General features: G+C 41.1%; 2 protein-coding genes across 9 annotated transcripts; one reads left to right on the top strand and one right to left on the bottom strand.

Annotated features, from left to right (window-relative positions):
* The first annotated feature begins 5,780 nt into the window (after positions 1–5,780).
* Positions 5,781–36,344, top strand: MLH1 (mutL homolog 1). 2 transcript variants are annotated; one of them, XM_066627755.1, is made up of 20 exons: positions 5,781–5,843; positions 7,275–7,435; positions 8,011–8,101; positions 8,204–8,302; positions 12,464–12,537; positions 14,597–14,669; positions 16,419–16,510; positions 18,013–18,055; positions 19,777–19,865; positions 21,149–21,261; positions 22,765–22,858; positions 23,316–23,469; positions 24,101–24,441; positions 24,723–24,868; positions 27,068–27,176; positions 30,193–30,256; positions 31,341–31,505; positions 32,879–32,971; positions 34,056–34,169; positions 36,149–36,344. In XM_066627755.1, exons 2-20 carry the CDS (start codon positions 7,320–7,322, stop codon positions 36,314–36,316), a joined length of 2,238 nt encoding a protein of 745 aa, XP_066483852.1. In that variant the 5' UTR covers positions 5,781–5,843; positions 7,275–7,319; the 3' UTR covers positions 36,317–36,344. The 2 variants fall into 2 exon arrangements, with proteins under 2 accessions (XP_066483852.1, XP_066483853.1); XM_066627756.1 differs by lacking the exon at positions 5,781–5,843 and having other exon boundaries at positions 7,313–7,435; positions 8,016–8,101.
* Positions 35,458–103,745, bottom strand: LRRFIP2 (LRR binding FLII interacting protein 2). Of its 7 annotated transcripts, XM_066627758.1 has the most exons (28): positions 100,438–100,498; positions 100,168–100,246; positions 89,770–89,915; positions 87,332–87,418; positions 84,085–84,135; positions 81,432–81,485; positions 79,239–79,307; positions 76,208–76,270; positions 74,577–74,651; positions 73,747–73,794; positions 73,619–73,663; positions 69,966–70,013; positions 69,819–69,872; positions 67,545–67,613; positions 65,373–65,486; positions 61,803–61,847; positions 61,277–61,384; positions 60,110–60,181; positions 55,783–55,953; positions 50,410–50,502; positions 48,043–48,135; positions 45,853–45,954; positions 45,507–45,639; positions 44,834–44,883; positions 43,832–43,952; positions 40,792–40,871; positions 38,816–38,920; positions 35,458–37,994 (listed from the first exon to the last, which is right to left on the bottom strand). In XM_066627758.1, exons 3-28 carry the CDS (start codon positions 89,857–89,859, stop codon positions 37,884–37,886), a joined length of 2,151 nt encoding a protein of 716 aa, XP_066483855.1. In that variant the 5' UTR covers positions 89,860–89,915; positions 100,168–100,246; positions 100,438–100,498; the 3' UTR covers positions 35,458–37,883. The 7 variants fall into 7 exon arrangements, with proteins under 7 accessions (XP_066483855.1, XP_066483854.1, XP_066483856.1 ...); XM_066627757.1 differs by lacking the exons at positions 100,168–100,246; positions 100,438–100,498 and adding an exon at positions 103,569–103,745; XM_066627759.1 differs by lacking the exons at positions 100,168–100,246; positions 100,438–100,498 and adding an exon at positions 95,227–95,245.
* Positions 103,746–134,280: the final 30,535 nt, after the last annotated feature.

The raw sequence follows: 134,280 nt of genomic DNA on the forward strand, positions 1-134,280 counted from the left end.
TTGTTCCTGTACCTCTGAACTGCATTGCCCTTATGTCAGTGCTGGAAAGCACTGACATAAGGGGTTAGGATTGCACCCTCAGTGTGATTTATTCCTGTAAGTGTTTAGACACTCATAAGCAGAGCCAAGTTTCATCACTGGGCTGGGGTTGGGGAGCCTTCCACAAGTTACTTCTCTTTTCCAAGTCAAATCTGCTGGAGTGGTTAGAATGCTGTGGTGAGAGTGTTTGGGTGCCCTCTGGCAATTCAAAAATTTCTCAGTGGTTGTCCGGGTTCTGGCGGAAGTTGGTGAGGAGAGGCCGGGTTTGCCTGGCTCCCCTTGCAGGGATGGGGGGGATGTGCTGCTGCTGTATTGTCCATTACATGAAGAAATTGTAAGTTAAAATATGTGTTTTTAGCAGCAAACTGCAAAAATGCTAGCTGCTCATATCAAATCTTGAAGAGGCTGCCATGACGGCCCCCTGCATCGCAGGATGCATTGCATGCCCTGCAGCCACAGCTGCATCAGTGCTGGAAAGTCGGGTAGGATTAGCCAACCTGGGTGGCCAGCCTGGAGCATGCGCAGAATCTTTGCATATGCCACTCTAAGTGCCTCTGGCAGCATCCCAGCTGCATGCAGCTTGGCTGGGATGCCTTGAACCATTGGGAGGGAGTAGGAACCAACACTGCTTGGCATCCAGACCTACTGCACCACATCCTGCTCCACTACACCAAAGGCCCTGGAAGCAACCTGAGCAAAGCCTCCATGCTCAACTGCATGGACCAATTCTGTGTGAAGGCCACCACCAAGCCAGGGCCGGTGCAGGCTGGTTGGCCGCCAGTCACCTGTGCCAAATGTTTACCTGGCCTTTGGTGCAGCAGGTGTTCAGTGCAATGGGACAAAGTAGGGCAGAATGAAGCGCAGCAAGTCTGGCTACCACTGGAGTCAAACAGCATCAGTTTCCACCCCCCTCAACAGTGTGGGGCATCCTGGTCAAGCTGCTTACAGCCAGGATCCCACTGCAGGCCTTGCCCAGGTCGCTGATGGGGGAAATCAGCTTTGCTGTATGTGCCACTTGAAAAGTGTCCACTAACACGGTCCATGAGAGGGGGATAAAGGAGGTAATTTGTACTCAGGTCCAGTACTCAATTACCAGTAAAGGAGGTAATTTGTACTCAAAAAGGGGCCCAGGAGCCAAAGGAGGGGGCTGGAAATTTCCTGGGATCTTACATTTTCTGATCTCACCATGGTCTATGAGAGGGGAGTGCATGGGGTACATCATACCTGGGCCTGGGGTCAAAAAGGGGCCTGGAACCCAATGGAGGAAAGTTGACATTGGCCTTATGTCAATTTCCTGGGATTTCAGAAAATGTGTATTGTGTGAAGACTAGCATTCACATTTTGGGTAAGCCCACATAGTTTCATATATTATGATTCGTATAAATTATTATCATAATTTCTACAATCCACAATATAAAAAACTATGTGGACTTTTTATTTTCTATCTAAACCACACATTTTTACAGTGGGGATTGTGTTTTATAAGGTGCAATCCTAACCCCTTATGTCAGTGCTTTCCAGCACTGGCATAGCCGTGCCAATGGGACATGTGCTACATCCTGCAGTTGGGTGTCACTCATGGAAGTCTCCTCAAAGTAAGGGAATGTTTGTTCCCTTACCTCAGAGCTGCATTGCCCTTATGTCAGTGCTGGAAAGCACTGACATAAGGGGTTAGGATTGCGCTCATAGTTGTGTATGTAGCTGAAAAAGAAGTTGTTATTCTACACAATGAGTGAAAGACAGATGAAAAAGAGTAAAAAGGGTAATAAATGCCTTCAATTTGTTGTTGACAGTCTATCAGTTCAAGATGGGGATGCCTCAAAGAGAAAAAAAGTACGTCATTAATAGTGCTTTAGTACTAGTAAGACTTGTGGTTACTAGGTGGAGATATCAGGAAAAGAAAACAAGAGAACTGGGTTATTTGTATAAGGAATGTCAGTTCCTGGAGTTTTGACAGCAGCATTGGTATGTGTCTTAAGGTGGAATGCGAACATATAATTTGTTATATAGAACATGTTATATAAAATAAACTCTTATTTCATTTTATTATTAATTCCTACAAGAGTATTACTGGCCAGATGCATGGTAACATTTTAGCTGAGGATCAGAGCATGTGCCTTTGTAAATGCTGGAATGCCACAGATCAAGATTTTTTAAAACTAATGGCTCATAAATAAGAATGACTGGAATGCCATAGAACAAGATTTTTAACTAATGTCTCTTAAGTAAGAATCATGGCTTTTTCTTCACTATTGTTTGATAGTTTAATTTTTGTATTTTATAGATATTAATGTCTATATATGCCATTAGACATCTTGGACCAATTATTGTACAAGAGAAAGGCAGGATATAAATGTTTTAAAAGGAATTTTTAAAAAACCAGATTTTATTTACATTTACAAAGTAGCCTTCTTTTTCCAAATGATCAAAAGCCCCAACTATCTGCAGGGGGTGTGAGTTTGCAACAGTATCCTTGCCTGCCCTTTGCTTATACACAAGGGACAACTGGTGCTACAATTCAATTTTAAGTAAAAACTGTAGCCACAAATCAGGTCTGAAAAAAGTAAGGGGAAAAATTTCCAAAGCAAGGGTGTTTATCTAGAAACCCTTTTGACAATTGAGACTTAACTAACAGGTGGTGAATGATCTGGAGGATGCATTTTTACTTCTGCTCACTGGGCTAAGATATACTCTTTCTGTAATTATTCTCTTATATTTAGGAGGAGGAGAGAAACTGCCTCTATTTGTCCCAGCATAGTGGGTTTCCCATGGGCTGTTTGCTAGTGTCTCCATTATGCCTTATGTATTCTTTTTTTTTTTTTTTTGCTGTACCTTGTGACCTGTTTTGCTGAAAAGTGGCATATAAGTACTTTTGCAGAAGATATTAAATTGTTGTAAATAAATAGTAAAACATATTGCTATCAAAATATGAATGCTTAAGAAGGGTATAGTGGCTCAAACCACCTAGTCCAGTATTTTTGCAAGACTCCCAACAGGCAACATGCAGGTAGTTCACAGGAAACTGACCAAAGTTCCACCGGTGGATCAGGATCTCCATTTTGCCAGACCCCATGTTCATTGCCACTCTAGGTTGCTGGAGGCCCTGGGGAAAAACCCCAACATTGAGGCCTCAGTGGTGCCTCTCAGCTCACCCCAAATTGCAAACTAGACACTACCACTGGAACTGGTACTGAAAGTTGAGGGAATCAACCCAGGCTGGCTGCTGGTGGACCCTTTCATCAGTGTCAGTTTTCATCCAGTGCCCTACCTGGCCAACCTTGCTTGTTGTATTACCAGATAATGCTCCAGAACATACTAAGTATTTCACAATAAATAAACACAAATGCAGGGAAAATCCTTCAACCATGTATATAATTGCAATATAAGAGTGAGGGCCAGTAACCCCAGGCAGTTGATCTTAGGTGTATGAACAGGGTGACCAGATGTCCTCTTTTTTAGCCTCCTGTCCTGAAATGTCCTCCTGAAATGTCCTCCTTTTACCTGTGAGTGGGTCCCTGCAGGCAGGCTTATTACAAGAAGGCTTGTAATAAATTATATCTAATAAATTAGATGTAATATACTTTAAAGTTTAATATAGTGTTTAAATTAACCCCCTGAAATGCATATATGAGTATTTTTTAGCTTTTGTCATGCCCTACATTTTTCTTGGATGTCCTGCATTTTGGGGTGCCTGGTCCTCTTTTCTGGTTACAACATCTGGTCACCCTGTGTGTGAATCTTTGGGGTATGAATCTTTGCCTTGCATTTCCTTTTCCTTTGTGGTTTTCACAAGCTTTACACAACAATATCCATTTGCAAAACATAGGGAGCTCTTTGCCTAATGAGAGAAGCTGCTTCTGAGTGTTTCCTGCAGGCAGGGAAGAAGCTTTTCCTTCTGACACGTCAGCAAAAAAGTGCTTGAGATAATAAAAGCTGATCCCTGAGCAATCACAGCTGGCTTTATTAGCCAGTCCTAAGGATATGCTATGAAGCACGTCTAACCCGCCCAAAGCACACACCTCTCACATCCTGCAGCCCTGCACTGTCCAGACTCTGCAATTGGTGGTGGAGGAGGAGGTAGAGGAGCTGGACTGGGCAACGGTGCGCAAGTGCACTGTGGGGATTGTAGTCTTCTCCTGTTCATCTCCTTTCCCTTTCGACGGAAGCATGTGCACAGCCCAGATGTACAAAAGGGAAAGAGTGACACAACTCGTTTTATGATGGGGAGTTTTCGGGTTGTCATCAAAGAAGCCATTGTAAAATCTCAGCCTGGGCGCAAGGAAGAGCTGCTCACAGAAATCAATGGAGAAATCATAAGACCATAAGAAGAGCCGTGCTGGATCAGGCCCAGGGCCCATCTAGTCCAGCTTCCTGTATCTCACAGTGGCCCACTGGTTGCCTTATGGAGCACACAAGAGACCTGCATCCTGGTGCCCTCCCTTGTATCCAGAATAACTGTGATGAGCTTGTCTCTCTTCCCCCCCAAACAAACAAGGCAACGTGAACAAATTTAGGATTGTGTTTTTAAACATTAAAAAAAAATCCTGCCATTAGAATTTCCTTCCAATGTAATCTATTATCCCCATTGTGCAGGTTGGTATTCAAGAGTCTAAGGGCCAAATCCTATCCAACTTTCCAACCTTGGTGTAGCTGTGCCTATGGAGTGTTTTCTGCATCTTGCTGTGGGAGGGTAGTTATGGAGGCCTCCACAAGGTAAGGGAATATTTGTTTCCTGTCCTCCGGGCTGCATTGGATTTGAATAGAATTGGGCCCTGAAAGCTGGAATCCTATCCACACATACTTGGGAGTAAGTTCCATTTACTGTGATGGCACTTACTTCTGAGTAAACAGGCAGAGGATTTAGGAGAGTGTGGTACCCAGCAATCCTCACTGTAATTCACTGTTAATCCTGAAAGTTAGAGGTGGGACTCAGGAGTCCCAAAACTGAACTCCTACTTACAAAACACCCCTCAGGTGGCAGGCAAGACCAGTATGGAGCCCAATGCTATGCATGTTTACTCAGAAGTAAGTGCCATCATAGTAAATGAGACTTACTCCCAAGTATGTGTGGATAGTATTACAACCTTACTTGCATATTCTCCTCTGAACCCAAATCCAGCTCTTTCAACTGCATGCAAAAGCCCCGTCCTCCATTGACTTGCATGCAAACAACCTTCAAGTGACACGTTTAAAAGCTGGATATACTTTTTTTCACCTGGAAATAGGCGCTGGATTAAAACGAACATGAACTTTTGCCTTTGCTGGGTTGTCTTGTTTCTGGGTGGAAACGTGTCTGCCCTATGCAGGTCTACTCAGAAATATGTTCAATTGTGTTAAATGAGGCTTACTCCTAGGAAAGTGTGCATGGGATTGCAGCTTTAGAGCCCAATCCTAGGCATGTCTACTCAGAAGTAAGTCCTATTCTAGTCAATGGGGCTTATTCCTAGGCAAGTGTGCCTAGGATTGCAGCCTTACAGCCCAATCCTAGGCATGTCTACTCAGAAGTAAGTCCCACTATAGCCAATGGGGCTTACTCCTAGGAAAGTGTGGACAGGATTGGGAGAAAGCCTCCCATAGCGAAGAGCAGAGGGACCTGCACTCTGCCTGCCTATTTAGTGTCTGCTCTATGGGCGGGGACGACCCTAAAGGTAAAGCGAAAAGAACATCAGACTGACGTTCTGACCATCCAATCGGCGGCGGGCTGGAGGCTTGGCGAACGCCCGCCTGCTGTTTTGGCGCGAGGGTGCTCTCGCGGCTGGTGGCTGGCCGGGGCCTGCGGGTGCCCACTCAGAGAGCGCGGGAAGGTGTGTGTGGGGGAGGGGCGTGGGCGTGACCCCCTCAGGCTGTAGGGTAGCGCTCTTCATCACTCTCTGCCAATGCCTTGGAGTGGGGACCCCAGTGGGGTGGCAGCCACTTAGGGGGCTGAAATAGTTGAAGCCCACTGGACTGAGCACCACCAGGCAAAGGGGGAGGCACCTGGGGTGCCCCTCCAGGGACCAGGAGACTGCTCAGGTGCTCAGCCACCAGTGCCAGGCTTCATGTCCACGGCAACTATTTCTGCTCTCTCTAGTAAGGCTGCTTGGCCGGGAGGGTGTTACAGGGCAGGGTGTGCTGGTGATGTGGGTGGAGGTGGGCAGGTAGGGTCCTGGGAGGGGGTGCGGGATCACTGTCGGGGTCCCCAGTCTCATACTTGATCGATTGATGGGGTCAGAGTGTACTTAGTCTGGGGAATTTATTGGGGCCAGATTGTAATTAGTCTGTGGAACTCCTTGCCACAGGATGTGGTGACGGCATCTTGCCTGGATGCCTTTAAAATGGGATTGGACAAATTTCTGGACGAAAAGTCCATCATGGGTTACAAGCCGTGATGGGTATGTGCAACTGCCCAGGCCAGTGTTTTCTCAGACCCACCAGGTGGGTCGCGAGCCAATTTTAGGTGGGTCCCTATTCATTTCAATGTTTTATTTTTAATATATTAGACTTGTTGGTACCATGACATGCAACTGCATTTGGGAAAAGGTTACAGACCTGTACTTTTAACAAACTACTATGTATATTCTTTTAACAATGATAGTAAATGGGACTTGCTCCTGGATAAGAGTGGGTAGGATTGCAGCCTAGGATCATTAAAAATGTTCCTACTTGATGATGTCACTTCTGGTCATGGCATCACTTCTGGTGGGTCCTGACAGATTCTCATTCTAAAAAGTGGGTCCCGGTGCTAAATGTGTGAGAACCACTGGCCTAGGCTACTTCAGAATGCCAGATGCAAGGGAGGGCACTAGGATGCAAGTCTCTTGTCTTGTGTGCTTCCTGAGGCATCTGGTGGGCCACTGTGAGATACAGGAGGCTGGACTAGATGGGCTTTTGGCTTGATCCAACTGTGCTTTTCTTATGGGTCATGGCACAAAAAAAGGTTGAAGACCATTGCTTTATGCATTGCTCCCTTCTCCAGCATTCTGGTAGAATCGCTTGATTTTTTTCTGCCATCCACCAATTGATTTTCCACCAACTTGTTGGGTCTAGACTTTCCATCAACACCTTATCTTCTAGTCCAATTCCTCTCCTCTTTTTACCACCTCCAAATGCCCCCCCCCATTCCCTTAACATTCCTAGGACACTTTCTCCTCAGATTATTAATAATAATAAATAATAATAATACAGGTTCCCCCTTCCATGATTTGAAAGCATCTGTGATCTTCAAGTGATAACTTTTTCTGCCATCATCCTCTTAGGAAGGGGACTCATAACCCCACCCACAACCTTCTGTGGGAGACATCATGGCTCTGATGGCTGGAGTGATCCGTCGTCTGGACGAGACTGTGGTGAACCGCATCGCAGCTGGGGAAGTCATTCAGAGACCAGCAAATGCAATTAAGGAGATGCTTGAGAACTGGTAATGTTGTCCTTGCAGACAGTTTCGGATTTGCCTGGGGATGGAGAAAGGGTGATGACTTGACAAGCGCAGATCACTGGCTCTATATGGCAGAATCACTCTGGTGTGCAAAGCAGGCATGGATTGTATTCCTCAACCAGATTATTGTCAGGTCTAGGTTAACGGAGGGGGGGCCCTTTATGACATGCCTTTGGTGGAATCCCTGTTATTGTCTTCCCCTGCCCTCCCCGTTGTTCCAACAACAGAGAGAAGTCAAGGGAGTGTGTGTCACAAAGGTGAGGTGACAGATTGTGTACCCTCTTGCTGTCTTTGGGTAGCATGATGAGGAAGATTGCTCCCCATGGTGTGACCTAGAAAGAGCACAAGCTGCTACCTCTGCCTGTGATCCTTCCTTTTCTCTCTGGGCAATACAACAGAGATGATTGGGCCTGGTCCCTACCATTGAGCCTCCCAGAGGTAGATGTTGAAGTTGGGATGATTTTGAGTTCAAAAAGAATTGCAATATGTTATACTGTGACAAAATCCAATTCATGTTTCTGTCCCTGGATACCAAAATCTGTTTCTTGTGCTTATAGTTTAGATGCCAAAGCTACCAGTATCCAAGTCACTGTTAAGGATGGAGGATTGAAACTAATTCAGATCCAAGACAATGGCTGTGGAATTAGGGTAAGTAAATCTTAGTTGGCATTCCAGCATCTCAGCTTTATTTTAGGACTTTGGAAATGACTCAAAAATAATTACTGACTCATGACTGTCTTCCTTCTGCAGAAAGAAGATATGGATATTGTGTGTGAGAGATTCACCACAAGTAAACTGCAGACTTTTGAAGATCTAGCTAGCATTTCTACATATGGCTTTAGAGGCGAGGTAGGTTAAGTTTTGAAATGGCATAAAGCACCAATTTTGCCATTCCTTCCTTACAGAAAAGAATGGATGAATTGTGAGCTTCCTAATTTATTATGTTCATTTTGTCCCTAGCCAATCATACTTATGCAGCTTTATGACAAGTGACCATTTCCTCCATGCAGGAAATGGGTGGGGGACAGCATAGTCTTTATGGCATGCATGCCGCCTCAATCCCTTGGTCAACTATCCCTCAAAAATCAAAAGTGTGTGGTCACCTTTTTAACCCCTTTTTGCTGGCTCTGTTCTGACACACCCTGTGTGTTCCCCTCCTCTTGAGCACCATCAATCCATCAGTCTTGGTGTTATTGCTGCCTTCTTTTTTTGGCACAGTTCAGCTGACCTTCCACCACCTCCTGTCACCTTTTATCCCTAGATACATGGCACCACAGATGTTTTACAGTTGATGTTTATGGTGCAGTTTACTTGTTTATGGTACAGTTTGGAGTTCTTCTAGGAGAGAAATGGGAGCCTGAGAAATGGGAGCCAGCTTGCTTGTGGCTGGAGAATGTCAAATGATCTTGAGACACATCAAAATTCCTGCTACTTCAGCCATTTTCTTTGGTTCGTACACGCACCCTACTATATTTTTCTGAGACTGTATTTCAGAAATTAAACCTCAGCACAACTCATGACAATAGTTAAAGTAACTACTTGTTGCTTTGCAAGGGAGCAAGAAGGGGGTAGCTGAGGTGATTGAAAAATGCTTGGGCAATTGTTCTTTTGGTAGTGTTTATCTGCTTGTACTACTGCAGTTAGTATACGGTATTCTTGAAATACCTTGTATTTCAAGAAATACCTTGTATTCTTGAAATACCTTGAAACACCGCCTTGTCCATATTCGGCAAGAAGACCAACAAGGCGGCAGACTGGTTTGAAGCCCACTCTGAGGAGCTGACACCAGTCATTGAGGAAAAGAGGAGAGCTCAAGCAGCATACAAGGCCTGTCCCAATGAGCGCAACCTGCAGGTCCTCCGAGCTGCTCGCAGCAAAGTCCAACAGACTGCCAGGAGATGTGCTAACGACTACTGGCTCTAGCTCTGTTCCGAGATACAGATAGCAGCTGACATGGGCAACATCAAGGGGATGTATGATGGTATCAAGCAGGCCCTAGGTCCAACGCAGAAGAAAATTGCCCCTCTGAAGTCTGCCGCAGAAGAGGTCATCCAGGATCGGGCGCAGCAGATGGAACGCTGGGTGCAGCACTACTCTAAGCTACATTCCAGAGAAAATGTAGTCACCGAAGAAGCACTGAACAACATTGAGTGCCTGCCTGTGCTGGAAGAGCTTGACAGTGAACCAACCCTAGAAGAACTTCACGTGGCCCTGGACTCCCTTGCCTTTGGCAAGGCACCTGGAAAAGACAGCATCCCTGCTGAAGTCCTAAAGTGCTGCAAAGAGATAATCGTCACTGAGCTGCATGAAATCCTCTGTCTTTGCTGGAGAGAAGGTGGAGTACCTCAAGACATGAGGGATGCAAACATCATCAGGCTGTACAAGAACAAAGGTGACAGGGGTGACTGCAACAACTACCGCGGCATCCCTCTCCTTAAAGATCCTTAAAGCTAAAGTAGGAAAGCTGTTTGCCTGAGTTGCACTAAAGAGGCTCCAGGTACTTGCAGAGAGTGTCTATCCAGAATCGCAGTGTGGATTCCGAGCCAACAGGTCCACCACTGATATGGTATTCTCCCTTAGACAACTGCAGGAGAAATGCAGGAAACAACGACAGCCACTCTTTATAGCCTTCATAGATCTCACAAAGGCTTTCGACCTGGTCAGCAGAGATTCTCCCCAAGATCAGATGTCCACCCAGGCTCCTCAGCATCATCAGATCTTTCCACAAAGACATGAAGGGCACTGTTGTCTTCGATGGCTCCACATCAGACCCCTTTGACATCCGAAGCGGAGTGAAGCAGGGCTATGTTCTTGCGCCAACCTTGTTTGGGATTTTCTTCGCTGTCATGCTGAAGCATGCCTTTGGAACTGCAACAGAAGGCATCTATCTCCGGACCAGATCAGACGGAAAGCTCTTCAACCTCTCCAGACTGAGAGCCAAGTCCAAAGTCCAGCTGAAATGTCTGCGTGACTTCCTCTTTGCCGACAATGCAGCTGTCACTACCCACTCTGCCAAAGATCTCCAGCAGCTCATGGATTGTTTTAGCAAGGCCTGCCAAGATTTTGGACTGACAATCAGCCTGAAGAAAACACAGGTCATGGTTCAGGATGTGGACTCACCTCCCTGCATTACAATCTCTGCGCATGAACTGGAGGTTGTCCATGACTTTGTGTACCTCGGCTCAACGATCTCCGACACTCTTTCCCTCGATACCGAGCTAAACGAGCGCATCGGTAAAGCAGCTACCACGTTTTTCAGACTCACAAAGAGAGCCTGGTCCAACAAGAAGCTGACGGAACATACCAAGATCCAGGTTTACAGAGCTTGCGTCCTGAGTACACTTCTGTACTGCAGCGAGTCATGGACTCTTCGCTCACAACAGGAGAGGAAACTGAGCGCTTTCCACATGCGCTGCCTCCGATGCATCCTTGGCATCACCTGGCAGGACAAAGTTCCAAACAACACAGTCCTGGAACGAGCTGGAATCCCTAGCATGTATGCACTGCTGAAACAGAGATGTCTGCGTTGGCTTGGTCATGTCGTGAGAATGGATGATGGCCAGATCCCAAAGGATCTCCTCTATGGAGAACCCGTGCAAGGAAAGCGCCCTACAGGTAGACCACAGCTGCGATACAAGGACATCTGCAAGAGGGATCTGAAGGCCTTAGGAGTGGACCTCAACAGGTGGGAAACCCTGGCCTCTGAGCGGCCCGCTTGGAGGCAGGCTGTGCAGCATGGCCTTTCCCAGTTTGAAGAGACACTTGGCCAACAGTCTGAGGCAAAGAGGCAAAGAAGGAAGGCCCATAGCCAGGGAGACAGACCAGGGACAGACTGCACTTGCTCCCAGTGTGGAAGGGATTGTCACTCCGGAATCGGCCTTTTCAGCCACACTAGAAGCTGTTCCAGAACCACCATTCAGAGCGTGATACCATAGTCTTTCGAGACTGAAGGTTGCCAACAATCAGTTAGTGTAGATCAGGGGTGTCCAAACATTTTGGCAGGAGGGCCACATCATCTCTCGGACACTGTGTTGGGGGGAAAAAAAAGGATGAATTTACATTTAAAATTTGAATAATTTACATAAATGAATATATTAGAGATGGAACTTATATGAATGAATGAACTTGCAGTAGCTCAAGGCCTATAAAAGGCCTTGCACAAAGCAAGGCCAGCCTTCCCTGCCACGTGAAACACCAAGTAGTGGAGGGAGCCCTTGTCCCACAGCTCAGGTGAGAGGTCGAACAGTTGTCCTCACACTGAGAGCAGTTGTGTCGGGCCAGCACAGACTCCAGCAAGCCTCTGGAGGGCCAGAGGCTCATTGGAGACTAGGGGCAGGCCAGATTGGGAGCCCCCAAGGGCCACAAGTGGCCCCCAAGCCAGGGTTTGGGTACCCCGGTATAGATTGCTGTTAGTATAGAATTCAAGAATTATATGCCTTTGGAACATCAAACACATTGAAGGTTCAGATGTTTATGAATGTCCTATGCAAATTGCACAAAATTATAGATGACCATATTGGTCTGTTAAAAGAAAAATCCACAGTCCAAAGTGGATGAATGCCTTTCATTAGAACCAAACAATAAGTAAAAAATATCAAATCGCAAGCTTTTGAATCTAAAAGCTACATGGAGGTTAGACAAAGGAAGTAAAAACCGGTTGAACCACCCTCCCTGTCCCCCCCCAAATTTAGTCTGTAGGGGCCCAATCCTATCCAACTTTCCAGCGCCGATGTGGCCGTGCCACCGGGGTGTGCAAAGCATCCTGGGGGGGGGGCAATCATGGAGTCCTCCTCAAGGTGAGGGAACATTTGTCAGTTAATCAAATATACAAATTCTTTGTCTTAATGGTAGAGATCCTTGGGGTGTCTGATTAATTGATGATGATGGAGACTACTATTGAACTCTGATTTAGCATTAACACTTAGTGGAACCTTTAACGTAGATGTTTGAACTGATATGACTTGCCCAGTGTGTAAAAGTGAATTTCTTTTGCACTACTCTCTTCTCTAGGCATTGGCTAGTATAAGTCATGTTGCCCATGTCACCATAACAACTAAAACAGCAGATGGAAAGTGCGCATTCAGGTAGGTGCATTCAGTCTTAATCTACACTAAACTTTTAGGAAAGAGTGTAACTGCAAAAAATGTTCTATTTATTTAGAATATTTCGGTCCTGCATTTCAGTTCCACTTAAAGAACTGAAGAATTTCCAAGGAAATCAACAACTAGTTGTCATACAATAACATGTTAATAATGGGTAATAAAAAGATATGGGATAAAGTAAAAGCACAAGCTGGGCCAATACAAGGACAATAAAACTACCAAAATCTGAGTCAGCAGTTTAAAGCTAGATGAAACAAGTGGCTTTTCGTATTTGCCTGAGGGCCCGTTGGGCTTCATAGGGAAGGGAGTTGCATAATTCGAGTACTGTTACTAAACAGGCCCTGTCATGAATGATTACCAGACAAACTTCTGCTAGAAGCAGAAAGTGGAGCAAGGCTTCTGAGGAGAAACATGATTTGCTCATAGGCACATATGAGAGAAGGCAGACCTTCAGACAGCCAGATCCAAAGCTGATCAGGGCAGTAAAATAATAACAAGGACTTTGAATTGTGCTTGGAATCAACCTGGAAGCCAGTGAGGATTGAAAAGCACTAGAGCCAAGTGCTCCAGTTGTCAAACCCTGGACAATAACTTGGCTACTACTTTTTTTTTTTTTTACTTGTTGACATTTCTGGATAGCTTTCAAGGATAACCCCATGAAAAGCACATTAGAGTAGTTTAAGCTTGAAGTTACTGTTTAAGATGTATGCACTTATGGTAGGATCAGGCAGAAGGAATTTACTGGTCGATCTCTGGATTTTTAGTAAGAGTTTATGACGTAATAGTAAATAAATAGCTAGCAGATAAATAGCTAGCAAATAAAAATGTTAATATTAAGTAGTTTAAAGGTAGACTTATTTTTTAAAAATCAAATATGCTAACTATAGTTTATGCTAACTATTGTTAAACGGTTAACTAAACCGCAAAATGTTTAGTAAATGTTTCTAACTTTTGTAAATGAGACTAATTCAAAGTATCACTTTACCTGCTTTGTTTTTCTTTAATATCAGTATTGGCACTTTTATATGTCAGATTCTGTAGAATGCAAGGAGCAATAAGCTAAGTGTTAATATATTTGGGGGCCCCATATACATGGGGGCCCTGTATCCACGGTTTTGCTTAACTGTGGTGGATTCCGGAACAGGCGGGGCATGCCTTTACAATACTTTGAACTACTTCTGCCTGCAAAATCATAAGGTGTATTTGAGTAGCACATGAAATGGGCAGGTGGGGGGAGATATGCTGGGATACAAATCTCTTTCATAACTTCATTCTGTGTTGCATATAATATATTCGGTAGTGAGGAAAAAGCACTCTGTATGTACTCTCTGATAAACAAAGCATGAAACATAATTACAACATATCTTGCAAAAACAACCATAATTTTTCAAATCTTCAAGTGGCTAATCCAAAGGAGACTTATTTTTTCCTCTTCCTCAATTAATTCAACTGAATGATGCTGAAGAGAATTTTTTATTTTATTTTATTGATGTTTAATTTTTTAAAGTATGCATTCCACTTATATTTACATAATCATAGATCAACAATCTTTTTTCCCCTTTTTTCCCTCCCCCTATGAACAGTGACCATTAACATTAATGGATAAAATCCATATACTGTTATAATGGTTAAAATCCAAAAGGTGTGCTTATGGCTGCAGATATAAATACTTTATGTTAATTGTTCATGGGGGGAGGGAAAAAAGGGGGAAAAATGTTGATCTATGATTATGTAAATATAAGTGGAATGTATCCTTTAAAAAATTAAACATCAATAAAATAAAATAAAAAATTCTCTTCAGCATCATTCAGTTGAATACTTGGCCACTAGAGGTCACTCATTGCATCACTGGTGAAAAGAAAATCTCTAATGAACAGCTACTGTTGCCGTTGTTTTGACTTCTTCAAATCTCAGTCTACAAATTTTTATTACCGTGCAGAGTTTAGATTATCTTCCTAAATCACTTGGCATGAAATAGTTCTTGCTGGACAATTTATTAGCTGATCTGGATGCCTAACTCTCTACTTCGTTCTGTTCTTAGGGCAAGCTACTCTGATGGAAAACTGAAGACAGCCCCTAAACCTTGTGCTGGAAACCAAGGGACTCAGATCACAGTAGGTTACTTGCTCTTTCTTTTATGCTATATTGGAAAGATACTTTACTGGGAATGTATCTTCCCACTCATAATAGGACATTACTAGGATATTGAAGCTGTATAGGAAACAGCCCTGCTAAACACCTTGATATGTGTTATTAGAATAACCATTAGAATCAGAGATTCAGGACTTAGGGCACAATCCTAACTAACTTTCCAACACTGGCATAACTGTGCCAGTGGGGTATGTGCATTGCCCTTATGCCAGTGCTGGGAAATTGGTTAGGATTGCGGCCTTAGTGTCAAAACCTTTTTTTAGGGCCAGCATTCAACCCTAAAACAGTGACAGAAAGAATACCTGTGAGCATGTGCAGAATACTTTCTTGTACTACTTAATAAAGATAAATAGTTTCTAAGAATAAGACAGGGAAGAACTTTCAGATGAGAGGTTAAGACTTCAAGCAATTTTGAGCCCTTGAACCTATTCATCTAGAAATATTTTAAAGGATATCCTTAAATATGAAGCAGGAGGTTTGTGTATTACTTCATGGCATTTTTTGCATTAACTTTATTATTTCTTGGAATATTTATTTTTCACATTTTTATACTGCCCTTCCTCCAAGAAGTTCAAGGTGATGTACATGGTTCCTTCCATCCTTTTGTCCTCCTAACAACCCTGTGAGATAGGCTGAGAGATAGTGACTGGCACCAGGTCATCCAAGAAGCTTCATGGCTGAGCAGGGATTTGAACCACAATCTCTGGTTTAAGTTCAACTCTGGAACCATACACCATCCTTATTCTTAGAGATACATATTTGTGTAGTAAACACTGGGACCAGAACTAATTATCTGTGTCTTTCTCAGTTCTTTAATTCCAGGGCACATTTTACAAAATTTCTGAAAGCTTTTGGGACCAAAGCAATTTCTTTGTAGAGGTGAAGGCCACAGTGCTAATATCTACTAATTACATAATGCCCATATACGCACAAATGGTGCTTGAGGGTACGTTAATAAGACATAGTTCTGGTTTATATTCAGTGTGTTATATTTAGAGCTTCAAAGGGCTCATTCAGAAGGAGCTGCATTTCCTTTGTGGGGATTTTGCCAGAGAATTTAACACTGTAATGTAATTGTAGATGTAAGCGTGATGTAAGATGAGTGAAAATGCTGCAGTATCAAGAGCAAAATTTTACTAATTGTTTAAATTTTGGTTGTACTTCTTAAGCACCATCTCATTTAGGCTGGCTCAGTAGTGACCCATGTTCACTTTCTTCAAACAGAAATCTATTGCAATAACTCTTCACAACTGATTCCTAGAAATATATCTACATTTCTTTGACTTGGAGACATAGATGAACTATATAGATCAAATTATTTGAATTTTAAAATGTTGCTCTGCTGTTAGTTAACAATGTTCATGTTGTTTTTTTACTTATAATAATGTCCAGCAAGGAGAAATAAAAAAGATTTCTACATTTAGACCTGCTTTCTAGAAAGTATAGTAGGATAAAAGAAAGGGTGGGGAGCAGGGAATGCTGAAGGATGCTGTTGACAGAGGCCCTGCTCTTGGCCCTGCTCTTGACAGGCTGTCAGCACTGTGGGAGTTGACAGCACACATCTGTTAAGTGATGCAGGCAAATCGTGTCCACACCTCATGGGTTGGCAAGAGAACAGAAAACTGCGTTCAGCACAAAAGGGCACTGCAACATGAGCTGTGTCTCTGGGTTTTGTTTGTTCTGAGCTTTCTTTTGTTTGTTTTAATCTTCAGGTTGAGGATCTTTTTTACAATGTGGCCACCAGAAGAAAAGCTTTTAAAAGTCCAAGTGAAGAATATGCAAAAATACTGGAAGTTGTTGGCAGGTAACACATGAAAAGAAGAGATTCCATCTTGTATTATCTGCATGTTTTGTTCCTAGTTGTTAGATTTGGAGCATTCTTCTGCTTCTAGCCAAGAATGACATCTCTTGATAAGGTAGGAACCCAAAATAGCAAGAGGTGCCTTTATGCTGATGTCAAGATACTGGCACTGGACTGGAATTTTAGACTTGAGAGGAAGCCAGCTGAACCTTTGCATAACATTTGCATCATCTAACATCCACACAACAGTTGAGGAAAGACTCCACAACTGTTTGTGCGTATATTTGAGACAACAGTAGAAAGGGGAGAATGAAAGTGAATTAATTCCATTGTAGTTACCAACTTGGTGAGGTTCTTCTGCCACTATGGTTGTAATGTATTACTTGCGAGTTATGTAGCTGACAGCAGATGATTAAGCATTCCTCATAGTTTAATTTTTGCTGTTGGAGTTATGCAATTGCCCTACATTTTCTAATGTATAGCAAAATGATTTGCATGCTGTGATATCTCATTCAATCGCTATATTCCTGTTTCATTGACTGCTGCTTCTGGAGGTGGGGAAATTCAGAGAATGATGCCATGGCTTCTGTTTGATTGTACTGCATGGTAACTGTGGAGAGAGAAGGATGTGGTGACTTTGTAGGTGTTGCTTTCATTGGCAACCACATGGCTTCCCTAGCTTCTAGTTCTGCCCTTAAGAGAATCAAAATGTGATGAAAACCAATTCTGATGTCTTTTGCTAATGGTTTGTGCAGTGTGTTTGACAGTGTAGTTGTATGCTCCAGTTAAGCCATGAGTCTAAGTACACTGGCTGAACTGGGGTCTTTATCCTAAACAAGTCCAACATAAAGGAGAAGGAGCTAAGAAGCACTTCGAAAACCCTATAGAGGGGTAACTGTCAGCTGCTTTCTCAGCATGCATGACAGTATCTTCAGTATGTACCGATCATGGGGGTAGCATGCTGACAACACCCCCACACAGGTGGAACATGATATTCATCTGTCAGTTGGAGAGGAGAGGGAGGCTGGGTTCCATGGTAACAGCTCTGCTTCAGGAGAGCAAGCAGCAGGGCCCAGCAGAGTTGCAGTTGGGTATGGTGTGTGAGTGTGGCTAGATGGGTGGGATTGGACATCAGTAAAATGTTATGTTTATGTTGGGGTCAAGTCTGTTGTTTGGAGGGCATGTGGTGTTAGTGACTTCCTTCCCATACAACATCCCACCTGTGTCTCCCACCTCATTTTGAAGCTTATACCAACTGGAGTTGCATTAGTGTTTGGGGGCACATCTGTGTGGAGTTATGCCAGTGTCAGAGCAAACTTCTGCTGATGTAAGGGTGAAGTTGGTGGTGTAGTGTAATTGGATTGCAGTTCCACTAGTGTCTGAGAACTTGTAGCAGATCTTCTGCTGCTCAGAATGATTTTTTTTTTTAAGCGTAGCATTGCACTGTGAGAATCTTTGCCATTCACTGTTTTGCATGCTGTAGCTTTGGGGTTTGTTTTTTTCAGGTATGCAATTCACAACTCTGGCATTAGTTTTTCGGTTAAAAAGGTGAGTAAAACCTTGGTTACTAAAATAGAGATCTTGGTACCTGTTTGCTAGATTTTTTTCTTTTATTCAGTGTTTGAAACATGCAAAGTGTTAAACCACAAATTTCTAAGTTAAAACCATTCTGTAGTTTTAGACATAATATAGTAATGGCTTTTTGCCTATCTGGCTTTTGAAAAGGTTAGCCAAATTTATTGAGCGAATGGCTTAAAACATATATTAGCCATGATAACTAAATGGAACCTTCACATAGGGAGGTGTTATACCTCTGAGGGCCAGATGCTTGATGCAAACCCCAAAGGAGGGCTTTTGCTTTCATGCTCTGCTTTTGAGTTCTCCAGATGGGTCTGGTTGGTTACAGCTGGAAATGATGCTCAGTTTCATGAAAGACAGACAGTTACTGTAATGCAGTGGTACTCCAACTCTCAGAGAGTTCAAGCCCTGCTGTGAGTTCTTGCGAGGGAAGGCAGTGACATGATCCCCTGGATCAAGTATGCAATTTTTGCATGATCCCCTGGATCATATCACTTTGGAGGGGCACAGGGGCTTGCTTTGACTTACCAGAGCCTGCAGCAGGCTCCTGGGAGTGCAGGGACCCTGCGCAAGCCTCCACCTTGCTCACCAAGATGTGGACAATGTAAAAATAACGATTGCAATCCATTTCCGGTTTCATGACTGCAAGCCAGAAGTGGGTCGCAATTGTTATTTTGAGTGTCTCCACATATTGGGGAACCCTGCGGAGGTTCACACAGGGCTCCCTGCACTCCTCCTCAGGCTGGGGCTCATGATGCTCCAGTTTAAGAACCTCTGCTGTAATGACATGGGACTTTTTGAGCCTGGTTTTAAGCATATGCTTGCAATAAAGGGTAACTCATAAGAATGAGCAACAAGGCAAATTGGTTGCTGTCAGTTGCTGACTAGGGATGCACTGTGTTTGTTTGTTTTTCAGCACACGAACATGTGTGCAAAGGTTGCCCATTAAAGTACCAGAATCATCAAAGTGCAACCATTTAGCTTCTATTTGTGGTGTATGTATATGTTGTAATCTGTAACGTTCAGGGCTCAAAAGTTGCATACTTTCTTGGGAGTAAATCCCATTTAATATACGATGGGACAAACTTTTGAGTAAACATGTATAGGATTGCATTGTAGGGCAACCGTGCAAGTTTATGCATGCTTAACCACAAGTATGCCTCAGTATGTTCAGTGGGGCTTACTCCCTTGTCTATGTGTTTAGAATTGTAGCCTAAATATGTGTTTAGGAAACCTGAAGTACATTTTAAACGGAACATTGCTTGGAACAAAAGCTTTGCTATATTCATCAAGGAGCATATTTGTTGTGTTGCTGTTTAGTTTTGCCTTTGTTTTACTACAAGACTCTAGAATGTCTTGTACACATTGTCTACAAGAATGGCAGGACATGGTTTTTGAAAATAAAACAATCTTATTTTGGTACACAGGGGAAAATGCATGTTTCAGCTCAATCAGGGCATAATCCTAACCAACTTTCCAGCACTGAGGTAAGGACAATGCAGCTCTGAGGTAAGGGAACAAACATTCCCTTACCTTGAGGAGGCCTCTGTGACTGCCACCCAACTGGAGCATACATCACATGCCCCATTGACGCAGCTATGTCAGTGCTGAAAAATTGGTTAGAATTTTGGCCTTAATTTTCTTCATATAATAAATTCAAGGCAAATTGATGGTAAATGTCTTGTTTTTAGCAAGGTGATACGGTAGCAGATGTGAGAACACTCTTCAATGCCACAACAGTTGACAATATTCGGTCCATCTATGGAAACACCGTCAGCAGGTATGCTGAAGCACTACTTGGAAAATGCACCTGATTAGGAGAATTATCTTGGCATTATGTGTTGTGGAATGGGTGACATTATTTTGGATCTGTGTTTTAGGCACATGAACATTTCCAAGAAAGTTTTGTAATAAAATGGTTTTGGCATGTGTTACCTTTTAGTATATTTTTCAAGAAGGACTGAAGAAAACAGGTTGAGAGAAAAATACTTTGCATAGCATTCCTAATCCAAGAGTCAGTTCTTCGTGTGGTGTTCTCTGCATGTGTATCTAGAATGGATAATGTGACATTGGATCTTTTGGTTGTCTAAACTGAATATCCTCTACTAATTATCCTTGAGCATCTCATTTCTCAACTTGACCATAAACTATTACTATAGTAAATGAATTTCTAGTTTTAGCTAACTTTACTTGTCTTTTCAACCACTGTTTAAATAGTGTCTAAAAAAAAAAAGACACAGTGCACTCGTTTTCTCAGTGCCTTAAGGTTTTCAGCTGTAATTGTAGAAAGAATTACTCTTCCATCACTGTACAGAAAACACAAGAGCAAGTCAGCAGAAATTACTTGCTGTCTGTGTAGCCACCATTTAAACGTTAGCATAAAGGTCAGTGTGGAACTGTTCCTAAATTTAGAAATGCCAGTTAGAGCTGTAGGACTTAACAGTCAGTGCTCATGCCCAGGTACCAGCAGCAGTGCTGAAATTGTCTAGTGGAGGTTGTACAGAATACCTGGCTCTAAGAAAATGTAGCTTGATGGGATATGATGCTTCCCTGTACATGCATCAGAGTGATATACAGTAGTAAATTGAGAAATGAATTTTTGACATAATTCATCTTAAGTCTTGCAAATGGCTACAGTTTTGTTTTATGTATGCCACTCTGAAAATTAACCCAACCCTCATAAAAATGTCTTGGTTATTGTGACAAGACTGTCTGTATTAATAACCATAATACATCTCAAAATACAAATATATAATACGTAATACAAAAATACATAATACATACAGTTATGCATCTCTCATTTGCACATATATCTATACACAGACTTCAGTTAATTTGTAGTATATGCAAGAGATGTAAAATAGCTTTTAGATGCATTCTTTTGCTTCAACTTTCTTCATTTCAAGAAAATCATTAAACAGATGTATGAGCCTGTTGTATGAGCCTAATGTAAGATGTGAGCCTGAAGTTCAGCAAGACTTGATTCTCTTGTGTGTTTGGTGATCTGGAGAGATGTGAGGAAGAGGAAAAAATGAATTACAATTTTTTTTAAAATGTTTTTAGAGAGTTGATTGAAGTGGACTATGAAGATGCAGTATTGGCTCTTAAAGTAAAGGGTTATGTAACCAATGCAAACTATTCGGTGAAGAAATGCACATTTTTACTTTTCATAAATCGTAAGTACAAAAGTATGCATCTTTATCTTTGTGGTGTAAAGAAATTATTTTGGGACTTAACAAAAAAACAGAACACGGAGTTGATTACAGCCCTGATACACGTGGCCAGGCACACCTTGGATCTGATCCTCAACAGGGGGATGGTGATCTGGTAGTGGAGGAGGTTAACAAAGGTTCTTTGTCACTGACAGATCATTTCCTTGCAGGCTGTAGGCTTAGGGGTTGGACCTAATTATATGGTCCACCCCAAAGACAAATTGATCCTGAGTGTTTCTTGAGGACTACTAGGGCTGCTGACACATCTACTGCTCAGGTAAACCTCTGGTATGAAGAAATGGCTAGCTCAACGGATCAAATTGCTCCTGTGTTACCTCTACCATTATGTAGAGCAAAGACAGCTCCTGAAGCTATGGGCAGTTAAATAGTTGAATGATGAAGAAAGGCTTATAATGAGTCTGACTGAACATAGGTCAGAGCACATATTCCATGGCAGTGAAGAAGGCTTTTTTTTTTTCTCTATCACCATCTTGTCCACTAAGTACTGTCCCGCTTAGCTTTTCTGAGTGGTGAAAGACCTGTTATTTTTTGCCTTTGTTTGCTGTTATTATTTGCTCTGATTTGTGTCTGATTGTTTCTATTTTATTGCTGCTATTGGTTTGTCCACCTTTATGTTTTAAAGAACTTTTATCTGCTGTTTTACTTCGTATGGATATTTTATTCACTGCTTGATGTACTATGCTGGGGTTGAGTTTTAATTTATGCTATGTTTTCTATAATTGTTTTCAATTGTACATGCGTTAAAAATTTTTTTAAGATGGTTATACCGGTTTCAGCAAGTCAGAGAAGTCGTCAATCCATTTTTGACTATATAATTGTTTACCTGCAGATGCTAGTTGCAGTCATGCAACTTGTAGTGCAAGCTCAGAGCGTAATCCAGAGAAAATGAAGTTCATTTAAGCATTGCTTGAGTCAGTTGGTCTGAATTCCAGATCAGTAGGTTTCATGTGTTAAAAACTGGACACTTATGTTTAATAAAGAGGCCCAAGTTAAACTCAAATGCAGTCTGGTGTTTTTGTTGAGGGTTGTGAAGGTAAGTAGAATGCCAGATGCAGGGGGGGTGGCAGCAAGATGCAAGGATTTTTGTGAACTTCTGTGCTCCCTGAGGCATCTGGTAGGCTTCTGTGAGATACAGGAAGCTGGACTAGATGGGCCCTAGGCCTGATCCAGCACGACTGTTATGTTCAATATGTGTTATGTATTCGTAAGATATGCAAAAGACATATATAGAAATGTTGTCTGGTTGCATCCACTGACTTAAAGACTGTAATTCGAATGTGAGCACTATGACAATAAAGGTCATCTTGATATGTTAAATGATTGATATGTATTTGCCATTTGTTAAGATGAACAAAAAATGGAAGGCCTACTCTTGATTGGATAAGAGTGTAAAAGTTGTATTACAGAAAAAGTGATGCTGATTGGTTTTTCTTGTTTTTTTTTCAGATCGATTGGTGGAATCAAGTGCTTTGCGAAAAGCGATAGAAACTGTATATGCTGCTTATTTACCTAAAAACACACATCCCTTCTTATACATAAGGTACAGTAGTAAAATAGGTTTGCCACTGAAGACCAGGTGGAAGAAGAAGAAAGGGCAGCTAGGTTAACACATGCTAAACAGTTATAAAATGGTTCAGAGTCTGAATTATTTACTTATGCTATGCAAACTTGTTTGTGAACTTTTTTGTTGCAAAGGGGCATATAAATATTTGTAATCATAATAAAAAGAGTAATTTCTTGTTTAAAATGTGATATGACAACTTTAGGATCATAGTGGATTGCAAGGCACACCATCTTCAGTAAATGGAATAGCAGTGTTAGTGAGAAATGAAACACACTTTAAAAAATAGCTTAAAAATTTTGAAGTGCTTCAAGAATGATCCAGTTTCTGAAAAACTCAGAGCACCTGCAATTCTGCTTATATCACCTGCTCTAATCAACCTGCTGCTGAGCATGTCAGTTGACTGTCTTCCATTTGTTCTTGCATTGCTTTGCAGTCTTGAAATAGCCCCTCAGAATGTGGATGTGAATGTACACCCTACGAAGCATGAGGTTCATTTCCTTCATGAAGACAGCATCTTGGAGCGTATACAGCAACACATAGAAAGCAAACTCTTGGGCTCTAACTCATCACGAATGTATTTTACTCAGGTGGGTGTACTTTGTAGTAGGGAAAAAAAATCCAGTCATTTTTTTCTTTACAGGTAGTTGAGGTGGTGAATATTCAGCATTCAAGATTTGATTTTGTTATGTTCTCAAATGGATGATTGGCACTTTGAGAAGCCCAGCTTCTAGATTGAATTGGACATAGGATAGGATATACAGGTTAGAAACACTGGAGTCCCTTTGTAAAAGCTGCTTGAAATGATGTTAGCAGCTATCTGAGAAATCAGTGGTTCCCAAACTTCTCCTTGCAAGTTGGGAACCCTGTAAGTATTTGTGGAGGTGGCAGCGATGACGGCACAGCAGCGATTGCGACTGCACTGCAATCAAGGGGCTTCTTAACATACCTGAGGGGTAGTGCTGGTGATTACTGCAGTGCCATTGAAGGGCCACTCCTCTTAAGGGGGAATGGCCTGCTTCTGGTTCCCCAGTGTATCATGACCCACCAGTTTAGGAACCACTGTGGTAAACCTTGTCTTGTGAGTAGGCCTTTAGTATTTTCCTGCTCCAGCTCTGCTCAAACTTGTAGAGAGACTCATATAGTTCCAGCTCTGAACTATGTGACCAACAGTGCTTCTCTTCTTTCATCTATCTCTCTTCCATCCTCTCTTCATTAAAGACATTGCTTCCATGCATCACTGCCTCTACCACTGATGTTGTTAAGTCAGCAAGTTCTTCAGCTAATCAAACAGCTGGAGACAAGGTCTATGCTCATCAGATGGTCCGCACTGATTCACGGGACCAGAAGCTAGATGCTTTCCTTCAGCCAGTTAATAAATCGAAGAGTTCTGAACCTGTTTCTGTGGCACCAGAGAACAATAGTAACAAGGAAAGCTGCGAGAGTGTTAGACCACAAGATGTTGAAATGGAAGAATGCAGTGACTTGAATTCAGGAGCTGAGAAGGCACCAAAAGGCCCAAAGGAAAGCCAGTCAATGTCTCCTGAAGCCATACCTGCTAGGTAAGAGTGATCTTTGTTAAATATTTCTGTGTTGTCTCCTTATATAACTACTCTTGCCAAGAAGTCAAGTTGTTACCAAAGGACTATGGACCCAGACTCTGATTTAGACCCATAAGATTTTTTCTGATAAATTGCACCTTTGTTTTGAAAATATGTATGAATGCTCTTTATGTATTTGGTATCTTGAGCAGCTGCTGAGCTGCTCTTGGGTTCATCACAGCCCTCTACTTTGATGACTTTTATGCATTTCCAGTGGAACAGAGAATGCATTTCTGTTGCAGAAAGAGGCAGCGAACTGATGGTGATGAGGAAATGGAGGAACGTGCGAGACAGGAAATGACTGCTGCCTGCACTCCTAAGAGGAGAATTATTAACTTGACCAGTGTATTGACCCTTCAGGAGGAAATTAATAACCGGGCACATGCAAGTAAGCTTACTACTCATCTGTCCTTCCCACTGTGTTTCACATGTTTTCATCGAATCTTTTGGGCAACTTTGTAAATACAGCACACAAGGTTAATGTCTGCTTTGAGAGAGGAATGGTTTGTTGAAATCAACACTTGGTATCTTGTGCATTTCTTATTGTGTACAATTGCTTACTAAATCTCAGAAGCATTAAGACCATTTTTATGCTAAAATGTTTAAAGTCTTTGGATGGGGGCCAGTTGCTGACTTGACAGCTTTTGTCTGAGATCAGTGGAATGTGCCTATGTACCTAACAGCAAGAATTTAATCTTTTGATATACTGCATATTAAGTACAGCTGCCTCCCACAGGTCTTTTTGGGGGGAAAACTTGTTTCCAGAGTGTTTAGAGAACCCCAAACTCGGTAATATGTTTGTATTTTGTTGATTGTCCTGTAGACTGTAAAATCTGAAGTGCATTCAGGACCAATGGCCTGTAAAAATGTCAGCATGGAAAACCAAAAATACTTTATGTGTTTTGGCTACAGAGGGAAGAACAATGAAGTAGTTCAACAAGAACAGTTTTGGTTTTTTGCTGACCAAACCTGGAAAGGGCTAAGGTTGAATCTGAAGGCTAGACTATAGCAGCATTCTGATTCTGGCTTGGAAACACTCCCTAATGATGTAGACACTGAGAGAGAGGGAGAGCGAGAAAGAGCACTTGTTGGCTGCTGTTTACACCCAGTTATGCAAGCAGGTCAAAGGAGCCAAACAAAATTCTGCTCCCCAGTCCAGTAAATATTTATTTTGAAGGAAACAAAATAGCTTGCACATTCTTCAGAGGATGGCTTCCTCTAAGCTGCTGCACCAAAATTCTTATGCGATTGAAGTGGATGAACTGTGTCTGACATTCAGTAGCTCATAGCAGTTGTACTAAAATTATGGAACTTACCAGGGAGCCACTGCACTCTCCTCGCTTTGGTCTGTTAGCATCAGTAGGATACTTGTATTCTGGTAGCTAGATCTGAAAAATTGGGACATAACACCCAGTTTTTAAATACCTTAAAGTAGACATCCTGTTGGCTTGAGTAGAATTTACTCGCAACTCACTAAGCTCAAAGGTTCACTAATTTGTCTGCAAATGTTTGGAAGCAAAATGCAAATGGCAAAATACAGTTTATGAACTGCTCTCTCCTTAGAGGTTTTCTGGCAGGGCCTATAAAGTATCTTTTTACTCTATCCTTTTGAGGTTTTTAAAAAAAAAAAATTAAATATGGACACTCAGGGTCTTTTTAAGCTGATGGGTTTTATCATGCTTTTTTAATTGTCTGCTGTTGGTTCTACTTTTTATCATCCTTGACTTTTCATGAGCTTTTTAGGTCACTTCTGGATTTTAGGAGTTTTTTAAATATATATTTTAAAAAAAGATACTTTATTCTTATATTTTTGCATGGTATTTGGAAGGCACTTTGAATGCCTGAGGGGGAGATAAAGTGGGCTAGAAATTTGTAAATATATAAATAAAATGCCATATCGAAGTATGCAGAGTTTTAGAGACTTAAGCCTAGATATTTTGTTATAAAATGTAACAGTTGGCCCAACTGGATAAAAGAACAATTAATACAGAGTTCTTTGACATAAATATAGTCTTAAAACTATATTCAGATCCAACTTCAGATCCATCAACTTTAGCTGACCTTGTTTGTGGCATGAACCTTGTTGAGATTTGTGGCATAGTTGCAAGTTCTGAGCAGTAATTATTTGATGTTAATCAGGCTATGTTGGCTAAAATTGAAAAACAAAACCCAGAGTGACTGACTTGTGAACTGCCAAAATATTTGAGGAAAGAATCCTAAGTATAGAATTCAGCTGTTGTTGTGTCCTACTGCAAATGCAATGTTTCCTGAAGATCAGCTCTGAGCTCTTAAGCTAGTGCAGACTAGAGTATGGGGGATTGCTTGAGAAAGCATATTCTTCAAGAAAGTGCATACCATTTTAGGAATAGCATTAGCAGCAGCTGATCTCTTGATAACTTAATTTTCCCAAGATAAGAAAAGTACGTACATAGGAGAGGTTCACGTTGGGTTATATGTACTAGAACAGCTGAAATTTGAATTCCATGGTGCTTGAGTAGTTTGATAAATGAAGCAACCAGTTTCTTAAAGGGAAGATATTCCTGATGTCACGGACTCTGCTAAGTGCAGGTTGTTTGTCTTATTTCAGGTCTTCAAGATATGCTACGGGATCATTCCTTTGTTGGCTGTGTTAGCCCTCAGTGGGCACTAGTGCAGTATCAGACTAAACTCTATCTTCTTAATACCACAAAACTCAGGTAACAGTTTGATTCACATTTGATATGTTGCTCTTTTGGCTTTTTCGTTTTAAACAAAAAACTGCTCCCTGTTTGTACAACAGGCTGCAGTGCAATCCTAAGCTGCACTGGTGCAGCAAGGCTGCATGGCCTCTGCTATACCAGTGCAGCTTAGGAGCAGGCTGGAGGTCTCCTTGGGGGAGACCTGGGGGTCTCCGTACCTGAGTAATGTCCCAGCCTACCTTTTGGGAGTACTTCGACCTGCACCAGCTATTTAGCTGACACAATCCAAGCAGCCCTGTGTAAAGACCAGGAAGGGGGTTAGGATAATGGTGGAGCCCTTCCTCTCTGATCCCATTCCCCTCTCAGATCTGATCTTCCCCGTTCTTTCCTCTCCCTGCCCAGTAACACCCCCTCCATGCCTCCGTTCCACTCTCCCTCCACTGCCTGGCGCATCTGTCCACTGGATGCCGCATTGGTGGGGTAGCATAAATGTGCTTTATGGCACATTTGCAAAACCTTCAGCCAGTGGAGTGGCACGTTTCGATTGCAGTGTCGATGGTGTAAGGAGGAATAATCAGAAATTAGTGTCTTGTTCCATCTTGACTGATGTGAGTTGCAGCATAGTTTGTCCTATTATTAAATTCAGTGGAACATAGCCATGACTAACTTACCACAGACACTAGTCTATGTCGATCTCACAGATAAGTCGAGAGTAGGTTTTGAACCAAAAATCATGGAATTTTCTATGACCCTCGGATAAGTTGGAGGTAAACTTGGGGAGATGTCTGACTATAGTTTTATCTGATTTTACCCAAGGCCAGATCCTGAAAAATAATCTACCAGCAATTGTTACCAAAGAACTGTACACTCTCTAATTTATTTAAAAAAAATAGTAGAAGATCATTTTTATTCTTTAACTTTTTAAATTCTGGTCTTCACAACATTTTTGTAAACACTAACACAGTAAATGCACTGTAAACAACATTCCAGTAGAACAGTGGTTCCCATAGGAGCACTCGACAGAACCTTTAAGGGTACTTGGAAAAAGAATTGAAAGATAGCAGAAAGGGCAAGTAGTGCTCCAGAATGCCTTGCAGGGCCAGCAAAACAGGAAGGAAGGTTGCTAGTTAGCTGTGAAAGCCCCACCAATAGTTTTTGGTCATCAGTTCATGTATGAATGGTTGATTGATCACTTTCCATATTATGTTTCTCCTTTTTTATTGTGCTGGTTTTCAATCATCAAAAATTTCTCAGGACACTTCTGTGCGAAACAGTGGAAGAGGCATAGTTTTCAGTTCTTCAAACAGATAAAAAGAGAAAATACTGTGATTAATACATGAAGTATGGGTTTTCATATAGCGGAGACTAAATTATAATCTTATACTTATATAAGGACATATTATTATTAATTACAAACATTTAACTAATATGAGGGGTACGTTTTATGGAAATAAGCTGCCAAGGAGTATGCAAGGGAAAAAAGATTGAGAACCATTGCAAGAGAATCATTAAATGCTTTTTTAAGGTGCCAGAGGCTCTACTCCAGCTCCGGATTTTGCCTCAAGGTTGACTCCTGAAGCCTTTTCCATAACTGGATGTAGCCACAAGGCAGTGGAGGTTTGGAATCAGAATTTTCCTTCTCTCAGATGAGCTGCCTTCCTAGGCTAACGAGTCCCATCTACCCGGTGGTTCTGAGTTGCCAGAACACAGTCACGTTCTGGCAACTCCTGCGACGCCGCTGGAGCCAACCATATTGGCTTCTGCCTTTCCCCTGGACCATTTCAGCTATGTGGAGAGGGGGAATTTGCTGCATGGGTAACAGCCTATCCTCCATACCTACTTTACCCAGGCTTCGCGCACTGGAGAGGACACTATTCCAAATCCACCATTCAGAGCTCTATATCATAGTCTTCCGAGACTGAAGGATGCCAACATGGAGAGGCTGTACATATAACATGCAACTTATGACACATAACTAGGAGTGTACAATTCAATTCACAGCAGAGAGACAAGCAACAAGGAATGACTATAAGCAAGTGCAGCAGCACATAGTTGCAACCCTATTCACTTGGAAGAAGACCCAATGCTTTCAATGCGTGGTGTTCTTAAGTAATGGTGCACTGAACTGTGGGCTGGGACTTTGTTTCAAATGGAAATGAGTATAATATCCTATTGCTTAAAAAAAAAACCCGACCTCTGCCAAGCATTTGCAAAATGGAATGAGGCTGCGGCAGTGACTGCTACAGAGAACAAGGCATGGTTGCAATTCAGTTCACAGCAGAGAGACAAGCAACAAGGAATGAATGAGCAAGTGCAGCTGCACATAGCTGCAATCCTATTTACTCAGAAGTAGACCCATTGCTTTCCATGGGTATTATTCTTAAATAACGATGCACTTGTAGCCTGGGACTTTGTTTCTAATGGAAACAAGGATTACATACTGGTGCTTAAAAAACAGACCTCTGCCAAGCATCTGCAAAATGGAACGAGGCTGCAGCAGGGTCTGCTAAAGGAATTTAAATAGAGCCTTGAATCCTTTTCTCAGGTGGAGAATTAAAGGTTAACTTTGGCTTCAGCTTCTCAGGGAGGTGAACGTGGAGATTAACAACCCTCAAATTATCTCTGCATTGCTTCTTCAACTTTCTCCAACTTTCTTGAAAAGCCCTAACCCCTGAGTGACTTCGAAAATAAGGCAAGGTGATGATCTAAGCTTAATTTGTTGGCAGAAATTTCTCCCCCTGTAGGCGGGTATATATGGTGATTTAGTTATAATCCTGTTTACAATGTGCCAATTGGTTGCAAGTGTCAGTTAGTGACATATATCTGCCCTTAAATTAATACTGAACATTTCTGTGACAGTACAAGTAAAACTTACCAATTTGATTGAAGAAGTTTGTTTATATATCCTGTGTTAACCAAAATTAGTTATCTATTAGGAGTGTTAAAAGTTCTATATTAAAACTTTCCTTTCATAGAAACTTAAATATGAAATAGCTAATGTCCAATTAACAAACTGATTTTTCTTTTTTTCAAGTGAAGAAATGTTCTACCAGGTTCTTATCTATGACTTTGGCAACTTTGGAGTCTTGAGGTTGTCGGTAAGTACATACTTTTTGAATCTAAACTGCACTGCTAAAATATGTAATCTGTGGCACATCTGTGACTTGAGAGTAAGCCCTGTTGAACACAGTGGGATTTGCTTCTGAGTAAACATGCATAGGATTGTATAGCAATACTGTATGAATGAGGTAGTTTTCTCCAGCACTTTTGGGCAGCATTTAAGATTTTAAATTACAGTATTTTCATACTGTACCATTTTAAACAAAAATGAAAGATAGCTAGCTGCTGAACTTTTATAGTAGTGATTTTTTTCTAGAATCCGATTCTGCTTAAGTACTGCAACCATCCCAATTACTAAGAAGTTTGGTTAAAAATACATCTTGCTTCCTTATGTAGGTCTGTAACATAATAGTGTCCAGAGAAACAGTTCTGTGAATGGAAGCTCTCTCAGAGCACAGAAGGACTATTCCACTCATGCAAAGGGCCTATTGTGGGTGTGGAATGCTCCTACTGTGGTCCAAGGGAGTGTCTGTTCACAGAACTGTTACTCTAAATGCCACACACAGTCTTTTATATCCATACATTTTCAGCTATTGTTGATTTCAAAGGACACCATTATGTAACAATGAACTTTTTTTCTGTTTAGCAAATAGGGAAATCTTTCTCCATAAACATTTAATTTACACTGAGGGATTTTAAATTTAAACTAGTCACATACATTAACACAGCATGCAGTGTACTTGAAAAAATCCAGACTACCACAATATTCACAGAATATATAGAAGAAAAGACCTAACTTGACAAGACCTTCCTGAAATTGCAGCAAAAAGTCAAAGTACATGGTAAAAGCACACACTCATCTTAAGAAACCTAAGATATGTAATGGGGACTGGTCTTTTCTAACACAGCTTTTCAATTGTACCGGGTGGTCTCTGTCTGTGGCTTGCTAGCCTTTCATAACTTAAGTGGAAAGTTGTTCATAGCCCAAGATGATTAAATTGACTACCTGTGACAGAAATGTCTTCATGCTGCATGCAAAAGGCAGGAAACAGATTTCTATATTAACCTTATGTAAGCATGAACAATGTATGGTTACTATGCTGTGTATTTTGGTAACACTAGGAGCCGGCTCCTCTCTATGATCTAGCCATGCTAGCCTTAGAGAATGCTGAAAGTGGTTGGACAGAAGAAGATGGTCCAAAGGAAGGTCTTGCTGAATACATTGTTCAATTTCTAACAAAGAGAAGTGAAATGCTGAAAGATTATTTCTCTCTTGAAATTGATGAAGTAAGTATTTTTCTGACACTGAGTGGTTGTTTCTAAACTGTTGGCAACTGAGAAATAGAATATGGTGTCCTCAGATAAGAAAGAGTAGGTAAAGCAAGCTCCAGAAAGGTGGATTTAAACTGCAATCCTATGCACACTTTCCTGGGAGTAAGTACCATTAAACACAGTAGAATAGGGGTGTCAAACTTATTTTACACAGTGATCTGAATAGCAGTCATGGTGCCTGCTAAGGGCTGGAAATAATTAAGTAGGTAATGACCAGAAATAAGCCCTTTGTTCTCATGTAGGAACTCATTAATTGCAAATGATCGAAAATAGCATACCTCATACCTTAAAATATGATAATTATCATGCTGGAAGAACCTAATTATCACACAGACTGCCTTTTTAGCAGCACCACTTCTGCAAAGGCATCTCTTCACAGTTTAGCAGTTGAGAGGTACTCTGAAGTGATGCCTCAGCAGAAGTAAGACTGCTGAAAGGGCAGCTACACAACAGCTGAACTCTTCCAGTGCCTTGGAAGCATCTCCTTCTCTCATCCGTCCTGGTCTATGACTTCCCCCATAGCGTTCCTTGTCTTTTGGGGCTTCCTACCATCTCTCCGTCCCAGAGCTTTGGCAGTGCTGGGATCCAATCATCACATGGGTCTGATAAAGAGCTTCCAAGGGCTGTGTCTGGCCTGCAGGCCTTACGTTTGACACCCCAGCAGCAGAACTCCTTTCTAAGTAAGCATACATAGGATTGCACTATTAGGCAAGATTTTACAAGCAGTTTGGCAGTGGGGGAAAAACGCTGTAGAGATGGGCTTTGGAATCTATTTCCTGACAGAATTCTAAACAAGGCTTTTATTATTAAAAATATTTATATACTGCTTTTTAACAGTTCAAAGTGATTTTCATAGCAAAATACTGAGAAGGCAATCACAGATTTAGGACCCAATCCCATCCAGTTTTCCACTGCCAGGGCAGTCGTGCCAGTGAGGAGTGCACTGTATCCTGTGGTGGGGAGGGAGTCACAGAGGCATTCTCAAGTTATGGGAACATTTGTTCCCTTACCTTAGGGCTGCATTGTGGTGGCACTGGTGCTGGAAAATTGGATAGGATTGGGCTCTCAGTTCTTATTTTCTTCTTGATACTGCATATAATTTTTTTTAAGGATTTTCTTTGTATTTGACTTAGGCAAAGGTTGCGAGCTTAAATAAATAAAACAGGAGAGTGGTGCTTCTCAGTCTAAGGAGCAGAAAATATGAAATGTGCCAGAAACTGCTTTTGCAAAGGCAGTTTACCTGCTGTGTAAGCATTTGCTTAGAAACTGCCTCTTCACATGTTACAGAAGAAAAGGGTTCCACTGACACAAGGATTGTCTATTTGCAGGAAGGGAACCTTACAGGACTACCGCTTTTGATAGATAACTATGTCCCGCCATTGGAAGGGCTACCTATGTTTGTCCTGCGTCTAGCTACAGAGGTATGTTGACAAGGTTCAGCCATGACCTTTGCTTGAATTGTTCTCTCAAACCCCTGGAGCACACCCTGTCCCCATGAGAATGTTACCAGTGCTGCTTTCCAGAGTAACAAGTTGCTACACTTGGCCTGTAATAAGAAGTCCTTGTCCTGTCAAATTTAACAATCGTATTGCAAGACAATCGTGCTTCCTGTAGTAGATTGTAGTCATTACATCGGATATTTATGTAATGAATTTGATAAATGTAATGGATTGAAGTCATTTACCATGGTGAATACTATTTTTGCTGATATCTGCCACAATCTCATTGGATTATTTTAGTCAACTTGGAGCCCAATCCTGTGGTCGGTGGCACGGAGCCATGCCACTGACCAGTTGTAAACGTGCCATAAGGCCTTCCCCCTTACAGGGTGCCGGGGGGCGGACAGGAGGAGGATGCGCAGAGCAGTGCTCCACAGGATCCAGGGCACTCATGGAGGGCTGCGTACCCTACATGAGCGCCTTTTCCTTACCAATTGTGGGGCTGCTTACCTTACTCAGTGGAAGGGGACTAACTTCTCCCGAGGAGCCTCCCACACTAGCGCAGGAGGCACTGGATTTGGCGGCAGCCCTCCTGGGTGCGGGCACCCCAGGCAGCTCATGATTGGGCTGCCTGCCTCTTTGCCCCACTTAACCTATTGGTATAACAAGACTAAAATGCTATTCTCAGAATGGGTGAGATAAAAATAGATTAAGTATCAGACTAGAATGGAACATAATGTAAATACTACATAAAGAAAATTTTATACATAAATTCTGTTTTCTAGAGAACAATATTAGGTGACCTATAGTTATTCATAATTAGCATTTTGCTATACAAAATGCATTGAGCGAAAACTACATTATAATCTTGGAGCTGTTATTGCTTTGATGCATAGGCACTGAGCTACACCAGAAGGCAGATATTTTTACCCCAGGCAGACTATATTTAACACAGAGGTAATATACACCTTGTTTTCTTATATCAAAGAACACTTCTAAAAACATTGCAAAACTGCTTTTTTCCCCAAGTCTATAGCAGTATTTTTTCATTCATTTTGTTCACCAGGTAAACTGGGATGAAGAAAAGGAATGTTTTGAAAGTCTTAGTAGAGAATGTGCCATGTTCTACTCTATTAGAAAGCAATACATAATGGAGGAGTCTGATCTTACCACTCAACAGGTATGTCCTCATTGGTCCTTTCACAGAAGGTGAAGTGTTAAAGCTATTGTTTTGTAGGATCAAACCTATACTTTGGCATCCTACTCAGTTTTTTGATGGCACCTTTTTCATGGAGAATAGGTTACAAAGAAGAGATGAACAGACCTAGACCTCTCATAAGAATGCACCTTTCAAGTGACTAGCTCACATACATAGTGACAACCATTTTTCTTCTTGGATGGTACATCAGTATAGTTTAAGCCACATGGTGGACTGGCTGCCCCTCCTGGAGGATAAGATGCATTCTTCAGAAAGATTTGAGTGAACAGCACTTGTTAACCTGACTCCAATCCTAATTTCTTGATCCTTGGGAACCATAAACAAAAGCGATATTTTAATGAACTAAATTTATTCTCAGCAGTGATGTTTGTTAGGACCTAGGATTGTAATAAGAAATGAGGGGTGTGGCACCTGAAGTCTAGAAGAACAAGAATTGACAAAATCTAAATTCCCTTTTATTTCTACCTATAGTAGTTTCATAAACTTTCTTAGCGTAGTTTTAACATGGAGATAGCTTTGCCATTGTGTTCTTTGGGATCACTGACTAACAATAGTTCTCCATAGGAACTGATGGTCTGTATAATTCAGAGCTTGGTCAATCTGAGGAAGCAGAAAGTTGGATTGGATTTCCTCTAGCCTTGAGTCAGAATAAGCAGTAAGCCTCCTGCCCCAAAACAAAACCTAGAAAGCAGCCCTAAGTGCCAGTTCACAAACATTAATAACTATAGCTATAGGTCATCTGCAGAAAATGTCTGCATAGCACATAAAGCTGCTGTTTTTCTCCTCCCCAAAAAGCATATACAGGTGCAACCTTGTTATACACGGATTTGGCCACTGCAAATGAGAAGGAATGTGCTGATACCTGGAGAAAGGGAAAAATGCATCCCTTTAAAATCAGTTTTAAAAACTGCTTTTCTTACTATTGTAGAGAGTCATGCAAGAGATTGCAGGTATAACCTAATTATCCACAGATTTTTCTATCTCAACTTGATGAGATGAGCCCTTTAAAGGAAAAGTCATCTAACAATAGCCTTGTTAATGTGACAGATTCTCTCTCCAAGGCAGTGTTTCTCCCTTCTCCCAATCATGTGAAATCAAGATCACTTTGCTCTGGGCAAAGGGAGGGTCCCTGGCTTGTCTGGAGAGAGACCGATTGATGGATTGTCAAGCAAGGCTGTTCTTAAATCACCGTAGCAGAGGGACTTATTCTCTTAGCAGAATGAGTGGTACATAAAGAAGGAAGAACTCACAAGTTTTAGAAGGCTTTATTTTAAAAGAATATTTACATTGTGAGAAAGGCCTGTCAAGTATGTTAAAGCAACAGGACTACAGTACTGTTACAGCCTTTGGGGTAACTTCCACAAGTTGCCAGGGCATCACAGAAGGAATGGATCCTTTAGAGCAGGGGTGTCCAAAGTTTTTGGCAGGAGGGCCACATCATCTTTCTGATAATGTGTGTGTGTGGGGGGAGAATTTACATTTAAAATTTGAATAAATTTACATAAGTTTACATAAATGAATATATTAAAGATGAACTTATATGAATGAATGAAGGTCTTTTGAAGCTATAAAAGGCCTTGCACAAAGCAAGGCTGAACTTTCCTTTGCTGCTGCTAATGCATCACAGATGTGAAACAGCAAGTCCTCATCCCACAGCTCACACGAGGTCAAACAGTCGCCATCACGCTGAGAGCAGTTGCATCGGGCCAGAGGCTCATTGGAGACTGGGGGCTCCCTGGAGAGGTCATGAGGGCCGCATGTGGCCCCAGGGTTTGGGCACCCCTGCTTTAGAGGAGATGATGAATTATATACCAAGTCTGTAATAAAACTTTGCCCATCCTGCAGAGAGCATACCCTAAAGTAGATAATATCATCATGTATTTGGAAAAATGCACTAAATCCATGTTTGTTTAAAACTAACTATTTAAAAATCATTTCAGCCTGAAGCAGCTGGAGCAGGAATTACATTATGGAAATGGACAGTGGCGCATGTGCTTTACAAAGCTTTTAGAACATTTCTTTTGCCTCCCAAGAACTTCACAGAAGATGGCAACATTTTGCAGCTTGCCAATCTGCCAGACTTGTACAAAGTTTTTGAGAGGTGCTGAACACATTAAACGCTCAGTTATTTATTAATGGCTTATTTTCCATTGTCATTTAATGAAAATACAATATAGTGATAATGAACAAATTTGCTACTAATAAGTGACTTTTTGACTTAAAGTATGAAGAGGGAAGTGTTCAGTGTTCACTTCTAAATCAAAGTTTTGAACACTAAAATGGAGAATGGATTTCTATTCTTGAATACCATGTTAGGTGGCCTGTTCAAAGTTTTATACAAACACAGTGAATCTTTCCTTGACTTTGAGAACAATTATAGCCAAATCTACCACTTGAAAAACTGAAGACTTTACACAAAGATTATAACAAAAGTGCTAAATCAAACTGAACTGGTGAGTAGGATTTGTGACAGAATAATACTTATCAACCTGTTAATATGTTGCCATATGCATGCTGAGGCATTACATCACTTCAGGTGAAGGCAGGCAGCTCAAACAAGACATTAGAGCAATTCATCTTAGCAAGTTTGCTGTGACCACAGTAAATATAAAGACATGAATGGAATCCATACATGTTGTAAGTTTACAAGAGCCAATTAAGAAGTCAGATTCTGTACAGAAGCGTTAACTATAGCCAGAGTTAAAAAACGCTGTATTTGATATTTCATTTAGTAGCAATATAATGCTGCTTTGGATCACATGAAGGATTGTAACTTGCTAAGATACCACAGTGAAAAGGTACTATTTGCATTTTTCAAGTATTTGCAACTTAATGCATAGGAAAGGATCTTAATGTAGAAACGTACCCAAACACAACCAATACCAAGTCAGGTAAGTAAAGTGTCCATTTAATAAATTTTTCTGCCACATTTCTCCTACCCAATGTTTCACTCCACACTTAAGCAGCAGCTGATACACCAGGTTTTGCAACATACAACAAAGCATCTTACTTATAATCACTATCCTTACATTAAGAGCAGCTAGGGATAGGACTTTTGGAAGTGTAGAACTCAGATGTTCATCACCCATGCAATAAAGCAAGTTTTATACAGTCATTTCTATTTTATATAAATTTAAATATTTTACAAAAGTGTTTTTCATCAAAATGTATAAAGTTGAGCAAACAAATCCCAAATGCATCTTAAAATAAATGTTATTTTATTGCAAAGGTTACTTTAAACTAATCCAGTCTACATTGCACCATATAGAAGGCACTTGTGCCATGTGATGTCTTCAGCACTAGTTGGTTAACTTGTGATGCAGCATCCTCTTGAATTCATGCAGTTGTCTTCAAGCACCACGCATTATTAAAGCAGCTGAAATAGTTCAAGGAGTAAACTGATTTCACCACTAAAAATATAGCAGGAAGTCAACCAAATAGCATTGGGCTCTGGTAGATTCTAGCATTAAGCTGCAAAACACTCATCATCCACACGGAAATTCAAATTATTTTTTCATTCTCTCAACTTACAAAATATTTGCCACTTAATTATGAAACTAAAATTTGTTGAACAGCCCATTGTTCAAATTTTGTGCGAGAGAAGTCTGTATTAAAAAGAAGCTGGGACATGTTACTTCAAGGAGCAGTGCATATAATTTTTTTTAAGGTTTCTTTCTACTGTTGAGAGAGAAGTGCAGTTCTGTTTGCCTTCATTTTCTCCAACCGTTTTACTAAGTGGCTGTTGGTCATCTCCATTTCTTCTATTCTGTCTAATGCTGTTCTCAGCTAAAAAGAAAAAAAGTACGTTTATTGTTTTGAGAACCTCCAAAAAGGAATTTATTGAACCAATTTAATATAATGCAGTTTCCAATCATTTCATTTTAAAAAAATGCTTTAGTGGGGCTGTTTAGCTTAAATGTTTGATTCAGCAGTTCTGAAATAAGTCAATGCCACAAACAGAATCCCAAGGCATATGGGAGATCAGACAAAGCATCACAGCACTGAGTGAGGCTGCATATGTTTTTCAGCTAGTAGCACTAGAGAGCTGTGTGGCAAGTCTCCTCCTAGCATGCTTCAGTCACTATTTTTTAGCTTCTAGCATGCTCACCAGACTTGCAATTTTTCCTTCAAGCTCGAAAGTACTAAACATGGCAGCCTCTGCATGTTGCACCCTGATGCAAGATCAACATCATTTTTTTTATGAACTGAGCTAGAAGCATGCTAGTGACATCACTTCCTGCTAGTATCTAGTTGAACACATGCTGCCTAAGATTTAGGATTTAGTACCATTTCCCCTCCATGGTAAGCTGAAATGAAAAGAATCCCACTTTCTACATGATAAACAATAGCCTGGAATAGAAGCAGGAAGTTTCCATTCCTGCGTAACATCTCAGGGCTCTAGAGCTAATAAAGCATCGGACAAGTTCATAACCAGAAGCTGGCAATGCTTTGTTCAGGTAAGTCTCCAATTATAAGCTGCCTAAGATATACAAAGCAACATCTTACAGAGCATTTTCACCTCCTTTTATGCATACACTAGTAGCTCATCATTAAATACAGAAAATATTAACATTTAACGTGTTCACACTGAAACAGAAGGCAATTACCTCTCGCTGCAGTTTCCTCTTTTCTGCTTTGAGTTCATCTTCTACTTTTTCGGCATTCTCTGCTGCAGTTTTATACCTTACCACCTGTCCTTCAAGTCTTACAACCTGAAAGGTCAAACAGATTGAAAACAGTGATTCAGTTAACTTTGCAAGCAGTGTCACCCTTACCTAATGTGGCAATCAAAGTAGGACATGAAAAATTGTGACCTGCACAGTCTTCCTAGGCAACTATCTCTAAAGCAGGGATTCAAGTACAGCAAACATAAACCAAGTCCCTATGTACGTATTGGTTTGATTGTGAAGGTCAGAACATACATAGGTCAAAAAAGCTGCTTCTTGCTGGCCCAGCATTATCACACCTGTGCAAAAGCATCAAAGGATGTACTGCACCTGCACGAAAGTGCCACTGCAGCTATCCATAACTAGGAACCAATGTATGGTGAGGTGGGATAACACCTTCAGAGCTTCAAATAGCTAATGTAAGTGAACTGGACAGTGGGACAAACAACAACAAACCTCAACAGTGGGACAACAAAAATCATGACTATTAAAGCTGTGCTCACGTTCCTTATTTTTCCCAGATTTTCCAACATGATGTAATTCTAAATTCATAATTTCTTTTAAGCCTGTATATACAGTTCCTTTTCCTGCAAAGTTCACACAAATATTCTCTTCCTCTATAATGGGCCTCCAAATCCTAGCCCGCCAGAGGACTTTATCCAGCCTGCAGGTTGCCCTGCCACATGTCGGGAGGCTGCCCACAGCAACTCCCTGGGATGTGCATACAAACACTCAGGCTCTTTCCAGTGAGGCTTGGACTGCCTGGCACCAGGACCTCACTGCCATGCTACAGTGCAAGGAGTGAGCTGCTGAACTTGCATTGGCCCTTTTGGGAGCCAGGAGTGAGATGAGGCCAGAAGGGGTGGGACTTCAGTAGCTGGTACTGAGCCTTATACAGGGCAGGGTCAGCTGGAAAGGAGGCTCAGCTGCCTGGGAAATGGATAAAAAAGCTCAGCTCAGCTGCTTCCTTTACTGTGGGGAAGGGCAGTGATTGAAGGAACTGTGGGATGGCATGTGTGAATAAGTGAGAGTGCAGAGGGGAAAGCTGGGTGGCCTCCCTCTCCACAGCCACCACCAACATGCCTAATCTGTTCACTTTCCCGCAGCAAAGGTGTCTCTTCAACACAGACTCAAGAGTCTTAACTGGCAGAGTCACACACACTGAGGAGCTGCTGAAGAGCTTTGTGGTGCAGTTCTTTGCCAAGGCAGAGCTGAGAGCTGGGAAATAGCAGACCAGTCCTTGGAAGCAGCTTTGCTACTTGGTCAGCACCAACAAAAAAAGGTCATGGCAAAGATCCAGGTGCTGAAATCCCATTTCCTTCTCATCTGTGATTTACAGTGGGAGGGAAAGGGGCATGCATGCAAGTCTATTGATTTAACTTGGGGGGGGGGGAAGCTGTGACTTTAAAATTCCATTCTCTCCCCACTCCAAATAATTTCTGCTTCAAAAAATGTTTTCCAAAAATATTGATTTTCAACCATATTACTCCTTCCAAAAGTTTTCTCCCAAAATTAATTTTCCTTTTCAAAATCCATTCTTCCCCCCTTCCTATGCAAATCAATTTTGCCTTCAGCTTCCCCAATCCTTTTTCAAAATCCATTTTCCCCTTATTCATTTTCTGGTCCTTGACATCATGTCAGATATACAATGTAGCCCTTGTGCTGAAAAGTGTGGAGACCTCTGCTCTATAAAAACAACATCTGTATAACAGGGAAATTGCTCCATTTGAGCATGAAGCTCTGAAGATCATTTCCCTGATCATACAGTTGAAAGGATTTTAAAACAGGCACTAAAAGAAATAGACTATGATGCTGGAGGACAAAATTGTTTATGAAGAGCATAATATGTGTATGCAGTATCAATAAAGTCTCTAAAGAGAAATATATGCACCAAAATCTGAGATAAAGGTACCTACATTTTGTTCCAGAGTAGTTATATCTTGTTCAGCTTTTGAAAGTTTAAATTTGAAGTCACTTATTTGTCTGTTGGCATCTCCTATAAACACAAAAACTGAACATTCAAGGGCTGCCTGTTGAACATTTAAATCAAATGTTTATTGAGGGCTATATCGGTAGCTTTTTTGGTTATGAGGGAGGGGAGTTTGGAGTTTCAATTCTTAAAGAAGGAACACCTCTAGCATGGAAAATTGGGCCCCCTGAAGGGGCGATTCCTAGTTTTACTTTTCTTAAATCTTTAAGAGCTGAAGATTTAAAGAGCTCAGGACTTTAAGCCAATTCATTTAAATGGTTTGTATCCAACCTTTTCCTCTGAATAAACTGAACACTCAAGGCGATGTATAATATAAACAAAAAAATGCAAAAATAGGAAATAGGTGCAATAATCATCATAAATAGTACAACACATTAACACAAATTACAGAATACAACCATGAAACCTAATAGCATTACTGGAGCACAAAACAACATTCCTGAACTGTAAGGGTTTTTTGTCTTGAAAATGAAGATGCTTTGGTAGTTCTTCACCTCCTTTGATTATCTTCCCCCTTTTCATTCACTTTTCCTTAGAAATTAAGCTATCCAGGTCTGTGGGTGGTGGTTCTGTATGTATGCATTCCTTGTCCTAGAGCAGGGGTCAGCAACCTGCGGCTCTAGAGCTGCATGTGGCTCTTTCAGCTGTCTGCTGCGGCTCCTCCCGGTGAAAGTGGCAAAGGGGGTAACAGGAGGCACCTGTGCTGGGAGGGCAGGCTGCTTCCCTCCACCCCCTGAGCTCACTGCCCTCCTCTCCCTTCACCCCCACCTGCCTTTGGTGGCTTCCCTTTTCAATTTTGCCTGCTCTGCAGGCTTAAGCTCCCTGTTTTTCCCTTCCCCAACTCTCCAGCAGGCTCAGCCAATCAGCATCCAGCAGGCTCCTGGCTTTTTCAGCTGGAATGGCTCAGGGCACTTCACTGGCAGACAGACCAGCCAATCCAGAGCCTCCCTCCCTCTCAGCCATTGCGAGCCCTTGCAGCCTGCCTTTCCCTGAGCAGGTCCCCTACTCAGTGCAAGGAGAGGCTTTTCCTCCACAGCTGAGGAGACATCCTGTGTGTCTACTCAGTTGTAAGCCCCATTACAGCGGATGAAACTTACTCCCAGGAAAGGGTGCCTGGGATGGCAGCCTTGGAGCCAGTGGGAGCCCGCGCAGGTCTGTTCGAGAGTAAGCCCCGATGTAGTCCCTGGGCTACACCCAGGAAGGTGTGGAGGGCTGTAGCCTCAGCCTCCTCCTGTGCAGGTCTACTCACAAGTAAGCTGTAGTCAGTGGGGCTTCCTCCCAGGAAGGTGTGGAGGGCTGTAGCCTCAGCCTCCTCCTGTGCAGGTCTACTCACAAGTAAGTTGTAGTCAGTGGGGCTTCCTCCCAGGAAGGTGTGGAGAGCTGTTGCCTCAGCCTCCTCCTGTGCAGGTCTACTCACAAGTAAGCCCTGCTGTAGTCAATGGGGCTTCCTCCCAGGAAGGTGTAGAGGGCTGCAGCCTCAGCCCCCTCCTATGCAGGTCTACTCACAAGTAGTCAGTGAGGCTTCCTCCCAGGAAAGTGTGGAGAGGCCTGCAACCTGAGAGCTCCAACCAACTTGTCTGCTCAGAAGTCCCATTGTAGTCAATGGGGCTTACTCCCAGGATAGTGTGGAGAGGGTTGCAGCCTGAGTGAGGGAGGGCAGGCAGGGCAGAAGCTGGCCTGTGGCTGCCCCCCCTTCTTCTCTTCCCCACCTTTGGAGTCTGTGTCCTTTCTTCCTTCCAGCAGGGTGCCTCTGGAAGGTGGGGGGAGTTCTTTAGTATCCATGTAAGATAAGCAGATGTCATAACCGCCATATGTATTGAAATCCTGGAAGATCTTGTGAGGTAGATGTGGTGTCAGCAGTGGCCCCTTTAAGGGTAAGGCCTGGGCATCCAGCAGAGTGTGCTGCACAGCTGCAGCCACTTGAAGGCAATAGGGCCCTCAGGGATATAAGGAGCACCTGAGGCAGGAAGAGGGGTGTGGGTTGGAGAAGGAGTGCAGGTTGGAGGTAGGAGAGGAGACTGACTGGGCTTATTGACTTTGACTTGAATACTCTGACTGACTTACTTTGGAATCTGACCTTGGACTGTGACTTGGCTTACTGACTTTGTGACTAAGGGACTGCTGGAGACACTGGAGTTTGAAGTGTGGCTGCTGTGCCCAAGACCTGCTGAGGACCAAGGGTCTGCTGTAGTGGTGGGAGGCTGCTGGCAGGAGAGAGGACCTCTGCAGGTTGAGCAGGCGACCTACCCTGGAGGTGGGGTCCAGCAGGAGTGCAGGGCAGAACCAGGGTCATTTGTTGGGGGAAAGAAGGGGAGCTAATTTGCTTAAAGCGGGCATAATTCTCCAGGCAGAGAATGGCCTTGGAATCAGGCAAAACACCATAGAGGACCAGGCGTCTGAAAACACAGGACAAGAATGTATGACAAAACTAACTAAAAGCTACAAGAGGGACCTATACGAGCATATAAGAACGGGACCTATAAGAGCATAAAGGTTAAAAAAAACTTTATATGCAGTGTTATCTTCATTTTAGATGTCAAAAGGGTTTTGTGGCTCCTGAGGTTTTTTCCCCCTCTGGAAAACAGGTCCAAATGGCTCTTTGAATGTTTAAGGTTGCCGACCCCTGTCCTAGAGCATATGCTTAACTTCTGCTGTTTAAAGACTAACCGCATAAATAATACATGCGTTTCTTATCTGTGAGGAAGATTAGGTCAAGAAAAGGGACTAGGAAGTTTCAAGGTCAAGAAGTAATAGAACCAAGGTCTCCTAGTATCTCTCTCTGACACTTCATCTATTGTTTCACTCAGGCCAAAATGTGCAAAACACTTCCTACACAGAAAATGGTAACAGAAATAAAATACTGTATCTAGCAGGATTGTTCCTACTATGAATCACTGAACATAGAGAAAAGTTAATGTCAATTTCTTTGTGAAATGTACACTACTGCAGGTTGGAAGTATACATACTCTGCATTTCAATTAACTGCAAATCAGAACCATTTTCCAATTCTGTTAAATCAGTATTTGTGCCATCATTTCTAGGAGATTTTTGTCGTTCTTCTTCCAACTGCAATTTCAATTTTTTAATCTGAAATGAAAATGTAATTAACATTGTGAGTAGAACCGCACCAAGTTTACTCTTACCTGATTGATTATACGTCACCATGATTTACAACATTTTAATTTTTGCATGATTGTCAGCCCACTGTCTTTTTTAAACCATAAGCATAGAAAGTGAAGCTGCCATGGTTCAGCAGCAATGCAACATGGATATGGTCTAGATTTACAATGGCACTATCCAAAAGAATAAGAATAAAAGAACGGACAAGTTACAGGGGAGAAACACCTGTGAAATTATATCTTTGGGGGAGTCACATATTTGAGCCCTAAGAAAGAGATTTGTGTCATGATGGCCTCTAGCAAGAATAAGGCACCAAATTGATTTTTCCCCCCATACGTGTTCTTCATGTAGTCACTATTTTACATAAATTGTTTATTACTCTGGATTAATCCCCTGTTACTTTAAAAGGAATTTAGACAATTTAGTGTAAGATAGTGCTACAACAGGTATAGTTCCTTTTTCTAATTTCTAGGTGTGTTTTCTTAGCAGGTACCTTTTTGTTTAAGGACATGTGGTTTGGGTTTGAGATTCTAGGGAATCTGCAGCAACATTCATGAGATTCCGAGACACTGTCGTATTACTCTGTTAATATATTCTTCCAGATGCAAAACAAAATTAGCCAGCTGGAATGCATCACTGAAAGAAGCAAGCAATGCCCTAGGCTTACAAGAAGTTTTAACAAAATTTAGAAATATTTCTCAATAAAATTGATTATAAATATTACTGCTCAACTTCAGCCAGGGCCTGGTGCTGTTTTCTAATTTTAAAATAAAATCTGATAAGAGCAGCACTGTGGGTATTTGATGTCTTCAACGTTTTAGAGAACATTTCGGAAAAGTAAACATTACCTGCGACAATAATTCGTCCTTTTCTCCTGCTAGCTTCCGTAACCGAACATCTAAAAGAAACAATTCAGTTAGCAAATGAAAATTTGTTCCTCATATTAAGTTAATCCTGACATAGAATATGTATAAAATTCATATGAACATTCTCAGCTAGAAACAACTACATCCTTTTAAAGCAAGATCAATACAAAAGATCACAGACAATTTAAGGGAAAGGCAATCATTTTATGCATACTCACTTGTAACAATTGCTTTCAAGTAAAAGTTAAAATTGGGGGTGGAAGTGGGGCATCATACTACTGAAAAGTAGCAATACCACTTTCCAAAATTCAACATTTGGCACTAGGTAACAGATCACAGGTAGATTCATATAGTGTTTACAGGGATGTTGCTAATGGTGTAAAGTCCATGGAACCCAATACTGTGCTACAAAATTGAGCATTTTTCCTCCCTTCAGTCCCCCCTCCCCACTCAAAAGCAGGACAGAATGTCAAAGCAGTTGTGGAAGCTTCCAAGATCAGTTCTGAATGCACACAGAATTCCACTATACAGAGTCTATGAAGAAGAAGCTTTTGATATTTGTTTGTGGTCCCAAATCACTTAGTTTTTCTTTAAACATAATGAAAACCAAATTCACCAATATTCTTAAGAAAAAATGGTTCTTTATAAACTTTACCTAATGGTCCTTCCCCTGCTGATTCCAAGACCTGAGCAGCTTCTTGCGATACAATAGTAATTGCACCAACTACTGGTTCGTGGTTGACATCACCATTTGGAGTACCATCTGGGATTATAACTAATCCATGTTTCTGAAAACACACAAGGTTAATAGTACCCAAGAGAAAGGTAAGAATTTGCCAAAAATCTCTTTTCAACTGGCATGAGAAAAATAGCATATTACTCTTGTTCGGCTCTTTCAGTGTTTAGGAGGGTATGTTGATGTATTATCAAACTTTTCACTGTGCTGCTTGGGCCTCCAACCCCCATTCCTACATTTTAAAGTGCTGCTATGGCTAACATACCTCTCCTGTCTTCATTGTTTCTTTGAGGTCAGCCAGCTCATCTCTGAGCTCATCTCGTTCAGTCCTAATGCAGTCAAAGTACTCTTTCTGTCTCTCTAGAGCCTGGGTGCAGGCAGGTAGCCCAAAGAAAGTGTCACAGAGAAAGAACACATGATAGGTAAAGAAGATCTCGTGAACAAAAGATAATCCATTGAACAAAAAAGAGAAGCAAAAAGGAGAAAATAAAGCCTTTAACAGTCCTGTGTTTGCCACAGAAGTGCATGCTTGGCATAAACATTTCTCATCTTCCACCAATCTGGCAAACATCAATTCAGCCTCTCTGATTCATTAAATTACATGCTAAACTACAGATACAATTCTAGAGTATTACTTCTAAAGCAATCCTAGGCTTTCTGCCCAGCACGTAAGGTACACGATTCCACAGAGTACCAATCATACTTCTAAAAATATTTGTTTGGGTTCCTCAAAGGGCTCGATAAAGTAAATAATAAAATGTCTAGTTTTACAGTCCACAAGTTGTATGTATGCCTTTAATTCAAAGCCTAGCACAGGCATACTAGCCAGCTGGCAAACCCAGTTCATTATATTGTGGGGAAACCCCACAAACATTTCAGGATTAAGGGAGGCTGGTAATATTTATTTGCAAAAAACTCAACCCATTTCTCATAATGAAGCAGTCCAAATGAATAGCCTCAAGGCTTGAGGGGTTTAGTTATGTGACCCAGTCTTCACTTACCCCCACTACATGTCACTGATGTACTTGGACGGACGCAACACCAGAAAGATGATCCTCCAACATTTAACTCCCTATATTTATACAAGCTTACAAACTGCAGTACCTCAGCTGTTCGCAGGGCTGTTAGCAGCTATTTTTTGAATAGCCTCAGGACTTGAGGCAATTAGTATGTTGTCTGATCATTCCATCATCCATGTTTTCATTAGAGACTCTGTGGGACCCACCAGAAATTGGGTCCAGACCCACAGTTTGAAAAACACTGCTTTAGAACACAGGAAGCTCCCTGCTGGATCTGGTCAAATGATCAGTTCTTCTAGTTCAGTATTCCATTTCTCAAAGTGGCCAAACAGATACCACTGGAAAACCATAGGCAGAAAATGGGCATGCCCCTCTTTCACTATTGCAACTGGTATGCAGAAGTGAACCCTTGATCATCCCATTTTAAAGGAAACAATGATAAACTCCTTCAGGACAGTTGAAATCTAGGCTTAAAGCTTAAGGTTATGTAAAGCACAGCTGCATCACTGAACGTATCTTCTGTTCCAAAAAGGAGCAACAGAGCAGCACTATGTAATACTCAAAGATACTACCCAAAGGTGTTGTGTTCAACACAATGGCTACAATTTATTTCCACTAGATTGGTACTGAAATATGCAGATTTGTATGAGATTACAGCAAGCACTGTAAGGATTTTGGCATAATGTTGCTTTACTGTAGGCAAAGGCTTTGTAGTGTTCCTTCTATAGTAACAGGTTAGCAATTACTCTATGTATCAAGATTACTTTCTTCCTCAAAGCTATATCTGTGTATTACCTCCCTGTGCGGCTGCCGGAATTGTATCATTGCAATGCCAATATCTATATGTATCTCAATGCAGTGTTTCTCAAACTGTGGGTTGGGACCCACTAGGTGGGTTGCGAGCCAATTTCAGATGGTTCCCCATTCATTTCAATATTTTATTTTTAATATATTAGACTTGATGCTGCCATGGTATGTGACTGCATTTGGGGAAATGTTACAGATCTGTACTTTGAACAGGCTACTATGTATATGCTTTTAACAGCTATAGTCAGTGGGAAAGTGTGGATAGGATTACAGTTTAGGATTGTCAAAAATTTTCCTGCTTGATGATGTCGCTTCTGATCATGACATTTCTGGTGGCTCCTGACAGATTCTCATTCTAAAAAGTGGGTCCCAGTGCTAAAAGTGTGACAATCACTGCTCTATAGGCTATAAATGCGCTGGTGTACCAAGTTTTATACTCAAAATTCTATGCTGTATTTATCTACCAACTCATATTCAGCATGAAATTGTAAAGGGAATGTACGGATATTTTGATGTTTAAATTATTAGATTCAATATCTCTTGAACAACATTCAAACCATTAAACAATCTAATGTCAATTTATACCATTGTATTCCTAATTACTCTTCACCTCAGAATTCATCTCATACCCCAATTTTTTTATCTTTCCAATTAACTGTCTCCTGGAGGTCAAACACCTCTTTGGTTACAGATTCTATTCTCTGCTGCATGCGTTGGTTCTCCTGCAGTAAACACAGGGAAAAGAATACAAGGAGGAAAAGACAAGTAAAAGGAATTACAAAAAGACAGAAAGTAGTAAATAGGTAAGTCAATGAAAGACAAGAGATGAGGGTTTTATGAAAGACAACATGAGTCAAAGAAATATTCTTTTGGGTTAAACAAGAAACCTGAATAGCTTTAGGATGTCACGTATATTTCACTGAAGTTAAAACTGTAATCATTTACTTTGGAACCAGATGTAGGCAGAAATATAAGTTGCCGCTTTACTTTGTAATACTATGAAATTCAGCATAAACCCACAGCTAACCAATACATTTAACGTACTGATGAGAAAACTTTTATAACAAGGCCAACATACTATCAGGTTCATATTTTCCATCAATAGCAAAATGTATAAAATTAAAAGTGGCTTTTTTTTACAAAATAAAGTACATGACAAGTAGTTCTAATATGCATGGCCGGTCAGGGTAAAGAAGATGTGCTCCTTTATAGGATTTTCACATCAAATGTTCAGTCCATTGCTCGTTATACTATGGTGCAGTGTCCTTTTTTAACTTGTCACACTGAGATCTTGCATCAACAATAGTATTCCATGACCCAGTTCTCAAATGCCAGAAAAGCAACATCACTTCTGGCAGGTAGAGAGACTGCTTAACTGACTGTATCAGGAACTCTCTGCACATGGAAGTCTATTGTGCTGAAGAAAAAATGCTCTTAGCCTTCTTCCCAATACACAAGCTTTGTTTTTAAAAAACCATGAAGCTGAGACAACTCTAACATTCAGTGCTAACATCAGTCTGACTTTTTTTCTGCAGAGGCTTTCTAGCCGCTTCTGCTATATTAGCATCTGCATACAGTTTCCAGTTGTAGGGCTGCACAGAGGCTAGGCTGGTGGAAACTGGAATTTTTGTATCAGTTTTTCTCACAAACGTTTTCCAACAAAAGGATCACTGGCCCCCAGTGCTAGTAGTCCTTTGAAGTAAGAGTACTGTAGATACTTGCCTATAAGGTGAGAAATTTTCACCAAAAATCCAGCATAGATCATCTCCTCATCCTATCTGTGGGTCACTCATAGGTTGGGGCAGTTCAGGGTGCTACAGTGGCCAGGAGAAGCCCAGAGGAACATCAGGCACAAGCTCACTCTGCACAATTTCACACTCCAGCTGACCATGCTTTACCTCCCAATAGGTCCTTCCTGTAGGGAGAAGCTTTGCAACTAGCCAGCCAGCCAGCAATCACTCAAGTAGACAAGAAGGCTGACGCTGGGTCTTAGAGCCTGCCATGTACAAACACAAGTGCATATCGAAAAAATTCACTTTGCTTCCTCTCCTGAATGCCAACAAAGTTGCACAATTTCATGCTCTGGCTGGCCATGCTTTCCTCTTTAACTCTCCCAACAGCTTCCTCCTGCAGGGAAATGTTACACCAGCACATCAATCAGGCAGGCAGCCAGCCAGCCACTGGGTCTTAGAGCCTGCCATCTACAAAAACTACGCTGCCATTTTAAGATCAGGACCTGAGGACCTGCATTTTTTGGTATCAGTGGGGAGTCCCAGAATTACAGTCAGACACACCCCCAAGTTTTACCCCTGACATCCAAGGGTCATAGAAAATTCCATGATTTTTGGCTCAAAACCTGCCCTTTGAGATCGATTTCTACTCTAGTATCTACAGTAGCTGACACTGAAAGGGAACAGCAAGGATCAAGAAGCTAGCAATCTGTCTTATTGTTCATTAGTCTATGAAGTTGTTTCAACATCTATAAAAGCAGACACAAGCCATGGCAAAACTAAAATCATAAGGTCACCCAGATGTTATTGTTAAAAAACAAATTTCCTGGATTTGTATACCTGTCAAGAGTAAAAATATTTTCATCTGGAAGAGATGACTGGTCACATTTAAATAAATGAGCTATGACTAGAAATACTATATCAGATTTGAAAATGCTTGCCCATATACTGTCAAACTTTATACAACCATAAACATGTGAAAAAGTGTCTATTCAGTGGTCTATTACACCACAGAAATGCCATAAAATTAACAGCAAAGTAAAAAGACACTGAAATGAAGAATCCAACAATTAGTACATTCTGCTCCAATACCACACATTAGAGTAATTTAAAATAGAATAGTGTATTCTTAAATTTATTCCCTTTACATATAAATTTAAGTGTGTGTGTGTAACCATATATATATATTATGGTTACAAACACAATCTGTTACTTCATTTGAACACAATTTTAATGTCATTGAAGGTTTTCTACCAAGTACAATACCTCTATTAGTTCATCTCTTTGGCGAAGGCCCTCTTTAAGTTCATCCATCTTATGCTGCAGAACGGCACACGTGTGTTTTTGCCTTTCCAATTCCTGTGTTAAGAAAATATCAGTTAAGCAGCTTGCTCAATTTACAGTGCAAGCCCAATGCATGCCTACTCCAAAGTCCTAGTGTGTTCAATGGGGCTTGCTCTTGAGAGAATGTGCATAAGACTGCAGACTAAGCATATGACACAAGTGGTCACAAAAATGATAAATATGTCATTATCATCAGCTATTTGAGTCTATTACATGTCTATATTATACAAATGATGTTTATTGAAATGGATAAAGATTTATTTTAGTTATATTGATCATCAATCATCTGTTGGCATGATGGACTAGCCTCAGGGGACAGTTTACTCTTTTTTTTTAACCAGACTCACATTTGAAAATTTAAAAAGCAAGATAACATATTCAAGTTCTCTTCATAGCATAATGGATCTGTGTCACAAAGGGTTCCAACTGTCCTCCATGCTTTTTCAGTATAACAATTCAGTATTCATATGAACCACTCCATTAAGATCCAGAGTCTCATATGATTCAGTACACTTTGATTTTGTTGTTTAGGCCCTTGGTTTGAATTGCTAGGATTCTATTTTTATGATTTTGTATTGACTTGGGAAAGACACTGAGGTTACACACCCAGGAAGCAGGAAAGGGATGAGAGAAGCAGGGAGACATTCTAGGAAAGGAGAACTTTGTGTGGGGAAATGGAAGTTGGAATGTTGGGAAAGAGCAGTTAAAAGGGGCAGTTGGAAAAGAATGTGGAGGAGAGACAGTTGCTCTGAGACAAAAACTGCTGAGCAGATGTTGGAGAAAGGCTGAAGTCCATGAGAAGCATTCCCTGAAGACTATCTGGAATGCCCCACCAAGAAGCAAACCTCCTGTAGAATTATGTTAATACTTACCTCACTGTTGCAAAGTTTATAATAGAATTCTTTAGAAGAAATCCTGCTGTGTCAATGTGGCTTGATGGGGACCAAGCACCAACCTGACAAGTCCAGTTGCTAAAGAAATGGGCCACAAGTAACATTACCAAGTGAAAAAAGGGGGTTTAGCATCCCTTTCACATGGCATGGTGGCAGTGGCAGGACTGTGTGAGGGTGCTTTCCCCCCATCAACTTCATGACCATAGTTCTTGTTGACATTTAGTGCACAGTATAATTAGTGAGGGCTACAGTAGTGGATATTGAGCCTTCTTGATCATTGGATGAGGCTGCAGCAGCTGTGTTTGAAGATATAAGAGATGGAGTAGGGAGTACTGTGGGGGACACGGACAGTGTTACCACATTACCTTTTTATGAGGAAACGAAGCATTGTCACTGGAAGACTATGGAAAGATGGTAGAAGGAGATTGAAGCGGAAAAAAGGAACAGAAGTTATCCGAGATGGAGGCTTTGATGAATTTTCCAAGTGCAAAAGAGAACAAGGAACAAAGGGAACAAGGAATAAAGTAACAGTCGGCAGTGTGATGGAAGCAACCACCAGTACAGGTCCACAAGGAGAAGTTATGGATAGATGATGGGACAAAAGGTGGGGACAGGAAGGAAGTGGAGACACTGGACAATTTTATTCAGGAAAAAGACTAGACCTGTTGCAACAAGAGTTGAGGGACCTTCGTAAATAGGTGGAGTCTCTGAAGAAAGAATGAGAATCTGAGTAGGAAGATGATTGGAATGATAGAAATCGAGAAAGAGGTGAGTAGAGTATCTTCTACAGCTAATGCAAGTAATGCAGCAATGAATTGATGTTGGAGAGAGAGAAGAGGCAAAGTTCATGCAGGGAGAGAAATGAGAGTATAAGTCATGCCTCGTTATCCACTGCGGTTCCATTCCAGAACTCCCAGTGGATTTTAAAAAAGTCAGTGGATACCAAATCTGTGGAAAAATAGCTTTCAAGACCCACTTCCAGGTTTCTTGCTCCTCCACTTTCGCCCCAGAATGCATTCTGGGACAACAATGGAGGAGCAAGAAACCCAGAAGAGGATCTTTAAAGGTGTCTTTAACTCTGAGAAGCTTGCAACCAGTGCAGTTGAACAGAGCAAAAGTAGAAAATTGGATTTTGGTGCTCTTTTTTTTTGTTACAAGGCATTTAAAGGTGGACCCCAGTATCAGTGGTGAGTCAATTCAGTGAATATAGAGGTCCCACCTGTATGGAGAAACCCCAAAGGTCCAAGAGCGGAAGTAAGAACTCAAGAAAGAGGATTTTACTGGTTTACAAACAACCCCAGATGAGAAATATGGATTTAGATATGTACTCTGTGAATACAGAGAGAGCAGAGTGGATTGGAGATGTTTATCAAAGATGGCAGCCCCAGCATCTTTAGAAGAGGTGTAACCAAGCAACTGGAAGAAAGAATTTTTAGCAGCCAGTGATGAATTATTTTGGAAGGTTAAATAGGACAGCAGTAAGCTTTGAGCCTGTCCCACATGTAAGGAAGGGATATAATAGAGCAGAAGGCAATGTGGGAAGGAGTAAAATGATGGATGAGAACTCTACTCCCCAAGTTGGAGCTACAAAAGAAAATGGAACTGGACTCATTCTCCCAAAGGGGGTGAGTTATATATGTCAGCCTTTTGGAATGCTAATAAGAGAAACATAATTTCCCCAGAACAATCTCACTGTAAGCAAAGGTAACAGGTGGTAGACACAGCAGGGCAGTTGCAGGCAAGACAAATACAACCAGAATTGGAGACAGTGAATAAGCTACATGTCAGGTTGTTGGTAAAGGTGAGGACGTGTAAACCTGGTGAAGAATACATTGAATGGTGGCAAGTGGATGGAGGAAGAAGGCAGGTAACAAAATTACAATTCTTAAAGACAACTCAATACAAATCTTTCTGGACAATTAGAAACCATTCATGGACTTCCTGCACGTAAAGGGGGAAAATTGCTCAAATGAGCTATGGATTTGATGAGTAGATAATGGAAATATAACTTTTTTTGTTTTTGAAAATGCACTTTAGAATAATCGTCAGACTGCTTAAGATGTGATACCCAATATATCAGTGGTTTTCACACATTTAGCAGTGGGATCCACTTTTTAGAATCGGTCAGGAGCCACCAGAAGGGATGTCACGACTGGAAGTGACATCATCAAGTAGGAACATTTTTAATGATCCTAGGCTGCAATCCTACCCACACTTACCAGGAGTAAGTCCCATTAATATCATTGTTAAAAGATTATACATAGTAGCTTGTTAAAAGTACAGGTCTGTAACGTTTCCCAAATGCAGTCACGTACCATGGTGGCATCAAGTCTACCGTATTTTAAAAATATTGAAATGAATGAGGACCCACCTGAAATTGGCTCGCGACCCACCTGGTGGGTCCTGACCCACAGTTTGAGAAACACGGTGTTATGATTTTGTAGAAGAACAAAGAAACATGGATTAAGAACTCCACACCTGCCACACAACTTTCAATATCTGTTTTTTCTTTTCTTTCTTTAATTTTTATTTTCATCTATTACTAATTTGTATTTCTAGTTTACTGAGTTTGTATGCTTTAATCTTTTAAAATAAAACAATAAATTTTAAGAAAAAAGGAAAAGAAAAGGAAGCAGCTATAGCTAAGATGCAACTAGAATTTGATTATGAAAACTTTTCCAGGAATAGAACTGTTGCTTCTAAGACCTAAGTAGTGGCCCAGGAAAACATGAGTGAAGTTGGAAAGGTGGTATCTGGGAGAGAAAGGGTTAAGCAGATACTGATCGCAATGTTAGGTGCCTGAGAGAAGGAAAATGTGGAGAAGGAGAATCTGCAGTTATTGGGCCATTCTTCTAATTTTGCTAGGTACAAAAGTACCCCTCAAGGGCTTAGTGAGTCAAAGAAAGCAAAGAAGTTTATCCCCAACTCCTTATTTGCCTCTTGAAAAGCAGATTGCGGAAGAAGATCCATTTTGGACTTTTTGGATATCCATTTTGGATATCTGGACTTTTCTTAGTATGATCTGAAGTAAACGATTCCCCAGAAGAATTGTTTCCTGACATGGACGAACCATCAGAGTCTCTCTTACGGCAAATTAAAGCAAAAAACTTTTTACATGAACTGTTTCCTTACGGTTATGAAAAAACTGATCTTTATGCAAAGCAAGGTAGAGAAAGTCTGTTTACTCCAAAAGAAGAGAGAGATAAGTGGACTGAAAAAGAACTGAAATAACTAGATCAGTACAGGTTGAGCCTACTTATCCATGAATTTTTTTACCCACAGATCTGGCTCAACGTGAATCCCACAGACCCATGTTGAGCCAGACATGGCCTAACCTGAATGCTCCAGTCCCCTCATGAGCGCTTTCTGAAGCCTGCAGAGGCCACGAACATCCACCAATAGCCTCTGTGGGCTTCATAAAGACCTCCAGAGGCAACCAGATCAGAACTCCAGTCACCTTAAGAGGGCTTAAGGGGTCTCAAACCACGGAATTGCTTATCCACTGTTTTTGCTATCTGCAGAAGGTGTGTGTCTAAAAATGGATCCCTCAGATAATGAAGCCCCACCTGTAATCAATGACTAGAAATGACAGATTCCTGCTATACGCAAGGATTTGGATGGTACAGTGGCTAACACAAAGAAGAATCTGGAACAGTTCAGTAACAGAATCTTAACGAAGGGAAGGCTCAGGTTGAAGAACTGGACATTCTAGGAAAGGAGAACTTTGTGTGAGGAAATGGCAGTTGGAATGTTGAGAAAGAGCAGTTAAGAGGCAGTTGGAAAAAAATGTGGGGGGAGAAAGACAGTTGCTCTGAGGAAAAACAGCTGAGCAGATGCTTGGGAAGGGCTGAGGCACACAAGAAACATTCACTGAAGACACTGAGGAGCAAACCTCCTGTAGAATACACGCTAATACTTTTGTCACTGTTGTAGTTTGTAGTAACATGCTTCAGAAGAAATTCTACTGTGTCAATGTGGTTTGATGGGGACCAAGTGCTAACCTGACAAGTCCGGTTGCTAAAGAAATTGGCCACAATAATGTACCAAGCGAGAAAAGGGGGGTTCAGCATCCCTCTTGCATGACAACCTTTGACAAAAAAGATTATAAAGCTGTGCTACAGCCATAGGAAACCTCTTTACTAGGACAACTGCATGCTCCCAGCAAGACCAGGGGGAACTTACAACTTCCCATACAATTGTCCACTGCTTTCCAGGGAGAACTACCTCACATTCTGATGATATTTTCAACCATTCTGAGCTAAAGATATCTCTCACTTTTAACCATTAACTAAGCCAAGGTGAAGTCAGTGACAACCTGATCTATGTTTTAAAAATTATGCAAAAGCATACACTTCAGGTCTTTAAAATAGTTCTGGTTGACTAAATTCATAGTAATACATACTTTTGTCTTGTCTTCATTTTCCCTGTAGTATTCTGCTAACTGCTCTTCTCTTTCTTCAATGACATCCTTTAGAGTATCCACTTGATAGATCAAATTGTTTTTCTCATTATCCAACTGGGCATTAGAAACCATTGCTTTCTTATACTTCTCTTCAACTTCAGCAAGTGAATCCTAGGAACATATTTGATAGATTAACATTAAACTACCACAGTCATTAGGAACGAAAATAATAGTGTTTTGCTACTTTAGTGCAAGTTTCCTGCTTTATTGATGCAACCATTTCATTTAGTTAAAGGGGGTGAATGCATTTGAAGAAATCAAAGAATTTTAACACATACAAGTTTTTGATTGACTACGTCATTTACATGATTGATTTTTCTTGCAAATGCCAATAATCCAAGCAGGTTATTTACACACATGGGTTCATAACAGAACCTAAAGTAAGTGCAGTTTCTTCAGTAATTCGGGTTATAGATGCAAGGACACATCATCTGGCCAAGCTCCCTTTTGGCATGAAGGTCCTCACAGTATACTGCAGAGTTGTTCCAAGTCTGGTTGTACAACAAAAGGCTTCAGCCATTTCACTTTCAGTTAGAAAGGTATTTTCCTATATTTACCACAGCCTCTTACTCAGAAGGGAAAGATATTGGTAGAATTGATTGCTTAAGGTTTTTTTTTCCATCCATAAGAAATAGTATTCCTGGAGAACACCCTTAGGAATGATGAAAGCATCATGTTAATATAAGCAAGAATACATCTATGAATATTAAGCATCACAAAATTCACAGGATTCAGTAATCTTCCTAGACTGAGGTGCATTCAAATCAGTTTATTATACGCTCATATAATAGATTAAAATCAAGATGTATTCATCCTCTGAAGGAAAAGATAGGCTTTCCAATGTAAGTATACAGTATTAGAGCTCAGCAGTTCCCAAACTATGAGACTGGGACCACCAGTGGGACACAACCCAATTTTTGTTGGGTCACAACATTGACAGGGCAGATTAGACTATATGCATCAAGGGTTAAACAAGCTGCTACCTGGAGTGGGGAGCACTGCTACCTAATCACCATTACAGCCACACCCCTCAGTATTTATCAATCAGGCAATAGTCTCTAGGGCCTCTAAAAAGTTTGGGACACTGAGCTAGATTTATAAATGAGAATCAAATTCAAACCAACTTCCCTTCTAAAATGTATGTATTACGACGTTACAAGACTATATTCTCCAAATGTGCCAAGTACTACTATAATCATTTTGAGGTCTATTGCAACATGGTCTTCACTTTAAAATGAAATTCCACAATGGTGAACAAGCGATACAGAGTAGAACAAGCCCTGCCCCAAAGCATTTTCAATTTAAACAGAAAAGACAACATTGTGGGAAAGGGACACCTTAAGGCAGCAATTATAAGCAACATGTTAGTTTTGTGAAGTCTGCCTTTCTGCAAGACATACACATATTATGATTTAATGGCTGGTATAATGCAGGGATGGCATTATTTTGGTGCATGATTAGCTAACAGGTAGAAGAAGCAAAGAACAAAGATGGGAGTAAAAACTAAAAATGCTTGGAAAGGCAAATAGTGGTTTGGGAACATAGTGGTTCCCAAACTTTTCAGCATAAGACTCACTTTTCAAAGTGACACTCTCATGGGGACCCACCTAGCTTTACAAGCCTGAAAAAAAATGTGTTTCACTTTTACCACCTGCTCAAGTCTTTTTAAAATCCTTTTTACTATTGGGGAGACCACCTTCTGGCCTTAAAGGCTGCAGCTGCCCTAAAGGATGTCCTGATTCATGAATGCCAAGGGGTGTGGTAATAATAGTGATTGGGCAGCACTGCTCCCCCCAGTGGCAGCTTGTTTAACCCTTGATGCACATAGTCTAATCTGCTTTGTCAGTTTTGCAACCCAGTGGTGGGTCCCAACCCACAGTTTGGGAACCAGATTAACACAATAACTGAGCAGAAGGGATTTGCCACAGTTGAGAAGCTAATATTCAGACTGGATTCAGAACAGAAGAGCAATAAATGATACTATACTTCTTAATGAAATTTACCTGACCTTTTATTTGCATTTTAACAAAAATATACAATGTGAAGAACCATCTAAACCCACACAATGCGACCAAACTAATACCAGATCTAGGAACCTAGGCTTTTGTGGTTGGAATCATCACTACTTGTAGAGTCTTCATATGGGCTTTATGACTACATTTCCCAAATTTGAATTGCCCAAGCTTTGGAATTGCAAAGTCTTTTTGGACTTTGGCTGTGGAAATTTCTGTTCTAGAAGTACTATTTGCACGTGTTTGGAGCATTTACATTTTTGCTTCTGGTAGTTTTAGTTTTAAGGTAGCATTTAGTCCTTTGACAATTCCCTTCATAAGGGTGAAACATCAGGAAAACTAAATTTGAGGAAATGTAGTCATAAAGCCCATAAGAAAACTCCTACAATTGGCAATACAAGATAATTGAGACAGAACAAAAAATCATAACATGCAAATAGTAATTGATCACATAAGTTTTATATACATATATAGCTCCCAATCAATAAAGCTAGAGGTATAGAGAAGGATAAAGGGTAATTAATCTTAGAAGGAAGTTAAAAACAGAATAAATGACTAGGTAAGCTAGTTCATATTAGATATACACCTAAATACTTGGCAGGGACACACCCACTGATTGGTAGAGACTCTTCACAAGGGATAAAGGGAAGTACTGAAAGTGCCATAGAATTCCTCTTTCTGGACTAAATTTCTTATTAACTGCACCTGTTTGGTATTTATAGTCATTAACTCCAAGCCATTGTTATTAGTCATTAACTCCAAGTCATTAACTCCAAGCCATCTACCAAGCCATTGTTTAGGGAGTTGGTAAAGAGATTTCCAGTATCTAAGCTGTGCACACCTTAGTTGCTGTGTAAAGTCACAGAAATAATATCTTATGAATGTAACCAAAATCATTTTGTTAAAAGGAAAGCAAATGTTCATATCGTCCCAGTAACTGGTAAGACTCATTGAACCAAGCAGAGTTCCCACATTCTGTACTAGCTTATAGACAGAAGTATGTGCTTTAGTGCTGTTTTGTGACAGACACTGCTCTTTGCCCTGGGTTGATAGACAGGTATTGTAGCCACTGAGAGAACTGCATTCTGGCTAGTTAGCACCAGGTTTGTTTAATGCCATCTATAGAACTACTTCAAGCTGCACTCAGCTTTCCAGGAATGGGTACTCAGTGTTATTAGAGATAATATTGTACTTTTAACATGAGCCAATTGGCTAGCCAACCATAAATGTACAGAGAGCAGCAAGGATTAGATTCAGAAGAGATCAGATTTGAGATTTTGAAATTTTCTGGAAAGGGGGAATTCCTTGACTGGGCAGAGAAAGCCTCCAACTAAAACCTGAATATGAGACACTTTTGCCATTTTTTAAACCAGGCTTGAAGGATGGGTTCAAACTCTTTGCAGAGACAGGCATACTATATGAGTTTTAAATCACATCAAAACTTTTAGTTTTATTTTTTAATAAAGTGCTTTAATATTTGTTAAAGTGAGAGTTTAAACAAGCAAGTATTTTTTGAAAAGCTGATTTCTGGCCTACGTTTACTTCTTCAAACTAAAATCTGTCACAGAAACTCTGGTAGGAAGGCTTGCGCAAACCAATGCTGTCCCAGCAGCGCTGAATCCAGACCCATGGCTGCTGGTTCTGGTAAGTACAGTGCCAAACAGTGCAGGGGGAGGGCAGAATGAAGGGGGGGGTTAACTGGATGTGGATCAGACCCAGGAGGGTGGCGGGGTTGGCAGAGGATGACTACAGCATACCCTAATTCCCTTCCTAGGCCTGGAAGCCTTACACAAGGTTTCTCAGACTTGCATCAGTAATTTTGCTGGTGCAGATCAGAGTACACCCATTGAGCAGGTTGGCTATCTACATGGGGTAGGGGAACAAATGTTCCCTTACCTCTGAGGAGGCCTCCACATGGCCCTGCTGCCCCAGCGCTGGATAGGATTGGACTGCCCATACCTTACAGTTGCTAGTAAAAATATTCAGCATTAACTACAAGCCATACAAAGACATATGGTATGAATTCATATGATTTACCCTTTGGATACACCTTTTATGAAATACATTGTCTCACTACACTTCACACTTTACCCATCAGGCAAATTTAATTAACACATACATTAAATGTGACCTATTCTCAGATTTGCAGATTAGGCACACACTTTAAAAATGGAGTAGCATGTTAGTAAAGCTGTTAGTGAAACTGGCAAAAAACTCCATTACCAACATAGTACATTTGGTAGGAACCCTGATACCTTTAGTTCTTTAAGTCCCTGCATGTATCTCCCTTCTACATCTTGTATCTGGTCCTTAAGATCATAGATATCCTGCAGGACATAGGAATGAACCACTGCATAAGATACAATAAATGAACCACTGCAAAGAGAACTTACTGTTTAATCTGTGATTTTAATAATTTGACAAATTAAGTTTATCATGTTTTTCACTTGAACACAATTACATGGGGTACATGGATTTTTAATCTGATGTTTGCTGCAAAATTAAAATCAGCAAAATGAATGTATAGTATACAATGTATACATTGTCTTGTTGGCTAAATTTTAAACCCACAATGACTAAAATATCCATTTTCGAACATTAAAAAATCATATTAAACTGGGTTATGGATACAAGAAATAATATACACTGACTACTGCAAATTAGAATCATTGCAACTTCACAGCTAGCTAGCTAACACCTAGTTAGCAAATTCTAAGTAGTCAACAGCTTATGTCCTGCTTCTTTCCCAGACTTTTAAGGAATGGCAAATATCAGAAGATTAATAATAGCATGCTATGGGGGGAAAACAGGAAAGAATAGGTCCTATCAAGCAACTGTGAAAGTTATGGAGCTATGAAACTGTGGAGCAATTTCAAAATATAAAAAATTTGCAGCTTAGTTCCCAAAGAAATAATTACTATGAACTGTTAACAATGCTCCTTTATTAGAAAAATGCTCTTATACTTTGAACACACAGATCAGGTGTGTACCTGAACAATAACTACAGAGTATTCAAAACATTATATAATGATCCAATGTTATGAAAAGCTATAACTTTATAACTGTTACAGCCTAATCCCAAGTATTTTTAATTGGAAGCAAGTTTCACTTATTTAAATGTAACTTACTACCTTTTAAACATGCCTAGCTTTGCAGTCCCTTAAGGACATACAGTGCTGGGCATTATCCAAATACCTGTGCAACTGGTTCTACATGCCCAAGAGAGTTTTAGACTTTACTACCACTTACAATGCATTGCAAACCTCTTGAAACCAAAGTGAATTTCAAAAATTCATGCCCCCAGTCTTTCAGTGTTCTTGAAGTAGCTCTCTGGATCTTGGCCTTGCAGTCACACTTCAAGTCAATTTCTTTCTCCCAAGAAGAAAAACTTTGTATTTTTCAACCAACAAAAGTTTACTCACCCGCAATTCACTTAATGAGGTATCTGGATCCACCAAACTGCTGGTATCTCCACTTCCTCGCCTAGATGAATTACCACTCAAAGGAGTTGTTGAGTTGCGAGACGCTGGCTAAAGAAAGAAAATTGCCATTATACTGTTCCTAATTTCCACACACATTATGTGGTTAATACTTCAACAATTTAAGAATACAATATTGTTTCATTTTAAAAGTTCACCTCCTGTCAATCTTTTCTATGTTCCTATACAGAATAATCCATCATGAGTTTTAATGACATTCTTAAATTTAATCCCCTTTTGCCTTCTACACAGGCCTAGCAAGAGTTAAAATTTACAAAAACACTTAATATTAATCTTTTCTAGCAGAGGAAGAACAGACTATTGTTTGAGATTAATTTGATGATCCTAAGTAAGGGAATCTTCATTAAAGCACCACAAAAATCAAGGAGGCAAATTAGTTGTGAATTTTAATGGGGCTTATTTATGACTACTCTTTTTAGGATACAGTTCAATCTAATTAAAAACTCACCCTTGTATAGAAGTCAGAATACTGCTTGTCACTCTTGTCTTCCAACTGAAAAGTTAAAAAAGTCATATTAAATTGAAACAATTTATTTGAATTACACATCTAAATTGAGATTCTCCTTAATCCATGTGAACAAAAAATTAACATTAGCACTAAAAAACAACAAAAGCTTCCCCTTCACTTTTTCTTGTGAACACAAAATTTGCCTTTAAAGCAGCAACACAAGAGTAAGAGGTCCCAGCCCTACAAATCAATGCTGTAATTCAAACATGTACTTTAGTTGCTTCTTAGGCTAACCTTTTGTTAAACCCTTCATCAAGAGATACCACAACACAAACAAAATCCACTGAATAGTTACATGAACACTGTGATTTAAAAAAATATATACATATAAAAAAATCAGAGATCATAACTGAATCATACTGAACTCTCAGCAATTCATTCAGTAGTACGATTATAAAACCAGTCTGTAGGTTTTTCTGTTTCTACTCTGGAATAGTAATTTCCCTCACTCTCACCTCACAACATTTGTAATTACCGCCCAACAAGGTAGATTGAACAGTGTCATCTCATGGATAATCTGGCTATATGTCTAAAGATAATCTGTAAAGATTAAATCTCTAAACTATACACTAATTTCCAAGACAAGATGTACAACAGATTCTGAACACGTTGTTTCACTTTACAAACCATAGTTCTGACAGTTCATCTGGCCACCTCACCAAAAAAGCTATCTGATATTTTGTGCACACATAGGCCAGGATCACAGGAGCTTTTCCATTTCCCCACTTCCAGTAACATCATCACTGCCTCCCCAAGTTGGCCCTGGTATTCAGTGAGGTGTAAGGATCTGTCACAAGAGAAAAATTCATGCACATATGCACCACCACCATCTCTTTTGATAATGGTCTTAGTTAATTATGTACAGGCAGTAGAAGATTCCACATTTTGGACATCGTTCCCTTTTAAATACTCAAGTAGCATAAGTACACAGGGAAATACAATTGTGCATGGGAACCCAGTGTATTAGCCACCTGCAAGTCTATGCAATTCAGTTGTGAAAAGGATGACTGAGACGAGAATTAAAAGTGCACCAAAGTTTACTGAAAGTGCTCAGGAACAGGGGGTTTGAATAAGACTTGCTATCCTAACTCATTCACCTTACATATACAGGGGAATTATATAACTAACATGTGTACACCATGGAGCCCTAAGGAAAACAGTTCTAAGGTCAAGGAAGGAAGAGAGGGGAGGAGAGAGGAACTCCTAAAGAGAAGGGGCAGAATGTGGGGAGGGGGGAGAGACAGATTAGCTGGGCTTCCCAGAAGAACCTTGGGAGAATAGAAGGACTTGGGGTGCAGGGAAGGAAAGAGGTGGGGTGAAAGTTAAGAGTTGTGGGGAGAGAAGGAACAGGGTACAGGTGGTTCAAACTGTAGTAAAAGGCTACAATTGGGAGTGGCTCCCTGTAATTGAGGACTACAGACAAGGGGTGAGCCTAAGAACAGGTCATGAAAGTACATCACCACTTGTGGTGGTGGAGCTAGTCCTTCATTGAAGAAACTCTCTTGACCAACTATAGGCCCTCTAGAAGATTTGCTGGGTTGCTCAAGGGTGTTTGGTAAAGGAAGGTGGGAGTCAAACTTGGGCATCCAACAGGAAGATAAAAAAACAGAAGAGCTCCACACAAACAACAGAGGGGGAGACAAGAGAATCACTAAACTTGCAATTCTGGGTGCAAGCTAGCACAGTGGTTCCCAAATGGAGACTGGAATGGGGGTGACTTGTCACAGTACACAGTACCAGTTGGTTAACAATTCTCTCAGCAAGGCAGAATACCATGTAGTGGAATGAAGGACAAACATCACAAGGCTCCAAAGCCAAGGGTAATTATAAATTTTTGCCCCATATAATCCTATAAGATTCTTAGGTGAAGTAACTGAGTGTGCAATCCAAACTGTGCCCTGAGGTGATGCAAGCCCTTGCGCCTGCCTGGGAGTGTCGCAAAAGTGCTGTCAAGGGGTAGCTAGTACACAGTTCCAATGAGAGATCATAGTTGTGGCCTTCTGGGCCTGTGCATCTGTGGCTTTTTGTAAACAATTCTTCTAATAGTTACTGGTCTAGACCTTTGCGCTCTAAGAAGGCCTACATTAAGTATACATGTTTAAGGGTGTGTCTTCTGCACACCTTGAATTAAGCAGAAATAAACATAAGTAAAATATTGATGATGTAACAGTGATGAACAACCGAAGTATTCTGCCAAGCTACTTGAGTTTTGAATTTCATTGATCCTACTACAGCATTTTATTTGGGGCAAATAACTCCAAGTATTAAAGTACAGGTTGATTCTCATTATTCACAAGGATTCTGTTCCCAGAACTCCCATGGATGGCAAAAATCGCATTAAAGCAAATCCATTTAAAAAAACAGTCCCTTTGTGAGGCAATTTAAAAACAGTCTTGCTGACCTTTGTGATATAAGACAGAGTCATCAGGCAGACAATCCATCTATCAGTCTCACTTAAGAAAATAATCTCTCACTTATCAAAAAACTAAAGCACTTATAATTGACTTCTGGAAAAAGAGGGATGTACACACACCATTATACATAAATGGTGAGGTGGTGGAGAGGGTTGCTAGTTTCAAATTCCTAGGTACTTACATCACAGAGGACTTCTCATGGACTATTAACACCAGCATGCTAATAAAGGCACAAAAGCAGATATACGTATTTTCTGAGGAAGCTTGGGAGGTTAAATTTGTCACAACAGCTGCTTGCGTCTTACTATCGTTGCACCACTGAGAGTGTCCTAACCTATGATATCTTGGTGTGGTGCGGAAATTGCTCTGCAGGGGACAAAAAAGCTCTGCAGAGAATTATTAAGATCGTGCAGCACATCATCAACCTTCATCAAATTGGGATTACACTTTCCCTTTCATATACAAATGTTCTACCAGCTCAGATTTGACATGCTTATGGATTACTGGACTGTGAAGATATTCAAATTTCTAGCAATACCTTTAGCGGTACAATTACTTTCCCAAAAAGCTAATTTGCAATTACAATAACTGCTGTCAAAATCTTACCATACCTTTAAATCATGCAACCATTTATATGTTTGAGACTAAATGGAAATTACTGTATTGAAATCTCAATATTTACAAGTTATCTCCAAAATCTGTTTAAGAGTAAATGTCTTGTGTACAGAAGCTTCATGAGTGAATCTAAACAAAGACAAGGCAACCCACAGTACAAAATAGTGTTTTGAAGCAAACTTCAGACTTGACATGCACATTAAAGTCAAACATTCTGCAACAGACCAAGCAGAAATTCTCACACGAACTCCATATTTAGTGAAAAGAGTAAAGTACTACAATTTAGCCATGCAAGTTGAATTATATATTACAAACATTTATAACTGTATAATGTTTTGCACCACAAGGAACAAAACAAATTGCATTATTTGTTATACTAAAGCCAGCAAACACCACTAGAATGCTAGCACCACCTTCCAAAGAAAAAGAATCACTAGAAAGACAACAGTGATGACATCAGCACAATACCAATCACACTCACACTGTTCATGTCTGGAATGCTGACATCATCCAAGTCAGAAACAATGCTTCCCCTACGATTCGAGCGGCTAAAATAATCAGCTGCAGTTTCACTATGATCAGAAAAGTCTGATGCCTTCAATGACAAAAGACCACAGATGGAGAGAAAAATGAAAGACAGAATAAAACATTTCAGAAATGTAAAGCTAGGATATTTCTACTAATGACCTACTGATATATTGGAAAGGGAAAGTATTACTTCTACATTCTGGCAGCACTGGAAAACTATAAGCAAAAATCCAGTATAACAAAACTGGCATGGAAGAGAGAAGCAATATGAATTTGCCTTCTTTGAAAAAGAAATTTGGTCATACTATTTTTATTTTTCTGTCAAAGGTATTTTAAAGTGTACTATATTTTCCCTGCTAATTGGGTAAGACCCCTGCTAATTGGGTAAGAGGCACTTTTTCAAGTGGGTGCTCCTTTTTTTAGCAGGGGGAGAGTAACTGGCCCACCTCACCCCAGCACTGTCTGTTCTAGTGGCTGTCTGCTGGTATTCATTTGCATCTTTTTAGACTGTGAGCCCTTTTGGGACAGGGAGTCATTTAGTTATTTGATATTTCTCTGTAAACCGCTTTGTGAACTTTTAGTTGAAAAGCGGTATATAAATACTGTTAATAATAATAATACTATATTTTCATTTCTAGAATAATGCTTTTCTTCCTTCTGACTGATTTACATATTTCTGTAGTTTCAGACTATGTCACTGGAACCCTTGGTTTCACACTGAAATTAGCTTAATCACTACTACCAAACTACTCACAGAAGAGAAGCTGAATTACTGCAATTCTATGTATATTTCGGATTTATGCAAATTACTTTCATGCAATTGCAAGCACACAAGAGCCTAAAGTACAATTGCAGGGAGGATATTTGATCGAACTGTCACATGCATGAACTATTTACTAATCCTCCTTCGAAGAGTTCAAGCACAAAGTGCAAGCATATGACCTGCTTTGGACCCATGGAATAGGAAAGAAAAATCTACACATTATTTTAACACCACTCGACTTGAAATCCTAACAACTTCTATCCCTTTACGATATCTAAATCCCTATATTTACACATGCATGCCCACTGTTGCCCTCCTCCATTTCTTCACCCTTTCTAGATAAAAGATCAGCACATGCTGCCTATCCTCAAGCATCAAAACAGACAACTGCTCTTGGTTCTGAAGGTATACAGGACTTTCCCTGGCTTCAAATTCTAGGGAAAATAGCTTTCATATACAAAGTATGTTTAAGGTCACTGATGCTTCATATATGTTTAATTCCTATGTATATCCTCCATAGAAGAACGAACTGCAATGTCTTGAGCACACACTAGTGCTACTAGAAAGTGTACCAATCACAGTGGGAGGGATACACAGAGAGGGCTAACTCAGCTAACAACTCAAGGCATATGTGTACTGTATTCTGAGCTGCAACATGCAAGTACATGTGGGGCCTCGGTATCCGAAGGGAATTAGTTCCCGGACCCCCTGCAGATATAAAAAAATAGCAGATCAGGAAATCTGATCTGCCTCTTAAGCCCTCAGAAGGGCTTTCTGAAGCCTGTTGAGGATGTGCACAGCCTCTGCAGGCTTCAGAATAGACTGTAGAAGTAAAAAAAATGACTTCCAGTTTCCCGACTGGAAGTGACATTTTTATGCCTTTTAAGGCATTCTGAGGCTAGAGAGTGTCCTCTGGGGTCTTCTCTGGGCCTCAGAATGCCTGAAAAGGCATAAAGACATTACTTCCTATTTCCCTCAGAAAACCATGGTTTTTCACCTCTATGAGCCATTCTGAAATGGGAGGACATGCACAGCCTCTGCAGACTTCAGAAAGCTCTCTGGTTGCCTTCAGAGAATCCAGTCAGGGCAGAGTATAGCCCAGTGTGGGTCTGGGGGACTCACATTTAGCCAGATCCGTGAATGTAAAATCTGCAGAAAAACATACTCCACCTATATCATGCAATTCTGTCTTAAGAATAAAACAAAATGGAGTAAAACTAATTTGACTTATTACGTGCGCACAATATGTGAATACATGAAAACTATTTTATTCATTTCACAGTCAGGCCTGTGAACTTCATGTGCTAGAGCTGATAACATTAGAACACAGGAAACATGCAACAGTCATGCAACCTGGCTCACCACGCTATCCCTCCGGCCTCGAATAGCACGGTTAGAGGATGCAGTGCTTCCTGCTTCATCATCTGTAAACTATAAGATTCAAAGACAATTAACTAATTTACTATATGATAACCATTTGTTTGAAACAGAGTTAGTAACGTACACAATACAAGTCATGTATATACTAAAATATGGAAGCCAATGCAACATGTTAAAAAATAGCAGCTTCAAAATGCCTTGAGCACTGTCTGTTCTTAACAAACTGCCCAGCACATTGAAGGTGGAAAGGTGGCTACTACAGTGCAATACCCCAGAGAGGAGTGAAAGCCGTGCATTTCAGTGGGTTTGTACGTAGTCACACTTGTTGCTTCCTGCAGGATTCCAGTCAATGAAAACTGACCTACCCAGTGCATAAGAACAGCCCCGCTGGATCAGGCCACAGACCCATCTAGTCCAGCTTCCTGTATCTCACAGCAGCCCACCAAATGCCCCAGGGAGCACACCAGATAACCTGCATCCTGGTGCCCTCCCTTGCATCTGGCATTCTGACACAGCCCATTTCTAAAATCAAGAGGTTGCACATACACATCATGGCTTGTAACCCATAATGAATTTTTCCTCCAGAAATTGTCCAATCCCCTTTTAAAGGCATCTAGGCCAGATGCCTTCACCACATCCTGTGGCAAGGAGTTCTACAAACCAACCACATGCTGAGTAAATAAATATTCTCTTTTGTCTGTCCTAACTCTCCCAACACTCAATTTTAGTGGATGTCCCCTGGTTCTGGTGTTAGGCAAGAGTCAAAAGAGAATCTCTCTATCCACTCTATCCTTCCCGTGCATAATTTTGTATGTCTCAATCATGTCCCCCCTCAGGCACCTCTCTTCCAGGCTGAAAAGGCCCAAACACCTTAGCCTTTCCTCATAAGGAAGGTGTCCCAGCCCAGTAATCATCTTAGTCGCTCTCTTTCGCACCTTTTCCATTTCCACTACATCCTTTTTGAGATGTGGCAATCAGAACTGGACACAAAACTCCAGGTGTGGCCTTACCATCGATTTGTATAATGGCATTATTGCCATTTTGTTCTCAATACCTTTCCAAATGATCCCAAGCATAGAACTGGCCTTCTTCACTGCCGCTGCACATTGGGTGAAGTGCAGGTTTTGTACTCAATGCTTCCAAGTGCACTGCTTTATTTTACTGCGTAGGAGTGTATTAAAATTATTTATATGAAAGAAAGTAAAGGGGTTTAACCTGGGGATTCAATTGACTAACCCTGCTCCCTGCTCCTAATGTCCTGCTAGTTGCACCTCTCTGTATAATCACAGCTACACTCACAGCTGCACCTCCCTGTATAATCTCATCCAAGGTTTTGTTTCTTGGCCATAGAAGTGTGAGAACAGCTTTTACAAATGTCTGTATATAAAAGTCGCCTCGAACTTAGTATTAACTTTTTCTAAGCACTCAGAGCACTATGCAAATACCCTCAGTAACTCTCAGAACAACCCAGTGATAAATGTACTGTTTTTGTCTATTTTTTCCTTGCATTTGGACATTTCTGATCTCCCAGGGGCTCTGCAACTGGAATGATGATGGAACATCCAGGAAGATGATGGAAAAGGTTCTTGCAATAGCCTTTTGCCTGAAATGCCATTCCTAAACAGCCATGTGGCTGGATGTATATTGGTCCTTCTCTATGTCTGAGCTTCTCCCAGAAACAATATTCAAGCTTTCGACTGAGGCTGACATGTGCTAATCAACCAGCTAGCCAAAGGGTGGAATGGAGCGGCCAAGTTTCCTTTCATCTGATAAGTCAGTCCTCTGACATCAAACTTGGTTTCTTAAGATTAAGCACAAGGATCCTTGAATGTGTTTTGGCATGTTTGCTGCTGGAACTTTCAGCAACTGGCTTCTTCTCTGCTAAAACACTGAAGCAGTGCCTTCCCTGACATGCATATTTAAATACATTGTGCTTTTTCTTCTTTCTAATTTCCTTGGAACATAATATGAATTTTGATAGATATTTTATTTTTACTGTGGTTTGAGGTTTCTTATTACAGTTCCTTCATACCCCATATCCAACATATTTGCAATAGTACAATATACCCAAACCTAAAATGACTGCCAAGGCTGCTTATTTTTTTTATTCCCTTTTATTGCATCTGCTTCTGTAAAACAAGTTAGATATCTGCAACCCATGCACTTATCAGCAAAGTGGCTCACGCAATTGATTAAATAGGACAGCATTAATCAAAGGAAAAAAATTTAAGTCATGCAAAAAAAAGGCCCTCTCACCACTGGACTACTTCGTGCTGAACTTGTTCTTGAATAAGAACTGTATTCAGAAGGCTAAAAACAAAATTGCAAAAAGGTTTGATTTTTCACCTACTTATCTTTGTAGAAAAATTTCATAAAAATCAAAAGGAAGCCCTGTAGACTTACAGTACGATAACTATATGAGTTATATAATCCATCACCACATAATGATGCCTAGAGAACAAAGAAAATAGTGTTTGTATTTACAGTATTGCAGAATGATAAAGATACAGGTTAAATATCCCTTATCAAAAATGCTTGGAACCAGATGCATTTTGCAATTTTCTGACTTTTGGAATATTTACATATACATAATGAGATGCCAGGGTTGGGATCCAAGTCTAAACGCGAAATTCATTTATGTTTCATATACAACTTATAAAATCACCTTCGGGCTATGTGTATAATTAATACTGGCGTGCCTGCGTTTTGAGTACAGCCCATCACATGAGGTCAGGCATGAAATATTCTACTTGTGGCATCATATTGGTGCTCCAAAAATTTCAGATTTTTAGAGTATTTTGGATTAGTGACACTCAACCTATAGTATCTCTGTGCCTCATAAAAACTGCTACCATGCAGTACCACCTCAATTTCACCAAAGTACATTTTTTCACTAAACAATGTTTTTCTGAAGGGGTGAAAATTGAAGACTGTAAATTTGCAGGCACAACAGTCCTTAGAGTGTTTAGTATTGCCTAGTAATAGTCACTAAACATTTTTATGAACACAATTATTCTTTTTTGCACCCAATTTCCTACCACAGCACCCATCTTTCATAGCTTAAATAGATTATGAGCACTGCAAATATAGTAATTATTGCTTTCACGTTATCAGTTTGAAGCATACTAAATTTACTAAATTTGACAATAAATCAATACAACTCATTTAAAAACAGCATAAATTATGCCTATTACCTATTCCCCAAGAGATGCTTTTCCATCTCATGCTGAAAACCTCCAAAGATTTCCCAGCATTCACAAGCAACTTTTAGTTATCATGCCGAAATGTTTCTGAATTTAACACAGAAGTTCTCAAGCACTACCAATTTGTTCACTTCTCATGTTGTGCTAACAAGCTATCATAAACATAAAGCCTGCTAGACTTCTAAGAAACAGAAACAATGAATACATTCCATGCCATGACAGAAAGCAACACCATTAAGAGGAAAAGACAACCCCCTCCCAAATGAACAATTGGGTTTGCTAACCTCAACACAACTGTAGTATTCCACATTACAGCTAAGAGGGTGAAGTTGATTAGCCAAAATTTCACCATGTAAAAAAAAAAAAAAACTCTTTCCTTCCCCCCCCCTCCATTAATTATCTAACTCTAGAAAGGTTAAGCTGAGCCACATCCAATATCTCTTCAAGTCTATCAACCATGTCAGGGCTTTAAGTACTAACTCAAGGTTCATAAGACAGATCCCAGGATACAGGACTGAGGGCACAATCCTAATAAGCCCTTGGGCTGGCGCAAACCAAGGAGCATACCATAAGGCACGCATACCATAAGGCACGTTTACGCCTCCTCAAGAGTCAGCTGGGCCAGTGCAGGGACATCTGTTGGCCCGTGGAGGCTGAATCCAGCCTCCGTGCCGACTCTGACAGGGAGACTCTGGGGTGAGCGAGGAGGAGGCAGGAGGCAGACATTCCAGAGCAGGGGAGTGCAGATGGAGGGTAGTCCCAGGGGCGGGCAAACGGGGAGTGCGGGGCGGGATTGGGACCCGGCTGTTATGCTGAATCCCAGCCCCCATTCTTGAGCAGTGTGGAGCGGCTACAAGCTACAAGCCACTCCACTATCCTCAGACTTATGCCACCTCTGGAGAAGGCGCAAGTCTGAAGAGACCCACTGGGGCTGCAGTGACTTACCCGGGGGTAAGGGGAAGAGTTCCCCCTTATGTCTGGCTGAGCCACTTTGGGGCCCTAACTTCTGCTACATATAGTGCAGGCCTCCTATCCTGCTTGCTCCAGCGCAAGATAGGATTGCGCTGTCTCAACTTTGCAGGAATCAGCAACCAACAGCTTCTGGCATGATATACACTAGCACATAGTTCTAAAAATAACTTCCATGACAGTGGTGCATCACACATATTTATGGCATAAAACCAAGGTAACCATTCTGACAGATTTGTGAAAGCATACAATATATTTTTCAGCCACACTCCCTGTGCAAACCATCATTAGAATTCTTAACCTTCCACTCAATCAATGGAGCTCTGCCCATGTGGGATTTTCTGTATCCAACTGCATCAGTGCCCAGTTCAACTATGAGGGACTTTGAGGTTATACTAGGCCATCCTGACTTTACATTATCGACTCCTTTCCACTTGATTCCAGGAATGCAAACTTCATGACTGTCCTACTCCTGTGCCTTTAACAAAACCCAAAAATTATCTTCTTCAGTCTTAACCCCAAGGAATCTTTGTCTGATTGTCCATAGGTTTATTTTTACAGCAGCGGGTCTAGAAGTTGACAATCCTACCCATGGTCTAAACAGCTATACTTTTCAGATTATCATTTACTTTAAACCATTACTCCCTCCTTCGAGCCACTCTGCACCTTGGGTCCCTACTCTGCACCATGGGTCCCTACTCATTAGTCACACTAATCTTGGAACTTCTTTATACTAAGCCAGTGGTTCTCAAACTATGAGTGTGAGGACCATGACCCAATTTTTGGTGGTTTGTGAAACTGATAGATCAGATTAGGTTATATGCAGCAATAGTTAAACAACCTCCTACTTGGGGGAGGGTGCTGCTCCCTCCCCCAAGGGAGTGCCCAATCACCACTACAGCGACAGAGGCTTGAATAGCTGGTAAAGTGAAAGAAATTTTTGGTATGTCCCAATGCAAAAAAGCTTGAGAACTTTGAAAAGTTATCAATCTCCTGATGATGTCCACATTAACTTCTACCCAAATATCATTGGTATTTTGCTTTAACTTGCAGAACAAAACTGATATAAACTTCTGTTTCTAACAAAAATGTTAGTTAACATCAGTTCACTCAATTCCTACTTGGGGGTGATATCAGTAGCCAGGCCATAACAAAATTACTTTGTGCATTCAAACAGACAAGAATGGATGAGTCTAAAATAAGCTCTTGATTATGACCATTCATTTTGTGCTTCATGTCTACATAAAGTTGTTTCATGTCATTCTTAAGACAGTAAAAATATAACTAAGAGGTAAAGCTGAAATCAATACTGAAGTATAGCATAAGTGAATTCTGGGTGGCAATGGCCCAATCTAGCCCTGGCTTTGGGACCATGTCAGAGGGCCCACCTGGTGTGGCCAACTCTTGCACTCTCAAGTACTTGTGGCAGTAGGAATGCCCAATAGTTTGGGTTTGTGATGAGTTTGAAAGAACTAAAGCTGCAAAGCAGCCTGTAGAGGCAACTTGCACTAGATGCACACATATGGATGGGCACCCTATGGAACTGGTGGCAAAAGTTGCAAAAATCACGGCTCCCAGCCACAGCCCAATAGGAGAGATTATGATAAAGCTTGAACACCAAGGACAGGTGCACAGGCAAGGACTGAAATGCACAGGCACTATGATATACATTTTACATGGCAAGAAATTGGTTACCCCCTGGTTTAAACAATCAAAGATTCCACATTCTGCAGCATGCGTATTTACCTTTCTGCACAACGCTTTTTAGATTTTCTCAATTTTTATATTATTGCACACTACAGTCAACGTTTTCCAAAGCAGAACATAAAATGCTTTCTAGTTAAGGTGCAATGCAAAGACTATCATGCAGATTGGCATACGAACCAAACTGGCACTTCTTATCAAACCAGTGTTTACATCTGGAGATGCCTATATAAAAGGAAAGTATTGTCTTTAGATTTAAAGAACTTTACAATATCTAAAAGTAGAATATTCTATCACCTTATACTAACCCTGTAACTCTTAGTTGTTGCCACAGGATCACTGTACAGAGAAGATGACTATGACAAGAATAAGACATTGTATTACATTGGGTTTTATAATAATGAAGCACTCTGTTGATTATTTGTGTATACTCACTTATGAAAAACGTCAATACAGGGAACCCTCAATTTAAAAGGTCTCAAGGTAACAGATTTCAGAAATAATGGACATTGCCTGCTTCTTTCAAAGCCAATCACGTCCACGTCCACGGGTGTCCACCAACTATAGGCATTTGGATTTAATGGACAGCCCTTTTCCTCTTTAATCCCTTAAATTTAGGTTTCAGTGCATTGTTATAGCATAAAGGGAGTCCAAATAAACACAAAGAACGAGAAGATACTAGGTTAAAAATACCTTATTTGTTTAATTAGGTGTTAATATCCAAGAGTCTCCACTTTTTCAACAAATAAATTTTCAGTACAGCTAGTCATGCATCAGAATGGCTACAGTGCGGAAATAGTATGCCAAGTGTACTGTTGTAATATAGAACAATTTCAGTCCAGCAATATCACAAAGGTTAAGTGGATGCAAGTCTGAATTAATAAAAAGCATTATGTTTAACCTACAATTTTATTTTCACAACGGTAACCTACACAAGACAAAGCCATGTCACATGTGCTCTCTTGTGACTCCCCCAAACTTATTCATTCATTCAAACACTACAGGTACCACCAAACTCAAGCAATTATTTCTGTTAGGGTGATGTTAATTACCATGCACCAAGTCATTAAGAAAAGGTTTTCTCAGTACCACACACCCCCATTCATCCCGCCACACCCCCCAAAAAATCCAAACAAACCCGAGGATGGTATGTAGAATGTGGTTTGCTATATCTAAGGCTGCTGTAATTTCTTTGGTCATGGTAAAATCCACTCTGTCAAAAAATAAAAACAAAAACCCAATAACTGAAAAATGTATTCAAGCACAAACCAGCAGTTCAAAAGATTTATCTTTTCTCCAATATTCAAAACACACAAGAAGTTGAGATGTTCTGAGACAAAGAAATACTATTAAATCTGGATCAGCAAGCAGCTGTTTATGTTCCAAGATGGTCAACATACTGTACCCACTCTTTAGGGACAGCTAGTATGTATCTTGAATTGTCCTGTTTGTACCTATTTTTTACACAAGTGAAAGTGACTGTATATGATTAGAAAAGAGGGTACATTTTACATTTAAATTTCTTTATTGTGCTTTTCCCGTTTATGCTTTTCCCGTATTATGCTTTTCTTTATTATGCTTTTTCCTAGAAACAAATGGATTCAACATTCAGGTAAGCAATTTTTTAAGTCTCAGAAACGTTTATGAAAACGACAATACAGATACCACGTAAGACTCCAAATGGTTTTGCACACCAGCAAGATGATAGCTAACAAAAAGGTTCAAGGAGTCTCTTAGCAGGATTCACCATCCCTAACCGTGGCATAACTAAGAGGGTGCAGGGGGTAGCAGCTGCACTGGGCATCAAGCTGTAGGGGGGCAACAAGCTGAGCTTGACACTAGTGACCAAAATTATGACAATCTTGGTATGTATGAATAATACCATCATGTTATATATCATTGGAAAGGTAATTTAATGCTGAATGCAATGAATCAAACCAAATTGGGATATCTGTATTATATCAAAAGTTATGGCCAATTAACCAGAAAATGAAAACACAACTGCCTTATGGAACAAAAAGTGGATTTCTTTAACTCAAAACTGACCCATGAGATTGATTGTTCTGAGAGCCAATGACATGTTATTATGCTATTGACATGTTGCAATGTCATGCTATCATGATACAGCATGAAACCAGCAAGGTGTTAATATGAGTCAGCTCACATTTCCATATATCATAATATAGTTACCCTGGCTAACTGGGTAAAAGGCACTTTTTCCAGTGATGCTCCTGTTATATTTAGCAGGGAGAGAATAACCATTCCTCTTCACCCCAGCACAGTGTCTCGAACCAATCAAGGGCAGACTTTTTATTTACTTAATTAAAATTGATTTTGTCTGCGGAGGGGCTACAAATCTTTGACCCCAGGTATCAGATAGATCGCTTAGCTATGCCACTGACTGGGGGAGGCAGAGCAAGTGGGTGGCAAGCTGCTGGGGAGAGGAGGTGGGTTCCTCCCAATTTTCACTTTTTAAAAAGCCCATGCATGACGCCACTTCCAGTTGTGACATCACTTCCGGGGCAACATTTTGAGCTTGGAACCGGGCTACACGATCATTAGCTAAGCCACTGATCCCTAATGTCAACCAATCTGTTCACATTTTCATACTTTTGACTTGCCCACATTACACAATGGCAGTAAGCCAAATTTCTTTCAATAAGAGGATACACCTTGTATAGCCAATATACCAAGTGCATGTAGGGAAACACTGTACAAAGAAGCTTTGTAAAGATAAAGTGATAGCAAGCCCCCATTGAGAACACTAACCAACAGATCTTTATGAGAGCTAGTAGACTTCTTCCCACCATGAGAATCACTGTAAGCATGGTTCTGTTGAGTAGAAATTTAGACAGTTACAAATGAGGAACAGTAGTCTCCACAGAAGATACAACTGTAAAAACTATGTGATCATTTTGACATCATACCTTACTAAAACACTGTAAACCACCGATTTACTGAATGGGAAAAAATTTGGAACAGAACACAACTGATAATTCAGAAATGGCACATGGATTAGCCTGGTACTCTGTAACATACAGAATGTGCTTATTTTTCTTCTCAATGCCACTCATTGAGAAGCTTTTGTGTGCAACAACACAGGTGATGCTGGAAACAGAAACCATAGATGAGGTCACTTTCTCACAGTGTCTTAGTACTCAGCACCACAGGGGGACACATATAGATACATGATATTAAGAAACATACAGAGAGAGGATGAGCAAATACAGAGGGAGGATGAGCAAATCCATGTGTACCTCCTAATTAAATCTAAAGAAAGTAAACTATCTCCAATATTCAGTGAAGTAGGATGTTGCTGATCCTTGATTTGCATTCAACAGGGATTTTTTTTAAAAGGTATGATACATATAACCCAGCGGTCTCCAACCTCTTTGGTCAGAGGGCCACGTGCAAGTATCTGGCACAATGTTGAGGGCTGGGAAAAAATGTTAAATATAAAATTTAAATAAATACATCAGGATTTCTCCAAGCGCCAACACACACCATAGAAATAAAGCACAGCTCAAATGAACTCCCATTCCCCCACCTCCTCAGCCCTCAGAACACTCTGCACATGACCAGAGTACAGCTCCAGTTCATGTTCAGTTGAGTGGGCCAGAGGGTCTCGGTAGACTAGAGGCTGGCCACCGGCTGGATGGAGCAACCATTTTCAATCACTGTGCCATGGCACACTGGTGTGCTACAGATCGTCTGCAGGTGTGCCGTGAGAGTTTGGGGGAGGTTAATTTGTTAGTAGGGCCACTGGGGGATGTGAGCTCCTGTTGTCAGTGCAGTGTGCCTTGTCTGCCCAAAAACCGATGGTGTGCCTTGACTATTTTAGTGCCTCGTCAGTGTGCCATGAGCTGAAAAAGTTTGAAAATCACTGGGATAGAGGTTCGCCGTGGACTGCATCTAGCCCCCAGGCTGGGGTTTGGAGACCCCTGATGTAACTGAATAAATTAGATACATGCCTCAAATATATTTTACATTAAAAATGACATACAGAAAGCTGCTCAAATGATTCTTTGCAGCTTGCTCAGCAAATGCACAGAAAAACATGTTTTTGCACATTATGTTGAGCATCATATTAAAGCAGAGTTAATCCCCAATTTTGCATCACATGGTTATAACAGTTCTAAACCAGACAAAAAATACAACTATGAACCCCTAATTCATACTGAACCATTCGTGTGTATTAATGTACCCACATTACTGTATTGATTCAGGAAGAGAATCAATATTGTCTATACACGGAATGTGGACATTTTGCATATCAAACATTTTTAATAAGAGGGGAAAAGAGCTGAGACCCAAACGCATAAAAAATAAAAACATCCTCAAATACAGTACAAACCATTAGTTGTAGAGATCATTCAAATACAATGCCAACCCACAGTTTGACAGATACAAATATAAGCAGGAACAAGCCCCTGGGACTTGTATGAATGCTCTCCACACATTCCACATGAGCAGAATGAGCAGGAGAAGCTTCTGGTCCTAGTTTGTGGCAAACCATACAGTTTGTTGTTTGTCCAAACTAAAACTATGGTTTGCAGAGACCATACTTTGCCCTCAAACCAGAATCAAAAAATGGCTTGAGATTTTGAAATATGGCAATTTGTGGGTTGCCACTAGACCAGGAATAGATATTCTGAAAGTCATTCACATGGGATGGAGAGAAGAGGAACTGCAAGCCCAAGGTTCATGCCAGTTCATTTTTATAACACCAAACCATGGTTTGCAGTTAGATCTGAATGCAATCACAAGTAAAATTGGTGGCTGCTAGTTAGTGATAAAGCAAGCTCATTAGTTCCAGTTTAATTAGCAAATGCTATTTTACTAATATTTTAGACATTGGACATGAGCCTGATATGGACAAGATAAGATACTGCACTGTAAGGAAGAAAATTAACTGCTCCTCCCTCACTTTTATAAGTTATACTAGTCTTTGCACCTCTATAAATCACAGCATAATTCCATGCATATTTAGTCATAAAGTCCCACTGCAATCAGCAAGGTTTACTCCTAGGAAAGTGTGCATAGGACTACCATCTCAGACACCTACTGTTTACATTAAGAGATTCAATTTTAAGTGTCCCAAATTTCCATAACTGTCTCCCACCCTCTCTCTCTCTCTCTCTCTCTCTCTCAAATTCTCACTTAACTGATTAACAGCCCAACCCAACTTGCACAGGAAAGGGGAGGTTGGGGCCAAAACCGCTTCCCCTTACCCCGGATAAAGCAGCAGCAGATCCAACAGGGCTACTCAGATCTGCGCCACCTAAAGAGGTGGCGCAGATCCAAGGAGCCCGGACTGCACAGAAATGGGGATAAGATATTGTATAAGTGCTGGATCCTGGCCTTGCACCTGCCACCCACAAGCCCACTCATTCCCCACCCCAAAAACCAGTCCCTCCTGCCCTCCCCATGCCCCCCCCCCCAACACCAGCACCAGCCTAGCTTGGTTGGCATAGATTTGCCTGTTCCCCAGCCAAGTGGGTCATGCCCTGGCCACCTTGCTCCTAAGTTGGTGCAAAGTGCTTGATGGAAAAGGGACTTGCGCTGGCCCATCTCCTCCTCAGGTTTGCACCCTAAAGCTGCAATCCTATATATACACACTTAACCAGGGAGTAATTTCCATTGAACTCAATGGAGCTTATTTCTGAGTAGACTTGCATAGGATTACACTGTGAGTTTCAGAACTCACATTTTAACAACACATTTTTCATCAGCATTTCTCATTAGTATCCACAACATATTATGTGAAGAAACCAAAGCATGCTCATTCTCAATTACGCACCACAAGATCTCTCCTTCTTGAGGTACTTGCTCTACTCCTGTGAGACCCACCAACATCCAAGGTGGGGCTCTAAGAACAGAAGATAACAAACCTCAAAAATAAAGTTGACTGCAAAAATGTTACTTTAGATGGAAATTTCATATATTCCTCATGAATTCTGGCACAGTATTTCTGCATTATATTAATCTTCAATAATATGCCTGCAATTGTAAATCTCATATGCCATATATTTATACAAATGTATTTACATTTTAACACTGTTTCATTAAAAGTTTAAAAGTGATATGCAAAAAGAAGCTAAAATTTATTCTACAGGTCAAAGATCATGTACAATATGACTGGCCAAGAAAAAAAGCTCCACATAGGTAAGTTTAAACATAAACTTTTTGTAAAAAAAAAAAAAAAAGCATTATATGCAATAGACTAAGTTTTCTTGTTTAATAATTGATTTCTGAAGTGACTTAACAGTACATATTTTACCTTAACTGACCAAAACAAAATATTTTTTGTTTTACCAGAATATCTGGCTTCTCCCCCTCTCACAATCATAAGTTTGGTATAGCTCCCAATCTCCATGATTAGGAGAATGCAGTACAGGAAAACAGGTTTGTGTCCTCTCCGATATCTCAATGATTTACTTAATCATAGTGTAGTATTATGTCTGCACCAATGTTGTCTATGGTTAATTCTCCTTGTTATGTGGATTTGCATACCCACTTCAAACCACGATTTCTAAGGCAGCACACTTCCATTCTAACCATGTATAGGATATCAGTAATGTTAGGAGTGGATTCTAATATTTCCTTCCTCCTAAGTCTACTTATACCAGGCCACAGGTATACCACCTTAGAATGAATATTATGTCTCTATAATATACAAGCATCCCCTCTATCCATGGACCTGGTTATCTGCAGTTTTCAATTATCTGCGGATCCTGCCCTCCCCCGCACCCATTACAATACTTTTGTTTTTCTTAAGTAGCTAATACAGCATGGGTGTTTCTTGTTAAAAAAGAACATACTTGCTTAATTGAAAAACGTGACATGCAGGCAACCAGCCTGCACATTAGAGGGAGACTAACCAAATGTTAACAGGAACACTATCTGTAGCATGTTGCATTCTTCAGTTAAGCAAGAACGTTCCTTTGTTAACAAGAAACACACATGCTTCAACTGCTTCTAATAAAAAAGTAATGGGTGTGGGGGGGGGAGGTTGCAGGGGGCTGCTACTATATTTATATAGCGTTCCCCTGTATTTGCAGGCGGGGGAGGTGCAACCTCTGTAGATATAGTGGGGATGCCTGTACTACCTTTTAAATTTTTTCAGTATAACATACTTGGGAGGCATAAGATTCAATTGACATAACTTGCATCAAGGATGACTTAGGGCCCAATCCTATCTACTTTTCCAGTGCTGGTGCAGCCGTGCCAATGGGACATGCACTGTATCCTGTGGTGGAGGGACAGTCACAGAGGCCTCCTCAAAGTGAGGGAACATTTGTTCCCTTTCCTTGGGGCTGCATCACGGCAGCACCGGTGCTGGAAAGTTTGATAGAATTGGGCCCTAAGGTTGCAATCCTAAGCATATTTGCCTGGGAGTAAGCCCTATTGAACACAGTGAGACTTACTTCTGAGTAAACATGTTGATAATTGCACTGTTAGTTACTTCTGAACAAAGCAGAAGTTATTGATCACTCTTTCCTTCCTACATAAGAGTAAGAATTAGCAGACACACAGTTGACTGGTTAAGTTCAAAAGCTAGCAGATATCTACTGAAGAATTATCTAGTTACCAATATACATAATTAAATCCAGAAAAATAAAAATCCAATCTAACAGGTTTACTGTAAAAATTATAGGAAGATCAAATACTATATATCAAACTCTCAAATGATTAATTTTTGTTTAATTTTTTCATGAAGGCAGTATTTTTCCTACTTATTGCACTTTCAAAACTCTTCAAATGTTTTATATTAAAAAATTTAATGTAATCAAAGAAATGTACTATGTACAATACATGAACTTTATCAGAAATAGGCAAAATTTTAGTACTAACCCTATAACTACTTGTATTTCAAGTAGACAACAAGTCACCAGCTCCCTAATCACAAAACTAAATCACAAATCTAGCAACATATTCAAAAGAACATAGGAACAAAAAGATAATAAAGGAGTATTTATAGGTTAGTACAAACCAGGTAAGACCTCCGGTTGGACCGGTGTGAATACCTAGCCTTCTCGGAATCTTCCTGAGAAAGGAGATACCAGTTGTCAAATTATTGAAGAGGAAAAAACACAGAAGAGAACATCTAGTATTTTTAATCCAAAACATTAATTTGAACATGAAATGGAAAGTAATGATCCACTGTTCACATAAGGCAACCCCCAAATATTTTAAGAGGACTCTGCCTTAATTCTAAACTTGTCACCCTTTTACCTACATTTTCCCATTATCTAATCAACTATACTAACACACCAGTTATTATAAAACAGGATGTATGCCTGGTGTGCAAGATCACTAGACCACATTCACATTCAACTAGGAAGGTCAACATTCAAAAAGATCACATTCAACTAGGAACAGTGAAAATAGTCTTCAAACACTTGACAGTTTAAAAGTGAACCACTGAAAAGTAATGCAGTGTTTCCTTTAGATAGTCAATAACTTCCTCTATCACTGTAAATTGTATCATTTAAAATTTACACAAAACATCTGACCAGCATGCATGCTAATAAAGATCAAGATCAGCTTTCTCCAAGGAGACAGGCATTGCCAATTACATAACAGTATCAACTTCCAAGATATTATTTGCTTAGCCTTCACAAGAACCTTTCAACTTTATTTATTCTTTAGCCATCCAGATTTTAAATCTGATAGTATCATATTGCTTTTAGGACATAAGGGCAGTAGGATAAAAAAAATTATATGGTAGCACACAAAAACTACCAAAAGAATTAATTTTTTTAATTCAATGAAAAGCATCATGTATCAGTTACAGTTAAAATCTCTCATCAAAATGGAGACAACAACTTAACCCATTTCTGCCTGGTCCAAAGATGTACACATTTGGTCCTGTTGCATATATGCAATGTTGGGCAGAAATGGCTTAAGACTATAAGCCATTTCTAAAATGTAATATTGTAAAGGCTGAAAAGTAAGTTATTTTTATTTTTAAAAAGTTACTGTAATCAGGTGTATTTCATGGACTGAGTAATTTTAATTTTGCCTTATACAATATGTTCAAACAGAATAGTAACTTTGGATACAAGATACCTAAGAAGCTTGGGTTATTGATGGTGAACAGCGACATTTTTCTCTTTTCCAAAGCCTGCTATTTTTTAAAACCAGCTATATATAGCTGCTCTGTGGTCCACCACCGACACAAATTCAGTTGGTGGCAACCAGAGACAGAACGTTTTCAATGGTGGAGCTACATCTATGGAATGGTTTACCCAAAGTGGTCTGTTAGGTCCTCACATTGCCTACTTTAAGCATTCAACATACACCTTTTCTGCTTGGTCTATGAAGGATTTTATTTTAATTGTGGTCATAGCTTTCACTGCTGACTGGGGGCAACATCCAAAGCAACTATCTCGAAAGGAAGAGGCACTATGGATACTTTGGACCTTTAGCTTTAGGTTTTGTTTTTATACTATTTCATATTTTTATACTGTTCAATATTGTGAATTTGTGTTCACAATATTTTAATTTAAGAGAGCATATATAAATACAGTAAATAAATAATCTGTGAAAAACTGAAGCAGGTTTAGAACCACAATTCAGAAAAGGAACACAAAATATGGAGAGAAAGCTGACCTGGGAGAAAACTATACCATTACCCAATAATTCATTTATTAAGAGATTAATGACCTAACTAAGGCAACATAACTACATTTTACATTCCCAATACACTTCTACTATTAATATACACAATATGCCTCCCCCAAGAAGTACTGAATCCTGAACTGTGGAAGTACTCATCATTAACCAGTTGGGAAATCACACATAATCCTCTAACAAAGAATGTTAACAAAGAAAGGTCTAGATCAGGGATGTCAAACTCGTTTCATACCGAGCGCCGAATGGCATTCATGATGCCTGCTGTGGGCAGGAAGTGATGTCGTTATGCAGGAAGTGATGTCATTAAACAACCCAACCAAAAATAAGCACTTTTTCTCACTTAGGAATTCATTAACTACAAATGACAGAAGAAAAAACACGCAAATCTTGATCATATTTCAAGATATGGGAGAGCCCAATTTTCGTGGGGGCTGCCCTTTTAGCAGTAACACCTCAGCACTGCTCAGCAGTTGAGAGCCTGAGGGCCAAATAAAAAGCTTCCGCGGGCCGCATCTGGCCCCCAGGCCTTATGTTTAACACCCCTGGTCTAGATCTAATTGCAGTGGTTGAACTTGCACACACCATAAGTGAAAGTCAAGACTTGATACAAAGTTATTTTGCTTAGATATTCCATTTATTCAGTGATAAAATGACAAATATATCTTTGGGAACAATTCAGCAAAACACTTTATGTCAGAGGTTTCAGTGAAAGAGCTGCACACTTTTTTAAAATAATGCAGCTTCATTTTTATATTTTTAATCAGATTTGAATGTACTGCTGTTGCATTTCATGTGCATTAATGTATACATTTTACAAATTTTCTCAAATAAATTTCTTTATAAATTTAAAATGTTACTCTCAGACTTGTTATTGTTCATATAAGCCAAAACATGTCCCTATTATATTCCATGTGAAATTCCACTCACCATACAAGGTATTAGTAAATAGAGCACTCCAATCATGTTAGTTTTCCAGATACATCACACAACATGTAAACCTGGCCTACCATCCACTTCTGGATATGTCCCCATTTTCTATCATATGAACGTTGAGAAAGCTACAAGAAGGTAAAAATAATCTTATTTCACAAAAATATATAGAGAAATTGTAATGAGAACAATTGCTAACCCTTCAGGTTTTTTTCCAAATTACAAAAAAGTTCAGAATAACTCTGGTGAGTAAATAGCTATATAGAGATCTGTTTAAATTCTGTATAAAAAGGTTTTTGAACATTAGTTTCATTTCACTTCCATAGTTGTATTTACCAGTGCTACTCCAAAAAGGCACCAATTTAAATGCATTACAGAAAAAGTCAGACACTTGCCAACATATGATTCATATAATCAGTTTACTGTATTAATCTAGCTATAACAAAATAGTTCTCAGAAGTTAGCATGCATGATTTTTACTTTTCAAACTGAACATTCAATACAACATTCAGTTTAAATATTTTCATCCAAAAGTATACAGTTTTTCCATAAGGAACTCAGGGAGCCCTTAACAACAAGAGTGTTGAACTTCATTCTATCAGTATTATTGTAAAGATTGTAAAGTGTCAGGGTAAATTTTCACTCCAAAAGGAGTAGTTTAGAATCACTCTCATATTTATTTGAATCCCAACTAGCATTTGCACAAGCAGAACTGTACTTTGCTCACGAGAGAGACAGGAATTTCCACCAAATCCCCCTCCTTGCCATGCTCCACACTATTCCTGAGGGTTTCCCAGCTCTCAGGATCAGTCTTTGGAGGGCACCCAGGTGCTACAAGACAGAAAAAGGAGCAAGAAAACCCCATTCCAAGACCAACACACAGTTCTCTGCACCCTAACCACTGTTATGAAGAATATTTTAATATTCGGTCATAAAAATGCTGGCGTACACTTTTTATTTGAATCTAATTAGGACTTTACACATAATTTCACTGCAACATCACACAAGTTCTGAACACTCATTACACAAACGGAGTGTGAAAAACATTTAATGTAGAGTGTGACTATAAAGTCATAAATTAAAAGTTTTATATACAGAGTAATAAAAACATCTTTCGAAAACATTTTACAATGGGTAGAGGTACTTCTTTCGTGAATAAGACAGGTGTACATCCCAAGCCTTACTGAATATAATAGACTTACTTCTGAGCAAGGTAAATAAAACAGTTTTAAAACACCTCTAATACTGGGTTTTAAACTCCTGCCATGGAGAAGTACTATAAACACTTGTTCACAGAAGCACAGTTGTGTTCATGAACGAAATCCTTGCATAAGTGGAAGAGGTACTTGTGCAAGTACAACTTTTGTTCTGTTTAGAAAAGAACCCTGAAGTCAGAGAGAGCTTGAGTAATAATGGTTAGACTAGAACACGCTGTATTTTGGAAGCTAAAAGTTCCAACAAATGTTTGAGTACTATATACCTTCATCTGCTGTACAAGAATTTTGAAATTAGTACTGTTTATTATCACACAACTATTCAGAATCATTTACATTTGAGAATATAAGTTGCAAAATTTTATTCTTAAGGGATCTCAACTTTACTGACATGCTCTGCCTCACAGCCTATACCATGACAATGTTCAGAACCCCAAATCCAGAGGGGATACACCAGGAGTATGTCATTTTTTTTCAAACCCAGGGACAACAGAAACACATAATGGCTTTACATAAAAGGGAGACAAACTACACTTTTATGCAAGGGTATAATTGTTGTCCATATTCCCTGCTCTTCCAAACAGAGTTTAAAAAAATGACATATAAAATAAGTTAACACAATTATTATAATGTACCTCAAAGATCACACTCAACCAAACAAGTTGCTTAAGATTCTGAAACAGTAAAGCACAATTCTTAATGTAATACAACAGTGATGACAATCTTCAATGTTTATGATTCTATTTGCTACCACTAAATGTCTTAAACTTACATTTCCTAATTTTTCAGGCACTGACTTTAGGAAAGTTTTTAGCTTTCTCCTTAAGACAGATAAATGTCTATGAATGCCCTCTTAAGTGAATAACTGTATTTACGTAAATACAACTCCGTGCTAAACATTTTACTTACAGAAGTCAACTTCCACATAAGGGTCATAACTGAAAGAAAGCTAGGCAGACTGCAGTCCTGTTGAAATTATCAGGAACTGGAAACTTGGTGCTCTTTGGTCCAATGGTTTAAAACAGGGATCTCCAAACCCCGGCCCGGGGGCCAGATGCAGCCTGCGGAGTGCCTCTATCTGGTCCGTGGCCAGCTTCTGATCCCGAAAGCCTCTGGCCCAGTTGACCAAACACAACCAGAATTGTGCTTGTGGGGTGGGGGAAATGGGGGTCCATTTAAGTGTGTGCTTTATTTCTTGGGCTGTGTTGGTGCTTGGAGAAATCCTGGACATTTGAGCCCATTCATTCATTCCAGTGATTCATCTAAGTTCTATCTCCAATGTATTTATTTAAATTTTATATTTTTTTTCCTGGCCTTCTACACCATGCCAGATATTAGATGCGGCCCTTCGGCCAAAAAGTTTAGAGACCCCTGGTTTAAAATAAGGGTTTATTATGCACATGGGGGAACCACACACAGGCTCCCCAGGCAATCCACACCTGACATAGTACAATGTAGGCAAGAAGAGTCTTTATGCTTCTGTTCCCTTTCTATGTATTTTAATTTCATTAATTTTATTTTTTATGTGTTCCACTATGACCCTTCATTATCTCGGTGTTGCACCCAGCTGTAGGAATATAGCTCATATAGTTAATATGTAATTTACCTAAACATTTCTTTACCTAGCCTTTTTTGGTCTTACCACCCTTATTGGCACCACTCTCCAAAAGCCAAGACCCTTTCCAATTTTAAGAGACAACAGTCTTCTTTAGATTTTTTAAATTATCAGTTAAAATGAAGTTGCAGAGGCTTGCTACCAGGTTTACCTATGCATCCAGTTCTACAATACCCATGCAACAGCTGCAGACATCCTTTGCACACTGGAACCAGTTTTTGTGCAAAAAGTGTCCCAGACAAAGATTCATGTTTGATCAATCTTATATTTTCCATTACAAAATTGATACGAATTTGATGAAATGAGACGTTAACATTCAGTCTGAACTAGGACTGAATAACGTTACATCAAATCGAAAAATATCATACAAGTTTTCAGAGTGATGTTCAAAAGTGTGTATCGATGTCAAAGTACACAGCAAGGAAAGATTCATGTAATTAACTATGTGAATCTTAACTTCAATATAACAATGTAGCAGTATAACTGCTCCAGTACCTCCTTCTGCTGTCGTTCCAACTCTCTCATGCGTATATCCCTTGCTTCTGCTCGAGCAGCACGTTTGGCTGCAAGCCGTGCTTCTGCCTGTTGAATGAAAAGAATGTTCTTTAAAAAGACTTCCTTGAAAAAAGTCAAATTTCTGATTCAACAGTACCTTTATAAAAGCAAATAGATTTAATAATTTTTAACAAAATTTAAAAAGATTAACCACAAAACACTGATGCCTGCAACCCCTTCCTTAGCCTTAGCACACCCCAGAAAAGCATCACAGAAGTGTTTCCAAGGGACAAGGTTGCAGGCCTCGGTGCGACCCGGGAGTGACTTCCAGGAGTGCCAGAGTCTGCCCCACAATTTGCGGTCTCAGGATCTATGGATAGTGGAATCCATGGATACTGAGACTACGGATAAGGAGGGACCACAGTATAAGAAAACACTGCATGGAAGGGGACAATAATAATGTTTCTTGCCCACCATCGTGAGTAGTGAAGACTTGAATTATACTACTATAGTTCCCATGCCACTAAGATAACCAGCTCTTAAGTTTTAAAGGCCAGAGTCAAATGTTATCTAAACATTATTTTGTTCTCAAATATTACGCTCACTTGAGTTTCGTCACTTTATTCCTTTTTATTTAAGAAGATACAAGAGAGACACAAGAAAAGCTCTAATATTAAATAAAGAATCATAAAATTACACTAGAGTTAAGGGTAACAAACTGAAGCAAATTCTACAACAGGTTCAAAAGGTAAGCATCTATAACTACACAGTACTCAAAACATGTCTCAGTGAAAACAAAATGCTTCAGAACCTTATCCATCTACCAAAGATTTGTGCGCACACACATCTGGATAATGACCAGCATGATGAGATTGTAGCTATGACATTTGACTTTTAAGAAACATATTACATCAACATATTGCAACCATTCATAATGTTAAGAGATTAAAGGCTAATATCTTCAAAGTGAAATAGCACACTAAATGACAATACCAAGTATTCAAATACTGTCAAAGTTAACCATTCCCTAACTCCATATTAAGTACACTCCAGCTCACTTTGGGCTCACAGTATGTACACTGTGCACTGATAGTAAAAAAAATTTGCCCATCCCTCTTCCAGAACACTTAAAATGAATATGTGCAAGTATACTTAAGAATTTACATGGGAATATATTAAAAACAGACTAACACAAAGCACACCACTATTGTAAGCACAGGATTAGTTCGTTGACTCATCTTAAGGACATAGCAGGAAAAAAGACTGAAAGCAGATTTTTATTGAAGCAGATTCTGCAATAGATTCAAGAAGGTATGCACTTATAGCTGCATAACTGCACTCTGGTGCTCAAAGCATGTGTTTGCAGAAGCCTAAACACAGGCAGACAAAGTCCTAATGTTTACAATAATCACAGTGAGGAATCCTAGTTCTAAAAACAAAACAAAAAAACTAGTGTCTCCCATTCTACTTCATTTGCTGATGAACCTAAAACTTTGTTTAGAAAAGGGGGAGGAAACAATGAATGGTGGGCACACAATGCAAGAAAAATTAGAGACTGATTGAGACTAAAATAAGAAAAGGCAAGGGGAGGAACAAATGATTTGAAGATAGCAAAACATTAATAAACTCAGAATGGTAGGTAAATCTGATCTTATGGCATAGCAGCATCTATGCTATTTCACAACAGACTAGATTATGCTGCAAGCAATCATGTCAGTTCCCATTCGGTTCATGCAAAAATGTTCTATCAGCAACCAGCTCCCAGTTATTTCCAGAGTTTTAAAGAGCACAGCCAGTCTATTTTTTAAAAAAAGTTATGAAAGAGTCCAATTGACTTCACCCAGCAAGAAAGTCAGGCCTACATGATACAGATCAGGTTGCTAGGTACACAAGAAAAGTGCAAGGGCTAGTTGAAAAGCATCAAAGCTTGACCAACACAAGAAAAGAACAACAACACTGCAACAGCAAGCATGGGAGACCTGTAGTGTGTGCCAAATAACCTGTACTCTGTCCCACTTACCTCTCAAATCCTTCTTACAGTAAATGTTTTCTCTTACTTCAACTATGCACCAGCATTTTCTGGATGAGACAGTTGCCAGACTTTAAAATGCCATACTATATGCTATGAGTGTTTGTTCCACCTCTGCTAAATAGTCACATTTTGCAGGTATGCTACATAAGGGTGTGGCCCAGCAGTGTGAATGACCACTACTAAGGTGAAAACACAGTACTCTGTTTTCACCTTAGAACACAGTTCACAGTTCCTAAACTGTGCTCCATGGCACCCTAGGGTGCTTCAGAAATCTCACAGGGATGCCACAGGATGACGTGGTTTGACAAATATTTAAAACTATGCTGCCTTTAAAAAAAAAATACTTCTATAGCAAAATTGTAGTTTCCAGACAATTATTTTACCTGAGAATAACAGATGTACTAACCTCTCTAGCAATATGACTCAAAGCTTCATCTTCTGCAGAAAATCTGTCTTTCACTGGTGTTCTTTTCCTTCCCGATCCAGGAGTCCCCATGTTGAATACGCTTTCAGTAATTTTCTTGCAAGATAAAAGATCCAAGTGCACAGATCCTAAAGGAAAAAAAATAAGATCAAACTGCTTTCTAAAAAATACATATTTTCACATTTTGAAATTACTTGCCAATGATTAGGTCTTTTTTAGTTTAATGATTAGGGCTTTTTTAGTTTATCAGTAGACAAAGATGAACACCACCATCATCCATAATCTTATCTTAATGACAAGTATCTTACTCTGCTTAATGGACTGAATACCTACGCACACTTTGAAATAGCTTTTCTAACATGAAAGAAAAGTCAAAGATGTACACTTGAACAATTTTTCCTTCATTATACACTCAATACAAGACATGAGTTACCTGCATTCTATAGTCAGTTCATCCTCTCCAAGTTTTGCATTTCCATAAACATATTTTTAATTATCTCACTCTTTAGTTATAAAGTACATATTTTTTCCCTGCTCCATAACCAGGTCTGAGATTAATTTTGGTTCTGAAACATTTAAAGGCACTATAACTCATTTACATCCAAAAAACATGCCAAGAGCTAGAACATATGTTAGCCATCTAACATTTTTGTCAAGTCTTAAAAACTGCAGTGTTAGGAAAAGAGCAACTGCTTTTAGCAGGCAGTTCAATTCTAAGCATTTTTGTTCAGAAGTAATTTGTCACTATATTCTCTGCAATTTACTTAAAGGGAAGTATGCGCAGGATTGTAGCCTTGGTCTTCAGAAAGCATGGTATATTGGAAATGTAGGCTTGAAGAACAAGTTATTCCTCATTCTACTTCATAATGAGGGTTAGTAGGATTCAGTAATTAAAGTTCTCCCAAATGCATGGAGAAACAGAGAAAAGAGTTATTTATCTTTAACTATAGTTTTTTGGAGTATGTATTTGTGCATTTACACATCCCACCTACCTACAATGCTATAGAAGGCCTGGATCCTATAATCTGTTACAGCTTCTACAGCACTTAAGAGATTGCAGCAGAAAAACTTCTCCCAATCATCTCAATTTTTGGCTGTTGTAGTAATAATTGCAGTAACGTACAACCTCCAAACAAAACTTTCAACCCCGTGCCCTACTCCAATCTGTATTTTAAGTGGGATGTTCTGCTTCTATGAGTAAAGCAAACACTGATGCAGAACTGAAAATTGTAACGGTGTTAGTCTATCCAAAAATATTTTTAAGGTAAATTTTTAAAATTTGTTTGAATAAAGTTACTTGGACTCCCAACGAAGTCTCTATATATTGGACAAAAGAGAGTGGATTCAGAGCAAAAGTAGCAAACTGAAATGTGCAAAGTTAGATCTGTAGTACAGGTGCAAGCTATTTATCCACAGATTTTTTATCTGCTGATTTGTCTCAACACAAATGGGGTGGGGGTAATGAAAGTCACACACTCCTTTGCCTTTCGCTGGTGTCTTGATTCATTTCCAGGCAGCCCAAAACACCACAGAAAGTCTCAGACTCGCCCAGGCAGGGAAAAAGCCCTGGAGCCATGGAAGAGGTTTCCCTTGCAAAGGAACAGTGACACTCTTGGAGCCCCTGAGCCAGACAAAGGGCTGAAGAGGTGAAGGGGGGGCAGAAAACCTCTGATTCTTTTATGCTGCTCTATGCTCTATGCTCTTTTTACCTATTTTTTATTCTGACTGCTGTTTTTTATATGTGTTAATATGTTTTTATTTGTTTTAAATTATGTTTTTAATCTGTTGTAAGCCGCCTTGAGTCCCTTCGGGGAGAAAGGCGGGGTAAAAATAAAGTCATTATTATTATTATTAGCCAGAGCACATGCAGCAGGGTGGAGCGCATTGGGGATTGCTTTAAAAAACCCAGGGAGTGTTTCCCAATTCCCCCCCCCTTCAGACCGAGATGCTGTGGGCTCCCTGTGCTCCAGCCTACAGAAACAAAACACTCACATCAGCAAAAGAGGCTTAGAATATGTCAACCTTAGATGTGGAACAATCATTCATATTAATTATTACGCAGTGCCTGCAGGCCTTTAGGACTTAAACAAGGTTTTTCTACCTCTAACAGCATTTCATCTTCTAAGGCTTTTACAACTAAAACAGGAAGTAAAGAGATTCTTCAAGAAGTCACATTTAATATTCTGTCAGGAGTTATACACAATTATATTTTAGTTTAAGCCTTGAACACATGACAATTTAAACCTGCTTTCTTCATCTGAATTTTTTTTAACAAGATCATTTTCCATTTATTTAATTTCTATTCACTCCAATGCCTACAAGCACAACGCACACACCACCAGCCCCTCACCTAGGATTATTCTTTCTTCAATCTACAGAAACAAAACAGCCCAGGAAGCAAGTCTTCCCAGCAAGCAAAGCATGAGATTTAGGCTACAATCCTCTCCACACTTTCCTGGGAGTAAGCCCCATTGACTACAATGGAGCTTACTTCCGAGTAGAAATGCAATGAGCACTCAACCGTTTCCAATACAGTAATACCAAAAAAAGTGAACGTCTGGAAACTGGTACAGGTGTTTCAGGGAAAAGAGAAATGTAACATATACATTCTTTATGTAGCAACACATCTTCTTAGCATTGCGATGGAAGGCAGTACTCTATATTCATGTAACAACTAACCCAGTTGTCTCTACTCTGACCAGTGACAGCATCCAACCTGAAGGAAAAGTATTTTACAGCTCTGTTGTATTAACCAGAGAAAACAGAGATTGAAACTAGGACCCTCAATATGCAACACATGTGCCCTGCTGCTGAGCTGTAAGCCCTTCAAATGAAATTCTGAAAGACAAGAACGTTTCTCAATAATCAAAGAATCATAAAAGATAAGCATATAAGAACAAACAAAGAAAGAACCAGCCTTGTTTCTTCACTATATTGCTAATTTATATATTAAACACTATTATATAACAGCTGTTCAGTTTTCTACAGGGTACCTGCCTGTCATCCCTCCCTTCCTGTCATATGGGCTAAATGTTAATACATTTGTGAACTAATCACTGAGGATGACTACAGAAACAATCAAAATGCTGATGTAGCTTATGTAAGCGAATAAAGATAGAAACATTCACAGAGCTTAATAACAGGAGCTATATATTACTGGCAGAAAGTGAGAGACAGGGTCCAAGGTGGTAAGAGGGCTGGAAAGTAATAACAATAGGGCCTCATAAGTTAAAAAGAGAAAATACACAATGGAAAGATGCACAATGGAAGAGGATAAAAGTAGACAGGAGTATGAGAAATTTGAACCTGTGGATTGGATAGGTAAGACAGGACAAAATGCTAAGGTAGAAGGGAATAAGGGCAATGGAAATTGAAAATTGTGAAAAGGAGCAATTGAGAAAGGATTATAGGTTCCAGGTTCCTCACCTGGAACCTATGGAGAAAAGAACTTGTTGTGGGCAATAAGGAATGAGATAGTAACCTTGAACAGAAAGAGAACATGACAGTTAGGAAGTCAACTAGGAAAAAGGTCAAACTGTGAGGTTGGTACAGGAAGCAGGACAGAGAATGGACTGAAAGCAGGAATGTGATAGACAGGAGAGTGGTATGGATCTGAAGGAAGAAGGGAAATCTCTCAGGGGAGGGATATGCACTGTTGCCCAGAAATGAATAGTGCTTTAAAGGCTGGGGAGAAGCTGTGGGCAAAGGAGCCTGAAGGGGCAGCAGGGTGAACTGAATTAGCTAACCCCTGCTAATTGGGTAAGAGGCACTTTTTCAAGTGGGTGCTCCTTTTTTTAGCAGGGGGAGAGTAACTGGCCCACCTCACCCCAGCACTGTCTGTTCTAGTGGCTGTCTGCTGGTATTCATTTGCATCTTTTTAGATTGTGAGCCCTTTTGGGACAGGGAGCCATTTCGTTATTTGATTTTTCTCTGTAAACCGCTTTGTGAACTTTTAGTTGAAAAGCGGTATATAAATACTGTTGTTAATAATAATAATAATAATAATAATAATAATAATAATAATAATAATAATAATTTTATGTACTAATTTAATTAACCCACCAAATACTTGATTGCACGTGTCTAGTAACTACAAAGCACATGCGTTGTAACATTTTCCTTTCATAATAATTATGACTCATACTCCATATTGCTTTTTATGGATTATCCTTTATAATTGCTTTATTGTCACACCCAAGGAAAGCAAATTTGTTATAATAAAATAGCTGAGCTTTGCCTTATGCGACTTGATCAAAAAACAGGACCAACACCAATAGAAAGTAAAGACCAAACATCTATCATAAAAACTAAAAAATACTCTCAAGTAAGTACTAAAAATACTCTCAGTACTTTTGAAGACCTGCAAAGGATTACCAATAGGGGGAGAAAAATATTCACAAGTCAACAAAAGGGTGAAGAAACATTCAGAGAAGGAGAAATTCATAATTTTGAGGGAGAAAAAACACCACAGAACTCAAAAGTAACCATTTACATTAAGGCCCTAATACAATAAAGTGCTTTAGAGATTCAAAACACTAATTTATTGGACTGGCGTTTATACATCATACCCCTGGGGGCTGGAGATAAGAATAGGCCCTCAGTTTGGCTGTACTTGTCGTAAGAGGCGACTAAACAGCCACTGGGTAGATGGGACTCGTCAGCCTGGGAAGGCAGCTCATCTGAGAGAAGGAAAACTCTGATCCCAAACCTCCACTGCCTTGTGGCTACATCCAGTTATGGAAAAGGCTTCAGGAGTCAACCTTGAGGCAAAATCCGGAGCCGGAGTCCCTGAGGCAGTTTATGGCTGAACACAGTCACGTTCTGGCAACTCCTGCGACGCCGCTGGAACCAACCGTATTGGCCTCTGCCTTTCCACTGGACCATTTCAGCAACGTGGAGAGGGGGGATTTGCTGCATGGGTAACAGCCTATCCCCCATACCTACTTTACCCAGGCTTCGCGCACTGGAGAGGACACTCTGTTCCAGAACCACCATTCAGAGCGTGACACCACAGTCTTCCGAGACTGAAGGATGCCAACCAAGTTTATACATCAACATCCTTTACACTTAATAAAACCATCATGTGTAATGCTAGCCAAAATTTGCGACAATAAACTTCTATTGAAACTTATGCTAGAAAAACGGAAGCCTCAGAGGCTAAAATACACGCATTAACCGACTTCACTGTTTATTGCCAAGAGAGAGTGCAGCATATTGGTTATACTACGATCTGCAAACCACAAAGTCCCTAGTTCAAATGTCAGCATAGCCACAGGCTCTCGGAGCAATCATAAGCAAGTCACTATTCCTCAGTCTTCATCTTCAACATGGGCAATACTACCTACTCCCACATCACACCTAATTTGGCCATTAGTTTCATCTGAAGTTTTTCTTCTTTTACATCCCTCAAATGCAGAATCCAAAACTTTTAACTCTTACCTTCTCTCTCAAGTTGGCTTTTGTATCTTCTTTCAAAATACATCCTGATGGTTTCTCTACAACTTAACCCATCTACACAGAAGTAGAGTACACATTTGATTCCTGTTGCATATATACAATGTTGAGCAGAAATGGCTTAAGCTAAGTGGGTGAAGGTTGATAATATAGTCATTGTCTGGTAAAAAACTTGAAGCATATCTAGTTAACATCTTGATACCACCCTACTCTTCTATTTCAAGGTATTTTCATGAACAAAACTTAAAGTGACAAACCACCCTTCAAAAAAAGCTTTTTCCAGGGTGGCTGACAGTGTTTAAAATACAATCAACTAAAACAAAATTAAAGCAGCAGATAAAAACAGCTTTACAAAATTTTGCATAGACTAAATTCATAATTTAAAAGCTTGAGAAAATATGAAGGTTTTCAACCAGATACCAAAAACATGACAAAATCGACATCAGGTGAACTTCTCTGGGGAAAGCGTACCATAACTAGGATGCCACTACTAAGAAGCTCACCATCCCCATCATTAAAAAAAAAAAATTTGCCTCATGCTAGCCTAATATAGAGCAAGTTTTCAGTGGTCTGCATTCCTCTAACCAGCACTTCATCTAAAGCACTGCTGCTCTTAAGTCTGTCCCTGGACAGTGAAATACCTAGTCAAAGATGGGGAGTGCATTGGCAGATAACTGTGCCAGTAGTTGGAGGAGTGAAATGACATGAAGCAGCCACAAGACTTAATGAGAAATTTGGCCACTTTAGAGGAATCTGTGTCAGAGAAAATGGGAATAATGCGAAATAAATTTTATAAAAGCTGTCTTAGGGATCCCACTGAATCAAAAGACGAGATAGAAATTTAGCAGATTTAAGCAGAGAAGTTAAAATTACAATCAGATGCATGCATATAACTTGACAGCAAAGTTTAAATCTCTATGATTTTTTTTACTCTATGATTTTTTTTACATCATGCCATAAGTAAACATATAGACAATATATGAAACCAAATTTTACAGAGGTATCGCTAGAGGCAGCAACACCAGGGTGGTGACTTGTGTGCTGTTACTTTTAGGTTCTCCCAGAGACCGGCACAGTGCTGCCACCAGCACTTTTGCAATCTTGCTACTGCCTCTGATCCTTCCCGTTTGGAGGCTCTCACTGAGTCTCCAAAGGAGAAGGATATGGGGCAGTAGCAAGATTGCAAAGCTGCCAAAACATGGAGGAGGAAGAGGCAGCATCTGCACACCTATGACCACACTGGTGCTGCTTTTCCCACTATCTTGGTTGGGCCTCACATGGCACTCCCTTCCAAACAGGCATCCAAGGTGACCTGCAACCCCCCTCCAATTGCTACACCACTTAATTCTACTTTATGTTCTTCACAAGCTCTGAAATCTAATTAACTAGTTCTCGCACATAAACATTTCCCTGACCTACAGTGCAATACTTTCTATTCTCTAGTTTACTTATATTAAAAGATACCTGTCATATCAAACTCACTTCTCCCTGAATCATAACTGCACAAGCATTCTGAAAGTTGTTTATATAATAATGATAAAAATTAACCCTCCCCCTAGCAAAGTGCCAAAAATTGATCTACAAGTGGGAACCACCTTAACCAGAATTGCAGTCCTCCTTTCTAAAATCTTCCTGACTCAAATTTTTAAGTTGCTTCAACGAACACATAAGATCTTGATTTTAAAAAAGAACTGCGCCCTCAAGTGTAAAAATCCCAGTCTTCAAGTTAATGTTCTCAAGCGTCATTATTTTCACTAATTATCAATGCCTATTTCAGTAACTTCTTGGATTTGCATGGGGAATTTCATTTTTTTAAAAACACTATGCAATCTGCAACAATCTAATGTTATTGCAACCAGCTGTAGAATTATTCAGTGGCAGAAAGATAACACTATAAGTACTTCTCTTGAGGGACATTTTCCAAGTTCCAACTGGAATTATAATTCTGCTAATGATACTGTAATACTTAAAATTACTTAAGAGCAATTCTTTGAATTGCAAAGAATTGCAAATCCTTTGAAATTTGCAATTATTTAGCAACACTTGCATTGCAAATTTAACTCATAGCACTGCTAACAGTTTGGTTCTCAAACTGTTTAGCACTGGAACCCACTTTTTAGAATGCCAATCTGTTGAGACCCACCAGAAGTGATGGCATTAACCTGGAAGTGATGTCATGGTTGGAGGCGACATCATCAAGCAGAAAAATTTTTAACATCCCTCCATACAACAAAATCAAAATCAATCAAGTACCGTATTTTTCACTCCATAAGACGCACTTTTTCCGCCCAAAAAAGTGGGGGGGAAAGTGTGTGCGTCTTATGGAGCGAATACTGCAAAAAAAAAACTCCGCCCCAGCCCTGGCCCCGCCCCCTGCCCGCTCGCTCTGCTCTGCTCTGCTTCCCCGGGCAGTCAGAGGCTGAGCTGGCTGGGGGGCTCCTGCCTTCCCTCAGTGCTGTGGCAGCGCTGGAGGGCGCCCAAGCCCGCGTGTCTACTCAGAAGTAAGTCTCAGAATCAGTGGGGCTCACTCCCAGGAAAGCGTGGGTGGGGTGGCAGTCTCGCTGCCCAATCCTGTGCATGCCTACTCTGAAGTAAGTCCCATTAGAGTCAGGGGGGCTTACTCCCAGGAAATCCTCTCTCTCCCCCCCCAAGCCTGGAGCATCACAGCCTCTCTTTCCCCCCACCCCAAGCCTGGAACATCACAGCCTCTCTCCCACCAAGCCTGGAGCATCACAGCCTCTCTCTCCCCCCCCCCCAAAGCCTGGAGCATCACAGCCTCTCTCTCTCCACTCCCCCAAGCCTGGAGCATCACAGCCTCTCTTTCTCTCCCCCCCCCAAGCCTGGAGCATCACAGCTTCTCTCTTCCCCCCCCAAGCCTGGAGCATCACAGCCTCTTTCCCCCCCCCAAAGCCTGGAGCATCACAGCCTCTCTCTCTCTCTTCCCCCCCAAGCCTGGAGCATCACAGCCTCTCTCTCTCCCCCCCCAAGCCTGGAGCATCACAGCTTCTCTCTTCCCCCCCCCAAGCCTGGAGCATCACAGACTCTTGCCCCCCCCCAAGCCTAGAGCATCACAGACTCTTCCCCCCCCAAGCCTGGAGCATCACAGCTTCTCTCTCCCCCCCCCCAAGCCTGGAGCATCACAGACTCTTCCCCCCCCAAGCCTGGAGCATCACAGCTTCTCTCTTCCCCCCCCCCAAGCCTGGAGCATTACAGCCTCTCTTTCCCCCCACCCCAAACCTGGAGCATCACAACTTCTCTGCAACACAAACACTTTCCCCCCTCTCTCTCACACACAGGCTGCCCCCTTCTCTTACACACAGATGCTCTGCCCCCCCCCACACACTCACACAGCAGGGGAGGGGCGCTTTCACTCACCTCATCCAGCATCTCAATGTAAGCCCCCCCCATCACAAAGAAAAAACTGTCTCCTTGGTCAGAATGCCAGTGTTTGCTTATTGCACAAGCCCCAGGTATCACCATAAATCCAGAGGTTTGTTGTGTCTTGAGAATTCAAGTTGTGGTTGGACTTTCCACTTGTTCATTTGTACTGGAATCACAGAAGAACTGTCGAGGAGGTAGATGTGGTGTCAGCAGTGGCCCCTTTAAGGGTAAGGCCTGGGCATCCAGCAGAGTGTGCTACACAGCTGCAGCCACTGGAAGGCAATAGGGCCCTCAGGGATATAAGGAATACCTGAGGCAGAAAGGGTTTGTGGGTTTTGAAGGAGTGCAGGTTGGAGGTAGGAGAGGAGACTGACTGGGTTTATTGAATTTGGAATCTGACTGTGGATTGTGACTGGACTTGGATACCCTGATGGATTTGACTAACCTACCTGGAACCTGACCTTGGACTGTAATTTGGCTTATTGGCTCTGGACTCTGATTTGGCAACTCTGATTGATGGGACTGATTTACTTGGCATCTGTGGACTCGAACTGGACTCACTTTTGCTTGCTGCACTGGTGAGTTGCACAAGGTGGACTGATCAGCCTTAAGCGGGCACGAGGCCCAGTGGATTGGAATTTGGCAGAACATCATTGTAGCAGAAAGATAATGTGATCCCCTATTTGTGTGCACCTGCTTTTGTGAGCTTCATAAATTCTGACTCTAGCGATGATGAGTTCTTGGGGTTTCCAGAAAACTAGAGTACTCAAACCTTTAAGTCTCTCCATTTGTTAATGACAGTGATAATGGTTCTTAATGCCACTGTTGACTGCTGTTCACTTTACATGGTTCAAATGTTGTTCTGTTATAATTTATTAAATATTTTATTACACTGTTTGGTTCAGAATATTTTTTTCCTGTTTTCCTCCTCTAAAAACTAGGTGCGTCTTATGGTCAGGTGCGTCTTATGGAGCGAAAAATACGGTAAATCAAAAGTTAAAAAGTTTAAAAATTTATTTTTATAAAGATATAAAGATAAGGTGTATATGTGTGTGTGTGTGTGTGTGTATGAACACTCCTAATCCTTCCAAAGGCTATCCACACTGACCCAAGCATAAGGCCCATTCACTCTCATTGTTAAAAGCACATACAAAGTAGCCTGTTAAAAGTACAGATCTGTAACATTTCCCCAAATGCAATCACATACCATGGTAGTATCAATTCTAATATATTAAAAATAAAATCCACATTGAAATCAATGGACCCACCTGGAATTGGCTCGCAACCCAACCAGTGGGTCCTGACCCACAGTTTGAGAAACATTGTTCTAGCATAAGAATTAGAATTATTTAACAAGAGAGTTCAGAGAAGACATTGCTATGAAAGATGCATGTTCAAATGATTATCCTCTTGAGCAAATAACCAAGCTAAAGCACAATGTAATAAGGCAGATGTGGCTTTGTGCAGCAACTGTGAAGGACTCCTCAATCACTGAAGCCCAAATAAAAATCTATATATTTAACAGGATAGTTATATTTGGTTAACCTTTTTCCTTCTTGGTTCTATAGCTCTCATTGTTTCAAACGAAAAGGCATCTTTCTTCCTTTTTTACAACATCAGAATACTGTGGATAAAAAGGGGAGCAGAAAAAGAGCTGATGAAGGTGATAAAATGATTTTGCTTACATGCTCTATTTTTAAAGTCACTAGTGTAGTTACACAGCAAGTGGAACACTATGCTGCAGTCTAAATATATTTCCAAGTATATAAGCTCCACTAAAGTCAAAGGAATTTACTGCCAAGTAATGTTACTTACAGAGTACTGGAAGTCCCCATAACTGCAGATCCCATATCCCAGATTCACTTATCTGTAGATCGGGTCTGTGGGGTCCCCCATGCTAGGCTTCCCTTGCTGCCAGATGATGGGGGAAACGTTCACCCATATCCACGTTTTCATGAAACCACAAAGGGTTCCAGAACGAAATTCCCATAAATATGAGGGTAAACCTGTACAATATAACAACAGAAAGAACAAATGGCCTTTGGGGCAAAAAAAACAAATTTATATTAACATAAGCTTTTGTTGTCTAGAGGCCATTTTATCAGATGTGTGAAATGTTATCCTCAAGAAGCAGGTACAGAAAATTTTTTTGAAACAGTGGGACTAAATAACTGCACAGTACAAGAATGTACTGTAATTTGGCCCATATCACCAGACACACCGACAACTGAAGAAAAGACTTCATATGTCTGATGAAATTGGCTCTAGCCTACACATAAGAAGAGTGTCGCTGGATCAGGCAAAGGCCTGTCTAGTTCAGCTTCTTCTATCTCACAATAACCCACCAGATGCCTGAGGGAGCACACAAGAGACCTGCATCTGATTGCCACTCCCTTGCATTTGGCATTCTGAGCTAGCCTATTTCTAAAATGAGGATGGGTTGAATATACCCATCATGGCTTGTAACCTGTGATGGACTTTTCCCCCATAAATCTGTACAATCCCCTTTTAGGTCAGATGCCATCGCTACATCCTGTGGCAAGGAGTTCCACAAACCAATTACATGCTGGGTGAGGAAACATTTTCTTTTGACTCTTCTAACTCTCCCATCACTCAATTTTAGGAATGAACACTTTAAAATAAATGAGTTAGCCTTTAAAAGGCCAAAAAATTCTGTGTTTTTGGTGCAGCAGACTAACTCAGCTACCCTTTGAACAAAATACTATTAATATTAATAATCATTCTGGAAAAGCTCCATGCATTCTTGCTTTCCCAGTTCAGTCAATGGAGACAACAGTTCCCCATTCCTAATGAGTATTACTAAGCATCACAACTTTTCTTATAGAGCAATCATAAACATGTTTACCAAATAGTAAGTCACCCTGAGTTCAATGGAACCTACTCCCTAGTAAGCATGTTTAGTAATGCCATCTTAACTGCACAAGTGTTTGAATATCTTGCTGACCTCATCACTATTAAAATAAAGTAACACTACTGGTCTCCCTCACATATACACAGTTTGCACCAGAAGTCCTGATCTTTCTAACACAGAGCATTACAAACTAGATGTTTCTTCCACACTATCTCATCCACTCTACCCCTTCAACAGCAGAGACTCAATAGTCCAACAAATAGTCAGGGGAACAAAACAGACTTGACTTTATCCCAAATCAACTATTTTAGCAGCAGTTCAATTTACTTTAGGATACTCTAATATTACTATCACACTCTTATACTGTACTCTCATCTCATTTAACTGGAATAACTTCCCTATAGCTTCCTATTCAGTATCACCAATACAGATTTCTGCCCCCACTTCACTATCAGTATGTGTATCAGCTGAAATCTTTTATTAGTATAATAAGCCGTTATTTGAACCTTATGTACTGCAGTTGTTTTGCCTATTTTGCCTTGTAGCTACTGCTACAAAAAAGAAGTATTCATTAAAATTCCACCACCTTTTCCATCCTTACTGTGAACATAACTGGGGATTGAAGACTGCTGAAGAGTAACTAACCTGGAATTAAATGATCTTCAGTACACACCCTGACAAGGCATTTGAACAATGTCTAAAGGGTAACTAACAAGCATTAAGTAGAGGTGACAAGTCCAGACCCCAAAAGGCTTCCTGTTAGGCAGCAATCCTCAGCACACTTACCTTGAAATAATTTATAGTGACATTAATAGAAGTTACTTCTAAATAAGTATAAGAAGGACTGCAAGAGTTACAGAAAAAGGAAATATTTTATCAGGTGTGTTTGTTTTACCCTACCATAAAGCCAGAACCACGGTTCACTGTAGCAAGCAACTCTAAATGCACAGTCCTACACATCTTAAGATCGTAAACTCCTGGTGGTATGGATTGCTCCATTTTTTGAGCCTATGATGCTCTGCTTTCCAGTGGCACTACACTGTGTATTCCACACTGTGTATTCTAATAGCTGCCTTGGGTGCCCTCCAGGGAGAAAGGTGGATTGCAAAGCAAATCAATCAATCATAGGACTACAATACATATTTGTTCAGGCCTGTCTACTTCAATTGTAAGCAGAACTAGAACCCACAACCACAACAAGCAGACACCCAAGAATCCTGTTCACTGCTCTGCAGGCCAATTGGCCACTACCCTACACTTGTCCTGTCATCTACAGACCACTATTCCCTAAGCCTCTGGTCTAGGCTGACTAGATGTCATAACTGCAAAAGAGGACAAGGCGCCCCAAAATGTAGGACACCCAAGAAAAATGTAGGATGCAACCGGTGGCATAGCTGGAGGGGGGCGAGACGCTCAGGCTGACAGGGAGCCTCAGCAGGGTGGGCAAGCGCCCCCCCCTTCAGAGCCATTCCCAGCAGGATTCCCACCGGGAATTAAACACTACATTACTTATAACTAACTTTGAAACTCTATTACATATGGTTTTATGACATGCAATTTATTAGTACCAAGAAGGCTCTGCGCTGCCTGCAAGGAACAGGAGGGCCTTTCAGTTCTTTTCCAGGACGGGGGCTGAAAAAGAGGACGTGTCCTAGAAAGAGAGGACGCCTGCTTAGCCTGCTCCTGCCCCTTGTGCAGGGACAGCTGAAGCCTGGGCAGGCCCCCCTCCCTCAGCCAGCCTCACCAAGGAGCCTGGTCCACGGAACCCCCCCCCCCCGACTTCCAGGGCTTCCTGTGCGGCCGCCCTGCCCCTTCCTGCATGTCGGGACGTCTCCCCTCCCAGCCACCAGCTCCGGCTCCCACGGAGGGCCCCGCTGTCTCGCCAGAGGACGGCTCTGGCCGCGGGCAGGGCAGGGCGGGGCAGCAGAGGGCCCAGAGCGCCTCCTCTCCCTCGGACAACGAGGCAGGGATGCCGCCGGCTTCTCCTCAGAGCCAGCCCCGCCCGCAGGGATTTGGGCAGACACGGGCTCCCCCTTCTCCCCTCTCTTGCCGGCAGACACAGCCGCGTCCTCACCTCGCGCCCACGGCTGGGTCCGAGTCGACTTGCAAGCAGCGCGAGGCCAGTAACGGCCGTTCGGGGGGGGCCGAGCGCCTGCTCGGTCACGGAGCTGCCGTTGCGACCGCCGGGAGCTCCGAGTGTCACCGGCAAGCCAGACCTTCCGCCAGCTGCGGCGAGGAACTCTTCCCCACACGCACCAGGCAGCTGTGCGCATGCGTCACGCCTTGGCCGGGGAGGAGGAGCCGCAGGCGGTGGCCGGCAATGCAAAGGCGCATGCGCAGAGCAGAGCGCGAGTGGCTTCTGTTGAGTCCTCGTGGGGCGGGTCAGTCTCCTCAGGCTGCCTGAAGAAGCCTCTCGGAGCTGGCACTGCCCGGGGGGCCCCTCATGGGAGCTTTTGGGCTGGCTCACAGGAGAGCTGACAGCCCAAGCCTAGGCATGTCTACTCAGAAGTAAGTCCCAGCCTAGTCAATGGCGTTTACTCCCAGGAAAGTGTGGATAGGAGTGTAGCCTGACAGCCCAATCTAGGCATGTCTACTCAGAAGTAAGCCCCATTGTAGTCAATGGGACTTACTCCCAGGAAAGTGTGGATAGGAATGGGCTCTGAGACATACTGTGACAACTTTCACAAAGGACCTTCTTAAGCCATTTATGCCCACTGTAGCGTATACGCAACAGGGATCAAAAGTGTACACACCTGTGGGCTGGGCAGCAATTAGTTCAATCATTCTGTGCCCTGATAGCCCAGAACTGCTCCCCAAATAGGGTGCCTGGATGCCTTACCCACAAAAGAGGGCCAGGCACCCCAAAATGTAGGACAGGACTAAATAAAAGCTGAAAACACTCATATTGATTTCATGGGGTTAACTTAAACCAACTATTTTCAACCATTGCGCCATGGCACATTGGTGTGCCACAAGTGATCCACAGTTGTGCCACAGGAATTTGGGGGAAGGTCATTTATTAGTAGGGCCAATGGGGGATGTGTGCCCCCCCACTGGCAACATAATGTGCCTTGTCAATTGTCAAAAGCCTGATGGTGTGCCTTGACATTTTAGTGCCTTGTCAGCATGCCCTGAGGTGAAAATGCTTGAAAATCACTGATTTAAACACTAAATTACTTGTTAATTTAAATCTATATTTCATATAATTTATTAATTACAAGATGGCTCTGAGCTGCCTGTTTACAGGGAAAAGCAGTTTCAAGAAATTTCAGTTCTTTTTCAGGACATGAGGCTAAAAAAGAGGACATGTCCTGGTCACCCTATTCCCAAACCGTTTAGCACCAGGACCCACTTTTAAAAATGACAATCTATCGTGATCCACTAGACAAAAAAAAGAGACCTGGAAATATATAATATTTTATTTATTAATAAATAATGATAATTGGGGTTCTGTGCTCCTGAGCCTGCTTGAAATTTTACATACAGTATGTGTGTGTGAAGACATTTGCTAGACTCTCCCTAGGAATGGAGTTCAAGGACTGTTCTTCAAAACCTTCACAGTCATTCCAGGGTACCCAGAAGGCTGAACTGGAGAGCAAGGTGTGCAGTTAGGGATTTATAGTTCCAAATTCTATACAGGTATACTCAGAAAGAAGTCTCAATGGGACTTATTTCCAGGTAAGTGCGTATAGGATTGCAGCCTACATTTTGTCTGTACCATTTCCAGGTTTTGAGCAGTCTTTGGAGAAATCACCCTCGATTCCCTCATTGTGCCCCCCCTTCTTGCCATTGCTTCCAGCTGCTGCTTTTTCTCTTATCCATTTCCTGCTTACTGGCTAACGAGTGAGTAAATGGCAGTACCTGCTTCTCCTTACAGCTATCATTCATATAATCTTGGGCCAGCCTTGCCATGCAGCAGCAACTCCACTGTGGGTTTCAATCCTCTTCCAGTTTGCTAAGAGCAAGTCAGAAGAAGATCATAGCAGTGACAACCACCTTCTACTTTCAGCACTGCTGGAGGAAAAAAAGAAAGTGGCTACAGCTCCAAATAATTTCTCCACATCTACCTGGTGCTTACAAAGCATCAAGAAGGCACAGGGAGAGTGATTTGGAGCCCTTGCTTTTTCCCCCTTTCTCTTTACTTAGAAGCAATGATGGGCCAGCCTCCCTGCTCTGCACTGCTTCTGTTTGTCCTGAACAGGAAAGGTGGGGGGTGGGGAGCTGGGTTCCCAAAGAGAAACAGCACAGAGCAGGGAGGCTGGCCCATGAGGACACAATAGGTAAATGAAAGAGGAAATGGGGTACATCCACACATTGGGGGCACACCCACACTCTCATCCATGGGAGGGTTTGTGTGCACACACAGAGGTGGCATTCAGGGTGGAACTTGGGTGATGCAGAGGAGAAAGCAAGCAGGTACCAATGGTAAGGAGAAGCAGGAGCCAGGGGGCTTCAACCCAGTGTGGCCTTTTGCTGGTACCTAACCATGTCAACTCATAACACAAGTTTATTAAAACATTTTCTATAAATGTCATATTCCTTCATAGAATATGACTCACCTCTATCAGCCTATTTTATGCATCTCATGGGTAATCTTTCATTATTAAAGCACATGTCTCACCAGAGAGGACAGCTAGTACCACAATTGTTTTTTTTAACTATTTTTCTTCCATTGCACCCACTGCACCTCCTTTTTAGAAAAGGTTACTGTATTTTCCCCACACAGAGGGAGCTCCTATGAAGCAAGGAACAAAGTCCTCCTGCTCACACCTGGGAATCCTCTCCACGGGTGTTACATGATAGATGTTTTATCTGTGCTCTCTCTTTCATTTCCCAAATTTAGAAGCATTTTTTCTAAAATGTAGAAGTTTTGAAATTGAAATTTGAAATTGAAATCACATTGCTTATTCATTTAATAAATGAATTTATGCTTGTTTATTCGTTAATAAAAATGTCATCAGTACCTAAGTGCTAGGTCTCTCATGAGAAGCCTCCACATTATTAAAGGTTGCACACTCTCACATGCCAAAATCAGGTCAATAAGTGCCATTAGTTAGCCAGGAGGTGGCTTTGCCAGGAACGTGATATTTACTACAAGCAGCATGTCAAAATGTCATCCTCACAATTTGGTCATACAATATTTCTCCAATTCCCTGAAAGTGAATAAAGATCTATGAGAGTGGGATTACCCTGCTAAACTCCAGATGACCTAAGAAATTCCAGGACAGATCGCCAGACGTATCATTTACTTCTCTGTATCAGAAGGTGGGCTGAGTCAAAATAGCTGGAGAGAGAAGTTGGTCCTAAGTGTTTCTGTTTATAGAAGCCTGTCTATGTTTAACAGAGTGGTTTGATTCAAAAGGTATTTGACTCAGAGATTATAAACCCAGAATCTGTACTTGAAGGCTTTATTTATCCCAGTACCTCCTTCTGAGAACTGACCCCCCCCCCAAACATAATTCAGTTCTATACCTTCATCCTACACCAGTGGTTCCCAAACATTTTCGACTGGCACCTCTATTGACCTACTGGGCCATTGGCCATGGCTCACCATTAGGGCTACAATCCTATACATTGTATAGGATGGCAGGTTTTCATGAGGATTCCACAGCTCCCCTGGCTGGTTTTTGTGGTTCGCCGGGGGATCCACAGCTCACAAGTTAGGAACCACTGTCCTATACAAATGCCTAGTCTGATGATCCTGGATTACTTGGAAGTATTACTTGGAAGTAAATCCCACTGAGCTCAGTGGCGCTTATTCCCAAATAACTCTGTCTAGGACTGCAGTCTTGGAGCCCAGTCCTGAGCAATTTAGTTCCAGAAGTATGAGCATAGCACTGCCATTGGGGAGGATAGATTTGGGCCCTAAGTCCCCAAGATAAGTACTGGGGGTGAATCCAGTGGCAATGGTACATGTTGGCTCCTACCCCCTCCAGCAGCTGCCTCACCACCCTTTTTCTCTCCTCAGACTTGTGCCAGCAAAATCACTGATGCGAGTCAGAAGACACCCACTGCAGGGTGGGAGGCTTACAGAGGGGAGAGAGGATTTAAAGATTTGGGCTGTTTGCTTCTGAAGACCCATCATCTGGGGGTTTTATGCAAGTAAAGAATTTACATATTTGTAATTTCTTCAATTCTTCAATCACTTGTTTCAAAGTGGTCTCATTGATTCAAATCAGTTAATGCTTCAAACACTATGCAACTTTGATTCAAGAAATTGCATTTTGGACTCAGACAAATGCAGAGATACTAGATATTATGTGCAGTGTTCTGGGGAGGTAACAATACATAGTCAATTATTTTCCCAGACCCAGTAGCTCTAGTTCAGACTGTCTTTCATGTACACTGAGAGGTTGGCCACAGAAGATAATTGACTTTTTTCTTCCATGCTGGGTAATGCGCCCTGCATGCATGCATGCACTGTAAACATGGACTGTTTGTCAATATCAAAGAAAAAAGCCATGTAAAGTTCTTGTAAAGAACTCCGCAGGGGCATCAGAGCATCACAGATCTTTTGATACGTTGTGACTATGACTGCACTTTAAGTGTCAGACATTCTGCAACAATGTTAATTTTGATAAGAGATCACATTATTAATGTGCTTGTCATGCAATGAGATCAGTGTGCAGTATGTATAACAATGCTTCTATTTGCCTAGCAATAGCCTGCCATGTCACAAATCCAGAAGTAATGACTCATCCTCAGCATTGAGCAAGAGGAACTGCTGCAATGTGAAAGTGAAGATTCCTTTCAAACACAGAATTCTAAAAGCAAATAGGCAATGCATGCAACTCATGCAACTCATGTTACAAATCACAGCCCAATCCTATCCATTTCGCTACCCCGTCGATGCTGCAATGCCAAAATGGCGACTACTGCACCCTGTGGTGGGGCAGGGCAGTTGCAGAGCTCTCCTCTGGGTAAGGGAACAAATGTTACCTGGGGTAAGCCTCTGCAGCACAGAGGGGTCTAATAAAACTTCCAACAGCTAAATAGCTAGTGCAGGTCTGCATGGACCCACACCACAGGAACAGGTCTGGGAAGGTGGTTAGGATATTGGCAGCACCAATCATGCCCCTCTCCTGGGCCTTCCCCCACCCAGTTTTATGCCCTCCTTGCCCCATTCCACCCTCTTTCACCCCCTCACATCCTTCCATCACCCTCTCATCTGTCTTGCTGACTTACCCCATTGGCAATTGGCAGGAGAAGTGCTGGAGTGGGCAGGAAGGTGCAGACCTTCCTGCTAGTGCTGCTGGCAAAACTCTGAGCAGTGCATTGACAGAGCACCTTTTGCTACTGGCACTGACTATTGTAAAGCAATCAGAGCTAGCAGAAAGGAAGACCTGATGACAGCTGGTAAGTATAAGATTGGGTTCTTAAAGACCAAGCCAACATACTTTGCGGATTGTATGACTACTTCGACAGAATCAGGTTTTTTATCCCTTTAACTTTCTAAAAAGTTCTTTCTTTGCTTGGCTGACCACATCTGATAAATGTTCTCCTGCATGTCTGTGTCTGTGCCATTCTATGTCTCTGTGTGAGACAGCTCTGGAAATGTGAAATCTTCCAGGACTGTATGGATGGAATCTCTGACGACTGTTACACCAAGAGGAAGTCTTTTCAGCCATGTTTGTACATTTTTCTCCAATGAAATGGCTTGGCGTGCACAATCATGTTCCCTATATACCATAAGTAGGACATTTTTCTTTAATGATGCAGCAAAAATGTGTCTCATTTCAGAACACACAGGATCTTTTCTGGCAGGACTAAAAGGACAATTGTTTACTTTTCTGGGAAGCAATACACAGTATCCTAGGAAAGCATGTTGCAATGTTATGTTATGACAGCAACAATTCCTAATATAGCCTTATAGTTGTATACATTAATGCTGTTGTTTTTAAATTCTGTATGGCCATTCGTCCTTGGATTTAGACAGGCCCTGGGAATCTGCAGAAATGAGGAAGCATACTTTAGTCAGATAAATGTAAAGGAACATGCAAAATGAGACAAACTTGGAAAGAGAGAGGGGGAAACCTCTGGCACAAACAGCAGTTCACTAACTTTCAAGAACAAAAGCCTATAGAAAATGTGTGTGTGTGCCTACTCTATTGGAAAAAAATAAATTACATTGTAAACTCCTTGGGTCAGGGACCTTCATTTTTGATGTTACTAAGGCATCATGCACCATGCAGGTGGATCAATCGATATCACAGCTCATAGTCCAGGATGCAAAGAACTGTGCAACAACTGGTTCTGCATACCCCAACTGGGACAGTACCCCATTCCATCCTATACTATACAGAACAATCATTTTTTTAAACAGAACAAGGTTTAAAAGTAATTTCCAATATGGTATGGAAGTTTTGTCTTTGAATAGAGAGTAAAAATACAAAATTGGGTGTGCACAGGCCTTTGGATGTACTCAAAGGATCTCCTTTGGATCCTGGCCATAGTTTTGCCCTATTTATACATTTATAGGCGAAATGTTGTTCCTGCTTAAATTTCATAGTACTCCAATTCACTTATTTTCAGGCTTGGCAGCCTAGGAGTATATAACTGTAGTAGCCATTATAGTATAGTATAGTATGGAATGGTATGGTATAGTATATTGCAACCCTCTAAGAAGGTTTGGAAGCTGCAATTTGTGCAGAATGTGGCAGCTTGGGTGGTTACGGGGCTAGACATTATGACTCTACTGCACCACTGCTTTCGCAGCTATACTGGCTGCCCATTCGCTTCTGGTTCCAATTCAAGGTACTAGTACTAACCATTAAGGCCCTCTATGATTTGGGTCCAGGCTACCTGAAAGACTGCCATATATTCCAGCCTGCCCTCTGAGGGGGCTCTTCTACAAGTGCCACCTCTCACCCAAGTGAGAGGGTGGCAACTCAGGGACAAACCTTTTCTGTAGTCATGCCACAACTATGAAATTCTCTCCCAGGGGAATTGAGAACTACTTCCTCCCTCATAGATTTTGGGTGAGGGCTGAAAACACATCCATTTTGTCTGGCTTTTGGTTGTTGAGTGGATATCTGCTCTCTATGCTCTGAAATAGTGCTATGGCTTGACTGCTTCCCTGGCTGAACTAATTTGTTCCCTCAATGACTCAACCATATGCGTTAGGTTTTTGTTTGGTTTTTATGTTTCACTGCATAATGTCAAAATTAATGTAGTTGAGTTGGCATTGTTTGGACTTTTAACAAGGAAATACTAATACTAAAAATAATTATAATGCATTTTTTTTAAAAAGCATTTTTAAAAATAAAATCTGGTTTGTTTAGATTCTTTTATTCTTTTCAACAAAGAGTGCTAACCTGACTTTACCTTGGGGGAGGACTTAGGGCACAATCCTAATCAGGTCTACTCAGAAGTAAGTTCTATTTTGTTCAATGGGGCTTATTCTCAGGAAAGTGTGGTTAGGATTGCAGCCTTCATCTAAAACAGTGACAGAGAAATTGGCACCCACAGAAGGAAAGCTGCTTGTGTTAATAAATTAGGAAATAGCTGAGTTTATTCCAAAACATTTATTATTCTTATTGCATTATTTTAGGATTCTATCAGTGAAGTCATACTGTTTGGTTTTCCTCATTAGTGTTACTCTCCTCTTTTACAGCAGACCAACAAATACTTTTTCCAGTAGCTGCTGTAGCCCAATCAATTATGCTGATGCACAGGCAAAAACTCTTTGATACAATCAATAGTATATACTGACTGCAGTTGCTGCCTTTGTACAAAAACGACATACTCTTCTTTTATTCCAGACACAATGGATAGGGGAACCAGTGTCTATTGTGCTGGCAAGGGGAAAGCAATCAATAGCTAAACATTTTTATGCTTCAGATCACTAGGGAAGAAAAATATCTGAGAAAGATAACATGGACTACCTTAGAAGAAAGCCTACAAGTATTTTTATTTCAATGTCTAAATCCTTTGATAGGGGGTAAGTAATTTATGGAGTGATTGCTAGAGCAAACTTCTCAGGGAATATCATACAAAATAATGTAGGTTCTACATGGATGAGGTCTGGTTTCTTGTTTATGAACTTCTTGTTTATGAAGGTGGTGCAACTGTCTTCATAAACAGGAAATGCCAGATCTCATCTGCATGGAGGGAAGATCACCATGTGACATTCTATGACAGGTTTACTCCAATAGTCATTCCATTTAATCTTCTCTTTCTTTAAGGTTGCCAGTTCTCTAGGCTTGGCTGGAAATCTCCAGATGATTAAAGCAATGCTAGAGATTTTAACCAGGATTTCTTTGGTGTAGGCCCCAACCCTATCCAAATCCCCTCTCCGATGCATGTGTGCCAAAAAGGCATGCACTTCATGGTGTGGGGCAATTGGACATCCTGTAGGAGCGAAGTACAAACATTTTGTGCTTACCATGTGGTAGGCTGCCTGATCACCAGTGAGACTCCTTGGACATTTGCCACCTATTTTGGTGGCCTATTATACATGCAGATTTTGTTGGATCACCACCTTGCTGCTTAGTGACTCGTTATATCAGTGGTTCCCAAACTGTGGTCAGGAAACCTGATTTTTGGTGGGTTGTGAAACTGACAAGCTGATACTTGACAAGAAAAATGTATTGAGCCCTATGGAAACTGAAACAGAGCAGCACCTTTGTGTTTACTTGCAAGTAGGTAAACATGCCTGGTCTACTTCAAAAGGCAGGCTGAGGGAATGCAATGACACCAGAATGGTCACAATCTAATGAATTCAGACCCCGACAAACTCTCCAAGGAAGGCCCCCCCACCCCGCAGCTGACAAGGAAAATGTTTTGAGCCTTATGGAAAGCAAACTGAACCACAGATGTGTATTTACTCATGAGTAGGTAATCATGGCTCTTAACAAAGGCCAGGTAAAGGGGAATGCAAGGCCACTAGAATGGTCCTGAACCAATAAACATGGAGCTCAGCAAATACTCCAGAAAGCAGTTCCCCGTCCATAGTAAAAAGGATTAAAAAATGAGGCTTGAGTGGCTGGTAAAGTGAAACTTTCATATTTAATATTTTTGTCTCATAAAGCTAGGTGAGTCTCTATAGACTATCATTTCAAAAAGTGGGTCCTGGTGTTAAAAAGATTGGGAACCACTCCTTATACCACAACCAGAAGTCCAGCAGGTCAACATAACTCATGGAGGATTGAATTTGTCGTCAGAGGGCTAGGACAGCTGAGGCAACAGGAAGGGGTAGTGGTTTAAGTTCCACCATCTCTCCACAACCTGAAGAACTCCTTCAAACGCTCTCCAAGGTCTAGAGACCCCACCACAATAAAAGGGCATGTAAAGGATTCTATAAGAAGAACCTGCAAAATATCAAGAAGGGAAGTGCATGGGGGGGGGGGTAGTGAAGATGAGGCATGTGTTATGACCCATCTGGATAAAGGGTGTGTGGATTCAAAATGAGTGAGAAATATTTGAGAAAGTAAACAAGTGTGTGGTCATGTGTGGATGTTTCTGAGAATGTCATAAGTGAATATTTATGGGTCAAACATATGGGTGTGGGTTGTATGGATGTAGGTGTAGTAATGTGTCTTTTTACATAATTTGTGAGTCTCCACTTCCATAGCCAAAAAAAACCATGGGACAGGTGATGACAAATGATTTCCTCCTGCCTATCCCTTTCTCTCACCTCCCTCAATCTCTTCTCCCATTCCTCTTCCTAGTTTCTTGCCTCAGCCCCTTTTCTAATCTAGTTCCTCTTCTGTTCCACTCTGCACCCTCATTGTCTCGAGTTCCACTCATCAGTACAGGAACACTGTATAAGTTAACGGAAGTAAATGTATGTAAGTGGGTAAAGTGAGTAAATGGAGAAAAAAGTGACAATTACTCCTGCTAATTGGGTAAGAGGCACTTTTTCAAGTGGGTGCTCCTTTTTTTAGCAGGGGGAGAGTAATTGGCCCACTTCACCCCAGCACTGTCTGTTCTAGTGGCTGTCTGCTGGTATTCATTTGCATCTTTTTAGATTGTGAGCCCTTTTGGGACAGGGAGCCATTTAGTTATTTGATTTTTCTCTGTAAACAGCTTTGTGAACTTTTAGTTGAAAAGTGATATATAAATACTGTTAATAATAATAATAATAATAATAATAATAATAATAATAATAATAATAATAATAATGTACTCCAGGGTGTGTCTACCAGAACCATTGAGTTCAATGGTTGAGTTAGCTTACTTCCAGGAAAGTGAAGATTGGACTACTGCTTAAAACAAGTATCAAGTGAATATGTTTAGTGAGTAAAGTGAGTTCCCCTTCTAAAATTGGACAGACTTGCAGCTACTTGTGATGTATCCTAAGCTACTTCATGTATACATTAAAGAAAACCACTTGGGAACCAAGTTGTCTCCTGGAAAATGTTTGCTCCTCTCAAAGACTGATTTTCCAGTTCAGCTCACCCTCTATATGGCGTGTTGTTGCTTGCCACTTTCATGAGTTTGCTTCCATTCTCACACTGGGCATGGCTGATATTCACTTTAATGAGATTCCCCTGAAGGAAGGAAAGTTGTTTCATTCATTAGGTGTAATCCCATAGGAACAATATGACACTGGAATATATTAATATTAAAACTGTTTTTTAATGAATTGTTTCCCATTGTGCAGAACAAGTGGAAAATACCCCAAAGGGTAAAGGTTTCAGTTGTTACTTCTCACAGAACAGTCTGAATGGGTTTGCTTGCTGTTTGTGGGCATGATTGGGGAAAAAAACTCTGTGCTCAGTCAGGAGGGGCCTAACCATCTGACTTGAGTTGTAATTTATTCATTCATATCAAAGTATGTCATTGGATATCTTCTGTCTGTGAGGAGCTCCAGAAGGATCTCTCCAGACTTGCAGAATGGGCAGCAAAATGGCAGATGCGCTTCAATGTCAGTAAGTGTAAAGTCATGCACATTGGGGCAAAAAATCAAAACTTCACATATAGGCTGATGGGTTCTGAGCTGTCTGTGACAGATCAGGAGAGAGATCTTGGGGTGGTGGTGGACAGGTCGATGAAAGTGTCGACCCAATGTGCGGCGGCAGTGAAGAAGGCCAATTCTATGCTTGGGATCATTAGGAAGGGTATTGAGAACAAAACGGCTAGTATTATAATGCCGTTGTACAAATCTATGGTAAGGCCACACCTGGAGTATTGTGTCCAGTTCTGGTCGCCGCATCTCAAAAAAGACATAGTGGAAATGGAAAAGGTGCAAAAGAGAGCGACTAAGATGATTACGGGGCTGGGGCACCTTCCTTATGAGGAAAGGCTACGGCGTTTGGGCCTCTTCAGCCTAGAAAAGAGACGCTTGAGGGGGGACATGATTGAGACATACAAAATTATGCAGGGGATGGACAGAGTGGATAGGGAGATGCTCTTTACACTCTCACATAATACCAGAACCAGGGGACATCCACTAAAATTGAGTGTTGGGCGGGTTAGGACAGACAAAAGAAAATATTTCTTTACTCAGCGAGTGGTCGGTCTGTGGAACCCCTTGCCACAGGATGTGGTGCTGGCGTCTAGCCTAGACGCCTTTAAAAGGGGATTGGACGAGTTTCTGGAGGAAAAATCCATTATGGGGTACAAGCCATGATGTGTATGCGCAACCTCCTGATTTTAGGAATGGGTTAAGTCAGAATGCCAGATGTAGGGGAGAGCACCAGGATGAGGTCTCTTGTTATCTGGTGTGCTCCCTGGGGCATTTGGTGGGCCGCTGTGAGATACAGGAAGCTGGACTAGATGGGCCTATGGCCTGATCCAGTGGGGCTGTTCTTATGTTCTTATGTTATGAACTGTCTGACAGTCAGTAGCTAAAGAAATTAGGAAGAAGGCTAGGCCCTGATGTGATGCAAAGCGACATGCTTCTGAACTGGTTGTGTCTACTCAAAGTGGACTGGGCCATCCCAGTGGGGAGGATCAAATTTCTATCAGTCAGTATTCAGGATGTAGCCTTTTTAGAGGTTCTGGATGCAACTGTGTGAGATAGATCTCTTATCATTTTGGGAAATGTAATTCCCCTGTGGTAGGCTTTGTGCAGTAGCATCCAAAGTGTAAGTAATACGTGGTCTTCTCTATGGCTTGGGTCCTTGCTGTTATGTTGCAGCCTGCTTTGCAGCCAGGCCCTAATGCACTCTAGCTGTGGACAAGTTCAGCCTCCCTACCCAGATTTTTTTTAACTCTTCAAAAAATAATGGTGGGTCTTTTATGAAAAGAATCCAGGTGATTTCCAGATTTTGCTGGCATATCTTGCTGTGAGTACTCAAAGAAACACTGGACAATGGGAAAACTTTATTTAAAAGATTTAGATTTAGCTGCCTTTCAACAGCTCAAAGCTGCCCCATAAAAAGAATATAAAACCAGCAATACACTAACACAGTTACCCAAAGAAGAAGGACAGAACAAAAAGCAAGAATCAAATCGGCCTGACACTTTCCAGAATAAGTGGAGCTGCCTTCTGTTCTGGAAGACAAATTAGGAAATGGTAGCCCTGAACCTCCTCAGGGATCAAAAACCATAGCTTGCTCCTTGTGGCTGATGCTCTTACTTTGTCAGGGCTGGCCCATCCATGATGCCAACTGAAGCAGAGAGGAGGGCTTGCTCATCTATGTCAGCTACTTGTCTCCACTATTTCTACTTCTCCTCCCATTCCCTGGATTAGAAAAGGAAGAAAGGGATAGCAAGGAAGAGGAAATGTGGAGGGGAGAAGAACGTTGAGCTAGAACCAGTGGCTTCGTTAGGGGGGTGCAGGCTGCACTGGGTGATGCGCACAGGGGGGGTGAAGTGCACTAGTGACCAAAATTGCTAAAATGGCAATTTGTAGGAATAATAGCATCATGTTATATACCGCTCAATGTGTAATTTACAGCAGAATGCAATGGAAAAAACCATGTTAAATATCTATGTACTATCAAAAGGTATAGCCAAAAAGCCAGCTGGGCAGGGCAATGATACATCACTACACCCACCACCAAGATCATTGCCCTGTCCATTGTATGGGAGGAGGTCCATCATGGGGGTGACATGCTGACCTCCTGCATCAGGTGATGCAAATCCTAGGGCTAGAACATTGGTGAGAGGGAGGAGCACAGCATGGCACATCACCGGCTAAGGAGGAGGAGCATTTGGCATGCTGCCTTAGGAGTCAGGAGGTCCTGGACCAGCCTTGAACTTTGTGAAGCATATAAATAGGTTTCCTTGCAGAGAAAGAATACTCTGAATAGGAAAAATGGAAGTCTTTTCCAAAATTTCAGCTCTTGAGAACCCTGTCATTGGGAGTGCTATTAGCTGGCCTTGGTAAGGAAGAGTGCTTCCTTAGCTTAATACAGTGGGCAGTGGTTAATGGAAGCAAAGCAAACCTTTCTCCATAGCAGAGCTCTTTACATTGGAATTCCTAGTTCATTATTAGGTGCCATGCTCAACTCTAGCTGACAATCTTAAGAAGGCAAATGCTCTCAGGTGTGTTTTATCATCCTGGACCCTTATAGCAAGCCATGCAAACTCCAGTGATGCAAAACCAATTTCAGAGCAGTGAGATTGCACAAGTGGAGGACACAGTTTGATTGACACAAGGTTTATTCAAAGTGATGATGCAAGGATTTGGTTTCATTTTCTCATCTGCTCTCTTTTCAGGCCTGACAGGTTGAATTACCTACTTGGTTATTAAACTGGGTCTTGCTCACACATGCAAATCCTGCAATTTCTGGTTCAGGCAAAAGCAGGTTATATCCCTTAGGCAGTGTTTCTCAAACTATGGGTTGGGACCCACTAGGTGGGTTGTGAGCCAATTTTAGATGGGTCCCCATTCATTTCAATATTTTATTTTTAATATATTCATTCTGATGCTATCATGGTATGTGATTGCATTTGCGGAAGTGTTACAGATCTGTACTTTTAACAGGCTACTATGTAAATGGGACTTATGCCTGAATAAGTGTGGGTAGGATTGCAGCTTCGGGGCACAATCCTATGCATGTCTACTCAATAGTAAGACATTGTGTTTGAGGTGGCTTACTCTCAGGAGAGTGTTGATAGGATTGCAGCCTAGGATTGTTAAAAATTTTCTTGCTTGATGATGTCACTTTTGGTCATGACATCACTTCTGGTGGGCCCTGACAGATTCTGCTTCTAAAAAATTGGTCCCAGTTCTAAATGTTTGAGAACTACTACCTTAGGGAGAATTTTTGGCTAAGGAACCACTAATCCAGGGCTTTTCAAACTGGGGCGTTGTGACGCTCCAGTCTGTGGGCCCTAGCCTCTGCCCCCTTAAGGGGCGGGGCAGCCTGGAGGCAAGGAGGAGGCAGTGATCACTCCGCTTTCACTTTCACTGCTGTGGGAGCCCTGCAGAAGGTTGTGCAGGGCTCCCTGCACCCCCAGGAGGCTTGGGTAAGTGCACCCAAGCCCCTTCAGCCCCCCCCCCAGCAGGGTGATCCTGGGGATCGCATCACTGCCTTCCCCCCCTTCTCTCCGCTTCCACAAGCCTCCTCAGAGAGTTTGAGAACCACTGCACTAATCAGTAACAGTTATGATTGCCACCTTTTTCTAGTAGGGCTCCTCTGCCTTTCACACTAAACAAGGAGCAGAATATTAAGGTGCAAGTTTTCTTTTGTCTGTTGGATGTATGCCTGTCAGACAGCTATAAAAAGAACCAGAAAAAGGTATGAACTCAAGCAGCTGTAGGGACAATTTTCCACCCATAATCTTTCCTCTTTTACCTTGCCAATAGCAAATTACCCAAACACTATGCAGCATCTGGTTACAATGCAGAAATAGTCATTATATGCTGCATGGCTACTGTTTCACTTACAATGATAGGGTTTCTTTCCCCTAAATGTTCATTTCTGTAGTCCATATTTTTAAACCAGTAAGAAGCAATCTGAACTGCCAACTCCTCAATATAAATAAATAGGCAAGATTAAAGTGGCCTATTCCAGCATTTGTTTCATTTCCTGGCAGCAATGCCACAGCAACTGATTTATCGTTAAAATAAAAGATTGCTAGTTTCCAGTCTTTATAACTACCTATTTTGGAAAGTCCAACCCTAGAAATACTTCTGAAGTTGGAGACCGAGCTTTGTTATGTCTCCATGCTTTAACTCACTGGGTTCAGTCCTAGGCACGTCTAGTTAAAGGATCTCAGGGAGCAGGCATGGAAAGACTCCCCTGCCTGAGCTTGAGTAGGCAGTACTAGGCTAATGACCCAATCCTATCCAACATTCCAGCACCTGTGCAGCCACAATGCAGCCTTGAGGTAAGGGAACAAATGTTTCCATTCCTTGAGGAGGCCTCTGTGACTGCTTCCCCACCACAGGATGTAGTGCATGCCCCATTGGCACTGGAAAAATTGATAGGATTGGGCCCCAAGTACCTGCTGGTCAGTATAAAGCAACTTGATATGTTCATCATCACTAAATAACCATGTACAAAATTCAGGGTTATCTTTAGCTTCCATGTTATTCTTTTACGTCCTTGAACTATATGGCTCTTAGAGCCCAGTTTTATGGTTTCCCCTACCCCAGAACAGGCTGTGCTGCATGCTATGGGGGGCAGATTGTTAGACTTGGAAGGGGAAAGGAACATTATTTTCCCATACTCCTCTGTAAGCCTTCCAGTTGCTGATGGGTCTCCTCGGACTTGTATCAGCTCTTTATCTGGTGCAAATCTGAGGAGACAGAGGGGGTGTGCCAGCTGCTACAGGAGAGGATATCATCCAGTGCAAATCACTCACACCAGGTGTCACCCCCTCCCAGCTTTGCCATGTCTCCAGCCCCTCCCCTTGCTGCCCTCCTGCCAACATATTTGAGTTGGTGGGCCTTCCCCACTCAGCCAACATATGGTAGGGCGACTCCAGTCTCTCCATTTCTCTGTACTTTTATAATGCACAGTTAGAGTGCATTACCAAGTGCAGAAACAAACACACACAAGTAATGCTTCCTTTACCTCCTCTCCCATATGACATAAAACTACTTTCAGCATGCCCTGTTTGGTTGGTGTAACTCACATGGAACAGCTACCTACCCAATTTTTCCATGTTGATGACCAGCCTAAAACACTTCACAGAACAAGATGATTTAGGGTGCAATCCTAACCCCTTATGTCAGTACTTTCCAGCACTGACATAAGGGCAATGCAGCTCCGAGGTAAGGGAACAAACATTCCCTGACTTTGAGGAGGCCTCTGAGTGCCACCCAACTGCAGGATGCAGCACACGTCCCATTGGCACTGCTATGCCTGTGCTGGAAAGTACTGACATAAGGGGTTAGAATTGCACCCTTAATGTTATCTATACTTCTGATCTTGTTGCTTGGTGATAGCCTCCCACAGTCCTGGCTGTACCCTTCAACATACAACAAAAAGCACAGAGTCCTCTGGAAAAGTGGGTACCTTGGTTTTTTTAAACCTTTGTGTTCACTGCAAAAAATGTTATGGCTTGTACTGATCCCACTCATCCACATGAACATCTGATATACTATATCTGATTTGCTCTATTAGGGATGGTGAACTTCTATATTTTCAAGAGCCACTCTATACTCCAGATGCTAGAAGGGTATTTTAGTACACACATACTAAATATATAAATCTAAACATAGTGTGGGCAGGACAGTAAAGTTTAGACTCCTAGCAGTAACGTCTTCTAGTAGTGGGGTACCTGTGCTTGCCTGGAATCTCTCTCTCTCTCTCTCTCTCTCTCTCTCTCTCTCTCTCTCTCTCTCTCTCACACACACACACACACACACACACACACACACACACACAAGCCAGAGACAACATTAAAATGTGGAATCTCTCACACACATTACTTTTGAAAACAAAATTGTTTATCTTTCACATCTTTATTAAAACTTGGTAGAGCTTGCTTGGCTGCCTGGACCTGACACACAGGTCTCAGTTGTTGGCCATGCCTGATGATCTCGGTTTGAGTAGCCTAGAAAACTGGTTGTGCCTCTGTGACTGGTTGTGTCACTGAGGTGACATATATTTTGCAGAAATTATATTCGCCAGGTTATGTAGCTGCTGAGCTACAAACTAATCTGGACTTTACAAGTTATGCATTTATATATTGTTCTTTTAATAGATCTAGACTCCATTCTGCTAATTTATAATGTAACCTTGATAGAAACCAGTCAGATCTCCTCCCAGACAACTGATATAACACTTTTCTTTGGGTTTTTCTTGTCCTAACCATGATGGCATGCCAGCAACATGAAAAGAGAGAGAGAGAGAGAGAGAGAGAGGATGTGGCTTGGTGTACACTATCCTGCAGCTATTTTGGGTCTGCCAGTCATCTCATGGGAGCTGTGACAGCTTGACATATATTATAGCACTTGGAAAACTGGTTACTAGCAGTTAGGAAACATAAGGGCTGAAAGGATTCTGTGGGAAACAGGTTCAAGTGACACAGAGATGGTTGGCAGAAACTCAAAGGCAAGGTATTATGCTAGTAATCTTGCTTCTGTCAGAGATAGAACTTTCTAGAAATTTCTGTCATCTAAGGGAAAGGACGCTTGAGACTTTGGAAAGTGGATTTCTTTCCATTTGGGAAGATCAAAAATCATCTAGGCTCATACTGAGTGCTACTGAGGGGAAAAAAAAACTCCAAATACAAATACTGTATTATTGAAAATCCATTAAAGAATTATCTTCTAAAACCTGGGAGGCACACTCTTTAGTTTGGGGAAATCTCAATTTGTATACACAGGTAGAAAACCCCCATTTGTTCTGGCAAAAGTTTGTTAAACAACGCACCAAAGAAATCTTCAAAGTAAGATTTTTGCGAAAAAAATCTTCTCTCGCATTTTCAATTCCTCCCCCTCCATTATTAGTTGCCAACAAGCTATAATATCTAGTTTAATGTTTCTTGATCATCGGGAAAATTAGCATAAGCCCTTTCTAGCCACATGGAATGCTTATTTAGATAGGATGATACTCTGTTAATTTGGTTCTGATGAGCTAATATTAAGCACAGTCACCAGAGCGGAAGCACTATGAACCATCATTTTGTTGAGCAATCCGAACTTTTAGCACACTGAGGTTTGGATAGGAATCTATACTTAATGAGACTATCAAATTCAAGATTTAGTATCTAATACCCAATAATATATTATTAAGACTTATTTTTATGTATCTCAGGGCACAATCCTAACCAGGTCTACTCAGAAGTAAGTCCTATTTTGTTCAGTGGGGCTTACTCTCAGGAAAGTGCGGTTAGGATTGCAGCCTCAAATGTATATCCTGCTTTTCTGCCACACACACACAACACAAAGCACCTTACAAACAAAAATATAAAAGAAAGCAGCAAAAGCATAATTTATTTTTTAACTTATCAAGGCAAAATCATTTTCTAAAAATTTAATATTTTTCGCCTCCATTTTTTAAGGGTTGGCAGTCTTATTGGCACCAGGTCCTGTCTCAGAAATGGAATATATTTGAATGCATCTGACCTGGCAACCTAATTTTAGCCCAGAGTCTGTCTCATTCACACATATGGGGAGAAGGTCTTCACATGAAAAGGAGCTCAGCAGAGACAAGTTGAACGTGCCAGCTTCAATCTGGGCTGGGCAAAAATTGCTCCAAGCAATGGAATGCATGAGGTAAGGAGGAGAAGGACTGAGGTTCACTTCCCTGACCCACGTATACTTTTTATGTAAGTAAGACACTCACCCAGCTTTCTTCATCTAGCTTGGCCAGCGTGTCATTACAGCAGGGCTTTCTAATTTTTATTTATTTTCAGGGAAACCTCATTTCCCAGGGCTGCTGCCACAGAGGTGGCTGCTGGGCATAGAAGAGGGTGGCTTCCACCCACAATGCCCTTGCAGCAACAAAGAAGCTTCTCCAGTTGCTACCAACGCTTCCCAGTCTCTCCACTGCCCTGCAACCTTTTTGCTCAACTTGTATATCTTTTGAAGGGCCATGCCAGCACATAGCACCACTTTGCTACCAGTGCACTGCTACCCTGAATCCAGGAAGTTTAAGTCAGGCATCAGGCAGTCCCCATGGCAGTGATCCCCAAGTACCACGTATTCTACTATGTACCAGTTCCACTGATTGAAATATAGTGCTTGATCCTAGTGCTGGACCTTGACCACAGCCCATGGGTCAGCCCTGCCAGAATAAACCAACTGCAGTCAATGCAGAAACACAGTAGGTTCGGCTACCTACAGCTGATGGTTATTATTTTTATTTATTTCACATTTTTACACCACCCTTCTTCCAAATTGCTCAGGGAGGTTCACATGGTTCCTTTTGTCCTCACAACAACCCTGTGAGGTAGACGAGGTTGAGAGTGACTGGCCTAAGGTCATCCAGAAAAATTCATGGCTGCACAGGGATTTGAATCTGATTTCCCAGGTCAAACTCCCAAACCACTACACCATCTGTCTTGTCCCAAAACATTCCTACTTCCTTCTAATGCCCACTTTTTGGCTAATTAAAATGTCCTTATCTCTAGAAACAACATCTGTGGTGTACAAAGGAATGAACACAGAATGCCTCATCTATAGCAATTAACCAAATTTATTGCTACAAACACAGACACTCCCTGCAATTCCTCTTGTCCAGAGGCTTTCCCTCCCCAAAATGCCACTTAACTTAGTGGGTAAAGGTCCAAAGCCTCCAGGCCAAGTCCAATCCAATCTCCCAAGGCACAGTCCAGTCCTTCCCATAGCAGTCCACTGCAGCAGAATTCCTTCCTCTGTGTCAGAGTCCTCCAGGAGGATCCTGGCAGTCCCCTTCTCCCATAGGTCCTGTAGGTCTAGATCAGGGTCCCTCTTGGGGCTTTGCTTCTTCTGAAGCTGCCTTTTATTCTTGTAGCCCCTTAAGTTCAAGATGCAGCTCAGCTGTGAGCTACCTTGTCCATGTCCATTCAAAGTCCCATCAAGGTCAAATGAAGCTCAGGTGTCCATCCAGGTCTCCATTGGCCTTGATTGATTACAGCTGTGGAGCCAGCCCTGCCCTTCCCAGAGCTGTCAACTAGCTGCTAAAACATGGGAATTGCTGTCAACACCACATCATTCACCTGATGATCTTCTGATCTTCCATTACACCATCCTGGCTCTTGATCAATTATATCATAGAGAAATAGCAGTCTCCTCTGTGGGTTGGTGCAGGACAATTAAATTACTGAATCAGCATTTATATCACAGCATAGTAGCATGCTTTCCCCACTGTTTGGAAATTACATTCTTAATCGGTAAGCAACTCCTTTATTATAGGCCAGGGGTGGGCAAGCCACATCTGACTCTTTGGCATATAATGTGCAGCTCATGGAGATATGATGGTTGAGCTCCTTTTTGTATCACAATTCATATAAAAGGTAGATGTAAACATTTCAAGCATTATATTTATTTACCAGGTATTAAACTGAGTGTCCACTGGATCAATATGTAAATTTAATACGCATGGTGAGGAATTTAAATGCTTCTTAAATATTGCAGCTCTCAAACATCTGAAGTTTGGCCGCCCCTCTTATAGGCTACTGTTTCCGTATTGGCTCTAAGGGAGACACCTTTCATTACATGACAATCCTAGATTTATTTGGAGAGTAATACTGATTTTGGTTCAACTTCCAGATAAGCAGGTATCAGATTATAGCCTACACATCCTGCAGGCATGGGAATATGGAAATGTTTGAGTAATACAGAACTATTCAGACAAAAAGGAAGGAACAGCTAAGTTTCACCTAGGTGGATTTCTTATAATGCAAATATTTTAGGGTGAAGTCCTATACACATTTACCTGGGACTAAGTCCTAGTGAACTCAATGGTGCTTACTTCTGAGTAGACATGCCTAGCACTGTGTTATTTCCTATTGTTACATTACCAGACTTTTCCCCGCCCTGTTGTTTATTTTTCAAAAAATCAGACTTTCTATAAAAATATACTAATCAGCTTTTTTTGTAACAAGGTAAAACAGTTACAAAGTACGTACAATAAGCAGGAAAATAAACGGGCACAGAACTAAGTGAACAAAGGTTGTTCAGAGATTTTCAAAAACAGAGGAGAGCAATAAAGTCAACAAAAACAGTAATACAACATTTGTTTAAATGTTTTAAAATTTGTCTCTCCAGCAAATGACTGGAAAATCCTAGTTTCCTTCTACAAAAAGCACTCATAATCCTTTCAGCAACAGAGCAGGGCTTAAACATTAGCACCCCCAATATGACATCTCCGGTTTTGCTTTTCCTAAATGTACTAGTATTGCAGAACCAAATTGCAGAACCTGGGAAAGGCTGCTTTAAAAATTGATAGCTATACTGAGCCAGAAAGGAAGCAGTGCCTTCCTGACAATGATCAAGTGAACAGTAGCGCTGTGAGCATGAAGTCTTTTCTGATGCATTATTTTCCTCTGTTTTATTCCACTCAGCAAGCGTGTAGTGACTAATGAAAACTAAAATTAGAATTCTGCCCAAGGGATACTGAATATAACATGGACTGAATACTTTCCACTAGGCTACATCACCAGGATGAGTCATCTAAACTGTGGGTAGTGCTATTGGCAGCCACAGGCTCAGGATTGCCCCCAAAGCTTCCCATCTGACTCCCAGAAGAATCCTCCTTACTTCAAACAATTCCCCTTTCAACCATTCTCCCAAGTAAGCAGAGAGCTCTTCAATGGCTCACCATCAGAATTAAGAGCCCCAGAGGCATTGGCAGTTTTCCCAAAATTAAGATGATTCATCTTGGAACCTCTCCATAGAATCTGAATCTCCAACTGAATCCCACAGATCTCCCATGTAACAGGAGGTCACATGTAAAAGGAGTGTCCTTTTAAACATTCAGCTCATGTGAACGCTGGTGAGAGGCATGGACTGGAAATAAATCTCTGATGTCCGAAAGAGGGATGAATCCATAAAGGAGTCATTAGAGTCCCCAAACAAATGCAGGGAAAGGGAATACTGCAATGTACTTTGCTCACAAGCCATCAGACTGAACACTGACAATTAAAAATTCCCCAGTGATCTGTCAAGCTTGGTTTCAGTTAGTTCTTGGTAAGATTCAAAGCAATCTAGATGCTGAGGGACCTCCACATGTGTGTGTTCTGCATTTTGCATCTGAAGGGCAATTTCTTGTCAGTTTCAAAACTGTAACACACAGGAAAATTACAAACCATCCTGCTTCATAACTGCACTGTGCCATGTAGTTTTATATGGCTTTCTTTTGTTGCACTGACACCTATGGCTTTAGTACTCTCAACTCTTTCAAGAAAACTCATTGCCTTGCCCTGTAATGAAAATGTGCTTTCATTTAGTAGTTTCAGTTCTTTACAGCTTCATAAAAATATCCCTTTAAGGGCCACACTAGACAGGGCTTGAAAAAAGGTGATTACCGTTCTCTCTGTGTGTTTTTAATATCAGCCCCAAGAGCCCCAATTTGGATGAGAACTGCATTGTGAGGAGGAAGGCGCAGAGTTAAAAATTCCCCTGACAAAAATTGCCCCCACCCCACTGTTCCCATTTGCCCCAGGTAGGAATCTGCCCTTGGTAGCCAAGAGAGGAATCAGTAGTGTTCTGAGGGCCCAATCCTATCCAATTTTACAGCGTGGGTGCAGCTGCAATGCAGCTCCAAGGTAAGGCAACAAATGTTCCCATACTTTAAGGAGGCCTCTGTGATTGCCTCCCCACCACAAGATGCAGTGCATGTCCCAGTGGCACGGCTGCACCAGCACTGGAAAATTGGATAGGGCCCTGAATCAGCAACATGTTCTGTTTAAATGGCATTTCCTCTCATTCTTCCATAACTGATTCTATTGTACTTAAATTCATATCCTGCATTATTGCTTTTCCTATTTTAGAATCTTCTCACCACCTGCACGGCAGTCTCTCATTTTAGACGGAGGTGCAATTTTAGATTTGAGCACAGAGAAGAAAAAGATTTCACAAAGGGCACAATCCTAACCCCTTATTTCCAGCACTGGCATAGTGGTGCCAAGTGGTGCAGGTGTGGTGCATCCTGCAGTTGGGTGTCACTCACAGAGGCCTCCTCAAAGTCAGGGAACGTTTGTTCCCTTACCTCAGAGCTGCATTACCCTTATGGCAGTGCTGGAAAGCACTGGATTGCGCCCTAAAAAGATTACCTAACCTAACTGGGTTAGGATTGCGCCCTAAGAGGATTACTTCCAGCAAGATCTAAAGGCCCTAATATTTGATATGCAGTATTCAAAATTAAAGTGCAAAATGACACTGTATTTGATCTGCTGTAAACACTTTTTAAATACTTCATCACTCTTGCAATGTTGTCAACAGACTCCTTCCCCCCCTTTTTTTAAGCAAAGGGACCTAATAATTCAATAAACTGACCCATTCAATTGTTTAGCAATAGCCAAAATGTACTAGCTGGTCAGAAGTATAGGTATTCCTGAATAATCCTGAATAATAGCTATTCCATATGAGGAATAATCGTAGGGGCTTTGAAATACAGGGATGGGGAAAACTGAACAATATACAAGACTTACATGACAGGTGAAACTGTTCATACATTTCCTGTTCACTCTTGTCTGTGGCACTGTCATAAACATTGTATATAGGATATCAGTTTGAAGACAGCAATGTGGAAACTTTCTGCACAGGCCCTGCTGCTTTGGTAGATCAGTGTGAACCCAATCCTGAGCTGCCCGGGGCATGCGAATGCACCAAAAATAGCTGCCGCCACATCCTGTACACCCAAGGCAGACGCAGAGGGCTCCTCAGGAGAAGGGGATTTTTGTCCCCTTCCTCCGGGTAAAGGGAGTTGCCCCACAAAGGGGCTACTCAATTCACTGTCAACCAAAAGGTCAGCGGTGAGGTAAAAGCCTCTGTGTCAAGCAGTGAGCCCAACACGAAGGCTTTGGATCTCGTGGAACAAAACTCTACCGGTCCTGCCTCCCTGCTCACTCACCCCAGCATGCCTCCCTGGAATGTCTCCTCCCTGCCCTCTGCCCACCTCCTCGGAACGCCTCCTCCCCACCTCAGCCCATGCCCCCCACTTACTTCGCTGCTGCTCGGTGGTCCATGAGATCGACCAGTGGCGAAGGGCATTCGCCTGGCACTAGCCCAGCACTGGGCTAGCACCAGCGCTCACCCGGCATTAGGGCTCGCAAATGCACCTTAGGACACATTTGTGACAGCGCGCACCAGTGCTAAGCTGGCGCACAGAGCTCAGGATTGGGCTCTGTGTCTTCCCCCCCTCACTGACTGAGCCGAAATGCAGGAGAAACACAGTGGCATTGCTCATACTGTAAAGTGATGGTGAGTGACTCAAAAGACTGCCCCTGTACTCACACTTATTTGCAGCACTGCTAGGCAGGAGAAGGAACATGAGCTGAAACAACAGTATCATATATCTTGGAGGGATCAGGTATGCTTTCAAGCTAACCTCTAAAACGTTAGGTGTACAGACATTCCTTTATAATATGAAGGCCTTCTACTGGAGCAAACATCTCAATTTTTTTTGCCCTATTCACAAAAGAACAAAAGTTTGAAATTTCTTCCCTAACAGCAGGATTCATCTGTAAAGGAAACAAACCACACTGAAGGTGTTACATCTTAATATCCTTCACCGTGTTTTAACATGTGGTGAACTTGTAGCACACATACAGTGCAAAAATGCAAGATGCAAAAATTCTCTTCCCATATAACTAGTGTGGTTCATTTGGTTCTCAATAATTCTTGCTATGCCTTCTCATCAGTGGCAGGCTGCAAACACTAATACTGTGCTAATACACTGTCATCTAGTGGCCATTTCAGTTCACAGCACAGAGATTAACTGTAGACTTTTACCAGTAAAGGTATGAACAAAGCTATTTTTATTACATTTTAACCTGCCTTTCTTCCATGGTAAAATTCAAGGCAGCATTCAGGGTCTCCAGGAGGTCTTCCAATTCAGGCACTGAACCAGATCTACTTAGCTTCTACAAGATAGCTGCATCATGTGCAAAATAGCTGCACCATGCAGGTCATGCTGCACCATGCCCTGGAACATTAAAACAAAACAACTGCCAACACACTATATAGTCTGATGATTGACTAAACCAGTGGTTCTCAAACACGGCTCCCCTGATCCTTGTGGCCACTGGCCATTGGCCAGGGCTCCCCATTACAATACCTCACCTCAGTTACCCCCAAAATGGGGATGAAGGTGTTATAATTATTCACTAGAAACAAAAAAACAGCTGCCAGCACTCTGAGGCTGCAATTCTAACCACACTTACCTGAGAGTAAGCCCCATTGAACAAAATAGGACTTACTTCTGAGTAGACTGGTTAGGATTGTGCCTTGAGTTTGTTAGAAACACACGTGGGGGTTTTTGGAAAGGGAGGGGGGAAGTGATGAATTTGCCAGGGGAGGGAAGACTTTGTTTTGTCTGTATCTGCTAATTGCAAACTGAGACCCAGAGACTGTGTCTGCAGTCCTAACCTCACTTTCCTGGGAGTAAGTCCCATTGAACACAATAGGACTTACTTCTGAGTAGACCAAGCTAGGATTGTGCCTTTTGTCTTACAATAGCAGCCAACATTTAGCAGCCAACAACAGTTAACCCTGCTAACTGGTAACAGGCACTTTTCAAGTGGGTGCTCCTCTTTTATTTAGCAGGGGGAGAGTAACTAGCCCAGCTCCCCCCAGCAGTGTCTTTTCTAGTGGCTGTCTGCTGGTGTTGTATCTTTTTTAGATTGTGAGCCCTTTTGGGACAGGGAGCCATTAGTTATTTGATTTTTTTCTGTAAACAGCTTTGGGAACTTTTTGTTGAAGAGCAGTATATAAATACTGTTAATAATAATAACATGGGAAGTACCCCCCCCCCCAGGAGGCAGGAGGAAAAAGGTGGTGGCTGAAAAAGAATTGGTATTTTAATCAATTTTTGGAGACAAAGCCATCAAGAGTGGATTATTTCCCTTTTTTGAAGGGGGAGGAAAAAGAGAAAGGTGAAGATCCTTGGTTAAGCTGACACAGACTCCAAGCCTATATAGGTCTACTCAGAAGTAAGTCTCATTTGAGTCAATGGGGCTTACTCCCAGGAAAGTGTGGAAAGGATTGCAGCCACACAGAGCAAGATCACAACTCACCCCCAAAGTAGATGGGGGCTGCTCACACACAGACATACAACATGCAGATGCCACCCCTGTTCCACCCAGGCAAGACGGAGGAATGCAGGCTGGGGCATTTGGACACTGAGAGCAGGCTGGGCTCCCTCCTTTCCAAACGGAGGAAAGCTCTGCACTGCTCTCTCTAGGTCAGGTTCCCTCCCAGTTTGAAGCCTGCCAGGAGCTCACCCTTCGCCAATGAGATGCAGCACCTCTGGTGCTGCCCAGCCAACCTTCTCTCTCACCTCCCCCCACCATGTTTCACACACCCCACCCACCTTGTTCACAGCTGAAGATAAGCAGCAAGTAGGGAAGGGCAGGGGCAGCAGAGCAGCTACTCTACTCTGCTCTACTCCTACTAGGTCCTGCAGCCAAGGCCACCTCTCTCCTGGAGACGCCCCTGGCAGCTAGCCACACCTATTAATGCAACCCAGGCCAAGCGTTTGACATTAACAGCCCAATCCTATGCGTGTCTACTCAGAAGTAAGTCCCATTTGAATTAATAGGGCTTACTCCCTGGAAAGTGTGGATAGGATTGGGTTGTAAATCAGCTACATCTTTAAATGAAATAAGGTAAGGGCACAATCCTAACCAACTTCCCAGCACTGGCATAGCTGCGCCAGTGGGGCATGTGTTGCATCCTACAGTTGGGGGGCAATCATGGATGCCTCTTCAAGATAAGGCAATGTTTGTTACCTTACCTCAGAGCAGCATTGTCCTTATATCAGTGCTGGAAAGTTGGTTAGAATTGTGGCCTAAGTGTCAAAGTAGAAACAAGTGACAGAATGGAAAAAAAAACACTCTAATGAAGACATTTCAAGTTGATTTTTTTTATTGTATAGTCTTAGTGAGGTGTGCCAAGTATGTTGTGTCATGCTGAGTTCTTACAATTCAAAATTTACCACTACAAATCATCTGAAGCTATAATGGTTGGACAGTTTACGGCAGGGGTGCTCACACTTTTTTGGCTCGAGAGCTACTTTGAAACCCAGCAAGGCCCGGAGATCTACCAGAGTTTTTCTACAATGTTCGCACCATCATAACATATAACATTTATGTGTACAATGTATGTTGGTGTACCTTGAGCCCCACTGAGTATAACAGGACTTACTCGAGTAGACATGCCTAGGATTAGGCTGTGAGGCTGCAATCCTAGCCACACTTACCTGGGAGTAAGCCCCATTGAGTACAATGGGCCTTACTCCCGGCGTTTCCTCCCAGAGGCACCTGAAGGGGGGGGTCGGTACTCCGCGATCTACTCATTTTGCTTCGCAATCTACCGGTAGATCGCAATCCACCTATTGAGCACCCCTGGTTTACGGTATTATTTCTTGATAATAACAGTGTTAAGAGCAGTGTAGAACAGCAGGCCAAATGCTACCCTAGTTTATGTATTTTCCTGCATATAGCTAGGTTTTATGATAATTACAGTAATTCAATAGAGTGAGATAAATTGCACTTCAAAATTGTCCCAGACTCATTTATTGAAAAGAGTAGGTTCCAAGCAGGAAGGCCTTTTCAATACAGATATTCTTTCTAATTAATTTCTTAGTGTAAAGAAATGATGCATCCTGTTCATTCTTCCACCTTGTTACATTTTCACTGGATGATTGGTTTTAAAGGGCAAGTTGTAATTTTAATTGAATATTTGAAAAGCAACTCAAGACACTGCTTGTGTCACTTTTTCAGAGAGTAGTTTTCCTGAGTTTCAGAAAGCTGTAACAGTTGAAATTATTGCTTTTAACATCTAATGAAGGTTGGTAGGAGGCCATACACCAAAATATCTGTTAGATCAGGGGGGGTCAAACTCATTTCATACAAAGGGTCAAAGTTAGCATTCATGATGCCTGCCTAGGCCTGGAAGTGATATCATTAAGCAGAAAGTGACATCATTAAGTAGACAATAGCCAGAAATAAGCCCTTTGTTCTCATATAGAAACTCACAGAAACACATAGCTGCAAGTGACAGAAGACAAAATGCAAATTTTGTACATTCATTTCATTTTTCAAGATATGAGAGAACCCAAGATATGCTGAGAGAGACCAATTATAATGGGGACTGGATAAATTGCTTCCGGGGGCCGAATTTGGCCCCCGGGTCTTATCTTTGGCACCCCTGTGTTAGATGATTGATGTACATTTCTTTAATTATTTTAAAGAAAATTTAAAACTACAGGTCCAGCCTATTTATACACGGATTTGACTCAACAGGAATGGCCCCTGCAAATGAGAAGGAATGTGCTGATCCCTGGAGAAGGGGAAAAATGCACCCCTTTAAAATCAGTTTAAAAAACTGAACAGTCCTTTAACAATAGCCTCATTAAGGAGAGAGAGAGAGAGAGAGGGCAGCTGGCTGACAATCCATCAATCCTTCTCTCTCCAGCTGACCCCTCCCTCCCCCTGAGTAGTGAAAGAAAGGTGATCATTTGGCATTGGTGAAGGGAGGGGCTGAGTGAAGCTTTCTAAGCTCTTGGAGGAGGACTGGTTGATGGATTGTCTTCTTAATGATTCTTGTCTTAGAGTCAAAAGGTCAGCAAGGCTGTTTTTAAATCACTGGAGCAAAGAAACTTCTTTAAAAATTGATTTGCTATAGTGTGTTTTTTGCCATCCACTTGAGTGCTTGGAACAGAACCCACTCAAATAATTAGTCTCAACCTGTATAGAACACCTTAGCTTGATCATTCACTGAATCTTTCCATATCATAAAACTTTTTCATATTCAAAGCTTTTAAATATTAAGTATATAATCATATATACTCATAATCATAAGGAGGATGTGTTTTATACAGAACTTGGTGGAACAAAGTGGATTACAATAAGTTCCAAAGATGCGGGTGGAGTTTTGTTTGATAGGAGGGCGGAGAAGGAAAATACATTATAAAACTTCTTATGAGTAATAAAAAGTCATGCACGATTTCATCATCCTAGCTTGAAGGCACTACCCAAGTGTTTCAGTTTCTAAATAGGAGTACCAGGATTTGTTTAAAGCAGTGGTTCCCAATCTGTGGGCTGGGACCCACTGGTGGGTTGGGACCTGATTTTTGGTGGGTCAGGAAAGAGTGATGGAAAGATTAGATAACTATTTGCCTCAAGCCCTGAAGTGATTCAAAAATCAAACAGCTTCTAACTGCCTTGCAAGGAGCTGAGCTCCTGCAGTTCACATGCATGTGTAAATATTGGGAAATAAAATGTTTGATGGTCTTTTTCTGGTTATTATTACTAGTAAATAAATAAAACATTTCTTTCTAGATACCCTTTAAAAAAAAACAAGTCTGGTAAACCTATGTAGGTTCCGATAGAGCGTCATTTTTAAAAGTGGGTCCTGGTGTTAAAAAGTTTGGGAACCACTGGCTTAAAGAATAAGTTTTAAATGGGAGAAATAAAAATATTCTTCAATTTTAAATTGCATTGTATGAAAACAAAGAGCAGTCAAATCCTAACCTGGTGCAGCTGGGCCAAGTGGCCTATGCTGTATCCAGAAGTTAGGAGCAGGTTGGAGGTCTCTTCATGGTAAGGGGATATTTTCCCCATTACCCTGTTTAATGCTCCAGCCTGCCCAATAGGGCTATTTGGACCTGTGCCAGCTAAATCACAGGTACAAATCCAAGTAGTTCTGTGTAAAGCTGGCAGGCCCAGGAAGAGAGTTAAGATACAGCAGAGACCTCCAAACTCCTTTGTCCAGCCAGAAATGCTTCTTTTTCCTTTGAGCAAACTATTTTGTTCTGCTCTAGAAGCAAACATTGTCACTTATCCATCCCTTGAAGGTGTCCACATCAAGTGTTTTTTGTCACTTCTGAACATTCTGGAAGTGTCCATATTGCTCTCTGAGACTTCTTTTTCCATAGAAGCCTCTTCCATTTTGGGTCATTTCTTTCCATAGTAGAGTATCTGTGCCCAAGTATTTTTCTTCATCTTGCCATTTACCAAGATGCCAAGATGCCCATCTTGCTGTGCATTTTGGTGGTCTCTTCCCCAGAGAGAGGGAGCACTAATGGCTGGTGGATTAGCTCCAGGGGCCCTGGACACTTTGGGGCACTCCTGAGGAACTGCCACCAGAATGCCAAAGGGAGAAATGGTGGGAGTAGCCCCTCCACCCAGAGAGGCTCCCTGACACTAACTTTTCCTGATTATAAATTATGTCTTATCAGAAGGTAAACACCCATTAGGTGGAATCTGGAGCCAATTATACAAAAAAGATGGCAGAAAATTAATAACAGAAATTCTGATTCTACATATTTTTTTTGATGCAAACAATACTTTATTTGTAAACTGGAGCCTGGGTGGATGAGCCATTTTTAACACAAACACACATTTTAGCTAGTATATGCATTGTATCTGAATAAATACAAAAACAATGTGCATTGGAAATAAATACACTTATTGGATGACCACAGATGAAATATGATACAGTTAAAGAGAAAATGAAAAAGCCAACTGAATCAATGGCTGAGAACATGGCATCCCTCACTGTAATGTATGGTCCATTTAAAAACTGCTCTCTTGTGATTTCTGTCCTATCCGCATCCATATTCTGACAAAAATGCATTCTTACCACTGTGGAAGAAGACAGCCTAAAATACAGTGTATTGTTAGGCTGTCTTCTTCCATACATATAGCTATATATACGTAGTCTGAATGGTTTTCAAACTTTTTAACATCAGGACCCATAACATCAGGACAACATAACATCCTTATGTTCTTATGACCCACTTTTTATAACAACAATCTGTCAGGACCCACCAGAACTGATGTCATTA

This window comes from Tiliqua scincoides, chromosome 5 (genome assembly GCF_035046505.1).
Source record: "Tiliqua scincoides isolate rTilSci1 chromosome 5, rTilSci1.hap2, whole genome shotgun sequence".
Lineage (NCBI taxonomy): Eukaryota > Metazoa > Chordata > Lepidosauria > Squamata > Scincidae > Tiliqua > Tiliqua scincoides.

Bases quoted from the DNA above. Each gene is read 5' to 3' on its own strand.
- MLH1 (XM_066627755.1), top strand. From the start codon at position 7,320: ATGGCTCTGATGGCTGGAGTGATCCGTCGTCTGGACGAGACTGTGGTG. The intron at 24,442-24,722 runs GTAAGAGTGATC...TTTCTGTTGCAG, and splicing joins CCTGAAGCCATACCTGCTAG to AAAGAGGCAGCGAACTGATG. The intron at 31,506-32,878 runs GTAAGTATTTTT...GTCTATTTGCAG, and splicing joins TCTCTCTTGAAATTGATGAA to GAAGGGAACCTTACAGGACT.
- LRRFIP2 (XM_066627757.1), bottom strand. From the start codon at position 89,859: ATGGGGACTCCTGGATCGGGAAGGAAAAGAACACCAGTGAAAGACAGA. The intron at 76,271-79,238 runs GTGCGTAATTGA...TCTACTCAACAG, and splicing joins CAAGAAGGAGAGATCTTGTG to AACCATGCTTACAGTGATTC. The intron at 73,795-74,576 runs GTTTGTTTGGAT...TTCTTGTCATAG, and splicing joins ATTCTACATACCATCCTCGG to TCATCTTCTCTGTACAGTGA.